The sequence below is a fragment of the Hyla sarda genome, chromosome 8 (assembly GCF_029499605.1).
Source record: "Hyla sarda isolate aHylSar1 chromosome 8, aHylSar1.hap1, whole genome shotgun sequence".
In the NCBI taxonomy this organism is placed as follows: domain Eukaryota; kingdom Metazoa; phylum Chordata; class Amphibia; order Anura; family Hylidae; genus Hyla; species Hyla sarda.
The window spans coordinates 205,818,935-205,963,113 of NC_079196.1; the positions used below are offsets into that span (position 1 = coordinate 205,818,935).

At 44.2% G+C, this 144,179-nt stretch overlaps 5 protein-coding genes across 12 annotated transcripts in view; 1 reads left to right on the forward strand and 4 right to left on the reverse strand.

Moving 5' to 3' along the window:
* Positions 1–24,262: 24,262 nt before the first annotated feature.
* On the reverse strand, positions 24,263–54,757 carry NAA60 (N-alpha-acetyltransferase 60, NatF catalytic subunit). 3 transcript variants are annotated; one of them, XM_056534172.1, is made up of 8 exons: positions 54,735–54,757; positions 41,672–41,756; positions 36,742–36,857; positions 36,026–36,155; positions 35,846–35,942; positions 35,435–35,669; positions 30,870–31,032; positions 24,263–25,729 (listed from the first exon to the last, which is right to left on the reverse strand). In XM_056534172.1, exons 3-7 carry the CDS (start codon positions 36,849–36,851, stop codon positions 30,876–30,878), a joined length of 729 nt encoding a protein of 242 aa, XP_056390147.1. In that variant the 5' UTR covers positions 36,852–36,857; positions 41,672–41,756; positions 54,735–54,757; the 3' UTR covers positions 24,263–25,729; positions 30,870–30,875. The 3 variants fall into 3 exon arrangements, with proteins under 3 accessions (XP_056390147.1, XP_056390146.1, XP_056390148.1); XM_056534171.1 differs by lacking the exon at positions 54,735–54,757 and adding an exon at positions 46,044–46,195; XM_056534173.1 differs by lacking the exon at positions 54,735–54,757 and adding an exon at positions 46,044–46,194 and having other exon boundaries at positions 36,742–36,929.
* Positions 54,758–59,952: 5,195 nt separating this feature from the next.
* Positions 59,953–74,402, reverse strand: INTS15 (integrator complex subunit 15). 2 transcript variants are annotated; one of them, XM_056534169.1, is made up of 7 exons: positions 74,299–74,402; positions 73,609–73,809; positions 71,294–71,515; positions 68,904–69,069; positions 67,505–67,990; positions 63,353–63,392; positions 59,953–60,754 (listed from the first exon to the last, which is right to left on the reverse strand). In XM_056534169.1, the coding sequence occupies exons 2-7, from the start codon at positions 73,798–73,800 to the stop codon at positions 60,388–60,390; spliced, it is 1,473 nt and encodes a 490-aa protein (XP_056390144.1). In that variant the 5' UTR covers positions 73,801–73,809; positions 74,299–74,402; the 3' UTR covers positions 59,953–60,387. The 2 variants fall into 2 exon arrangements, with proteins under 2 accessions (XP_056390144.1, XP_056390145.1); XM_056534170.1 differs by lacking the exon at positions 74,299–74,402 and adding an exon at positions 74,270–74,293.
* A 17,657-nt stretch (positions 74,403–92,059) lies between these two features.
* DNASE1 (deoxyribonuclease 1) lies at positions 92,060–106,517 on the forward strand. The gene is made up of 9 exons (XM_056534918.1): positions 92,060–92,168; positions 94,956–95,089; positions 97,596–97,684; positions 97,879–97,965; positions 100,917–101,032; positions 102,335–102,447; positions 103,010–103,164; positions 105,817–105,913; positions 106,046–106,517. Exons 2-9 carry the CDS (start codon positions 94,958–94,960, stop codon positions 106,097–106,099), a joined length of 843 nt encoding a protein of 280 aa, XP_056390893.1. The 5' UTR covers positions 92,060–92,168; positions 94,956–94,957; the 3' UTR covers positions 106,100–106,517.
* Positions 106,518–114,254: 7,737 nt separating this feature from the next.
* ECI1 (enoyl-CoA delta isomerase 1) lies at positions 114,255–130,643 on the reverse strand. Of its 4 annotated transcripts, none has more exons than XM_056533952.1 (7): positions 124,935–125,133; positions 124,636–124,740; positions 122,598–122,725; positions 121,505–121,651; positions 117,080–117,201; positions 115,915–116,093; positions 114,255–114,829 (listed from the first exon to the last, which is right to left on the reverse strand). In XM_056533952.1, exons 1-7 carry the CDS (start codon positions 124,990–124,992, stop codon positions 114,666–114,668), a joined length of 903 nt encoding a protein of 300 aa, XP_056389927.1. In that variant the 5' UTR covers positions 124,993–125,133; the 3' UTR covers positions 114,255–114,665. The 4 variants fall into 4 exon arrangements, with proteins under 4 accessions (XP_056389927.1, XP_056389928.1, XP_056389929.1 ...); XM_056533953.1 differs by lacking the exon at positions 124,935–125,133 and adding an exon at positions 130,474–130,643 and having other exon boundaries at positions 114,256–114,829; XM_056533954.1 differs by lacking the exon at positions 124,935–125,133 and adding an exon at positions 130,282–130,309 and having other exon boundaries at positions 114,256–114,829.
* Positions 130,644–140,941: 10,298 nt separating this feature from the next.
* The window catches only part of DNAJA3 (DnaJ heat shock protein family (Hsp40) member A3), a 17,932-nt gene continuing 14,694 nt past the window's right edge, over positions 140,942–144,179 (reverse strand). The window contains exons 11-12 of one of the 2 annotated variants that reach the window (XM_056533957.1): positions 143,738–143,849; positions 140,942–142,016 (exon numbers count right to left, since the gene is read on the reverse strand). In XM_056533957.1, the coding sequence (XP_056389932.1) occupies positions 143,740–143,849 (110 nt within the window). In that variant the 3' untranslated portion in view covers positions 140,942–142,016; positions 143,738–143,739. The remainder of the gene's footprint in view (positions 142,017–143,737; positions 143,850–144,179) is intronic. The other variant, XM_056533958.1, reaches the window with a different exon arrangement.

Here is a 144,179-nt window from a genome sequence, read left to right on the forward strand (position 1 = left end):
GGATAGGTTTGCTATGGAGATTTGCTCCTACTTTGGACAGTTCCTAAAATGGACAGAGGTGTCAGCAGAGAGCACTGTGGTCAGACAGAAAGAAAATTCAAAAAGAAAAGAACTTCCTGTGGAGCATACAGCAGCTGATAAGTCCTGGAAGGATTAAGATTTTTTAATAGAAGTAATTTACAAATGTAACTTTCTGACACCAGTTGATAAAAAAAAAAAAAAAAAAAATGTTTTCCAGTGGAGTACCCCTTTAAATATGGCCACAGTGCAGTTCCCTGCATAGCAAGTGGCAGGGCACAGCTATGCATGGGAGACCTGTACAGAAAACAATTACTGATCTTGTATACAAAGCTGTTAAAGGGGTATTCCGCCCCTAGACATCTTATCCCCTATCCAAAGTATAGGGGATAAGATGTCAGATCGCCGCGGTCCCGCTGCTGGGGACCCCTGGGATCCCCGCTGCGGCACCGCGCTATAATTACAGCACAGAGCGAGTTCGCTCTGCACGTAATGATGGGCGGTACAGGAGCCGGAGCATCGTTACTTCACGGCTCCGCCCCTCGTGATGTCACGGCCCGCCCCTTTCAATACAAGTCTATGGGAGGGGGCGTGGCGGTTGTCACGCCCCCTCCCATAGACTTGCATTAAGAGGACGGGCCGTGATGTCACGCTACTCCGTCCCCCGTATCGCCCGTCACTACGCACAGAGCGAACTCGCTCTGTGCTGTAATGATAGCGCGGTGCCGCAGCGGGGATCCCGGGGTTCCCCAGCAGCGGGACCGCGGCGATCTGACATCTTATCCCCTATCCTTTGGATAGGGGATAAGATGTCTAGGGGCGGAGTACCCCTTTAACAAGGCTCAATATTTGTGCAACCTCTGATCACTGGCCCTACTACTCTGGGCCATATTGGCCTGTTGACATGATAATCGCCCCTTTATAATAGGGACCTTAGATGGAGGTGCAGCACTAAAACAGTGCTGCAGCCTCTTTATACGGAGGATAGGTCACATATCACATCATGGCAACATTCCATCACTTTATAAAATGTGAACACCTCTTCAATTCAAACACGCCCTTTGACTCGTTTATATTTACCTTACGCCACGAAACAGCGCCACACTTGTCCATAGGCTATGTGTGGTATTGCATCTTGGTGAATTTAACTGAATACCAGCTACAGCCCATGGACAAGAGTAAAGGATAATTTTCCAACCTTGCAGAACTTTTTAAAACTTCCATAGACCATAGAAGATTAATAGCGTACTATAATTTTATACGTTCTTTCATGCAAATGACTAATCATTTTATCTGTCATTTTTTTCTTTTCTTCCATTAGTCAGCTATAACCTGAAGTTTATGCTCCAATAAGCCCATTGGGAGTGTTTCAGATGGATGATGGGATATATGTCTTATAGCTTTATTGTACTCCACAGAGGGCATATGATGACCATTGATGAGACATAGCTTCTGGGCCCTATTATGTTACGAGATCCACCATACTGGCTACCTGTGCACTACCTACAGCAGTGGTCTCCAAACTGTGGACTTCCAGCTGTTGCAAAACTACAACTCCCAGCATGCCCGGACAGCCGTTGGCTGTCCGGGCATGCTGGGAGTTGTAGTTTTGCAACAGCAGGAGGTCTACAGTTTGGAAAGCTAGGCACTATAGCTGCAACCCTGGATGATGATGATGATTGTATCTGATATATAGAATAATACCAAGTCTTAGAGTAAGGCTGCTTTCACACTATAAAATTCATTAGTTTTAAAGATCCGTTTGATGTTCCGTTATGAAAACCCTGAAAATCGGCCATTAAACGTGCGTTAGAAAATCCCATTATAGTCTATGGGATTTTTACATTATCCGTTTAATCCGTTATTAATCACGGACGTTATTTTGCGACGGAAGAATGAACGGAAGAAATAGTGCATGCACTATTTCTTCCGTTCATTCTCCCGTCACAAAATAACAGTGCCCCAATCTGTGACTCTCCAGCTGTTGCAAAACTACAACTCCCATCTGGCTGTCAGGGCAAAGTAGGAGTTGTAGTTTGGCAACAGCTGGAGAGCCACAGATTGGGAAACACTGCCATTGGAAACTAATGACGAGCAGTTTCCAGATCTTTCTCTCTCTCTCTCTTTCTGCTTATCTCACCTCTTTTTCCAGAAACAGCGACACCCTTTTACAGGTGGCTATGTCTGGTATTGCAGTATTAACTGGTCTGAACCGCAATACCAGACACATCCTAGGGATAAGAGTGACGCTGTTTCCAGACTCCCCTTTAACTGACAGGATGCAACATATTGAGGCAATTACATTGCTGATTACATAATTTTTTTCTCCTGTAGACGTACACCTATAATATTGATTTGCAATATTTTAAGATCACAACACACAAAAGATTTTCTGTTGGGGTATGTTCACACATGCGCATATTGCTGAAGATTTTCTGCAGTAGATTTATTACACTACGCATTCACACTATAGAATTTATTCTGCTTAGAAATTCTGCAGGGAAATTCCAGTACTGCAGCCTCCCATTGTCTTAGGGTATGTGCACATGGTGGTATTTCCGTGCAGAATCCAGCAGAACAATTCAGCTCGGCAATTCTGCTACATGAAGTTAACATTGTGGTGAATAGAATTTCCGCTGTCCCATTCACACAGTAGATTTTACGCAGCAGAGTCCCATTGAAGTCAATGGGAGGCCACAAATGTGCAGAATGTCCGCCTGTATTTTCCGGCCAGACCTTCCACACATTTGCATGATCTGGCGCGTCCTAGGACCACTTGGAAATGTGCCGGCAATGCATTTCTAAGTGGAATCTGCAGAAAGAATAGACAAGGCTACTCTTTGTGCAGACACCAGAATCAGAATTTCTATGGCAGATGTTGCTACCACAGAAATTCTGCAGTGTGCATGGTGCAGCAGAATCCCATTGAAATCAATGGGACACTGCTGCAGCAGAACTCCTGAGCAGAATCTTCCCACAGAATTCCACTGGGTAATTCTGCATATAAACATGGCCAGACTGTGAATGCAGTGCAGAATCTGTGTGTTGAGCACAAGAAATTTTGCATAAATTCCTCGCTCATTCCTTGCATATTAGTCAAAACTTGCAAAAATCCGCTACCAGCTTGGCAGAACGGGATCTGAGCGGAATAACATAAATTTCGACATGTGAACATGGGCTAAATCGGATTCTGCTGCACCGTGCACACATTCCGCGGTAGTATTTTAATCACTACCACAGAGATTCAGTAGTGTGCACGGTGTAGTGGCAGAATCCCATTGAAAACAGTGGGAGGCTGCTGCACCGGAATTTCCGGATATTCAAATTCCGTACTCCTATTGGATATGCATTGCTGACATTGGTGACAGCATATTTCCGAGCAGTCCTAGCGCTGACTGAATCAGTTGGCTGTGCACGAAATGTCCGCGCTGAAATTTTACATTCCGAAGTGTGAATGTGTCCTGAGCCAATGATAAAAACCGTAGCAGAAAATCCGCAGCAGAATACACACATGTGAATTTACCCTTATTCGCTATTTGAGAAAGCCATTGAATATCAATCTATGACTCTACCGCAGTGATCCCCAACCGGTGGCTCTCCGGCTGTTGAATAACTACTACTCCTAGCATGCTGGTAGTTGTAGTCTTGACACAGCTGGAGAGACAGAAGTCAGTATACTGCTTTACAGAAACCTGGATTATATTGCAATTTTGTGTTGGAAATCCGCACCGGACTATCAGATTTTCTACTGAATTAGGGATTGCCGGGTAAATGGAATTTTCAGGATCATCTTCAGGGGGCAGATCCCATTGTGTGCAGTCACCGCTGTGGGTAGCTAATGATTGTCTCACATAGGACAGAGTATGGGAACCTCCTCGCTGCCATTTTATCAGGTTCCCAGTGTAACCCTAGATGTGTGTGTGATCGTCTCTTCTCTCAGCAGATGACAGCTCATTATTTCCAGCAGGGGCTCAGTTTCCCGTGGAATAATTACACAGGAGGGGGGTACGGAGGTGTAGGAGCCGGAGCTGGATATAAGGCACCATCTGACCCCCATGACCTCACATCTAATGAAACTATGTGGGAGTCAGATAAGGTTGGCAGACCCCAAGTATGCAAGTCACCGAGCCCATAGGTTATCATTAGTCTTCATCTGCGTTTCAGTCCATGCACAGGCTCCATCAAAGAAAAAAAAAATTCCCTTCATGGTCAGAATGTCATTTCAGATAGGGGAAGATATAAGGGTGTGCACACTTCACTTCCTCTGTGAGGGATTAGGTAGATAATCTCTTTTTTTGAATTATGTTTTTGTGAAATATATAAGAAGTCAATATTTTAATTGACTTAATAGCCATAAATAACCATAGGGAAGAGGAGAAGATGTTGCGCTGGATCCTGAGGGAGCCCAAAGACCTGTACTACAAGGCTATGTTCACACTCATTTTTTTATAGGCCCCATTTTTGAGCCTTATAAATATTGGCTTTTTTGTTTTTTTTATCTGAAAAGTTTAGTAAACTGATTTAAAAAACATAAGGCCAAAAATGAATATGTATTAGCACAAGGGGTTTATTTCATAGTGAAACAAAATGGCCGATTTTTCTGTGAAGCAAGACAGACTTTATGGGGGAGATTTATCATAACAAGTGCAGAGGTGAAGTTGCCCAGTTGCCCATAGCAACCAATCAGATCGCTTCTTTCATTTTTCAGAGGCCCTGTTAAAAATTAAAGAGGCAATCCGATTGGTTGCTAAGGGCAACTGGGCAACTTTTCCTTAGATAATCAAAATCTCCCCCTTTGTGGCACAAAAGGGGGCAAAAAGACAGTTCTCACAATGTGTCATAGTTGGAGTCCCTGTTATGGATTTTGTATAAGGGCCTAGGCCATTGTTCTCCATCCAGGGTGCCTCCAGCTGTTACAAAACTACAAATCCCAGCATGCCCGGACAGCCTTCGGCTGTCCGGGCATGCTGGGAGTTGTAGTTTTGCAACAGCTGAAGGCACCCCGGTTGGAGAACACTGGCCTAGGAGCTTCAGGTTTTCCATATGCAAATGGTGACCGGTCACCAGGACAAACACCGTCCATATTCCCTAGAGGGGGGTCCTTTGCAGCCCTGTTATTAGCATCATTCCTGCGTTGACAGACTTGGCTCACCCATGTATATACTTGTCAACAGTCCCAATTTTGGCATCAAACACCTGCAACGCACACCAAAGATAGGGGTTGGTTCACGCAATCCCTACCCCATGCCAAAGTAGGCATTTTGATGGTGTTCTTACAGGTGTGGTGTCCCGGTACCATATTGCATACCGTACCTTGTATGGTGGTCCCCAAAGTCAGAGTTAGGGTGGTTTCACACCACGTTTTGTACTTACCGTTCCCGTATACGGCTGGGAGGAGGGGGGCGGGGCTTAATCGCGACCGTATAGGGGAACCGTATTTAATGCATGTCTAAGAGCCGACCGGATTGAACCGCAGTCTCCGGTCGGCTGCGTTTTCGGCCGTATGCGGTTTCCCGACCGTAGGCAAAAACGCGGTCGACCACGCTTTTGTATGCGGTCGGGAAACCGGATGCGGACAAAAACGCAGCCGACCGGAGGCTGCGGTTCACTCCGGTCGGCTCATAGACATGCATTAAATACTGTTCCCCTATACGGCTGAGAACGGGCGCCGCGATTAAGCCCCGCCCCCCCTTCTCCCAGCCATATACGGGAACCGTAAGTACAAAACGTGGTGTGAAACCACCCTTATAGTGGGGATCAAAAGTTTGGGCACCCCAGGTAAAAATTTGTATTAATGTGCATAAAGAAGCCAAGGAAAGATGGAAAAATCTCCAAAAGGCATCAAATTACAGATTAGACATTCTTATAATATGTCAACAAAAGTTATATTTTATTTCCATCATTTACACTTTCAAAATAACAGAAAAAAAAATGGTGTCTGCAAAAGTTTGGGTACCCTGCAGAATTTATAGCATGCACTGCCCCCTTTGCAAAGCTGAGACCTGCCAGTGTCATGGATTGTTCTCAGTCATCATCTGGGAAGACCAGGTGATGTCAATCTCAAAGGTTTTAAATGCCCAGACTCATCTGACCTTGCCCCAACAATCAGCACCATGGGTTCTTCTAAGCAGTTGTCTAGAAATCTGAAATTGAAAATAGTTGACACTGACAAAGCTGGAGAAGGCTATAAGAAGATAGCAAAACGTTTTCAGATGTCAATATCCTCTGTTCGGAATGTAATTAAGAAATGGCAGTCATCAGGAACAGTGGAAGTTAAAGAAAGATCTGGAAGACCAAGAAAAATATTAGACAGAACAGCTCGCAGGATTGTGAGAAAAACAATTCAAAACCCACATTTGACTGCACAATCGCTCCAGAAAGATCTGGCAGACACTGGAGTTGTAGTACACTATTCCACTATAAAGAGATACTTGTACAAATATGGTCTTCATGGAAGAGTCATCAGAAGAAAACCTTTTCTACGTCCTCACCACAAAAATAATCGTTTGAACTTTGCAAATGAACATATAGACAAGCCTGATGCATTTTGGAAACAAGCTCTGTGGACCGATGAGGTTAAAATTGAACTTTTTGGCCGGAGTGAGCAAAGGTACGTTTGGAGAAGAAGGGGAACAGAATTTAATGAAAAGAACCTCTGTCCAACTGTTAAGCATGGGGTGGATCAATCATGCTTTGGGGTTGTATTGCAGCCAGTGGCACAGGGAACATCTCACAAGTAGAAGGAAAAATGGATTCAATAACATTTCAGCAAATTTTGGATACTAACGTCATCTGTGAAAAAGCTGAAGTTAAAGAGAGGATGGCTTCTACAAATGGATAATGATCCTAAACACACCTCAAAATCCACGGAGGATTACATCAAGAGGCGTAAACTGAAGGTTTTGCCATGGCCTTCACAATCTCCTGACCTCAACATAATTGAAACTCTATGGATAGACCTTAAAAGAGCAGTGCGTGACAGACAGCCCAGAAATCTCAAAGAACTGGAAGACTTTTGTAAGGAAGAATGGGCAAAGATACCTCAAACAAGAATTGAAAGACTCTTGGCTAGCTACAAACAGCGTTTACAAGCTGTGATACTTGCCAAAGGGGGCAGTACAAGATATATGTGTCCATATTTAATAATGTGTATATTTAATATAATGTATAGTATACTTACCTTGTTAGCGTCGCAGGACCTTCGGTTAATGTTAATTCCTCTATGGTATGTTGGAGGACCTTTGGAGGTCCTTGGATCTCATCTTTACCCATAAATCTATGTAAAGGTGAGTGACAGAAGTATTGGACCAATTAGCTCTAGTCCAGCCCCTGCCCATATAAAGGGAGCTGTAGCCAATTATCGCTCTCTTGGGTTGCTGCTCTCGTGGATGCCGGACTAGCAGGACGGATCTGTGCAACTTTCAAAGACACGCTAGGCCAGAGAACCTACCATCCTCAGCCTAAACTAAACCGTGAGTTCTAAACTAATCCCCGCTAAAGCTAGCGTGACTACTGGACCGAAACTAAATTCCCCTAAATCCAGTGGAACAGCGCATATCAGTCTATGGACTCTAAACGCTTATGGTCCCAACCACTGTCAATCTCTAAGAGACTTTGCATGTATAGAGACTGTTGCGGTTATGAAGCTTGCATAAAATATTCAGTAAAGTTCCAACTGTTTTCAGCAAACTCTCCGGTTGTGGACATTCAATTATTCTCTGCCTCCCTATCGCTCTTGGGAAGGGTGGCGGTAGGATAAGCATTACAGAGGAGCCCACACCCTGGCGTCACGAATAGAAAGGGTTAACCAGACACCCTTTAGTCACCGCACAGCTATACCCCATATACCCTACTCCCCCAGGCTATCCCACAGGCATTCCCAGGGTCCCCTAGATAAGGGTCCCATCTCTGGACCCACACCTACGCAAAGATTAATGGCTCCCCGGCCCCCATTCGGCAGAGGTAGTAAGGAAGCTGAAAGTAGAAGAAGCGGGGAAGTTACGTAAATTGCAGAACTCCCATTGACTTTAATGGGAGTTGCATAAACGGTATGGGACCGCGAGCCATGCTGGTATCGTAACCCAGGAAGTAATATGAACAACGTAGCACGCAAGGCTATGCTGTTTGCACAACTCCTATTAAAGTCAATGGGAATTAAGCCAATTGGGTAACGTCTAAATAAAAACGCCATAAGGCTGGGATTACACTTGGCCTTTTTGTCAAAAAAAAACACCTTTTTTGGGTGCCAAAAACGCTGCAGCCAGATGTTAAGTTGTAGTCAATAGGAAAATATGAAATGCTATACCAGCCTTTTCCAAACAATGTGCCTCCACCTGTTGCAAAAAGTTGTAGTTATGTGCAACAGCTGGATGCACACTGTTTGGAGAACACTATGCTATACCCGTTTTGTTTTAGTTTTTTTTTCAGGGTTTTTGTGTGTGCTTTTCATTCTTTGTGATATTTGTGATATTTTTTAGAATAGACCAATTCCAAAATCACAGTATGATGTGGGTGTGGCTTTTTTTTCCCATGAAATTGTGTCATTTTTCCTCTCATAGACTTCCATGAGAACAAAAAAAATACAATGTGCTAAGGAAAAGTGGACCAGTTGCCCATATAAAACCAATCAGATTTCTTTTTTTATTTGTAAAAAGGCCTCTGAAAAATGAAAGTAGCGATCTGACTGGTTGCTATGGGCAACTGGGCAACTTTCCCTCTGCACAGATTTTGATAAATTTCCTCCCAACGTGTATTTATTTGTTGCTTTTCCCAAAAAAGCCCAAAAAGGCAAGTGGGTCTGGAATTTCAGATTCCACTACTGAATTTCAGCTTACATCTGGCCGTAGCATTTTTAGCCCATAAGAACGCCATACAGCGAGTTTGGTGTGTCCCAAGTCACTGTGGCCCTAGCGTTAGCATGACTCCATAAAATTTTGGATAATAAAAAAAGAAAAAATAGTTTTCACAGTTTGGCAATGGTCACACAGCAGAATATTTGAGTGACCATTCCACAAGTGTCGGCTGAGTATCGGCGAGTGTCGGCTGAATATGCCAGCGCTAGGATTGCTCGGAGATGGTCTCCATAGACCGCAATGCATTTCCAAGCAAATTTTGTGGAAAGAAATGACACGTCGAAAGTATTGACTTTGCACTATGCACATGGTGCAGCAGAATCCCATTAAAAACAATGGCACTCAGCTGAAACGGAATTACGAGCACAATTTTTCCGCCAGATTCCGCTCAGAAATTCTGTTGAAGGTTTCCCGTATCTTATTCCATAGGGGAATTGAATTAGATGTATTCCGGAGTTGCAGTCTTCTTGCATCCGTAGTGGTACCTGCCATGCCCTCGAACTGTAAATGAATGGTAACTCATTCTGATGTAAGCAGGAAGCTCTCGTGAATGTCTCCCCTCATGTAATGGATCTGACGGGCACGTGTGGCACCGCTCCCTCACCAACACACAAGCTGTGAGCAAACACAAGCTCGATAAATATTCCAAGACTGGGTGAATTATTAATGGGTTCCCGTCACCTGTCAGGGACCTGTCACGCACCTGTCGGCCCCACGCTCATCCCTCCGCTCTGTAATGTGCTCCCATCTTATTCTACCCAATGATATGGTGGCAAGGGTTATAGATCTTGCTGCCATTTTCTGTTTGTAAATTTTATAAATAACAAAGCACAAGTGACACAAGGGGGTTGTAGCTAGGCCTTCCTTTACATGTGCTGCCCTTGCCCTGTGTCTAAATATCCTTACTGATGATGAGTGGCTTCTTGGTGCCGCCCTTTACACTCACCACCTAGGGCACATGCCCTACCAGCCACTTTCCTACAAATATATAGTCAGATATAACAAGAATATATCTGGAAACAAAACAAAAAAAAACTCATAGGGCAATATGTCAAATAGTAGTTCAACCTGTAGTCGTTGAACAAGAAGCAGTAAGGAGTTTAAAGGGGTACTCTGCAGGAAAACAATTTTTTTTTTTTTTTTTATCAACTGCTGCCAGAAAGTTAAACAGATTTGTAAATTACTTCTATTTAAAAATCTTAATCCTTCCAGTACTTATCAGCTGCTGTATGCTCCACAGGAAGTTTTTCTTTTCAAATGTATTTTCTGTCTGACCAAAGTGCTCTCTGCTGACACCTCTGTCCATGTCAGGAACTGTCCAGAGTAGGAGCAAATCCCAACAGCAAACCTCTCCTGCTCTGGACAGTTCCTGACATGGACAGAGGTGTCAGCAGAGAGCACGGTGGTCAGACAGAAAGAAATTGAAAAAGAAAAGAACTTCCTCTGTAGCATACAGCTGCTAATAAGCACTGGAAGGATTAAGATTTTAATATAGAAGTAAATTACAAATCTGTTTAACTTTCTGGCACCAGTTGATTTAAAAAAAAAAAAGTTTTCCAGCGGAGTACCCCTTTAATAGTACAGGCTTCCTGGTGTCAGTGATGGACTCCATACCAGCAAACAAAGGCCCCTTTCACTCTATAAAATTCATCCGTTAAAAGATCCGTAATAAACTTTCGTTAGAAAATCCTTAATAACGGATGTTAAACGTCCGTTACAAAATCCCATTCAAGTCTATGGGATTTTTTTTGATTATCCGTTATGACCCGTTATAGCCCGTCATGAATAACGGACGTTATTTGTGACGGAAGAAAAAGCGGCACATGCACAAATTTTTCTTCCGTCACGAGAAACGGGTAAATTAACGGCCGTTATTTTTAACATTGAAGTCTACGGCAAACGGATGAGCCTTTATGTCATCCGTTTGCACGTAGTTTATAATATCCGTTATTACTTCTGAGCATGCTCAGAAGAGGTGACATCCGCAGACTCCTGCAGTGCTGAGGGACTACTACTACTCCTCCCATCATGAAACAGACTTGATTCCATGATGGGAGTAGTAATTCCCCGGCTGCGGGAGTCTGCAGACAGCTACATCAGTGTTTGTACTACTACCCCCATCATGGAACAGACTCTGTTCCATGATGGGGGTTGTAGTACAGGGGCTGAGGGATTGAGCGCACCGGGTTTCACCCCGATGGGATCAGAAGTTATTAAGCAGGGGAGTGGGCGGCATTCTCCTTTATTACAAAAAATACAAAGCAAAACACTTTTTAGGCTCTAAATCACCACTTACTCAGTCGCAAGTAAGAAATAATCTATTCTTAGGTTTATGCCATACTTGCATCTGAGGAAGAGGTGTTTTAGAGCCTCAAAACGTGTCATGCTTTGGATTTTGTTACAATAAAGACCCTATCCTTGTGGATTAAGAACTTTGTCGTAGTGCCTCATTAGTTTGCGCCAAGATCTTGCAATCACTTTTTCTTCTATTTCCCACAGATATAACAAGAGGCAGATTGATGGTGTGGTCGCATTCGTGGCCATGCAATGTTTATGGGATTATTTGCTGACATTGGCGCTGTGAATTTGGATGCTGGCGGCAGATGCAAAGTTACAGCGCACTGTGGTAAGCCACGGGGTGTGAAGGTGAGGTGTATGGTGCAGATGTTGTAGCCCAGGGGCAGGTGTTATCCCCTAAATGTTCGTGACGCCAGGGTGTGTTTTTTTTTCTACATAACACACATAACACTATACATTATATATATTACTATGGGGGAGACACTGCAGGAGAGCCCCTAGGACACAGAGGGACTCAACCTGACAGGGCCTAAGTACTGTACGGGACTATATCCCGTACTGGGACATCACAAAATAGGCAGGTTATGGCATGACATGCCAAAAAATTATTACCTACAAACCCCAGATTTACCAGCTACTTATGGATTAGCATTGGCGTTTTCTCTTTATGATGGTGGATGAGAGTTCACACGGTCTATATCAGCGCAGGGTTCAAAAATACGATACACGATCTCCTTATTGCAGGTGAAGGAGCATGTGGTGATACTGTCAGAGAGTATATATATATATATATATATATATATATATATATATATATATCGCTAGAGTTTAGTCAGACAGTAGCGTGTGGCGCGATCGTGTGACAGTAATTTCCTGTTCCCCGCCTTGTGTTACATGTAAAGAATAAAACCACGTAACATCATCTTTTAGTCGTGCGCAGATCGGGTGTCCGCGGCGTTAACCCTTTTACCACCGAGTGGGGTGGACCATTTGCGTACGCGACTATCACCCGTGTTTCTGTAACATAGTTGAAGGAGTTTTTTTTTCCGACTGGCAGAAGATGGCTGGGGTTTGTAGTTCCCCTAGAACTAAAAAGCTATTGGGGGAGATTTATCAAAACCTGTGAAGAGGAAAAGTTGCCCAGTTGCCCATAGCAACCAATCAGATCGCTTCTTTCATTTTGAAGAGGTCTTTTTTTTTTTTTTTAAATGAAAGAAGAAATCTGATTGGTTGCTATGGGCAACTGGGCAACTTTTCCATGCACCGGTCTTGATAAATCTCCCCCCTTTGTCTATACCAGTGTTTTCCAACCAGTGTGCCTCCAGCTGTTGTGAAACTACAACTCTCAGCATGCCCGGACAGCCGTTGGCTGTCCGGGCATGCTGGGAGTTGTAGTTTCGCAACAGCTGGAGGCACACTGGTTGGGAGAGACTGGCCTATGGGTGTTATGGTTGCTATGAGAGTGGGAAATGTGATCTGCAAAATGGAGACACTTCTGAATAGCCTGCACACGCTCTTGTGACCACGATCCCGTTAACCAGCTCCTTCCTGATCGCCAGCATTCCATCGCGCTGGTAATCCACCGGGGCCGCTCAAGGCTCGGCCATTCTGAGCAGGTCCATCGAGTTTTTAACCCTTTGTACTACAACTACCTAGGAATGTTCAGCATGAACGGGCCTGCCCGGGGGACTTGGGCGGATGACAGCCCCCCCCCCCCCGCTCTCTTTATACCTCCCAGGGCACTGTGACTGGCAGGGACACAAAGTGCACTATCACCCGGGCCTGCCGAAACATGTCCCCTTGTGTCACCACACGCATTCCTCCGCACGCGGCCTTAACCGTTTGACGGCTGAGGAGGTTCACACATAAAGATACTCTATGGGGTGTAATTTATCATTGTCTGTGTAAATCATGTCATCTTTTATTTATTTATTTTTTAACTACCATATATCATGCGTAATTCCCCCAGATTTATTAAAAAAAAGGGGATTGTTCTTCACAAAAAGCGTAAGTGTGGTCTGAGCTGGAGTGGGATTGTGAGAAAATTTGTGACGAATTTCAAATTGTCTCATTTGTTAGCTCAGCTACCACCGCAAACATCAAAGCACATTTGTCTTCATCCTGAAAAGTTTTGCGAAAGTAATGAAATAGTTCGGCGCTAAGCTTCGTTTTGACATCTGGTCAGGAAGAATCCAATATGAAAACGACCCCAAACACAAGACGACCAAAAGGCAATGGACTGGCCAAGCTTGTCTCCAGACCTAAACCCTATTGGGCCCAATTTAGACATTTACCCTTAGGGGGGCAGTCACTTTTGTTGCCAAGGTTTAGACATTAATGGCTGTGTGTTGAGTTATTTTGAGGGAACACAATCACTACTTTACATTGGGGAAGAGTGTCAATTCGCCAATCATGTCACATGGAAATATGTGCAAAAATGTGAAGGATGGACTTACTTATGGGAGATACTATATATAATGTGAGGGGTGGACTTACTTATGGGAGATACTGTATATATAATGTGAGGGGTGGACTCACTTATGGGAGATACTGTATATATAATGTGAGGGGTGGACTCACTTATGGGATATACTGTATATAATGTGAGGGGTGGACTCACTTATGGGATATACTGTATATAATGTGAGGGGTGGACTCACTTATGGGAGATACTGTATATAATGTGAGGGGTGGACTCACTTATGGGATATACTGTATATATAATGTGAGGGGTGGAGTCACTTATGGGATATACTGTATATATAATGTGAGGGGTGGACTCACTTATGGGATATACTGTATATATAATGTGAGGGGTGGACTCACTTATGGGATATACTGTATATATAATGTGAGGGGTGGACTCACTTATGGGAGATACTGTATATATAATGTGAGGGGTGGACTTACTTATGGGAGATACTGTATATATAATGTGAGGGGTGGACTCACTTATGGGATATACTGTATATAATGTGAGGGATGGACTCACTTATGGGAGATACTGTATATATAATGTGAGGGGTGGACTCACTTATGGGAGATACTGTATATATAATGTGAGGGGTGGACTTACTTATGGGAGATACTGAATATATAATGTGAGGGGTGGACTCACTTATGGGAGATACTGTATATATAATGTGAGGGGTGGACTCACTTATGGGATATACTGTATATATAATGTGAGGGGTGGAGTCACTTATGGGATATACTGTATATATAATGTGAGGGGTGGACTCACTTATGGGAGATACTGTATATATAATGTGAGGGGTGGACTCATTTATGGGATATACTGTATATATAATGTGAGGGGTGGACTCACTTATGGGAGATACTGTATATAATGTGAGGGGTGGAGTCACTTATGGGAGATACTGTATATAATGTGAGGGGTGGAGTCACTTATGGGATATACTGTATATAATGTGAGGGGTGGACTCACTTATGGGATATACTGTATATATAATGTGAGGGGTGGACTCACTTATGGGGTATACTGTGTATAATGTGAGGGGTGGACTCACTTATGGGATATACTGTATATATAATGTGAGGGGTGGAGTCACTTATGGGATATACTGTATATATAATGTGAAGGGTGGAGTCACTTATGGGATATACTGTATATAATGTAAGGGGTGGAGTCACTTATGGGATATACTGTATATATAATGTGAGGGGTGGACTCACTTATGGGAGATACTGTATAGAATGTGAGGGGTGGACTCACTTATGGGGTATACTGTATATAATGTGAGGGGTGGACTCACTTATGGGGTATACTGTGTATAATGTGAGGGGTGGACTCACTTATGGGATATACTGTATATATAATGTAAGGGGTGGAGTCACTTATGGGAGATACTGTATATATAATGTGAGGGGTGGACTCACTTATGGGATATACTGTATATATAATGTGAGGGGTGGACTCACTTATGGGATATACTGTATATATAATGTGAGGGGTGGACTCACTTATGGGAGATACTGTATATAATGTGAGGGGTGGACTCACTTATGGGATATACTGTATATATAATGTGAGGGGCGGACTCACTTATGGGATATACTGTATATATAATGTGAGGGGTGTACTCACTTATGGGAGATACTGTATATATAATGTGAGGGGTGGACTCACTTATGGAAGATACTGTATATATAATGTGAGGGGTGGACTCACTTATGGGATATACTGTATATATAATGTGAGGGGTGGAGTCACTTATGGGATATACTGTATATATATAATGTAAGGGGTGGAGTCACTTATGGGATATACTGTATATATAATGTGAGGGGTGGAGTCACTTATGGGAGATACTGTATATATAATGTGAGGGGTGGAGTCACTTATGGGAGATACTGTATATATAATGTGAGGGGTGGACTCACTTATGGGATATACTGTATATAATGTGAGGGGTGGACTCACTTATGGGATATACTGTATATATAATGTGAGGGGTGGACTCACTTATGGGATATACTGTATATATAATGTGAGGGGTGGACTCACTTATGGGAGATACTGTATATATAATGTGAGGGGTGGACTCACTTATGGGAGATACTATATATAATGTGAGGGGTGGAGTCACTTATGGGAGATACTGTATATATAATGTGAGGGGTGGACTCACTTATGGGAGATACTGTATATATAATGTGAGGGGTGGACTCACTTATGGAAGATACTGTATATATAATGTGAGGGGTGGACTCACTTATGGGATATACTGTATATATAATGTGAGGGGTGGACTCACTTATGGGAGATACTGTATATAATGTGAGGGGTGGAGTCAATTATGGGATATACTGTATATATAATGTGAGGGGTGGAGTCACTTATGGGATATACTGTATATATATAATGTAAGGGGTGGAGTCACTTATGGGATATACTGTATATAATGTGAGGGGTGGACTCACTTATGGCAGATACTGTATATATAATGTGAGGGGTGGAGTCACTTATGGGAGATACTGTATATATAATGTGAGGGGTGGACTCACTTATGGGATATACTGTATATATAATGTGAGGGGTGGAGTCACTTATGGGATATACTGTATATAATGTGAGGGGTGGACTCACTTATGGGATATACTGTATATATAATGTGAGGGGTGGACTCACTTATGGGATATACTGTATATATAATGTGAGGGGTGGAGTCACTTATGGGATATACTGTATATGTGAGGGGTGGACTCACTTATGGGATATACTGTATATATAATGTGAGGGGTGGACTCACTTAGGGGAGATACTGTATATAATGTGAGGGGTGGACTCACTTATGGGATATACTGTATATATAATGTGAGGGGTGGAGTCACTTATGGGATATACTGTATATATAATGTGAGGGGTGGACTCACTTAGGGGAGATACTGTATATAATGTGAGGGGTGGACTCACTTATGGGATATACTGTATATAATGTGAGGGGTGGACTCACTTATGGGAGATACTGTATATATAATGTGAGGGGTGGACTCACTTATGGGATATACTGTATATAATGTGAGGGGTGGAGTCACTTATGGGATATACTGTATATATAATGTGAGGGGTGGAGTCACTTATGGGATATACTGTATATAATGTGAGGGGTGGACTCACTTATGGGATATACTGTATATATAATGTGAGGGGTGGACTCACTTATGGGATATACTGTATATATAATGTGAGGGGTGGACTCACTTAGGGGAGATACTGTATATAATGTGAGGGGTGGACTCACTTATGGGATATACTGTATATAATGTGAGGGGTGGACTCACTTATGGGAGATACTGTATATATAATGTGAGGGGTGGACTCACTTATGGGATATACTGTATATAATGTGAGGGGTGGAGTCACTTATGGGATATACTGTATATATAATGTGAGGGGTGGAGTCACTTATGGGATATACTGTATATAATGTGAGGGGTGGACTCACTTATGGGATATACTGTATATATAATGTGAGGGGTGGACTCACTTATGGGATATACTGTGTATATAATGTGAGGGGTGGACTCACTTATGGGATATACTGTATATATAATGTGAGGGGTGGAGTCACTTATGGGAGATACTGTATATAATGTGAGGGGTGGACTCACTTATGGGATATACTGTATATATAATGTGAGGGGTGGAGTCACTTATGGGATATACTGTATATATAATGTGAGGGGTGGAGTCACTTATGGGATATACTGTATATATAATGTGAGGGGTGGAGTCACTTATGGGATATACTGTATATATAATGTGAGGGGTGGACTCACTTAGGGGAGATACTGTATATAATGTGAGGGGTGGACTCACTTATGGGATATACTGTATATAATGTGAGGGGTGGACTCACTTATGGGAGATACTGTATATATAATGTGAGGGGTGGACTCACTTATGGGATATACTGTATATAATGTGAGGGGTGGAGTCACTTATGGGATATACTGTATATATAATGTGAGGGGTGGAGTCACTTATGGGATATACTGTATATAATGTGAGGGGTGGACTCACTTATGGGATATACTGTATATATAATGTGAGGGGTGGACTCACTTATGGGATATACTGTATATATAATGTGAGGGGTGGAGTCACTTATGGGATATACTGTATATAATGTGAGGGGTGGACTAACTTATGGGATATACTGTATATATAATGTGAGGGGTGGACTCACTTAGGGGAGATACTGTATATAATGTGAGGGGTGGACTCACTTATGGGATATACTGTATATATAATGTGAGGGGTGGACTCACTTATGGGAGATACTGTATATATAATGTGAGGGGTGGACTCACTTATGGGATATACTGTATATAATGTGAGGGGTGGAGTCACTTATGGGATATACTGTATATATAATGTGAGGGGTGGAGTCACTTATGGGATATACTGTATATAATGTGAGGGGTGGACTCACTTATGGGATATACTGTATATATAATGTGAGGGGTGGACTCACTTATGGGATATACTGTATATATAATGTGAGGGGTGGAGTCACTTATGGGATATACTGTATATAATGTGAGGGGTGGACTCACTTATGGGATATACTGTATATATATATAATGTAAGGGGTGGAGTCACTTATGGGAGATACTGTATATAATGTGAGGGGTGGACTCACTTATGGGATATACTGTATATATAATGTGAGGGGTGGAGTCACTTATGGGATATACTGTATATATATAATGTAAGGGGTGGAGTCACTTATGGGATATACTGCATATATAATGTGAGGGGTGGAGTCACTTATGGGATATACTGTATATATAATGTGAGGGGTGGAGTCACTTATGGGATATACTGTATATATAATGTGAGGGGTGGAGTCACTTATGGGATATACTGTATATATAATGTGAGGAGTGGACTCACTTAGGGGATATACTGTATATAATGTGAGGGGTGGACTCACTTATGGGATATACTGTATATATAATGTGAGGGGTGGAGTCACTTATGGGATATACTGTATATATAATGTGAGGGGTGGAGTCACTTATGGGATATACTGTATATATAATGTGAGGAGTGGACTCACTTAGGGGATATACTGTATATAATGTGAGGGGTGGACTCACTTATGGGATATACTGTATATATAATGTGAGGGGTGGAATCACTTATGGGATATACTGTATATATAATGTGAGGGGTGGAGTCACTTATGGGAGATACTGTATATATAATGTGAGGGGTGGACTCACTTAGGGGAGATACTGTATATAATGTGAGGGGTGGAGTCACTTATGGGGTATACTGTATATAATGTGAGGGGTGGAGTCACTTATGGGGTATACTGTATATAATGTGAGGGGTGGAGTCACTTATGGGATATACTGTATATAATGTGAGGGGTGGACTCACTTATGGGAGATACTGTATATATAATGTGAGGGGTGGACTCACTTAGGGGAGATACTGTATATAATGTGAGGGGTGGACTCACTTATGGGGTATACTGTATATAATGTGAGGGGTGGAGTCACTTATGGGACATACTGTATATAATGTGAGGGGTGGACTCACTTATGGGAGATACTGATCAGCGTCCCCCGCACTACCAGCCAGTACCACTGGTTAGTGCGGGGGGAGAAGTGTGTTTGTGTTGTTCTTGTAGGCCGCAGCTGAAGCCTGTGCTCACCATGACAACCAGGCAGCACTGTCAGGAACCCTCATGGAATTTGTATAGCAAATACTAAAGGGATGCAGCCTAGAAGAAAGTATCGGGGACCTTGGTGCCGAAATTCGAAAGTCACAAAGAAACAGCACTGGTCTTTACTCTTGTAGGAGGGGGGGGGGGGGGGTTGTGTTATCTCTTTATCTCCAACCTGGCACTACCCACACAAAAAAAGGCGGGAGAACAACGGTTCTAATATATTTTATTATTTTACAACACTTTAGTCATAAATAGAAAACATCCAAAGGGGTTTCACAAAGACGGGCGCAGGGATGGAGCCAGGAGCAACCCAAAAAAAGGAGCCAAAAATCGTTGTGTCCGTACGCTCGCTTCCACATACACACACTGTATAACCTAACATACAAGACACGTATTCATGTACAACTAAAGACGGGGCAGACTGCGATGCTGGAGATCTGACTACTTACCATATACAGTATGACACCTGGTCTGGTTCGTGTATAATGTGTGTGTATATCTTTAAAGGGGTTATCCAGGAAAAAACTTTTTTTTATATATCAACTGGCTCCAGAAAATTAAAACAGATTTGTAGATTACTTCAATTAAAAAATCTTAATCCTTTCAGTACTTATGAGCTTCTGAAGTTGAGTTGTTCTTTTCTGTCTAAGTGTTCTCTGATGACACGTGTCTTGGAAACCGCCCAGTTTAGAAGCAAATCCCCATAGCAAACCTCTTCTACTCTGTGCAGTTCCCGAGACAAGCAGAGATGTCAGCAGAGAGCACTGTTGCCAGACAGAAAACAACAACTCAACTTCAGCAGCCGATAATTATTGAAAGGATTAAGATTTTTTTTAATAGAAGTAATTTACAAATCTGTTTATCTTTCTGGAGCCAGTTGATATAAAAAAAGGGAATACCCCTTTAAGTGCGCAATAGATATACTGCACAATAAAGCATAGAATGGATAACAGCAGCATAGCCTATGATACACTATGGTATATTCAGGATGTACACCAGTGTTTACCAATCGGGGTGCCTCCAGCTGTTGGAAAACTACAATTCCCAGCATGCCCGGACAGCCGTTGGCTGTCCGGGCATGCTGGGAGTTGTAGTTTTGCAACAGCAGGAGGTCTACAGTTTGGAAACCTAGGCGCTAGAGATGAGCGAACTTACAGTAAATTCGATTAGTCACGAACTTCTCGGCTCGGCAGTTGATGACTTTTCCTGCATAAATGAGTTCAGCTTTCCGGTGCTCCGGTGGGCTGGAAAAGGTGGATACAGTCGTAGGAGACTCTTTCCTAGGACTGTATCCACCTTTTCCAGCCCACCGGAGCACCGGAAAGCTGAACTAATTTACGCAGGAAAAGTCATCAACTGCCGAGCCGAGAAGTTCGTGACGAATCGAATTTACTGTAAGTTCGCTCATCTCTACTAGGCGCTATAGCTGCAACCCTCGATGATGATGATTGTATCTGGTATATAGAATAATACCAAGTCTTAGAGTAAGACCGCCATATTGGATAGCACCATAGATATCACTGCTATAGTCAATTACCACCAAGCCCCATCTGTCTGTACTACTGACTAGATTGGTGACTAAATAAACATAGCAGTGGTACCCAATCTGTGACTCTCCAGCTGTTGCAAAACTACAACTCCCATCTGGCTGTCACGGCAAAGTGGGAGTTGGAGTTTGGCAACAGCTGGAGAGCCACAGATTGGGAAGCACTGCCATTGGAAACTAAGGACGAGCAGCTTTCAGATATCTTTCTCTCTCTGTTTATCTCACCTCTTTTTCCAGAAACAGCGCCACCCTTCTACAGGTGGCTGTGTCTGGTATTGCAGTATTAACTGGGCTGAACCGCAATACCAGACACATCCTAGGGATAAGAGTGACGCTGTTTCCAGACTCCCCTTTAACTAACAGGACACAACATACTGAGGCAATTACATTGCTGATTACATGATTTTTTTCCTCCTGTAGACGTTCACCTATAAGGGCATGCTGGGAGGTGTAGTTTTCCAACAGCTAGTTGGGGAAACACTGATCTATTTAATACAGAACTTTGTGGACTCAACCGTCCTCAATGTGCAGTGAAGACCACCCCACGCAATAAGTCAATATCTTAACAAGGAATAGAAAAACAGATCTGATTTCTTTAAAAAAAAATAAACATTTTAAAAACAGCGCCACCCCCCCCCCCCTGTGCTCAGGTTGTGTGTGGAATTACAACTCAGTTCCACTGAAGTGAATGGAGCCAATTTGTAATAACACCCACAACCTGAGGACAGGAGTGGCGATGTTTCTGAAAGAAATTAGCTCTGTTTTCCTATCCCTGATAACAGAACCCCGCTGTGTGTCGGTGGGGTAGGAGAGCCCCATACATACTGAAAGCAGTCAATGACTTTTATAAAAGACCTTTCCAAAATTTGTTATAAGGACTGAAATAGAAGCAGAACAGGGTTAGATTAAGGAGAGAGGTCTCCATGCCATGGAAATAGATGGCAAGGCTGTATTCATTATTATGCCCCCCCCCCCCCCCAGAAAAAAAAATTGTTATAACTGTAATAACGATTTCAGAAGGTCATAATACAAATACAAGATCCCCAGTGATTCTACCAACATACAATGCACGCTCTGCTTGACTGAGCGTACATGCATTATGAATGGTAAGAATGGGAGAAAGCCACTGGCAGGCACCTCTCTCTGAGAATAAGAGGATCGAGCATGTTGAAGGGCAAGTTGACCTGCTGATCCTTCAAACATCTAATATCTGCTGTCAAGGAATAGCCAAGAAGCCCCCCCCCGCCAAATTAGATGGTCAGCTGATCCTACCAAAAATTCGGCAGGATTTAGGCCAGGTTCAGACTACAGAATCTCTGGGCAGAACATTTTTCCAAGATTCCGAGTCGGCGCTAGGACCGCACGGACACTGCAGTCTCCAATAGACTGCAATGTGTTCCGCGAGTATTTCCAAGCGGATTTTCCGTTTACAAATTCCGAAGTGTGAATTTGTGAACGGAAACCCATTCACTACACTATACAATTTAGCAAGCGGAATTTCCGCCTTCAATTTCGCTTTGAAATTACGTAGTCTGAACCTAGCCTAAAGCCCAGCTTTAGCCTGTAGTCACCCTAGAGCAGTGTTTCCCAACCAGGGTGCTTCCAGCTGTTGCTAAACTACAACTCCCAGCATGCCCAGACAGCCTTCGGCTGTCTGGGCATGCTGGGAGTTGTAGTTTTGCAACAGCGGGAGGCACCCTGGTTGGGAAACACTGCTCTAGAGAACCAAAAGGGTTACTTGCACCTTTCCTAAAACTTGGTTCACACCCAAAAGAACAGAGAGGTATAAATAAAAACTCCATTTACTCCATGGTAAAAAAGGGGAAAACTAAATAAAATACATTGATGCATATAGTATGTGACCACAGCCTTAAAGGGGCACTCTACTGGAAAACATTATTATTATTATTATTTAAATCAACTGGTGCCAGAAAGTTAAACAGATTTGTAAATTACTTCTATTTAAAAATCTTAATCCTTCCAGTACTTATCAGCTGCTGTATGCTCCACAGGAAGTTCTTTTCTTTTTGAATTTATTTTCTGTCTGACCACAGTGCTCTCTGCTGACACCTCTGTCCATGTCAGGATCTTTCCAGAGTTGGAGCAAATCCCCATAGTAAACCTCTCCTGCTCTGGACAGTTCCTGACATGGACAGAGGTGTCAGAGGAGAGCACTGTGGTCAGACAGAAAGGAAAGTGAAAAAGAAAGGAACTTGCTGTGGAGCATACAGCAGCTGATAAGTACTGGAAGGATTAAGATTTTTAAATAAAAAAGTAATTTACAAATCTGTTTAACTTTCTGGCACAAGTAGATGATGTAGTGATTTAAAAAATGGTTTTTTTCCCCAGCAGAATAGCCCTTTAAAAGATTAGAAATACATGGCTACAGCTGTCCATGGGTTGTGTCTGGCTCTTCAGCTGCAATACCACACACAACCTGAACCAGGTGTGGCGCTGTGCCAGGGCTATGCCACCGCTTTCTTCTATGCCAATCTAGTTCAGTTTGTGGCATATCCCCTAATACAGAAGTGTCTAGGTCTCTCAATATAGACACCAGCAAGGATTCTTACAACGTATAGGTTATCGAGACCTTAAAGGGGTTATCCAGGAAAAAACTTTTTTTTATATATCAACTAGCTCCAGAAAGTTGAACAGATTTGTAAATTACTTCTATTAAAAAATCTTAATCCTTTCAGTACTTATGAGCTTCTGAAGTTAAGGTTGTTCTTTTCTGTCTAAGTGCTCTCGGGAACCGCCCAGTTTAGAAGAAAATCCCCATACCAAACCTCTTCTAAACTGGGCGGTTCCCGAGACACGTGTCATCAGAGAGCACTTACACAGAAAAGAACAACCTTAACTTCAGAAGCTCATAAGTACTGAAAGCATTAAGATTATTTAATAGAAGTAATTTACAAATCTGTTTAACTTTCTGGAGCCAGTTGATATATAAAAAAAAGTTTATTTCAAAAACCGCTCCCAGTCTGACTCCAGGTTGGGTGTGGTCCTGCAGCTCAGTTCCATTGAAGTGAATGGAGCCAAGTTGTAACACCACACTCAACCTGGGGACAGATATGGAGCGGTTTCTAAGAGAAATTAGCTGTTTTTTCTATTCCTGAATAACCCCTTTAACCCTTTCTATTATACATTCTGTAGAGAAGCGTTTCCCAATCAGTGTGCCTCCAGCTATTGCAAAACTACAACTCCCACCATGCCCGGACAGCCGTTGGCTGTCCGGGCATGCTGGGAGTTGTAGTTGTGCAACAGCTGGAGGCACCCTGATTGAAAAACACTGATCCACAGATTCAACCAAATGGAAGAGGTTAAACTGGGCTTTTGTTTAAAAAAAAAAAATACATTTACATAGAAAACGCAGCCTGGAGAGCAGCGGACATGTGTAGTAGAGAGCGTGCCCCATAGCAAATAGATCAAACCGTGTCTCCCATTATGGTGCTAGGTTTTGGCCCCCAGGAGAGAAGGGCCCGGTGTTTGTTACCGCCTCCTGGAATCCTATTACAAAAAGGCCCCCCCAAAAGATGCCTGGGCCCCCACTCCCTCCTGGGCCTCGATGGGTTACTGGTGAGATTAATCCCAGATAATTGTATATAGCTTGATTTTGTGTAATAGCCATTGTATAGATCCTACACTTCGTATACGTCTTTATATGACTGATGTATGTACATAGACAAGTGCAAATTAAGTCCTAACGAAAAAAAAAATATATATTTAAATAAAATTGGAGGAGCCATAAAGAGTCATTCCGATAGGCGACACATGGTAGGAAATGTAATCCAATGGATTACATAGAAACGGAGGCTTCTCTGATTAACAGCACAGGTCGGGTGGCACGATGCGACTACTGCCATCTGCTTTTATACGGTGCCAAGCCAGCTTTAAACCCGAACCGCTGTGCCCTTTCTGGTTACTATGGACAAAGTGCCTAGCAACAGTTGTCAAGCAGTGTGTCCTTAGCTACTAGATTGTCTTAGGTCTTCATCCTAAATTATCTAAGGGTAGGAAGGGGCAAGAAACTTTTCCCTACTCCTCGGGCATGGCAATGGTATGACGAGGATGCACTGCCATTGGCTAAGCAACAGGGTGTATAAAAACAAAAAAAACACTAATATCTTGGCTCCTGATTCCAACTTCATTCATATGACACGTTAACAGACTCCACCTTGGTAGTTAGGAAACCAACGTATAAATGCCAACCTAGACGCGGGCACCAGTGCTGTACTGGGACCCTGCAGGATAATGTCAGTATTGGGCACACCGTACGCTCCTTGTGCCGCACACACACATATAAGGAAGACATGAATGGGAAAAGGAAAGGCGATTCTGTCCTCTACATAGCAGAGGCCTCATAAAAAACACTGCATAGTTCTGCGTGGCCTTCACCGGCTGCCATATGGGTCAAACTCTGCACCATGTAGACACCAACATCAATGGATTTGTAAAGAGAAAAAAAAAAGAAACTAAAACTATTAGAAAAAAAAAAAAAAGAAAGAAATTAAACATGCAGCTCCAGGCTACAAAAAGAGGGCAGAACGTCAGATGCTTCCCGTGTCGCCGGAGAGAACGGGATCTTCTTAGGGAACCGTAGGAGTTAATAGCAGCAGCCGGAACTTACATAGACGGTAAAGAGAGATCCCATTATGTGTCCCTGTGTATAAAATGTGTGTGCCGATCCTGGCGGGCTGAGAGAGCAGACGGTATATAGCAGACCCTGTATCCTGTGATGGAAGCTGTTGGATGGCGTCGCTCGTCTAGCGGCCCGCGTGCAGTCGTGGAGAGGCGCCGCCGTGTTGTGGCTTAAAAAGGGAAAGAGATGGAAAAATCATTAACAGTTATGAGAAGCTATTCTTCTATTAATACGCACATTCAGCTCGCTCTGCTGTTTCTGTAACTCCCATAGACTAGAATGAAGAGAGGTGCAGATGTGGGCGGCCATATTTTTAGAAACTGAAATGGATAAGGTAGCGGCCGCGTTCACACGGACGGATACGCAGCGTTTTTTACGCTGCAGATCCGCCAATGATGGACCCCTACATTGTGCCTGAGAGCAGCTGTGATGTGTGCGAGTATACTGCACATGCGCGCGGCGACACGCTGCAATGTGCGAGTCACCGCGCGCGTGCGCAGTATACTTTCACACATAGCGGCTGCTCTCGGCCTAGCTCAGGGAGCGGCCATGATGTGTGCGAGTACACTGATCATGAGCACGGCGACTCGCACATTGCAACGTGTCTGCTCAAAGCCGCAATCTGACACTACGAGCAGACACGCTGCAGTGTGCGGGTCACCCCGCACGTGCGCAGTATACTTTCACACATAGCGGCTGCTCTCGGCCTAGCTCAGGGAGCGGCCATGATGTGTGCGAGTACACTGCGCATGAGCACAGTGACTCGCGCATTGCAGTGTCTGCTAGGACTGCTGCTATGAGCAGGCAAGGAGGCACAATGTTGGGGTCCATCGTCGGCGGATCCGCAGCATAAAATACGCTGAGGATCTGTCCGTGTGAACGCAGCCAAAAATGGATTTTCCAGTAGTACTGGCTGTTAACCTAACATGCACCATCAATACTCCTCAAGAATAGGGAAGGATGCCCATGTTGCCAGAAGGGGTAAGGGTCCAAGTGGTCTGATTAATGGTGCATCCAATGTAATACCCCTTTAATCCTTAAAAGGGGTTAAAGGGCATTAATATAAGATCAGCAGGGTCCAACTCCCAGAACTAATGCAGATCAGTGATAAAGCACACAGGACAAGGCTGCAGTACCTTGCATCGCCACTAGTATGGGGATTGCAAGTACTAGGTAAACAATGAAGAGGCTGCAGTGCTCACATCAGTGTGTCTCTAGGTGTAGAAAAACCACAACTCCCAGCATGCCCGGACAGCCAAAGGCTGTCCGGGCATGCTGGGAGTTGTAGTTTTGCAACAGTTGGGAAACACTGGCTCACATGAACGGCCCCTTTACACAGCTGATAGATAGGATGCAGACGAGTCGGACACTCCCCGCTGATCATATATTCATGACCAATCCTACAGATAGGGTCATCTATTTAAAATGGCTGCACAACCATATTAATAAAATCATCTTGCTCCTTCTTGATATTTTGGAACAATATGACCTTTGCCCAAAATGATGATAAAGCAGTTTTGTCATAATAAAAGGAAGTATAAATTAATAAAAAATTTAAAAAAAGGTGGAAATGATAACATAACATAAGCAAACATTAACCCCTTAAGGACCCGGGCTTTTTCCGTTTTTTCATTTTCAATTTTTCCTCCTTAACTTTAAAAAATCATAACTCTTAAAAATTTGCACCTAAAATTATATATAATGGCTTAATTTTTGCGTCACTAATTCTACTTTGTAATGACATTAGTCATTTTACCCAAAAATCTACGGTGAAACGGGAAAAAAAAATCAATGTGCGACAAAATTGATGGAAAAACACTATTTTGTAAGTTTTGGGGGCTTCTGTTTTTACGCAGTACATTTTTTGTCAAAAATGATACCTTATCTTTATTCTGTAGGTCCATACGGTTAAAATGATCCCCTACTTGTATAGGTTTGAATTTGTATCATTTCCGAAAAAAATCATGAATACATGCAGGAAAATTTATAAGTTTAAAATGGTCATCTTTTGACCCCTATAACTTTTTTATTTTTCTGTGTTCAGGGCGGTTTGAGGACTCATTTTTTGCGCCGTCATCTGAAGTTTTTAGCGATACCATTTTTGTTCTGATCAGACTTTTTGATCACTTTTTATTCACTTTTTTTGTGGTATAAAAAGTGATCAAAAATGCGCTATTTTGGACTTTGGAATTTTTTTGCGCGTACGCCATTGAACGAGCGGTTTAAAAAGCGGTATATTTTTATAATTCGGACATTTCCGCATGCGGCGATACTACATATGTTTATTTTTATTATTATTTACATAATGTTTTTTTTATTTTTGGAAATGCCGGGTGATTCAAACTTTTATTAGGGGAAGGGATAATTGAAAGGGTTAATGATTTTTTTACACTTTTCTTATGCAATATTATAGCTCCTATAGGGGGGGCTATAACATTGCATGTACTGATCTTTTACACTGATTGATCCATTCCTATGGAGATGGATCGATCAGTGTTTTCGGCGATTGAATGCTCAAGCCTGGATCTCAGGCTTGAAGCATTCATTCGGCGATCGGACAGCACAGGAGAAGGTAAGAAGACCTCCTCCTGTGCTACAGCTGTTCGGGATGCTGCGATTATACCGCAGCGATCCCGAACAGCTCCCTGAGCTAGCCGGGCACTTTTACTTTCGTTTTTAGCCGCACGGCTCAGCTTTGAGCGCGCGGCTAAAGGGTTAATAGCCCCCGCGTTATATCGCAGGATCGGGACTCATGACGTACGCATACGTCATGGGTCCTTAAGAGGTTAAAGGGGTATTCTAGGCAAAAACTTTTTTATATATTTCAACTGGCTCCAGAAAGTTAAAAAGATTTGTAAATTACTTCTATTAAAAAATCTTAATCCTTCCAATAGTTATTAGCTTCTGAAGTTTTCTATCTAACTGCTCAATGATGATGTCACGTCCCGGGAGCTGTGCATGATGGGAAAATTTCCCCATAGGAACTGCACAGCTCCCGGGACGCGAGTCATCATTGAGCAGTTCGACAGAAAACAACAACTCAACTTCAGAAGCTAATAACTATTGGAAGGATTAAGATTTTTTAATAGAAGTAATTTACAAATCTGCTTAACTTTTCGGAGCCAGTTGATATATAAAAAAAAAAAGTTTTTGCCTGGAATACCCCTTTAACAACATACACATATTAAAAAGGAGCTGTTCACATGGAGTCCTCCAGTAGCAGATTCGATCCAGACTGACAGAAGAAACAAAGCAGCACGCAGCATTATCCTTTCTGTCTAAATGATAGAACCTCTTATATGTCACTGGACTCTGTCAGGATCCTGGACCAATCCAGCTCTCCAGTTTCGGTTTTCTGTCCCAACAGCGGAACAGAAAACTGGAAATGAGAAGAAGCCGCAGGTGCGAACAGAGTTGTAGAACTGTATACAGTGGTCCCTCAACATACGATGGTAATCCGTTCCAAATGAACCATCGTTTGTTGAAACCATCGTATGTTGAGGGATCCGTGCAATGTAAAGTATAGGACAGTGGTCTACAACCTGCGGACCTCCAGATGTTGCAAAACTACAACACCCAGCATGCCCGGACAGCCGTTGGCTGCAGATTGAAGACCACTGGTATTGGAGGTTGTAGTCACGTGTCCCCGCCGCTCCGGACCCTCACCGCTCGTCACCGCTGCCCTGGATGTCGCCTTCCATCGCTGTTGCGGCGTCCCGAGGTGTCCCTGATGCTCCGGCAAGGCCTCTGCTTCCCCGGTATCCTCGCTCTCCGTCGCCGCCATCACGCTCCTATTGGATGATGCGCAGCGACGTGATGACGACGATGGAGAGCGCTGACGATGCAGGGGATCCTGAAGAGGACGCGCCAGAGCCCCGAGGACAGATAAGTGATCGTCAGCGGACCACATGGGGCACTGGAAACGGCTATCCGGTGGCAGCTGAAGCAGTCTGCGCTGCAGGATAGCCGTTTATGCGATGGCCCCGAAATACAAAAGCATCGTATGTTGATGCTGCCTCTGAGAGGCCATCGTATGTTGAAATGATCGTATGTCGGGGCCATCGTAGGTTGGGGGGTTACTGTACTATTCAATGGACAGATCAGATCTAACATGCAGCTCTGTTTTTCTAAATTCTGTACAAAGAAAAATCTAAAAGTAGTCCTGTTTAGTGAAATTTATCCCCTATCTAAAAGGTCGGACCCCCCCATGTGATCTCCTGCCTGGCGCCCCCCTCACCCCATGCACGGAACTGTGTCGACCACCACGTGAAGCGATGGTCAACGCGTCCTCTCCATGTATCTTTATGGGAATGTCGGAGAAACACGGGTACATCGATTCGGCTCTCCTATAGAGATAAATGGAGGGGTTGTGCTCTGTGCATGGGGAGAGCCGGAGCACCATGCCAAGAGAGTCGGACCCCCCTCGATCAGACACTTATGCCCTATCATTTGGATAGGGGATATATTTAACTAAACTAGATAACCCCTTTAAACACTAAATCCGATAAAGCTCTGGCGGCAGGACATCTGTTTAAGAGGGTACTCCGGCGCTTAGACATCTTATCCCCTATCCAAAGGATAGGGGATAAGATGCCTGATCGTGGGGGTTCCGCTGCTGGGGACCCCCGTGATCTTGCACGCCGCACCCCATTAAAATCAGTCCCCGAAGCGTGTTCGCTCCGGGTCTGATTACTGTCGATCACGGGGCCGGAGCGTGACGTCCCACGGGGGCGGAGCCGTGAGTCACAACGCTCCGGCCCCGTGATAGACAGTAATCAGACCCGGAGCGAACACGTTCCGGGGACTGATTTTAACGGGGTGCGGAGTGCAAGATCACGGGGGTCCCCAGCGGCGGGACCCCCACGATCAGGCATCTTATCCCCTATCCTTTGGATAGGGGATAAGATGTCTAAGCGCCGGAGTACCCCTTTAAATCTACTGTAACATTATAGCCCTAGACTACAACAGATCAGGATCGACTTGAAAGGGACGTCAGGCAAATCTGTATCGTGAATGGTTGTAGTCTTGGGCTACAAAGTTACAGTAGATTTAAACAGATATCTTGCCGCTGGAGCGTGATCGAAGTTATGCTTTAACATGTCTTGAAAGCTTTCACAAAAAAAAAACCCTTTCAAGAATAGAAAATGAGTTATTTATTGTAGGGCGACAAGGATCTCCCACTAGTAAAGATTCATTGAGCCCTGCAATGTCAATTCATACGCTGCATTGCCAACATTGATCCGGCTCAGGGCTGCCTCTCCTTGAAGCAGGTAATAGAAACCATTTGTACATATTTCAGTATGATGTACCTGGTGTCACATGGTGCGACTGTACTCGATGCCGCTCTTTGCCGAGATGCCGGACCAGGGGAGTATACTACGCAGCAGAGTGTGAGCCTGGCGGTAGATCCTCTGCGGAAGTGAGCACGGGCTTAGACCGGCCAGAGCTGAACCCAGGTGCTGAAGATAGTCCGTAAAGAAACATTAAAGAAAATAAATAGGCAAAGACAATATGGCTGAAATAGATAGCTTCAGATAGGTTCATAGTTCTTAAAGGGGTACTCCACTGGCCAGCGTTTGGAAGTAAATATTCCGAATGCTGTTTTCGTGCTACGGCCGTCACGCCCCCTCCCTTGCATTGAGGGGGCATGACCATGACGTCACAAGGGGCGTGGCCGACCCTCGCAGCGCTAAAACAGCGTTCGGTACATTTACTTCCGAACGCTGGCCAGTGGAGTACCCCTTAAAAGGGGTATTCCAGGAAAAAACATATTTTAAATATATATACTGGCTCCAGAAAGTTAAATAGACTTGTAAATTGCTTCTATTAAAAAATCTTAATCCTTTCAGTACTTATGAGCTGCTGAAGATGAGTTCTTCTTTTCTGTCTAACTGCTCTCTGATGACACGTGTCTCGGGAACTGTCCAGAGTAGGAGCGAATCCCCATAGCAAACCTCTTATGCTCTGGAAAATTCCTGATACAGACAGAGGTGTCAGCAGAGAGCCCTGTTGTCAGACAGAAAAGGACAACTCAACTGCAGCAGCTGATAACTACTGGAAGGATTTAAAAATTTTAATAGAAGTAATTTACAAATCTGTTAAACTTTCTGGAGCCAGTTGATATTAAAAAAAATAAAAATAAAGGGTTTTCCTGGAATACCCCTTTAAGGTTGAAAGAAGACCATCAAGGCCAACCTATATCCCTATTGTGTCCCTAATGTGTTGACCCTTTATAGGCTGATGCCAAGTGCCCCATACCAGTGGAAAAATTCCTTCCCGACTCCAATATGGCATCAGAATAAATCCCTGGATCCACGTTCTGTACCTTTAAATTTAATATTCATAACCTGGAATGTTGTTATTCTTCAGAAACATGTCCAGGTGCTGTTAACAAGAAGCGCCCCCTATAGTTTACTGTCTATGGCCCACTTTTATTCCCACCTTATAAAGTGGTGACATTTCTAGGATATTCTATCACTTATGATGGTCCTTCAGGACTCCCTAGTATCCCAAGAATGAAGGGACCGTGGTACTGATGTTTCTCGAGCACAGTGACACTCCTGCAGGTGGCCCTATTGACTTGAATGAAGCTTTGGTCCAAGGTGTCTGGGCACCTCTGTACAGGGAAACAGCACTGCACAGCATCTTCAGGATCAAAGGTTTAACCAAGTTATCATAAAGAGATGGAATATCCTTTATATCATTATTTTAGATGGGAATACCCCTTCAACATTTTATTTTTACATAATTTTAAGGTGTAAGTCCAATACTTTGATCCCACACAATCTTTAAAGGGGTACTCCGGTGGAAAACTTTTTTCTAAATGAACTGGTGCCAGAAAGTTAAACAGATTTGTAAATTAAATTGGAAAATGGTCACTAGCGCTGGACAGGTCTGGTTGATGTGCGAATATACTGCTGCTATACTAAAAATGTGCTCCCCTATAGATGCACACTACGTGAAGAGTAAGGAACTGAAAGAATATACAGTGGTCCCTCAACATACGATGGTAATTCGTTCCAAACGAGCCATCGTTTGTCGAATCCATCGTATGTTGAGGGATTCGTGCAATGTAAAGTATAGGAAGCTGTACTCACCTGTCCCCGCCGCTCCCGATGGTGATCCCGGGCCTCCGCTGGGCTCTCCTGGTCATCTCCGGTCCTCCGCTGTCTTCTCCGGTCCTCCGCCGTCTTCTCCGGTCCTCCGCCGTCTTCTCCGGTCCTCCGCCGTCTTCTCCGGTCCTCCGCCGTCTTCTCCGGTCCTCCGCCGTCTTCTCCGGTCCTCCGCCGTCTTCTCCGGTCCTCCGCCGTCTTCTCCGGTCCTCCGCTGTCTTCTCCAGTCCTCCGCTGTCTTCTCCAGTCCTCCGCTGTCTTCTCCGGTCCTCAGCTGTCTTCCGCAAGGCCTTACTGGGCCTGCGTAGCGACATCATTACGCCGCTGTGTACACCATTCCTATTGGATGACGTGCGCAGCAGCGTATTGACGTCATCGGAGAGGGCCGAGAAGACACCGGAAGACCAGCGCTGGACCCGGAGGGCACCCCGGAGCATCGTGGAGGGGTAAGTAATACTTACCGCACCACAAGGGGAACATTAAGCTGCTATCCGGCAGCAGCTTAAGCATTTGGCGCTGCCGGATAGCAGTTTATGCGATGGCCCCCGACATAAAAAAGCATCGTATGTCGATGCTGACATCGACATGCGATGGCCTCTGAGAGGCCATCGTATGTCGATTTCATCATATGTCGGGGCAATCGTAGGTCGGGGGGTCACTGTATGTAGTAAGCGCTGTAATATACGCACTGGTATTGCAGATAATAGTAACTGACCTGTATGAAGTCTAGTTTCTGATAAGGATCGGTGATTGCGAGGTATATGTAAGGATTCCTCAGAATTAGAGATGAGTGAACTTACAGTAAGTTCGATTCGTCACGAACTTCTCGGCTCAGCAGTGAATGACTTTTCCTGCGTAAATTAGTTCAGCTTTCAGGTGCTCCCGTGGGCTGGAAAAGGTGGATACATTCCTAGGAAAGAGTCTCTTAGGACTGTATCCACCTTTTCCAGCCCACCGGAGCACCGGAAAGCTGAACTAATTTATGCAGGAAAAGTCATCAACTGCCGAGCCGAGAAGTTCGTGACGAATCGAATTTACTGTAAGTTCGCTCATCTCTTCTCAGAATAGCTGGTACAGCGCGATCGCTGTATAATGCAGTGGAGAGGAGTTCTCAAAGTACGCTCCGTAGAAATGTGGGCACCCAGCAGTGATACTCCAGAAGTTGCAAGTGGTCTTTTCGCTAGTATCTTCCGGAGGTAACCAGTGTTTTCTTTAATGATGTATCCCAGGGTGTTGCACTTAAAGGGTCCAGTCTTTGGGAAGGGGTGTGAGCGGCAGTGGGAGCGCGCCCCGGCCGGTGGCACCTCTACCAGATTTCTTGCACGCTACGATAAGGTTAAGTTCCGACTGAGTGTAATGTGAGTGACGTCACTACGGTGCACTCAGCAGTCCAAAAGCGTGCGCTAAAGCTGGTAGAGGCGCCACCAGCTGGGGCGCGCTCCCACTACCGCTCCCACCCCTTCCTAAAGACCGGACCCTTTAAGTGCAACACCCTGGGATACATCATTAAAGAAAACACTGGTTACTGGTTACTAGCGAAAAGACCACTTGCAACTTCTGGAGTATCACTGCTGGGAGCCCACATTTCTACGGAGCGCACTTTGAGAACTCCTCTCCACTGCATTATACAGCGATCGCGCTGTACCAGCTATTCTGAGGAATCCTTACATATACCTCGCAATCACCGATCCTTATCAGAAACTAGACTTCATACAGGTCAGGTACTATTATCTGCAATACCAGTGTGTATATTACAGTGCTTACTATATATATTCTTTCAGATTTGTAAATTACTTCTATTAAAAAAAAATCTTTATCCTTCCAACACTTATTAGCAGCTGTATGCTACAGAGGAAATTCTTTGCTTTTTGAATTAGTTTTTTGTCTTGTCCACAGTGCTCTCTGCTGACACCTCTGTCCGTGTCAGGAACTGTCCAGAGTAGCATAAAACATTTTTTTCCACCAGAGTACCCTTTTAACTCCAGTGTAGGGAGACACAGGCCACTCTGGGTGGGGATGTTGCAAGCGTACAGCACTCTGTAAATTTCTGTGCATGGAACTTTGCCCAGTGTGGTCTGAGTCTCACCACACTGGAGCTGAAAAGCATAGGGCAGTGTTTCCCAACCATGGTGTCTCCAGCTGTTGCAAAACTACAACTCCCAGCATGCCAGGCATGCTGGGTGTTGTAGTTTTGCAACAACTGGAGGCACCCTGGTTGGGAAACAATGGCATTGGGAATGGAAATATTGGACTTACGCTTTAAAAGGGGTACTCCGGTGGAAAAAAAAAAAATTTTATCAACTGGTGCCAGAAAGTGAAAACAGATTTATAAATTACTTCTATTAAAAAGGAAATTCTTTTCTTTTTGAATTTCTTTTTTGACTTGTCCATAGTGCTCTCTGCTCTCACAGTGCTCTCTGCTGACACCTCTGTTCGTGTCAGGAACTGTCCAGAGCAGCAAAGGTTTTGCAAAGGGGATTTTCTCCTACTCTGGACAATTTCTGATACGGGCATCAGGTGTCAGCAGAGAGCACTGTGGACAAGACAAAAAAGAAATTCAAAAAGAATAGAATTTCCTTTTTTTTTTAGAGAAGTCATTTACAAATCTGTTTAACTTTCTAGCACCAGCTGATTTAAAAAAATAAAATAAATACATTTCCACTGGAGTACCCCTTTAAGAACACCCTAGGGCCGTTAGTCATGTGACGTGCAAACCCCTATAAATCTGAGAATAATTAAGAGCGACGTCCAGTGAAGGATATATCACAGTCCAGGGCGGATGCCCTCCGTTGAGGTATAACACATATGTGTAGGCATCTTGCAGCACCCCGCGGATCGAATAGTAGTACGGCAGGTAGTGGTGCTGATGGAAGTGTCGGTTCTCATAAAAGCGGATGGCGTTGCTGTTGGTGGTGAGAACGTGCAGGTACAGAGCTTTGCACAGATCCTGGGCCGTGCTGGAGATATGACTCTTTAGACTTTCCAGCAGCAGAGAACCTGGTAAGAAAGATCCATAAAACGCAATTCAAGAAAACGGCCCATCTGCTTTGGCTTATCTGCATATATGCGTCATTCAGGAGTCTGGGAAAGCTGAGTGAACAGGAACTTGGAACAGGAATGACTAGAATATCAATAGATCAGCTATAGTAGTGGGATGCAGCACTGGGTCTCACCAATTCCTTGTTTCCTGAACTCCTTGACCACGCCCAGACTCAATATGTACGCCACCTGTGTGTCGCTGGGGAAGCTGGATGCCAAGATGTCCCCATCCTAGAGGCACAGAAGTCAAGAGTTACACATGATGATGGACACCAGCAGGGGCGGTATAAACCAATGGTGACCCATCGCCTCACCTCTTTGTGCACTTTGGTCCTGCTCTTTATTTCGGCTACAATCATGCCCACGATCTGCCCATGGTGGGTGGCTGCCAAGGAGAAGAATTTCTTGTTCGATGTAATGTCTCTGTACCAGGAATCCGGGTACCTGTGCGTGAACATCAAAAAGGTACGAGTCAGATAGGTGTAGAATATTAAAGGGGTCCTCCAGCTATAAAAAAAACGTATCCCCTACCCACAGGATTAGGGGATAAGTGTCTGATCACGGGAAGTCTGACTGCTAGGAACTCATGCGATCTCCTGAATGGGGCCCAACTATCTAGGCTGAGAACTCCGGCCCCCACCTTCTGAGATGTACTATTTTAGGCCAATCAATGGCCGCAGCAATGTCCCAACTCAGTCGGTGATTGGCTGAGCAGGCCGTCACTGCCAAGACTTGCACGTTTAGAAGGTGGTGGCCGCAGCACTCAGCGGGGAGAGTCGGTCCCCCGTTCTGAAGATTGCGGGGGGCCTCAACCATGATCAGACACTTTTCCCCTATTCTGTGAATAGGGGATACACCTTTATATGCTGGATAACCCCTTTAACCTGGCGCAATGAGGCCCAACTATCCCAGCTGAGAACTCCGGCCCCCACCTTCCGAGATGTACTATTTTAGGGCCAGCCAATCACTGGCCGCAGCGATGTCCCAACTCAGTCGGACATCAATGGCAGTTCTCCAGGAATAGACTTACTCGATGGGGAACCAGTCGGCACATAGTTCCTTCACTGTGTCTATGTCATCATGGCACAGGAAGCGCAGGACTGTGTCAGTGAGAGCAGCGGGGGAGCCCTCCTCGCTCATTCACACCTGTCGAAAGGGCAAAGGAGGCATCACTTAAAGGAACTCTCACTCCAGATCGATCAGGCATACCTATAAGTCCTAAATGGTTAAATTATTGGTTACAATATACTAAGAGCACAATGAAAACTGAGCTAATTTCTTCTTAAGGGTAAGTTCACACTGAGGGATTCAAGAGACATTTTATCCAGTAATTCCGCTTGCTTTTTCTGCTCCAATTTATTCATCAATCATTTTCCATTGACTTTAATGGACTTTCTGTTGTTCTGTTCACACTGAGGAATTTCTGCTAGCAAAATTCCGAAGCTGAATATCTGTTCCGCTTGAAGATAGAACATGTTCATTCTTCAAGCGGAATCCTTGAGTAAAAGCCCATTGAAGTCAATTTTTCCTGACGAAATTCATTTAGTGCGAAATTCATGCGGAATCCAGAAAAGTAGAATTAAATAGCTTCCTCCTTCATTCCTCTTACCGTATATACTCGAGTATAAGCCAATTTTTTTGTGCTGAAAACAACCCACTCGGCTTATACTCGGGTGAGCTCTCCGCCTGTCAATCCCTTCTCAGTGGTCTTCAACCTGCGGACCTCCAGATGTTGCAAAACTACAACTCCCAGCATGCCCGGACAGCCATCGGCTGTCCGGGCATGCTGGGAGTTGTAGTTTTGAAAGATCTGGAGGTCCGCAGGTTGAAGACCACTGATTGAAGGGATTGACAGGCGGTGATGATGAAGGGGGGGATGATGACTGGGGGTAGTGATGATGATGGGGGTCGTGATGATGATGACAGGGTGATGATGACAGGGTGATGACGGGGGTCTGAATGATGACGGGGGTCTGGATGATGCCGGGGGTCTGGATGATGACGGGGGTCTGGATGATGACGGGGGTCTGGATGATGACGGGGCGATGATGACGTGGGGTCGCGATGATGACGTGGGGTCGCGATGATGACGTGGGGTCGCGATGATGACGTGGGGTCGCGATGATGACGTGGGGTCGCGATGATGACGTGGGGTCGCGATGATGACGTGGGGTCGCGATGATGACGTGGGGTCGCGATGATGACGTGGGGTCGCGATGATGACGTGGGGTCGCGATGATGACGTGGGGTCGCGATGATGACGTGGGGTCGCGATGATGACGTGGGGTCGCGATGATGACGTGGGGTCGCGATGATGACGTGGGGTCGCGATGATGACGTGGGGTCGCGATGATGACGGGGCGATGGTGACGGGGGTCTGGATGACGACGGGGCGATGACGACGGGTTGAGGATGATGACGGGGGTCTGGATGATGACAGTGTGATGATGACGGGGGTCTGGATGATGACAGGTTGACGATGACGGGGGTCTGGATGATGATGGGGTAATGATGATGACGGGGGTCTGGATGATGACAGGGTGGTGATGATGACGGGGGTCTGGATGATGACGGGGGTCTGGATGATGACGGGGGTCTGGATGATGACGGGGGTCTGGATGATGACGGGGTGATGATGACGGGGGTCTGGATGATGACGGGGTGATGATGACGGGGTGATGATGACGGGGTGATGATGACGGGGTGATGATGACGGGGTGATGATGACGGGGTGATGATGACGGGGTGATGATGACGGGGTGATGATGACGGGGTGATGATGACGGGGTGATGATGACGGGGTGATGATGACGGGGTGATGATGACGGGGTGATGATGACGGGGTGATGATGACGGGGTGATGATGACGGGGTGATGATGACGGGGTGATGATGACGGGGTGATGATGACGGGGTGATGATGACGGGGTGATGATGACGGGGTGATGATGACGGGGTGATGATGACGGGGTGATGATGACGGGGTGATGATGACGGGGTGATGATGACGGGGTGATGATGACGGGGTGATGATGACGGGGTGATGATGACGGGGTGATGATGACGGGGTGATGATGACGGGGTGATGATGACGGGGTGATGATGACGGGGTGATGATGACGGGGTGATGATGACGGGGTGATGATGACGGGGTGATGATGACGGGGTGATGATGACGGGGTGATGATGACGGGGTGATGATGACGGGCGTCTGGATGATGATGGGGTGATGATGATGGGGGCCTGGATGATGATGACAGGGGTCTGGATGATGATGACAGGGGTCTGGATGATGACAGGGTGATGATGACGGGGGTCTGGATGATGAAAGGGGTCTGGATGATGACAGGGTGATGATGACAGGGGTCTGGATGATGACAGGGTGATGATGACAGGGTGATGATGACATGGGTCTGGATGATGACGGGGGTCTGGATGATGACAGGGTGATGATGACGGGGGTCTGGATGATGAAAGGGGTCTGGATGATGACAGGGTGATGATGACAGGGGTCTGGATGATGACAGGGGTCTGGATGATGACAGGGGTCTGGATGATGACAGGGGTCTGGATGATGACAGGGGTCTGGATGATGACAGGGTGATGACGACGGGGGTCTGGATGTTGACAGGGTGATCATGACAGGGTGATCATGACAGGGGTCTGGATGATGACGGGGTGATGACGACGGGGTGATGACGACGGGGTGATGACGACGGGGTGATGACGACGGGGTGATGACGACGGGGTGATGACGACGGGGTGATGACGACGGGGTGATGACGACGGGGTGATGACGACGGGGTGATGACGACGGGGTGATGACGACGGGGTGATGACGACGGGGTGATGACGACGGGGTGATGACGACGGGGTGATGACGACGGGGTGATGACGACGGGGTGATGACGACGGGGTGATGACGACGGGGTGATGACGACGGGGTGATGACGACGGGGTGATGACGACGGGGTGATGACGACGGGGTGATGACGACGGGGTGATGACGACGGGGTGATGACGACGGGGTGATGACGACGGGGTGATGACGACGGGGTGATGACGACGGGGTGATGACGACGGGGTGATGACGACGGGGTGATGACGACGGGGTGATGACGACGGGGGTCTGGATGTTGACAGGGTGATCATGACAGGGTGATCATGACAGGGGTCTGGATGATGGCAGAGGGGGGGGTGATGTATTTCCCACCCTAGGCTTATAGTCGAGTCAATAACTTTTCCTGGGTTTTTCGGCTTATACTCGAGTATATACGGTAATTTCCATGTGGAAATTCTGCACAAATTACGCACTATGGATAAAATGACAGAAATCAACAATTTCCTGAACAAAACTATTCTTCTTAAATTCCTCAGTGTGAAAGCACCCTAAAACAGCACTGCCCCTGTGATCAGGTTGTGTGTGGTATTACAACTTGGCTCCAATCACTTCTATGGAAGTGAGCTTCAATACCACAAACAAACTGAGAACAAGAATGGGCTGTTTCTCTAATCCTGGATAACCCATTTAAATGTTGTGAATCTAACAGCTGCTCGAGCAGTGTTTCTCAACAAGTGTGCCTCCAGCTGTAGCAAAACTACAACTCTCAACATGCTGGGAGTTGTAGTTTCACAACAGCTGAAGGCACACTTATTGGGAAACACTGTGCTGGTGCTTTAAAAAAGATACAACCGGTTTTCTAAGCCTGAGCAGCTGTCACTTCACTTTCCACACTTCTATTGAAGGGGGGCGACAATAAGCCCAGCAAAAAGCCCCAGTGTAAAGACTCTGCAATCTGTGCTGTATTCCTGAGGCATGATGGGAGTGGCATTTAAAAACATTTAAAAAGCAAACTCTATCTACCCCCTAGCATTAAAGGAGATATAAGGCGAAAAGCTTTTAACTCATCCTGTGCCTGGGCTGCAAAAATAAAAACTTTAGCTCACTTTCCTACGTTCCCCCGTTGCGGAGATATCTGCGTCCCGTTCCACCGCTGCTGCTCGTCTTCCTTCTTCTTAGGGTCGGAATGTCACAGTGCTGTCAGCATATCGCCGGCCGCTGCGGTGTCCCACCTCGGCGGGTGATATGCTGAGCGCAGTGTCATGTAAAGAGCCGGCCAGAGCTCCCAGCGATACGCTGACCGCAGTGTGACGTTCCGAGCCTAAGAAGAAGGAAGACGAGCAGCAGCGGAGGAACGGGACGCAGATATCTCCACAACGTGGGAACGTAGGAAGGTGAGCTAAAGTAAGATATTTTTTTTTTTTTTTTGCAGCCAGGGAGTTAAAAGATTTTCGCCCCATATCGCCTTTAACTCATATAACACCAAGTGCACATTATATCCAGTGCATGGTTATTTCCATCCCCCACAATGCTTGGCAATGTTCAGAAGCCCCATAGAGAATGAATGGAGCATGAGCTGCGCACACACGTGCATGACAATTTCCCCACATCCCCACGATCGGTGGGGGTCCCAGTGGTAGGGAATAACCCCTTTCAATTTTTATCTGTATGATACTAAAAATAATTATGGAATACACAAAATATGTAGGCTACTATGCAGAAAGCAAGACGCAGGCTCCCCTTCCTCCCCCCACCGTCTTCAGCTGAGACACGCCGACAGGGTTAGGCATCCCGTATCTTATATCCTCCATTGTAACCCTAGAGCAGCCGTCCATATCAGGTGCCCAAACACTGCCAGTCATAGCAGTCTACAGTGTTACGTGCCAACCAGGAACGGCGCCTTTGTCTACCCAGACACTAAATCTTTGGACTATGAACCCAGATTCTGCGGCGTGGACAGCTGTGATTGTTATAGCTGTAAGCAGCACTACGTAGGCATCAGGGAACCCCCTGGCTGTCAGGGCACATTGGGGGTTGTAGTTTTGCAACAGCTGGAGGGACACAGGCTGGGGTAAGAGATATGGAGGTAGTGGTTTGTATAGGATGGCATGGAGTCTCACCTTGTTTCTGGAGCAGCGTGGCCTCAGATCAGCGTCCTCCAGCTGAGCCGTGCGCTCCCCCCACCGCTTACAGGCACTCCATGAGCTAAAGAAATACAGATTGTAGTGGGTGTTATTAGTATTATACACTACTGCTAGCATATGGCCAATACGCTGCTCGCCAGTTTTGTTCATGCCCTTTATAATGCCACCTTTTGATCTAATACCAATCCCAGGCAGGAGAGCAACCTATCTCCAAAGACAACCAGGTAGGGGCGCTATCCCACAATATCTGGGATAGCGCAGGATATTAGTATTTGCCGATAACACTAAAGATTAGAGATGAGCGAACTTACAGTAAATTCAATTCGTCACAAACTTCTCGGCTCGGCAGTTGATGACTTATCCTGCATAAAATTAGTTCAGCTTTCCGGTGCTCCGGTGGGCTGGAAAAGGTGGATACAGTCCTAGGAAAGAGTCTCCTAGGACTGTATCCACCTTTTCCAGCCCATCGGAGCACCTGAAGGCTGAACTAATTTATGCAGAATAAGGCATCAACTGACGAGCCGAGAAGTTCGTGACGAATCGAATTTACTGTAAGTTCGCTCATCTCTACTACAGATGTCTAGAGGAGCCCTTTAATAGCTGGAGATGTAGTGATATATTCCTGGAGAACCCCCCTCACTTTGCTGAAGGTTTAAAGGGGTACTCCACTGGAAAACATTTTATTTTTTATTTTTTTGCCAGAAAGTTAAACAGATTTGTAACTTACTTCTATATAAAAATCTTAATCCTTCCAGTACTTATCAGCTGCTGTATGCTCCACAGAAAGTTCTTTTCTTTTTGAATTTCTTTTCTGTCTGACCACAGTGCTCTCTGCTGACACCTCTGTCCATGTCAGTAACTGTCCAGAGCAGCATAGGTTTGCTATGGGGATTTGCTCCTGCTCTGGACAGTTCCTGACATGGACAGAGGTGTCAGCAGAGAGCACTGTGGTCAGACTGGAAAGAAATTCAAAAAGAAATACAACTTCCTCAGGAGCATACAGCACTAGAAGGATTAAGATTTTTTAATAGAAGTAATTTACAAATCTGTTTAACTTTGTGGCACCAGTTGATAAAAAAATAAAAAATTAAAGTTTTCCAATGGAGTACCCCTTTAATTACATTGTTGGATAGGTGTACGGGCAGTGTTTCCCAACTAGGGTGCCTCCAGCTGTTGCAAAAGGCCAAAGGCTGTCCGGGCATGCTGGGAGTTACAGTTTTGCAACAGCTGGAGGCACCCTGGTTGGGAAAAACTAGAGAATTTATGCAAACTGTACCTTTTCTGGAGCCGATGGTGGTTGCCAAATTCATAAAATCACCTGTTTTTTTAAATTTATTTCTCAGCCAAGTGTCAAGGAGGCAGAGTCAAGCTGCTGAAGTGCCACAGCCTGACATGCATTTGTACTCACCCTCTACCCCTACTAAACTGATATGGGGGGCTCTATGTACATCAATTAAAGGGGTATTCCGCTGCCCTGCTACGGAAGCTCCGCTCCCCAGCTTCCGGAAGTTTATTTTCCGAACGCTGCGCGCGGGCTTCCGTGTTCAGGGCCGCCCTTCGTCACCTCACGCCCGCCCCCTCAATGAAAGTCTATGGGAAAGTCTTCCCATAGACCAGCAGTCTTCAAACTGTGGCCCTCCAGCTGTTGCAAAACTACAACTCTCAGCATGCCCGGACAGCCAACGGCTGTCCGGGCATGCTGGGAATTGTAGTTTTGCAACATCTGGAGGGCCACAGTTTGAAGACCACTGCCATAGACTTTCGTTGAGGTGGCGGGCAGGACGTGACGACGGCCCTGAACACGGAAGCCCACGCGCAGCGTTCGGAAAATAAACTTCCTTACACTGGGGAGCTCAGCTTCCATAGCAGGGCAGCGGAATACCCCTTTAAGAACACTTGAGCAACCCGGCTCCACCTCCTTGACTGAGAAATAAAAAGGTGATTTTATAAAGGTTCATGTCCACACGAGCGGAATCCGTCGGAAACATTACCCTCGGTAATTCCGTTGAGGCAGAGCCCTATGGGATTCTGCTGCACCGGGCAAATGGCGGAATTTCCGCAGAGGAAGCATCTGTTCAAATAAAATAATAAATAAAAAATACCGCCATGCTACTCCATTTACTGTGTAAAAACATGCATTGGAATGTAGGCACACAAGCCCCGGTGTTGAAATACAGAGGATTTTCACCGTATCTGCAAGGAATAAAATCTACAGATAAATTTGCATGTAGGGCTGGGCGGTATACCGGATCGTACCGAATACCGACATTTTTGTGCTGCACGATATGAATTTTAACCCATAACGCAATACCGGTTTGGCCCCTCCCCCTCGGGAATGAATTAATTAGCCCAGCGCTGCGCAGTCCCCACATCGGGGAACTAATCATATGTTGCTCGTGGGCGCTGTTCTGTCCCCCAATTCATTATCAGCCCTGCACTATCCCCATCCTCCTGTTTGTTGCGGCCGCCGGCGCTGACACTCTATACGAGTGGTCTTCAACCTGCGGACCTCCAGATGTTGCAAAACTGCAACTTTCAGCATGCATGCTGGGAGTTGTAGTTTTGCAACATCTGGAGGTCGGCAGGTTGAAGACCACTGCTCTATACTGTATCCTTATGCCCGGGCTGCAAAAAATAAACAAAATAAACTTTATCTCACCTCCCGTTGGTCCGGTACCGGCCTCATCTGCTTCCTAGGGAATGGAACGTCGGACAGCCATCAGCCTATCACCGGCCGCAGCGATGTTACGGCTCGGCCGCTGATAGGCCGAGCTCACTGTCATGTAAGAAGCCGGCCAGAGCTCCTTACATGACAGTGGGGCTCAGCCTATCAGCGGTCGAGGCGGAACATCGCTGCGGCCGCTGATAGGTTGACGGCTGTCCGACGTTCCGGTCCCCAACGTAAGGCGGACGTCGGAACATGCGTTAGATTATTTTGTTTACCTTGTGTCAGCACCGGCGGCCGCAACAAACAGCACAAGGAGGGCAGCGCTAGCGGGTAACGTGAGTATTTACCCCGATGGGGGCAGCGCTGGGCTGATAATTAATTGGGGGGGGGGCAGAACAGCGCAGCGCTGGGATGATAATTAATTTTGGGAGGGGGAGGAAGAAATACCATTATATACCGTGAAACCACCGAAAGTTGCAAAAATACTGTGATACACACATTTGGTCATACCGCCCAGCCCTATTTGCATGCAACACACACTGCCTGGTGCAGAGAGTGGCGGTGTCATTTATACGCTGTGAGTGAAGGTTCATCTAGGATTATAAGTAGAGATGAGCGAACTTACAGTAAATTCGATTCGTCACAAACTTCTCGGCTCGGCAGTTGATGACTTTTCCTGCATAAATTAGTTCAGCTTTCCGGTGCTCCCGTGGGCTGGAAAAGGTGGATACAGTCGTAGGAGACTCTTTCCTAGGAATGTATCCACCTTTTCCAGCCCACCGGAGCACCGGAAAGCTGAACTCATTTATGCAGGAAAAGACATCAACTGCCGAGCCGAGAAGTTCGTGACGAATCGAATTTACTGTAAGTTCGCTCATCTCTAATTATAAGAACAAAGTCCGAATTGGGAGGATTGGCACCTGGCGGGATTTTGCGCAAATCTTCATGTCTTACAGGCGTAATTGGAAGTGCATTAAAGGGGTTATCCCTCGATCGATAGTCATCCTGCATTCACAGGATAGGGCATTGGTTTCCCAACCAGTGTGCCTCCAACGGTTTCAAAACTACAACTCCCAGCATGCCTAGAAACCCAAATGAAAAACGCAACACCCTCCAAGCATGCCAGGAGTTGCAGCTTTGCAACAATTTAGCTGGCGGGGCATGCTGGGAGTTGTAGTTTTGCACCATGTTGGCTGTCCGGGCATGCTGGGAGTTGTAGTTTTGCACCATGTTGGCTGTCCAGGTATACTGGGACTGGTAGTTTTGCAATATGTTTGCCTGTCCGGGCATGCTGGGAGTTGTAGTTTTGCACCATGTTGGCTGTTCGGGCATGCTGGGAGTTATAGTTTAGCAACATGTTTGACTGTCCGGGCATGCTGTGAGTTGTAGTTTTGAAACAGCTGGAGGCACACTTCTTTAATGGGATCTCTAGAAATCTACGCAGTCACGTGATCTGTAGGTTTATTTAGAGGGGCCCATAAGGAATACATGAAGGTCAACAACAGGGGGCTCCCTAGTGATATCTATATAGTACCCGACTGGGGGGGGGGGGGTCTGCAGTTGTGTAGTCGCCATTAAAAGAGCCCCAGGTTCCTTTCAGTCATATATCAGTATGTAACCACCGGCCAGGGGGGCCCCCACCCTTGTCGCGCCATTATCTCCGCCGTCCCCCGGGCTCACCTTCCTCCCGGTACTTCCGGTGTGACGGCTCCGCGGCTCCCCCGTTGTTTTGCTGTCACCAGCACAGGAACAGGAAGGCGATTTCCTCACGGGCGCGCGCATCCCAGCTCCCCCCGCGAGCGCGTCCACGGCGCCATCCCCATAGCAACAAAGGCCGTCAGCGAGTTCTGCGCGCATGCGCGACCTGATCCATACATGGAAGCGATATGTTGTCTCTTCTTTAGACAGTGTGGCCTTGCCTCCAGCTGTTGCAAAACTACAACTCCCAGCATGCCCGGACAGCCGTTGGCTGTCCGGGCATGCTGGGAGTTGTAGTTTAGCAACAGCTGGGGGCACCTTGGTTGGAAAATACAGCAACATAGGCTCCATACAACTCCCCGTATAAGAGGCCTTTGGCTGTCCAAACATGCTGGGAGGTGTAGTTTTGCAACAGCTGGAGGCAACCTTGTGTGGGAAACACTGGCATAGGGCAACATTGGCAACACATGTCATGATGGGAGTTGTAGTTTTGCAACAGCTGGAGGCACCCTGGTTAGGAAACACTGCACTATATGGGTTTCATATGATTCCCAGCATAAGGCCTCTGGCTGTCCGGCCATGCTGGGAGTTGTAGTTTTGCAACAGCAGGAGGTAGAGCCACACATTTGGGTACCACTTAGTGTTCCCTAAATCTGTGGCTCTCCAGCTGTTGCAAAACTACAACTCCCAGCATGTCCTGACAGCTAAATCCAAATGGTGAGAGCACATGTATGCTCTGTCTATTCTCTATGTAAAGTGCAGGAGATAACAGAATACAGATAGGACCTCGTTCACATTATATGCGGCATCTAAAGTGTTTGCCATACAACCTGCAGGCTGTGGATCAAAAAGACTAATATTCTGGACCAGAGAATTCATGCTGGATGGTCCAAAGGTCTGGTGCCGCACCCTGTTTCAGCCTATGAAGCCCTGAATGGGACTTTCTAGCTCAGTGTTTCCCAACCAGGGTGCCTCCAGCTGTTGCAAAACTACAACTCCAAGCATGCCCGGACAGCCTTTGGGAAACACTGTTCCCGACTGGGAACTTCCATAAAGTAGAAAAATGCTTTTATTCTCTGGAAAAAAAAGTTCATGGAGTAGTGCAGTGAAAAATAACTTATCCCCTATAAGTTATAGATCGCGGGGGGTCTGACCGCTGGGACCCCCGCAATCTCCTGAACGGGTCCCCGGCAGTCTTCCGGAAGCAACTGTTGTAACCCCGCAGGAAGCCACGGCCGACGCACCCCTCCATGTATCTCTATGGCATACATGGAGGGGGCGTGCCATCCGCCGCTCTGTGCGGGGGGGTCGGCACGCCCACTGCAGACTGCTGGGGCCCTGTTCAGGAGATCGCGGGGGGTCCCAGTGGTTGGACCCCTTGTGATCTATAATATATCCCCTGTCTTTTGGATAGGGGATAAATTATTTTTCACTACACTTTTCCTTCAAAGAGGGATTACCCTGAAAGACCCTGAAATGCTGAGGTCTGGAACGCCTCCTCCTCCCCATCCCTGCGGGATTGACAGTCACCTGTCATCCGAGTCCTGTTTTCAAATCTTGTTCCTGTGCAGTGCATAGGAAAAATGCGCAGGTGCGAGTTTTGAAAACAGGGCTCGGCTTCCAGCTGACTGTAAATCAGACAGGGATGGGAAGGGGGAGGCGTTCCAGTCTCAGCCCTTTAGGGGCTTGGGAACGCCTATTGGACACTTCAGAGAATAAAAGTATTTTTCTATGCTATGAAAGAACAGACATATATGAAAGGTACCATGTGTCTCCTTGTCCTACCAGATATATAACAGTGTCCTCAATTTGGAATGTGAATTACAGCCGACAGATTCCCTCCATGATCAGTGGGGCTCCCAGGAGTCAGACCCCGCTAATCAGAGTCCTATCCCATAGCTAAAGGTTCAAGAGGTCAAGTTGCCCGCCCCCCCAGAAATCGAACATACTACAATCTCAATTAGTTTTAATTTTAATTTCTTAATGTTATTTTGCAAATTGCTTACATATAAAACAGTTTTTTTTTTTTATTACAAACAAAGCTGGATAAAACTATACTTCACCCATCAACATGTACCCCATGGTCATGCTAATATACTCCACTCATTAGCATGTCCTCAATCCCTGTCATATCCCCCCCTTATCAGCATGTTCCCTATCCTCATCATACAGTATATCCAACCTGATCAGCTTGTCCTCTATCCTGATCATACACCCCTCATTAGCATGTCCTCTATCCCCATCATATACCCCTCATTATCATGTCCTCTATCCTCATCATATACCCCCTCATTATCATGTCCTCTATCCCCATCATATACCCCTCATTATCATGTCCTCTATCCTCATCATATACCCCTCATTATCATGTCCTCTATCCCCATCATATACCCCTCATTATCATGTCCTCTATCCTCATCATATACCCCTCATTAGCATGTCCTCTATCTCCATCATATACCCCTCATTAGCATGTCCTCTATCCTCATCATATACCCCCTCATTAGCATGTCCTCTGTCCTCATCATACACCCCTCATTATCATGTCCTCTATCCTCATCATATACCCCTCATTAGCATGTCCTCTATCTCCATCATATACCCCTCATTAGCATGTCCTCTATCCTCATCATATACCCCTCATTATCATGTCCTCTATCCTCATCATATACCCCTCATTATCATGTCCTCTATCCTCATCATACACCCCTCATTATCATGTCCTCTATCCTCATCATATACCCCCTCATTATCATGTCCTCTATCCCCATCATATACCCCTCATTAGCATGTCCTCTATCCTCATCATATACCCCCTCATTATCATGTCCTCTATCCCCATCATATACCCCCCTCATTATCATGTCCTCTATCCCCATCATATACCCCTCATTATCATGTCCTCTATCCTCATCATATACCCCTCATTAGCATGTCCTCTATCTCCATCATATACCCCTCATTAGCATGTCCTCTATCCTCATCATATACCCCCTCATTAGCATGTCCTCTATCTCCATCATATACCCCTCATTAGCATGTCCTCTATCCTCATCGTATACCCCTCATTAGCATGTCCTCTAACCTCATTATATATCCCCCTCATTAGCATGTCCTCTGTCCTCATCATACACCCCTCATTATCATGTCCTCTATCCTCATCATATACCCCTCATTATCATGTCCTCTATCCCCATCATATACCCCTCATTAGCATGTCCTCTATCCTCATCATATACCCCCTCATTATCATGTCCTCTATCCCCATCATATACCCCCCTCATTATCATGTCCTCTATCCCCATCATATACCCCTCATTATCATGTCCTCTATCCTCATCATATACCCCTCATTAGCATGTCCTCTATCTCCATCATATACCCCTCATTAGCATGTCCTCTATCCTCATCATATACCCCCTCATTAGCATGTCCTCTATCTCCATCATATACCCCTCATTAGCATGTCCTCTATCCCCATCATATACCCCTCATTAGCATGTCCTCTATCTCCATCATATACCCCTCATTAGCATGTCCTCTATCCTCATCGTATACCCCTCATTAGCATGTCCTCTAACCTCATTATATATCCCCCTCATTAGCATGTCCTCTGTCCTCATCATACACCCCTCATTATCATGTCCTCTATCCTCATCATATACCCCCTCATTAGCATGTCCTCTATCCTCATCATATACCCCTCATTAGCATGTCCTCTATCCTCATCATATACCCCCCTCATTAGCATGTCCTCTATCCTCATCATATACCCCCTCATTAGCATGTCCTCTATCCCCATCATATACCCCCTCATTAGCATGTCCTCTATCCCCATCATATACCCCTCATTAGCATGTCCTCTAACCTCATTATATATCCCCCTCATTATCATGTCCTCTATCCTCATCATATACCGCTCATTAGCATGTCCTCTATCCCCATCATATACCCCCTCATTATCATGTCCTCTATCCTCATCATATACCCCTCATTAGCATGTCCTCTATCTCCATCATATACCCCCCTCATTATCATGTCCTCTATCCTCATCATATGCCCCCTGATTATCATGTCCTCTATCTCCATCATATACCCCCTCATTAGCATGTCCTCTATCCTCATCATATACCCCTCATTAGCATGTCCTCTATCCCCATCATATACCCCCCTCATTAGCATGTCCTCTATCCTCATCATATACCCCCCTCATTAGCATGTCCTCTATCCCCATCATATGCCCCCTCATTATCATGTCCTCTATCCCCATCATATGCCCCCTCATTATCATGTCCTCTATCCCCATCATATACCCCCCTCATTAGCATGTCCTCTATGCCCATCATATACCCCCTCATTATCATGTCCTCTATCCCCATCATATACCCCCTCATTATCATGTCCTCTATCTCCATCATATACCCCTCATTAGCATGTCCTCTATCCCCATCATATACCCCCTCATTATCATGTCCTCTATCCCCATCATATACCCCCTCATTAGCATGTCCTCTATCCTCATCATATACCCCCTCATTAGCATGTCCTCTATCTCCATCATATACCCCCTCATTAGCATGTCCTCTATCCTCATCATATACCCCCTCATTAGCATGTCCTCTATCCCCATCATATACCCCCTCATTAGCATGTCCTCTATCCCCATCATATACCCCCCTCATTAGCATGTCCTCTATCCTCATCATATACCCCCCTCATTAGCATGTCCTCTATCCCCATCATATGCCCCCTCATTATCATGTCCTCTATCCCCATCATATGCCCCCTCATTATCATGTCCTCTATCCCCATCATATACCCCCTCATTAGCATGTCCTCTAACCTCATTATATATCCCCCTCATTAGCATGTCCTCTATCTCCATCATATACCCCTCATTATCATGTCCTCTATCCTCATCATATACCCCTCATTAGCATGTCCTCTATCCTCATCATATACCCCCTCATTAGCATGTCCTCTATCTCCATCATATACCCCCTCATTAGCATGTCCTCTATCCTCATCATATACCCCCCTCATTAGCATGTCCTCTAACCTCATTATATATCCCCCTCATTAGCATGTCCTCTATCCCCATCATATACCCCCTCATTAGCATGTCCTCTATCCCCATCATATACCCCTCATTAGCATGTCCTCTATCCTCATCATATACCCCCCTCATTAGCATGTCCTCTAACCTCATTATATATCCCCCTCATTAGCATGTCCTCTATCCCCATCATATACCCCCTCATTAGCATGTCCTCTATCCCCATCATATACCCCTCATTAGCATGTCCTCTATCTCCATCATATACCCCCTCATTATCATGTCCTCTATCCCCATCATATGCCCCCTCATTATCATGTCCTCTATCCTCATCATATGCCCCCTCATTATCATGTCCTCTATCCCCATCATATGCCCCCTCATTATCATGTCCTCTATCCCCATCATATACCCCCCTCATTAGCATGTCCTCTATCTCCATCATATACCCCTCATTATCATGTCCTCTATCCCCATCATATACCCCCCTCATTAGCATGTCCTCTATCTCCATCATATACCCCTCATTATCATGTCCTCTAACCTCATTATATATACCCCTCATTAGCATGTCCTCTATCCCCATCATATACCCCTCATTAGCATGTCCTCTATCCTCATCATATACCCCCTCATTATCATGTCCTCTATCCTCATCATATACCCCCTCATTAGCATGTCCTCTATCTCCATCATATACCCCCTCATTAGCATGTCCTCTATCCTCATCATATACCCCCCTCATTAGCATGTCCTCTAACCTCATTATATATCCCCCTCATTAGCATGTCCTCTATCCCCATCATATACCCCCTCATTAGCATGTCCTCTATCCCCATCATATACCCCTCATTAGCATGTCCTCTATCCTCATCATATACCCCCCTCATTAGCATGTCCTCTAACCTCATTATATATCCCCCTCATTAGCATGTCCTCTATCCCCATCATATACCCCTCATTAGCATGTCCTCTATCCCCATCATATACCCCTCATTAGCATGTCCTCTATCCCCATCATATACCCCCTCATTATCATGTCCTCTATCCCCATCATATACCCCCTCATTAGCATGTCCTCTATCCTCATCATATACCCCCTCATTAGCATGTCCTCTATCCCCATCATATACCCCTCATTAGCATGTCCTCTATCCCCATCATATACCCCCTCATTATCATGTCCTCTATCCCCATCATATACCCCCTCATTAGCATGTCCTCTATCCCCATCATATACCCCCTCATTAGCATGTCCTCTATCCCCATCATATACCCCCTCATTAGCATGTCCTCTATCCCCATCATATACCCCTCATTAGCATGTCCTCTATCCTCATCATATACCCCCTCATTAGCATGTCCTCTAACCTCATTATATATCCCCCTCATTAGCATGTCCTCTATCCCCATCATATACCCCCCTCATTAGCATGTCCTCTATCCCCATCATATACCCCCTCATTAGCATGTCCTCTATCCCCATCATATACCCCCTCATTAGCATGTCCTCTATCCCCATCATATACCCCTCATTAGCATGTCCTCTATCCCCATCATATACCCCCCTCATTAGCATGTCCTCTAACCTCATTATATATCCCCCTCATTAGCATGTCCTCTGTCCTCATCATATACCCCCTCATTAGCATGTCCTCTGTCCTCATCATATACTCCCTCATGTGTGCATTAAAATGAACCTGTCAGCACGTTCATGCTACCTGAACAATTGTGGTTACTTCCCTCCTCCCAGCCTTGAATGATAGATTTTCTCTTGTTTGGGTATAGGGAGAGCTCTATAAATCTGTCTGGGTATATGGAGAGCTCTATAAATCTGTCTGGGTATATGGAGAGCTCTATAAATCTGTCTGGGTATATGGAGAGATCTATAAATCCATCTGGGTATATGGAGAGATCTATGAATTCATCTGGGTATATGGAAAGATCTATGAATCCGTCTGGGTATAGGGAGAGATCTATGAATCCATCTGGGTATAGGGAGAAATCTATGAATCCATCTGGGTATAGGGAGAGATCTATGAATCCATCTGGGTATAGGGAGAGATCTATGAATCCATCTGGGTATAGGGAGAGATCTATGAATCCATCTGGGTATAGGGAGAGATCTATGAATCCATCTGGGTATAGGGAGAGATCTATGAATCTGTCTGGGTATAGGGAGAGATCTATGAATCCATCTGGGTATAGGGAGAAATCTGGGTATATGGAGAGATCTATGAATCTGTCTGGGTATAGGGAGAGATCTATGAATCCATCTGGGTATAGGGAGAGATCTATGAATCCATCTGGGTATAGGGAGAGATCTATGAATCTGTCTGGGTATAGGGAGAGATCTATGAATCCATCTGGGTATAGGGAGAAATCTGGGTATATGGAGAGATCTATGAATCTGTCTGGGTATATGGAGAGATCTATGAATCTGTCTGGGTATATGGAGAGATCTATAAATCCGTCTTGGTATATGGAGAGATCTATGAATCCATCTGGATATATGGAGAGAACTATGAATCCATCTGGGTATATTGAGAGAGAGATCTATGAATCCATCCGGGTATAGGGGAAGATCTATAAATCTTTCTGGGTACAGGAAGAGATCTGTGAACCCAACAGAATATAGGGAAAGATCTATCAATCTGTCTAATGTGTAGAGTGAGATCTATCAATCCAGGCTGGCTGTCCAAAGCAGGAACAAATCCCTATAGCAAATGGACAGTTCCTGACACGTACAGAGTTGTCAGCAGAGAGCACTGTGGTCATACAGAAAATAACTATACAACTTCCTGTGGAAAATATAGCAGCTGATAAGTACTGGAAGGTATAATATTTTTTAATAGAAGTAATTTACAAATCTGTTTAACTTTCTGGCACCAGTTAATGAGAAAATATTTTTCTTCCACCGGAGTACCCCTTTAAGGGTATGTTTAAACAGAGGAATGCCTGTGATTTCAATGGGCTTCTGCTGCACTTTGCACACGGTGGAATTTCAGCAACAGATGTTTCTGCCACAGAAATCCCGGTTGTGACGTCCACAGAATGAATAGACTTGTCTATTCTTTCTGTGGATTTCGCTTGGAAATGGATTGCTGTCTAGGAGATGGCGACTTTCTAAACGGTCCTAGCGCCCAACAGAACTTTCACATCTGTGGAATGTCCGCCCCTGTTTCCCGATGCAGATGTGCTGACCTGTGCTAGAACTTTCCACACCAAGTCAGGATCCAGAGCAAAGCCATTGGGCAAGTGTGTCAAGCTCAGGGACAGACATATGTGTGGCCTTGACCTACCCAAACTCTACCAACCAGTGATCAATGGTTCCCAACCAGTGTGCCTCCAGCTGTTGCAACTACAATTACCAACAGGCCAGGAGAGCCAAAGGCGGTTGGGAAACACTGGTTTATTTTTTTTTTGCTTTGAAGTCAACATTTTGATCTGTACATTTTGATCTGTGTTGCCTTTTTTTTTTTTTAATGTAATTAAATAAACTTTATGCTTTATCTATCCTAAAAGGTAATTTTTGAGCGTCTGCAACTTGCCAACCGGGGTTCCTAGTATGGTCCCTTACCTTGGGAGTTCAATTATCCTTAGGAAGCTAGACTTACCTATTCTGTGAGTTATCTTCTTCCGTAAAAATGCATTGAGGGGCTTGTTGGCCTCCGCTTCGTGCAGGGGTTAACACAACATTGTTCATGCAGAGCTGGGCGCCCCCTAGACTACTACAGGACTCCTTTAAAACATATCTGTAAATGATCTTAAAAACTTCTGAAGCGAGATGCGGGCCCCATAATAATGTACAAAAAAAATTAAATAAAAAAAATGAAAGGAAATGGGAACATATCAGGAAAAAAATAGAATGTTTGTCTAATTAAAAAAAAAAAAAAAAACAGGTGACACATTGGAGATTTATGAAAACCTGTCCTGTGGGAAAATTGCTGAGTTGCCCTTAGCAACCAATCAGATCGTTTCTTTCATTTTATAGAGGCATTTTCATAAATAAAAGAAGCGATCTGATTGGTTGCTATTGGCACCTCAGCAACTCTCCCTCTGGAAAAGTTTTGATAAATCTCCCCCATCTCTTTAGAAGCTCAAAAGTATAACTCCCAGGATGCCTCGGAAGAGCCTGTGTCTGTCAGGGGATGCTGGGAGTTGTACTAATGCTAGAGATGGAGATCCACAGGGTGGAGTTCAGTGCTCTTGTATAAAAGGGTGTCAACATTTCAGGATAGTGGGCAGCCATCTCTACTTAAAGGGGTTCTCCGGTGCTTACACATCTTATCCCCTATACAAAAGGATAGGGGATAAGATGCCTGATCGCGGGAGTCCCGCAGCTGGGGATGCCCAGGATCATGCACGCGGCACCCCGTTTTTAATGACTCCCCGGAGCGTGTTCGCTCCGGGTCTGATTACGGACGACCGCAGGGCCGGCGGCGTGTGATGTCACGCCTCCGCCCCCCCGTGCTGTCACACCCCCTCCCATAGGCTTGCATTGAGGGGCGGAGCGTGACGCCACACGGGGGCGGAGGCATGACGTCACACGCCGCCGCCCCTGCGGTCGACCGCAATCAGACCCAGAGCGAACACGCTCCAGGGACTGATTACAAACGGGGTGCCGCGTGCATGATCCCGGGCGTCCCCAGCTGCGGGACTCCCGCGATCAGGCATCTTATCCCCTATCCTTTGGATAGGGGATGAGATGTGTAAGCACCAGAATACCCCTTTAAATTCAAAACAAGGGGGCTTGGAGTGAAGTCTATGGGTCTATTCACACGTCAGAATTTCCGCTTGAGGAACTTCACTTCAAATTAAAACCCATAGACTTCTATGGGATTCCGCACTCCCATTCACACTTCTGAATTTCCGCTTATTTACATAGTTTTTATTTTTAATGGGGAAAAGGGGGTGATTCAAACTTTTATCAGCGAAGGGGTTAAATCACATTTATTAACTTTTATATTTAAAAAAAATTTTTTTTTTTTGACACAATTTTTTTTTTTTTTTTACACATTTATAGCCCCCATAGGAGACTATAACATGCAATGCATTGATCGCATACACTGATCAATGCTATGCCATAGCATTGCATTGATCAGTGTTTTCAGCACTCAATTGTTCCAGCCTGGATCTCAGGCTTGAAGCAATCAATTGCCGATCAGATGCAGAGGAGGAAGGTAGGGATCCTCCTTGTGTGTCCTCAGCTGATCGGGACACTGCGGTGGTCCCGATCAGCTCGACTGAGCTGCCGGGAATAATTATTTTACATTTTAGATGCAGCGATCAACTTTGATCACCACGTCTAAGGGGTTAATACTGGACATCACCGCGACTGGTGATGTCCGGTATTAGCCATGGGTCCCGGCTGTTGTTAGGTGCCGGGACCAACCCGATATGAAGTGGAGTCAGCCTGTGACCCTGCGTTATATCGCAGGAGCGAGCAAAGGGCGTACAGGTACGCCCTTCGTCCTTAACAGGTTAACTTGAGGCGGAATTCCACAAGCGGAAATTCTGCCATGTGAATAGACCCTAAGGCACCATGGCATATAATTAGAACCCTACCGAGTTACAGTCGTGTATTATATAACATTTATACAAGATCCCATCATAACAGGTAGATAGAGGGGTGGGATTATAATAGGCGTAAAATTTCAGTTATATTAACAGGTGCTGCAGATGGATCAGAAAGATGGCTGCCGTAACAAGACACCGCGGCGGAGGATCTCTGTTCTGGGATACCTAAAAATTATACATTTTATTGCTTTATTTATTTAAAAACAAAAAACAGAAAATGGATATCCTATCCCTGGGATCATACGCCCTACATACCTTGTGATCAGCTGAAGGGGTAATGTGAATGCTAGAAAAGGAAAAGAAAAACAGGTGTCATTTTTCCAAAAACAGCACCGCACTTCTCCCCAGTTTGTGTGTGGTATTACAACTTGGCCCCATTCACTGAGCAGTAATACCAGACTGAGCGGTAATACCAGACACAACCTGAAGCCAAGTGTGGTGCTGTTTTTTTTTAATCCTGTATAAACCATTTAATGTTTACCTCTGCCCGTGCTTGCAATCTCTATACCAGTGTTTCACAACCAGGGGGCATCTAGCTATTGCAAAACTACAACTCCCAGCATGCAAATCCCAGCCAGCAGGCACAATGGTTGGGAAACACTGGTTTAGGCAAAAAAGAAATCTACAAATGCCAAGATAACAGCAGATTTGCAACAGCTGGAGGAGCATTGGTTGGATAACACCGCTATATTCTATTAGTAGCAGCAATGCAAGATGCTGCAGTATTGTCACATTTACGCTATTAATAGGTACAGATTGTAAAGATGAGCATTATTAAACATTAAAGAGGCGGCAGCACAAGCGCCATAACACCTTCAAATAGCTGACTGGATAGACCATCAATTCTGTAAGGCTGGATCACCCCTTTAAATGGCATTTATTCAGCTGGGATTATACTCACTGTATGGCGTTTTATTGGGTCAAAACCGCTAAGGTAATATGAAATGCCAGACTCACAGGGCATTTTTTCTTTTCATGTTTTTTTTTTCCCACTTGTTTTTTTAAAGGGGTACTCCCGTGGAAAACATTTTTTTTTTTTTTTAATCAAAAGTGCCAGAAAGTGAAACAGATTTGTAAATCACTTCTATTAAAAAATCTTAATCCTTCCAGTACTTTTTAGGGGCTGTATACTAAAGAGAAATCCAAAAAAGAAATGCATTTCCTCTGATGTCCTGACCACAGTGCTCTCTGCTGACCTCTGCTGTCCATTTTAGGAACTGTCCAGAGCAGGAGAAAATCCCCATAGCAAACATATGCTGCTCTGGACAGTTCCTAAAGTGGACAGAGATGTCAGCAGAGAGCACTGTGGTCATGACATCACAGGAAATGCATTTCTTTTTTTGGATTTCTCTGTAGTATACAGCTCCTAAAAAGTACTGGAAGGATTAAGATTTTTTAATAGAAGTAATTTACAAATCTGTTTCACTTTCTGGCACCAGTTGATTTAAAGAAAAAAAAAAAAAAAGGTTTCCACAAATCACAGCATGCTAAGGGAATGGCATTTTCCCCCCAGAAATCTTGGTGTTAAAGGGGTACTCCGCTCCTAGAAATCTTATCCCCTATCCAAAGGATAGGGGATAAGATGTCTATTTGCAGGGGTTCCCAATAGACTTATTGGGATGCGGCACCCCAGACATCTGGTGCACGGAGCGGATGACTGGAGCAGTGCCGGATGACTGGTGAAGTGAGAAGGACGCTTGTGACATCACTTCCACGCCTCACTCGTGACGTCACGGCCATGCCTCCTCAATGCAAGTCTATGGGAGGGGGCGTGACGGCCGTCACGCCCACTCCCATAGACATGCATTGAGGGGTCGTGACCGAGTCGTCACAAGCGGGGCGCGGCCGTTACGTCACGAGCCACTGGAGCTGCACCCAAGCCTCTAAATAAACGCCGGGTGCAGTATGGAGATTGCAGGGGTCCCCAGCAGCTGAACCCCCATGATCAGACATCCTATCCCCTATCCTTTGGAAAGGGAACAAGATGTCTAGGGGCGGATACCCCTTTAAGGGTATATTCAAACAGTGGAATGTTTGTTCAGAATTTTGCAGGAATATTCCTCACAGACATTTTGCTGCAGCAGCGTCCCATTGATTTCAATAGAATTCTGCTGCACTGTTCACACAGTAAGAATTCACATTTTACGCCTTGTGAACATGGCCTTAAACTTCTATAGGAGGTAAGAAATGCAATGTTTTTTTAAATTGGCAATTTTTATGGCATGCCCAATTCTTCAAGTCGCATGATTAAAGAATCACACAACTTGTTATAAAAACGCCAAAGATAAAGCGTCAAACAGTATTTCGGGTAAAAAAAAACTTTAAAAAACGCCCAAGTTGTGCGGAATCCCAGCCTTCAAGTGACCACTTTATGGCTATACTCTTTCAATATTAAAGGGGTACTCCCCTGGAAAACATTTTTATTTTTTTAACTGGTGCCAGAAATGTAAACAGATTTGTAAATTACTTCTATTTAAAATTTTTAATCCTTCCAGTACTTATCAGCTGCTGTATGCTCCACAGGAAGTTCTTTTCTTTTTGAATTTCCTTTCTGTCTGACCACAGTGCTCTCTGCTGACACCTCTGTCCATTTTAGGAACTGTTCGGCGCAGGAGAGGTTTGCTATGGGAATTTGCTCCTGCTCTGGACAGTTCCCGACATGGACAGAGGTGTCAGCAGAGAGCACTTTGGTCAGACTGGAAATAAATTCAAAAAGAAAAGAACTTCCTCTGGAACATACAGCAGCTGATAAGTACTGGAAGGGTTAAGATTTTTAAATAGAAGTAATTTACAAATCTGTTTAACTTTCTGGCACCAGTTGATTTTCATTTTTTTTTTTTTTCCCAGTGGAGTACCCCTTTAAAGTGATCTTCTCTTATGTGGTTATATGGCAGTATTTTCCCACCAGTGTGTGCCTCCAGCTGTTGCAAAACTAAAACCACAGCATGCATAGACAGGCTGTCCAGTCATGCTGGGAATTGTAGTTTTGCAACAGCTGGAGGCACACACTGGTTGGAAAATACTGCCATATAACCACATAAGAGAAGATCACTCAAGACTAAGCACAGCAGAGTCTGATGCCATGTGCTGTAAAACCAGTGGCATATCTCTCTGCACAGCTGATGCCCAGAGTGGGTACCTCTATTGCAGTAGTCTCCAACCTGCGGACCTCCAGATGTTGCAAAACTACAATTCCCAGCATGCCCGGACAGCCGTTGGCTGTCCGGGCATGCTGGGAGTTGTAGTTTTGCAACATCTGGAGGTCCGCAGGTTGGAGACCACTGCTCTATCGTCTTGCATTGTCATAGAATAAGCTAATCTAGGAAAGAGAATGGTTGATAAGATATCTGCTGAATCAAATGACAGTTGTCTGCAAGCTATGGCTCTCCAGGAACTACAACTCTCAGCATGGCCTAAAGAGACGGCAAACCACTGCTCTTAGAAAATGGAGGTCTCCTCCTTTTTTTTTTCTCCCTATATACAAATTGTGAATATATTGTTTTTCACGCGACAAGTCCAGAGAGTGAGAACGTGATCTAAACAATGAAACCATATCTGCATCTGGTGTACTGTAACAAGCAGCCCGTGATGCCTCTGTCTGTGACGCTGCCCGGTCAGCTGAAGCATCTCCATGTACGACTGTCCTCCCTGTCAATGAGTCCATCCTCGGAATATATATCGTAGAGGTAATCAACGCATTGGTCGAAAAGGAAAGGCCATGCCAGGCATGAAAGTCTGCACGGGATGTCCTGGTAGTGCGGGGTGCGTTGGCAGTGCTGCATGGGTGGGCAGGGCAGGATGTGCAGGGAGTGCTGTATGAGCGGGCAATGCTGCATGACCAGGTAGAGTAGAGTGAGCGGGGAGGACTGTGTGTGCAGGAAGAGCAGCATGAGTGGGCAATGCTGCATGGGCAGGGAGTGTGGGGTAACCCAAAGGTGGTGTGTGAATGTGAGGGTAGTATGCGGGGGTCAGAGTCGGAGTAAGAGTTGGAGTCAGAGTCTGAGTCGGATGAGCAGGCTGCGGCTGCACTGGACCGGATACCACCAATTGCATCAAACTGAAAGGAAAGGAAAAATGTTTTGGGGTTAAAAGGAGCAATATACAGAATAAGCATAAATATAGTAGGATTGTGTACAAATATAGTGTAGACAGCTCCACCCACTCCCGTCTGTTGTGGCCGCCAATCTGTCATTATTCTATAGATACCAGTATAGAAGCACCAGTGCTGTGGAGTCCGAGTCGAGGAGTCAGACGTAATTTTGGGTACCTGGATGTCGGAGTCAGCAAACAATGCACCGACTCCGACTAAATTTAGATTGGAATAAAAAAAAAAAAGCAAGTTTAAATGTCCCAATTTACAAAAAGTTATAATGAATGACTTCTCTACTGTAAGAATAAAGACCAATGCATGCAGTGCCTCACGTAACAGCAAAACGAACACGTTAAGTGACCTTGAAGAAGCTTTTCATGTGCTTCACTATATGGCACGCAACGCACAATTAGGAGCGGCAATACTTATACTTTCCATAGTGTTGTGTTCTGCTGTTACAGGGAACCCATGGGTAACCTAACCTCTCACTGATAAGGGGTTAAGTAAATATGTTTTTTTGCAGGACTAGAGACACTTGTATAAGTGAAGGGATTGGAGGGTCAATAGTTCAAGACTGAAGCTGTAAACCATTGGAAAAACTGCTGCCATTCAGCTAAGGCTATAAAAACTTGTAACCTCCGATTGTTAGCTTAAACTTTAAACATGACTATGAGATTCTACTAGGGAAATCATGTTTTATAATAAATGCCCCTTCCTGGATCCTCCCACTGCCCTATCTTCAGCAGCAGATCAGCAAACAAAAAGGAGAAGGCAGCAGCTTCTGCCCAACTACCTCTCTCTGCTAGAAGAGCTTAGAAGAACTTGGTGGAACAGCTTCTTGGATTCAACTGTAAGTGTTTATAAATACATTCGCATATTAATACAGAGTAGTCGGGAGTACAAAAAACTGCAGTCGGCACATTTATCTACCGACTCCACAGCCCTGAAAAGCACCCAAGAAGTTAGGTGGTCCGAGTAAATTCCATTTAAAGGGGGCCATACAAAGTTAGCTGGACCCAATGATTTCAAAGGAAATGACTGACTGACTATATTATGTGTGTGGGGCTGTGTTGACTTTTTCCTGCCAGATAACACTGGTGGAAAGAAGGATCAGGCATGTGGAGATGTAATGCATATTTCTTGTCTTCTGAAGGAATGTGTCTGGCAGCGGCTTATTTTCCTCTTCCTATCAAAAGCACAAGCTCAACAGTGTATATGTATTGGGGAGGGAGGAGGTAATACAAGTGGTCAGACAACAGCTACTGTAAGTGTATCCCCACCTACAGTTTAAAGGGGTACTCCGGTGGAATATATATTTTTTTTTTAATCAACTGGTGACACAAAGTTAAACAGATTTGAAAAATAACTTCTATTAAAAAAATCTTAATCATTCCAGTACTTATTAGCTGCTGAATAGTACAGAGGACATTTTTTTCTTTATGGAACACAGAGCTCTCTGCTGACATCATGAGCACAGTGCTCTCTGCTGACATCTCTGTCCATTTTAGGAACTGTCCAGAGCAGGAGAGGATTTCTATGGGGATTTTCTCCTAATCTGGACAGTTCTTAAAATGGACAGAGGTGTCAGCAGAGAGCACTGTGCTCGTGATGTCAGCAGAGAGCTCTGTGTTCCAAAAAGAAAAGAATTTTCTCTGTAGCATACAGCCGCTAATAAGTACTAGCAGGATTAAGATTTTTTAATAGAAGTAATTTACAAATTTGTTTAACTTTCTGGCACCAGTTGATTTAAAAAAAAATAAAAAATAAAGTTTTCCACCAGAGTACCCCTTTAATGCACAGAGATAGCGGTCGCCACCTCTGAAACAGGTGTAGAACTTGTAATGCCTTATGTATGAATAAAACACTGTGCATACATTGAGAGTTTAAAGGGGCAATGACACTTTTGGCATATCACAGGGACAGCGCTCTTTTTTGCACTGTGCTATAGACTAGATCAGCGAGACAAAGATCGCTTCGAGCTGTGAAGTGAACAGCAATGACACGCCCTTCTGATCAGTAGGGGTCTCAGCACTGAGACTACGATGGACAAAAACTTTTGACATGCCCCTGCGACAGTGAAGGGTCTGTTCACACGTACAGTATTCTGCGCAGATTTGATGCGCAGGATTAGAAGCCGTGTTCAGTCATTCAGTTTACATTGAAATCTGCAGCAGAAAATCCTGCGCATCAAATCTGCACAGAATACTGTACGTGTGAATAGGCCATAAAACAGTGTTTTCCAAACAGTGTGTCTCCAGCTGTTGCAAAACTACAACTTCCAGAATGCCTGGACATGTTATGGTAAAATGAAAAAATAAGTATGGTTCTTAAAAAGACGAGGAGGTTAAACGAAAACTCCATAATGGAAGTGTCCTCAAGGGGCTAAGCCAGTGTTTAACCAGAGCTCCCCCCAGCTGTTGCAAAACTACATCTCCCAGCATGCCCGGACAGCCTATGGCTGTCCGGGCATGCTGGGAGATGTAGTTTTGCAACAGTTGGAGACACACTGTTTGGAAAACACCGCTTTAAAACTGCAATCTGTAGTCAACAACGTACACCACTTACTTGTTATGGGGAAGTCTTGCGCAGAGGGTTCTCAGGTCATCTGCAAAGGAAAAAATTAATATTAATAAAATGTTTACTCATACATTTGATCTTGTAATACTTATATGGGGTCAAATCAGTTCTGACGATTAAAGGGGTATTCCAGGAAAAAAAACTTTTTTTATATCAACTGGCTCCAGAAAGTTAAACAGATTTGTAAATTACTTCTATTAAAAAAATCTTAATCCTTCCAATAATGATCAGCTGCTGAAGTTGAGTTCTTCTTTTCTGTCTGGCAACAGTGCTCTCTGCTGACATCTCTGCTTGTCTCGGGAACTGCACAGAGTAGAAGAGGTTTGCTATGGGGATTTGCTTTTACTCTGGACAGTTCCCGAGACAGGTGTCATCAGAGAGCACTTAGACAGAAAAGAACAACTCAACTTCAGCAACTCATAAGTACTAAAAGGATTAAGATTTTTTTAATAGAAGTAATTTACAAATCTAAAGACGGTAGGTAGCCAGTGGTAACATTGTAAAATTCTGCTTTATTCGGATCCTCATAAAACCGCATGCAAGCGGGATTCAGCCACAGACAACAATTGCAGGTAAACGTGGACGCGTTTCGGGAATAAATCCACCCTACCGCAATCCCCGAGGCAGGAAGCCAAAAAAACGAGGCAGGCGAGCGGGGAGGAAACATCGGCACCAGACGCTCTCCTTGGGAGAGCAGGCCGAGGACTCAGTAACCGGAATCAGTGAGGTACTTAATTTGTCTGCGCCCCAGATTGGAGTTTTGTCCAAGGGTTTGAGACTATCCGAGACGTTAATCGTTTGTAAGATCTTTGACCCTAAAAAGACACTTTGCCCTCAAGCCTCCTGAACTTTCTCAAGATGCCACTAATTTATCAGAGACTTTCTCTCGTGATACTATGGGTGCTCTTCACAGTGATGTATTGGAATCTGTGTCCAATTCACTCTCTAATGCACCAATAACGAATGTTTCTGAATTCTGAACAGATTTCTTTGTGCAATCTTAGATTGATGGTATTAGAATCCATGAAAGTATCCAATTTGACCAATGTTTCTGGTGAATTTTGCATGAGTAATCCGGATTTTTATCCTGTGCACTCCAGATCACCTGCTATGGACAATTTCCAGGACCTAATTATGCACGATTTGGTGGAACTCAAAAATTCCTGTACTCGCAGGGGTCCTGGTAATTTGTCCAGACAGGAAAATCTGGCTGTTAGACAGATCAAGGATAATAACCAGCTGGTTGTGAGAGCAGCCGATAAGGTGGGTATGGTGGTATATTTGGTCTTCAAGGATTTGTTTATTCAACAAACTATATAAACCTGCGTCCAAAGCACCTATGGTACACTGCCATCGGATCCAACCTCCCTTTTTAGGGAGGATCTGAGGGCAGTGTTGGACTTTGGTCTTGGTTTGGGAGTAATTTCACAAAAACAGTACGATTATATCCTGGTTCATAACCCAACTACCCCTGTTTTCCACTCACTGCCTAAGGTACACAAGGACCGATTCCCCCCCCCCCCCCTATGAGACCCATTGTGGCGGGAATCGGTTCCTTGAACGAACGCCTTAGCCAGTGGGTGGATTCGATTCTAAAGCCTTTGGTTCCTTTATGTCCCAGCTACATCAAAGATTCCCAACATTTGTTGTCCATAGTGGACCAGTTAGAGTGGAATTCGTCTTACTCCTGACTCACTATGGACATCGAATCTTTATACTCATCTTTACCCCATCATCTATTCTGGTCGTTAGCTACATTATGTCCACATTTTCCACCTATAGTCTTGCGTTACAGGAGTTTGTCATTGAGGCTTTACGTTATTTGTTATCACATAATTATTTTTCTTTTGATGGAAAATGTTTTATTCAAAAAACGGGCGCTTCAATGGGCGCTAGAGCCTCACCTTCAATTGTTAACATTTTTGTTTTTTGGTGGGAATTACAATACATTTTTTGTGAGGACAACCCATTCCAACAGGACATAGCCTACTTTGGTAGGTTTGTGGACGATGTGGTCATAATTTGGAAATCAGACGCATCTAGGGTACAGTATTTTATGGATTTTGTTAACAATAACCCATTTAATTTATGGTTTACGTTTTCATGGAATAAAACCCAAGTTTCGTTTCTAGACATTCAGTTGGTAGCCAATACCCCTCAGGTTCACACATCTACTTATCGCAAGGCTTGTGCTGGTAACTCTCTTTTGAGAGCGAAGTCTTGTCATCCTAGACATACAATTGCTGCTGAGCCTGTGGGTGAATTCCCCCGTGCAAAGCGTAATTGTTCTTCACAAGACCTGTATAACAATGAAGTTACTGTAGTTACAAAGCGCTTGCTAAATAGGGGTCATTCCCCGACAATAATCAATAGAGCTCTTGACAAGGTCCAGGTGAAAGATAGGAGGGATCTTTTAATTTCTTCTGGTAAGGGCAGTACAGGTTCAAAGAGGCGTAATGAAGAGAAGGTCACGTTTGTTACTACTTTCAGTACAGAATACCATGAGATAACCAAAATTGTAAAAAAGTATTTGCCGGTGTTGTCACAGGATCCAATCTTGGCCAAATACACACGGAGCGGTTGCAGGTTTTCTTCTAGACGTGCTCCCACCCTCGGTAATATCTTGTCCCCTAACCTGTTTTCCACCGGCAGCGACACTAGTCCCACCTGATTGCAGGTTAAAGGATTTTTCAAGTGTAGACTCTCACGCTGCGTGGTGTGTAAACACGCTCAGGTTACTAAAGAATTTGTAAATCTTAATACCAAACAGAGTGTCCCCTATTCGATCGTATATTAACTGTCAGACTACGTTTACAGATTACGTTATGTCTTGTATCAGTTGTAAACTTATGTATGTGAGTAGCACGAAACGCTTTTTAAAAAAAACGCATACAGGAACACATTCGTGCCGCAGTGAATCCGCACCATGTGAACGCCTCTACTGTTTCTAAACATTTTCGAGACGTACACGGTGGTGATGTATCTAACATGGTTTTCTGCGGCATAGAATGTGTTCGTAGGCATCCGAGAGGAGGAGATAGGGTTAGATCTTTGCGAAATAGGGAGGTCTTTTGGATACATAATCTTCAGACCATCCACCCGGGTGGTCTGAACTTGAGGAGTGATCTAATCTTCCATTATTAGTGATTTTTTTTGCTTTATTAATAGTATTTATACTTTTTGTTCCATAGTAGGTGGGTGTTCACATGGTGCGATCTTTTTCCTGCAAATTTTTTTGTTTTTGTATTTTGTCATCAGTTATTTTTATGTCTTTTGCTGTTTTTACAGTAAATTAATAACTTTTGTATGTTTATACTATATAAGTGTTATACTAATCCCCGGTTACACATTTCATGTATGTTAGGGTAAATCTGAGTGAATGGAGGGGGTTAACAAGGTTGGACCTTAGTTTTGACTCCTCCCTTTTCTCAATAGACACCCATATATAACCTGGTTGTTTAGTAAGGTATATCGTGTTATTCCCGAAACGCGTCCACGTTTACCTGCAATTGTTGTCTGAGGCTGAATCCCGCTTGCATGCGGTTTTATGAGGATCCGAATAAAGCAGAATTTTACATCGTTACCACTGGCTACCTACCTTCTTTTGATTTCTTATGCTGGAGCACATAGCCGTGTTGGGTGTCCTGTGAGCTGACCATTCCTGCCTTGCTAATTTACAAATCTGTTTAACTTTCTGGAGCCAGTTGAGATATATATATCTATATATCTATATATATATATATATATATATATATATATATATATATATATATATATATATATATATATATATATATATATCTATAGCAACAGGAGAATCCTTTGGTTATATATATATATATATATATATATATATATATATATATATATATATATAATTATATATAGTTTTTTTTCCTGGATAACTCCTTTAACACCTTTATTTCCAAATATCAAGAAGGTCATTTTGAGCTCATGCACCCTATAGAATTGGGTCACTTGCTCCATGTCTTCTGTAGTATTGTGCACACACCTAAAATAGCGTCAAAATCAAGCAACAAAACTGTGATGGGTAAACTCTTTGTAACAAAAGAATCACCAACTAACACTGTGTAACAATGCAGGCAATTCTATGCAACCCATGTGTGTTCCAAAACTTACCCCGGGTGCAAAGTAATGCCCCCGTCGCCATGGAGACTTGTAGAGCTTGAGCCAGCCGATCCAGTGCCAGTTCCATCTCTTGTTCAGCATTCAGTGGGTTAAGTTCCTCGCAGAGTTGCCCCAGCTCTTCCACCAGAGGCACAAGCTGCTCGAACAGGATAAGTGCCAAGCGCCCATACAAGCTCTTCTCGGTCAGGTGGGTCTGAAGGACCATGAGGCCTTGCAGGACACTCAAATGTAACTTTGAGTAAAGGTTCTGGTCTTCCACAATAGGACCGCCACCAGCCGCCTTTTGCTTCCGTCTATAGGCCAGAGGGGCTATCACACACCACCGCACCAAACCCATCAATGGGGAGAAGCCAAGGAAACCAATAGGCAGGTTGGCCGTAATAGGGGTGTTGAGGAAGGTAATCAGAATTAGACGAGGGTCCTCAAAAATCCAGGATACAATCATTTCCAGGAGATCATGAGGCGGGATGAGCTCCTCTGAAAGGTTATAGAAAACACGATGGTTCAGAAGAGGTTTATTCATTGAATGTGAACTTAAAGGGATACTCCGGTGGAAAACATTTTTTTTTTTTTTTAAATCAACTGGTGCCAGAAAGTAAAACATATTTGTAAATGACTTCTATTAAAAAATCTTTACCCTTCCAGTACTTTTTAGTAGCTGTATGCTACAGAGTAAATTCTATACTTTTTGAATTTCTTTTTTGTCTTGTCCACAGTGTTCTTTGCTGACACCTCTGTCCGTGTCAGGAACTGTCCAGAGCAGAATAGGTTTGCAATGGGGATTTTCTCCTGCTCTGGACAGTTCCTGACACAGGCAGCAGGTGTCAGCAGAGAGCACTGTGGACAAGACAAAAAAGAAATTCAAAAAGAAAAGAATTTCCTCTGTACCATACAGCTACTAAAAAGTACTGGAAGGGTAAAGATTTTTTAATAGAAGTAATTTACAAATGTATATAAAACAAGAAAGGGGAGAGCACTCTAAGGGCATATATCACCTGGACTGGAGTGCGGCCAAACCCCGGTACCTGTGGGGTGCACACATACAAGCATCAAGTATCGGAAAGATTCAATAAAGTAAAACATGCGTGCACTCACCGCTCAGCGGAGATCGGTTCACGGGAAGCTGGGTCGCAGCATAGGCGCGGGAAGTATGGCGCTCGGAGGCTTCGCCTCCGAGCGCCACACTTCCGGCGCCTATGCTGAGACCCAGCTCCCCGTGAACCGGACCCCGACATGCAGTGGTCTCCGCTGATCGGTGAGTGCACCTACGTCTTTCTTTATTGAATCTAATTTACAAATCTGTTTAACTTTCTGGCACCAGTTGATTTAAAAAAAAAAAAAGTTTTCCACCGGAGTACCCCTTCAACTAAAACACACTAAAAACACTTACCTGTGGACATATCATAGAGGGCAGCAACTGCACTGATGAACTGGCAGCAAAAGCGTGGGCTGACGTTAAAGATCTGCTTCAGGGTTTGGATGGAGCTCGGCACCAAGCCACAGTAGTCGCCCACCAGGGCCTTGGCCAAACGTACACAGTACACGGCTGGAGTGCGCTGCAAGTACAAAAAAATTGTAAGCTATCGTGTAATGTACAAAAATATGCAATTTTCCAGCCTTTACATTTCTATTCACTGACAGCAAGAAGATAATGAAAGCTGTAAGCACTTGGCACCACACACTGAATGAACATCTATGTGTTAGATTTCAGGATATCCTGTAACTCCATATTCCCATTGTCAATAGAGGGGAATAATGCTTCATGAAGATTATATGTTGGTCTATGTTCTCACCAGTGTTGTAAATTCTGTTTTTCCTGTTCCCTCATAGGAGTCGTTATAGATCCACCTTACAAAGGACACCGTCAGCACTTGGACCACACTTAAGGGATACAACAGGTTCCATCATCCATCATAGAAAATAGCGATGCACCGAAAAGGAAATTTTGGGCCGAAATGGAAACCAAAAATTTAGGCTGTGCATGGCCGAAAATCGAAACCGAAAATGCATTGCCCCGCCCACTTTCTTTCAATATAGATTTTGTAAAATTGTATTATCAGAATTTTTAGTTAATGATGTATTTGAAGAGGATGCGGGGGGGGGGGGGGGGGGGGGGGCTATAGAAAGTACAGGCCAGGCTTGGCGCCACAGCACTGCCACTCACTATACAATGACTCCAGGACACACTAAAGGGGTACACACCTGTCTGATTGGTTGCTATAGGCAACTACTCCATTTTTACTTTTGATAAATTGATAAATAGATTGAGTACTATTTTTATTTTGATGGGACTTTTTGGATCACTTTTTTTTTTTTCTTCTACATTGAGTAAACAAAAATCAGCAATTCTGGGGATTCTTCTGTATCTCCCAAGCAACAGTTTATCTTGGCCAGACCTGATGGATCTGGAGCAGGGAATAATGATTGCCCGAGTTCCTTCCCACGGCACAGGGAGGATAAGGCAGTGTGGTGCCGGTGTGCAGTTCTGCACCTCACACAGGAGAGAAAGTTGAAAGCCATGCCCCGATTTTAGGCCACGCCTGCCGAAATTATCGGCAGGATACCCCCTTAGCCGAAAAGGCCAAAAGGGGCATTTTCGGCAGCCGAAATTTGGGTGCATACCTAATAGCAAACATAGCCACAGCACTTTGCTTAAAATATGATACACTTGCAATAAAAATGGATGCATAATCTACCAATCCCTGTGTCTAAAGGGTATACTAGTCCATTATTTCAAAGAATCCTTATGGGGTGATAGTACAAAAAAAAGCAAAAAACTAAAAACTCTTTATTCCTCCAAGGCACAGTGCAACATTCCGACTCTATTGTGAGTCTTTGTCAAGCAAGGGTTCCATCATGATGTCTGCCAATATGACAGAAAGACCAGTGCTGTGTGCTGCCCTATACTTCTCATCAAGTAGGACAAAATCTGCAACAGAGCCTACAATGCTGGTGACAACACAATCTTATAGCTGCCATTTACTGTCATTTGAAAAAACTTTCAACATGTTGTACAGACATATCAAAAGTTTAGATTGCACCGGTTCTCAGTCCAAAGACCAACTGCGATTGTGAGCTAAAAGCTGCTGAAGTGCCCAGTAATGCGCGCTTCATTCCCTGACTGACAATGAAATTAGACTTATTCAGTGCTTTAGTCTATGCAGTGATTACGTTGGAAAGAAAGGCTGGCCAGGGAGTGAGCAGCAGAGCCACACATTTTATTGGCTGATAACTTACCGCACAACGAGGCTCAAGAGTGAGACCCGATGCATTCTAAACTTTTGATATTTTTTTAAAATGACAATGATGCTTTAAAGGGGTACTCCGGCCCTGAGACATCTTATCCCCTATCCAAAGGATATCGTGACACTCCGCCCCGTGGTCGCTACCCGGCTGTTTGTGAGCTGGCACCGCGTCGTGCAACTCAAACAGGTGGGTGGCGAATACAAGATTGCGGGGGTCCCCAGCAGTGAGACATCTTATCCCCTATCCTTTGAATAGGGGATAAGATGTCTCAGGGCCAGAGTACCCCTTTAAAGGCATTATCCAGGAATAATTAAACAGAGCTAATTTATTTCAAAAGTAGAATCACTCCTGTCCTCAGGATGTGTGTGATATTACAACTTGGCTCTATTCACTTTAATGGAACTGAGCTGCAATACCACACACAACCTGAGGACATGGGTGGCGCTGTCTTCGGAATAAATCCGCTCTGTTTTCTAATCCTGGATAACCCCTATAAAGGGCAATGTCCAGACTAACAAGGTCACTGACTTGTACCTGGAGCCATGATGCAGCACATTCCAGCACTGGCAGCCTGCACACCGCCACTGCCATGGACGTCAGCTTGCCCAGGAGCGCCATTCGCTGCTCATCTGCCTTATTGCCCTGCGGGCTGAACAGCGAGGAGAAGATGACCTGGCGGACTGCCTCCTTGGTTTGGTCTTGAAAGTAGTTGCAGAGAATCTCCAGAAGCTGCAGCTCTTGCATGGCAGTAAATCGCTGAAGGGAGAAAAGGTTATCAATTATATATATACATAGCGGTATGTCACACTGGTACGCAGAACTGTAACATATAGTCTGTGGGGCCCCCATAAGATGCACCTCATACCAAGGATTACACCACAGCCGGATTATTTTGTTCTCAACATCTCACATTCTGAATTGTTCTCATACGGTCTATGAAGGTTCTTATAGGGAACCTGTACTCAGAGTTTCAAATCTTCCTAAAGTTACCATTGAGCGCATTGCATGGCCAAAAGGTGGATCCTGCTCGATATGTACCCAGAGCTCCCTGCTTCACTAGACCCTCCTCTCACCTCTGAGTGATAGTTCTAACATCCAATCAGAGCAGGCCCCTATACACATTATAGCACTGTGTTCCAACCAGTGTGCCTCACGCTGGTGCAAAACTACAACTCCCATCATGCTCAGACAGCACTGTAGTTTTGCCATAGCTGGAGAGTCACAGGTTGGGGGGACACTTCCCTATAGCGCAGTGTTACCTTAGCAGTGTGCCTCCACACAGGACAAGGCTGCAGTACCTTGCATCACCACTAGTATGGGGATTACAAGTACCAGCTTAACAGTGAAGAGGCTGCAGTGCTCACATCAGGGTGCCTCCAGCTGTTGCAAAACTACAACTTTTCTTCACTACAGGTGTAGGTTTGCAACACCCTGGTATGGGAGTGTGGGGAATGGGAGGACTACAGTACCCAGAAAGATTATCAGAATTAGGGTTATTTAGTTTAGAAAAAAGAAGGCTTAGGGGCGACCTAATAACTATGTATAAATATATCAGGGGCCGTACAGAGATCTCTCCCATGACCTATTTATACCCAGGACTGTATCTATAACAAGGGGGCATCCTCTACATCTAGAGGAAAGAAGGTTTCTACACCAGCACAGACGGGGTTCTTAACTGTAAGAGCAGTGAGACTGTGGAATTCTCTGCCTGAGGAGGTGGTCATGGGGAACTCTGTAAAAGAATATAAAAGGGTCTGGATGCATTTTTGGAGAATAATAACATTACAGGTTATGTATACTAGATTTATAGGGACAGAACATTAATCAGGGATTTATTCTGATGTCATATTTGGAGTCGGGAAGGAATTTTTACCTGTAGTATGAGTTTTTTTTTTTTGCCTTCCTCTGGATCAACTCAGTAGGGACTCATTAGGGTTATAGGTTGAACTTGATGGACTCTGGTCTTTTTTTCAACCTTATGAACTATGTTAACACTATTATAGCACAATTGATAAGCCAGGGTAACAATTGTGTCGGGGCTTCCGTTGCAGACTCTATTCAACAGCGGCAGTCTGTCCTCTGCACAACAGATCGTCACATTTCCAGCTGGAGTCTGTCATTGGATTATTGGATTTTAACCAGATAGCAAGCAACACATATATTATAATATGTGTGTATATATATATATATATATATATATATATATATATATATATAAGGAAAGTCCAGGGGTGGGCGGCACCTCGGTGTAGAAGCGTAGTTTGGTGCAGAGCAGCAAAAAAAAAAAAAAAAAAAAGCCTAGGTCAGGGGCCCACAGCTATCCACCAAAAAGAAGGTTGGCTGCAGCACACAAGTAGAGTTTCAAGTGGTTTTATTCCATTCCATAGCAACGTTTCAGCCGCCCATGCGGCTGAAACGTTGCTATGGAATAAAACCACTTGAAAACTCTACTTTTGTGTGCTGCAGCCAACCTATATATATGTTATTTTTTCTTTCGTCCTGTTATTTAAACAGAATCTTCAACAAAAGCCCCAAAAGAAGCCTCAGATGTGAACCAAGTCTTATGTGTATACAGGTCTCCCGATTATCCATCAATAGATTATATCAGGGGAAAGAGCATCGGGCACATTGAATTCCAATACGGTTTTCCCATAAGCTGCCAACAAAAAGGTGTAGGGCAGCAGTTTTTCTCCCCTTATACCAGTGAGAACACATGCACACTCGACCGTGCTGAGCATGCACGTGTTTTATCGCTAAAGAAAGAGCTCTTAGCCTACAGCAATTGAAGGTGTGTGTACGGCCGCTAATAAAAGCGCAATGTAGATCCGAGCGGACAGGGTTGCAATCACCTTGTTATGGGAGCCGCGATCCTTGGAATTTGGAAGATGAACCTCCTCAAGTAACTCGATGGGCCCCTTTTCCACCATGGGCACGGGGGCGCTCTGGAGCTGGCTGCTGAAATAGATGTCCAGGTGGTAGAGCACCTCCTTGGCAGCGCTGAGCGCATCCCTCCGAAGCAGAGAATGGCGTATGTCGCTCATTGTAACCCCCTGCAGAAAAAGAACCCGAAAAAACAGACTTTAATCAACTAGGCCAGTGAACTGAAACTCCCAGCATGCCCAGACACATGCACCCAACTGATGCCCCCAAAACCATTAATCAAGGTCCAGACAGAGGAGCATACTGAAATTAGGAGGACAAGTCTTGGGGCAGTGTTTCCCAACCCAACTGTTGCAAAACTACAAATCCCAGCATGCCCAGACAGTCAAAGATCGTCCAGGCATGCTGGGATTTGTAGTTTTGAAACAGCTGGAGGCTCCCTGGTTTGGAAACACTAAACTAGGCTGAGGAACCTCCAGGAGTACTACAAGTCCAAGCATACTCAGCCAGAACTTCACAGCTGCTAATGTTCTCCCTCCCAACACATTAAACTATTTATAATTACATGAGAGCTGATACACTGAAACGAAGGGACTGCTGTGTAAGGAGTACAGCCTATAGTTAGATTACCCCCTCTTTATATTGAAGCCTTTATTCACCTTCCGCCCCTGGCCACGCTGCTGTTGCCGTTCCCCTTGCTTTACAGGAACCAACACTAACACACCGGTAGCAACGGGGGCCGAGAAGGCCCAAATCAACAGCCCTCCCGGCTACCGTAGCTGGGGATGGGCGGGGTTAGAGCCAAGCCTCGATTTGGCCAAGCCATAGAAAGACTGCGGAGTTTTTTTTTTTCTGAATGATTTCAACAATAACTTTATTTGTAACGCTGTTTAAGACACTGGCACCTGCTTCCTTATATAAAAAAAAAAGGCGACTTCACCCGAAAGAACTTCTTTTTACAGCAGTGTTTCCCAAGCAGTGTGCCTCCAGCTGTTGCAAAACTACAACTCCCAGCATGCCCGGACAGCCGTAGGCTGTCCGGGCATGCTGGGAGTTGTAGTTTTGCAACAGCTGGGGGGGAGCTCTGGGGTACTTCGGTGAAAAACTTTTTTTTTTTAATCAACTGGTGCCAGAAAGTTAAACAGATTTGTAAATTACTTCTATTAAAAAATCTTAATCCGTCCGGTACTTTTCGCTGCTGAAATACTACAGAGGAAATTCTTTTCTTTTTGGAACACAGTGCTCTCTGCTGACATCATGAGCACAGTGCTCTCTGCTGACATCTCTGTCCATTTTAGGAACTGTCCAGAGCAGCCTATGTTTTCTATGGGGATTTTCTTCTTCTCTGGAAAGTTCTTAAAATGGACAGAGATGTCAGCAGAGAGCACTGTGCTCGTGATGTCAGAAGAGAGCTCTGTGTTCCAAAAAGAAAAGAATTTCCTCTGTAGTATTCAGCAGCTAATAAGTACTGGAAGGATTAAGATTTTTTAATAGAAGTAATTTACAAATCTGTTTAACTTTCTGGCACCAGTTGATTAAAAAAAAAAAGTTTTCCACCGGAGTACCCCTTTAAACACTGGCTTAGCCCCTTGAGGACACTTCCATTTTTGAGTTTTCGCTTAAACTCCTCGCCTTTTAAGAGCCATAATTAATTTTTAAATTTACTATAAAATGTACAGCAAAATAAAAATAAAAAATAATAATATTTGTTGGGGGATATTGAAAAAAAAACACAATTAGTAAATTTTAAGGGGTTTAGATTTTACGCAGTTCACTATACACGGACAAATTTTGTACTACTGTTTAAAATAAGTCAAAATGTTTATTTTTATTTTTTTGCCAAATGATTATGCTTAAAATCATCCTATTTATCAGTTTATGGTGCTGCTTAAAGGGGTACTCCGGTGGAAAACTTTTTTTGTTTTTTAATCAACTGGTGCCAGAAAGTTAAACAGATTTGTAAATTACTTCTATTAAAAAAATCTTAATCCTTCCTGTACTTATTAGCTGCTGAATACTACAGAGGAAATTCTTTTCTTTTTGGAACACAGAGCTCTCTGCTGACATCACGACCACAGTGCTCTCTGCTGACATCTCTGTCCATTTTAGGAACTTTCCAGAGCTGCATATGTTTGCTATGGAGATTTTCTTCTACTCTGGACAGTTCTTAAAATGGACAGAGATGTCAGCAGAGAGCACTGTGCTCGTGATGTCAGCAGAGAGCTCTGTGTTCAAAAAAAGAAAAATAATTTCCTCTGTAGTATTCAGCAGCTAATAAGTACTGGAAGGATTAAGATTTTTTAATAGAAGTAATTTACAAATCTGTTTAACTTTCTGGCACAGTTACAGTGTGTCATCCCAGTAGTGAGGAGATTACATGAGGAGGAGGTTTTGTTACAGTGTGTCACCCCAGTAGTAAGAAGATTACATGAGGAGGGGGTCTGTTACAGTGTGTCACCCCAGTAGTAAGTAGATTAGATGAGGAGGAGGTTTGCTACAGTGTGTCACGCTAGTAGTAAGGAGATTACATGAGAAGGGGGTTTGTTACAGTGTGTCACCCCAGTAGTAAGGTGAGTACATGAGGAGGAGGTTTGTTACAGTATGTCACCCCAGTAGTAAGGTGATTACATGAGGAGGAGGTTTGTTACAGTGTGTCACCCCAGTAGTAAGGTGATTACATGAGGAGGAGGTTTGTTACAGTGTATCACCCCAGTAGTAAGGAGATTACATGAGGAGGAGGTTTGTTACAGTGTGTCAGCCCAGTAGTAAGGAAATTACATGAAGAGGAGGTTTGTTACAGTGTGTGTCACCCTAGTAGTAAGGTGATTAACTGAGGAGGAGGTTTGTTACAGTGTGTCACCCCAGTAGTAAGGAGATTACATGAGGGGGTTTGTTACAGTGTGTCACTCCAGTAGTAAGGTGATTACATAAGGAGGAGGTTTGTTACAGTGTGTCTCCCCAGCAGTAAGGAGATTATATGAAGAGGAGGTTTGTTACAGTGTGTCACCCTAGTAGTAAGGTGATTACATGAGGAGGAGGTTTGTTACAGTGTGTCACCCCAGTAGTAAGGAGATTACATGAGGGGGTTTGTTACAGTGTGTCACTCCAGTAGTAAGGTGATTACATAAGGAGGAGGTTTGTTACAGTGTGTCTCCCCAGCAGTAAGGAGATTACATGATGAGGAGGTTTGTTACAGTGTGTCACCCCAGTAGTAAGGAGATTACATGAGGAGGAGGTTTGTTACAGTGTGTCACCCCAGTAGTAAGGAGATTACATGAGGGGGTTTGTTACAGTGTGTCACTCCAGTAGTAAGGAGATTACATGAGGAGGGGGTTTGTTACAGTGTGTCACCCTAGTAGTAAGGAGATTACATGAGGAGGAGGTTTGTTACAGTGTGTCACCCCAGTAGTAAGGAGATTACATGAGGAGGAGGTTTGTTACAATGTGTCACCCCTGTAGTAAGGAGATTACATGAGGAGGGGGTTTGTTACAGTGTGTCACCTCAATTGTTGAGTGGGGTGTGGCACAGGGCAGAGCCAATGGGCGGTTCAAGGGGCCACAAAATTATCTTTTTCCTAGGGTGGCAAAAATCCTTGCACCAGTCCTGGGTGTGCGATAATAACTACCACTATGGTTGATCCTGTCCCACAGAGCAGAGGATACTGGTTTGTTGTGGGGTATAACCTTTATACCCCCGGTCATGGATATTATAATGATGGCGCTCGACAGGGATTATAACTGCTCCAACCTGAACACGGATCAGCAGGTGAAATAGTGGCCATGACTTCTCCATATCGACCTGCAGAAACCTGTAAGTAATAGACACATTCCAATCTGAGCATTAACATTCACTCCTAATAGATCCACTCCAGAGCTAGAAAAGAAAAATGGCAGCTGATTCCCGCCATGTAAGAAAGTGTAAACATATCCTGTCACCGGACATCATGGCGATAACTCTTTATAGGTAAGTGGTGGTGATATAATGGACGATCAGTGTATTGTATAGGGTCATATTGACTCCAGGAATCCACTACATTCCAGGGCGGTCAACATTACATTATTGATTTCACTGCTATTAACTTAGTGTGGAATTTATGTGACATCATTCTTTCTAAAGTCATTACCCCCCCCCCCCCCCCCCCCCCCCCCACCCCCCCCCCCCGAGTAAAGAGAAATACCTGTGAAAAGAGAAAACTCCTGTTTAGGCCCCTATCACACTACAGGTATCATCCTGTAAAAAAAAACCTCCGTTATTACTCCCGGCAAAAAGTCTTGAAAACGGCCGTCAAAAAATCCCATTCATGTCAATGGGATTTTTTGAACATCCTTTTGCATCAGTTATGCCCGTCTTTACTAATGTCAGTTATTTTTGCAGGCAAAAAAGACGGTGCATGCACAAATTTTTGGTTCGGCAAAAAAAAATGGTGAAAAACCGGACGTTAAAATTTAACATTGAAGTCTATGGGAACGGGATGGTCATAAAAAACATCCGTTATTGTCAGGTTTTTTTTAACATCGTTTTTAGTACTGAGCATGCTCAGTACAGCTTTTGCAAAAAAAGGGTTAAAAACCTGATTATAAAAAACGGATGTGACGGGTAATAACGGATGATAACGGATGAACATCAGGTTTAAAAATAAATAAATAAAAATAACGGAGGATGATGGTCATCAGTTATCATCAGTTATTACCAGTTATTGTATCAGTTCAAGTTCTTATGACCACCTGTCTACTGCAGTGTTTTACAACCAGGGTGCCTCCAGCTGTTGCAAAACTTCAACTCCCAGCATGCCCGGACAGCCTTCGGCTGTCCGGGCATGCTGGAAGTTGTAGTTTTGCAACAGCTGGAGGCACCCTGGTTAGGAAACACTGGTCTACTGTGATGCTAGCACAATACATTCATGAGTTTTTGCGAAGCATTTTGATCTTTATTTTAGGTGTATGACTAAATATGCATCCCATAGAAATACAGTTTATATGTATAACAACTCATTTGTTGGTAGGTGGATCTAGATAACGTCCGATTAATGAGAGCTGTGGCAAGAAGGTTTGCTGTGTCTGTCAGCGTAGTGTCCAGAGCATGGAGGCGCTACCAAGAGACAAGCCAGTACATCAGGAGATGTGGAGGAGGCCGTAGGAGGCAACAACCCAGCAGCAGGACCGCTACCTCCACCTCTGTGCAAGGAGGAGCAGGAGGAGCACTGCCAGAGCCCTGCAAAATGACCTCCAGCAGGCCACAAATGTTCATGTGTCCACTCAAATAGTCAGAATCAGACTCCATGAGGGTGGTATGAGGGCCCAATGTCCACAGGTGGGGATTGTGCTTACAGCCCAACACCGTGCAGGACATTTGGCATTTGCTGTCTGGGGACTGGGGATGCCGTGTCTGAGTCTGGGGACGCCGTGGAGAATGTTCTGCTGCCTGCAAAATTCTCCAGCATGACTGGTTTGGCGGTTGGTCAGTAATGGTGTAGCGGTGGGTCCATGTGCTTGCCAGAGGTAGCCTGACTGCGGGACTACCATTAGGTACCGAGATGAGATCCTCAGACCCCTTGTGAGACCATATGCTGGTGCGGTTGGCCCTGGGTTCCTCCTAATGCAAGACAATGCTAGACCTCATGTGGCTGGAGTGTGTCAGCAGTTCCTACAAGAGGAAGGCATTGATGCTATGGACTGGCCCGCCCGTTCCCCAGAGCTGAATCCGACTGAGCACATCATGTCTCGCTCCATCCCCCAATGCCACGTTGCCACCTCATCAGGAGCAGGCCCAGGCGTTGTAGGGAGGTCATACGGGCACGTGGAGGCCACACACACTACTGAGCCTCATTGTGACTTGTTTTATGGACATTACAGCAAAGTTGGATCAGCCTGTAGTGGGGTTTTCCACTGTGATTTTGAGTGTGACTCCATATCCAGACCTCCAGGGGTTGATAAATGTGATTTCCATTGATAATATTGGGTGATTTTGTTGTCAGCACATTCAACTATGTAAAGACGAAAGTATTTCATACGATTAGTTCATTCATTCAGATCTAGGATGTGTTATCTTCGTGTTCCCTTTATTTTTTTGAGCAGTGTACATAACATAGGGGATAATATACAATTACAGTAGAACAGATGCAGGGGGGCCCAGGGGACACTGCAGGAAGGCTGCCTGAGAGGGCAGCAAGGGTACGGGTTAACAACTCCCGTACTGGGCCACCACAAACTCTCCCTCTTAAACACAGCCGTCCTCTGCGCCCAGTCCTGGAGGGCGGACGACTGGAAGTGGCCACTGGGGCCTAGACTGACAGTTCCTGGGGCATTATTGTCGAATGTCCTTCACAGGTCTGAATAAAAAGAACAGAGACGAGTCCATGTAGCATTTTTGTGAAAACGTCCATACATGTTTCTTTCAATAATGGAACATAAACATGTGGGATTCATTACCCTTATAACTACATTTTTATCACATTTAATTTACCTGAGTCAGATCAGACTGCCTCAGGTTCTCTACCTGATGCCTTAGCTACTGGGGCCCATTGGCACTAGCTACTTCTCCCCAGAACTCTATACATGTTTTTATACAACATACCAGTGTTACCTTTATATACAGCAACTCTGACACTCTACGTGCTTTAGTTATATTTTCAGGGGGACCCTCTGGCCAGGAGAGTACCGTGTACACGTGGACAGGAGAAATGACAGGTGAATTATGGACTGGAAATGTACATGTTAGGTACAGTCCTAAGTTGGCATTTGACTAGCTTATATAGTACATTATGTAAGCTGACTGAATTAGACTATGGCCCTGATTTACTACAATCTGAGTGTTCTTTCTGGATGGTTTTAGATTTAACTCCTCTTTTTCTGGGAGCTGATTTACTAATGTGCAGATCCAATACAAAAAGAATTCAAGTGCACTCACCACATAAGTTGCTTCTTCGTTACTTTATTTCTTGTCACAGACAGACATGATGCAGGGAGACGACATGTAGGGGGTGTGCGTGGGCCCACGCACACCCCCTACATGTCGTCTTCCTGCATTATGTCTGTCTGTGACAAGAAATAAAGTAACGAAGAAGCAACTTATGTGGTGAGTGCACTTGAATTCTTTTTGTATTGGATCTGTGCATAAGTGCTATATTTCTATCAAGTCTTGCACCGCCACTGCTCACGCGAATCTGTTGTTGCATTGTGTCTACCTGAGTAACTATCCACAGGTGTGTGAAGTAGCAGTGCCAGGCTAGCTGTTTCTCTCCTACCATTGATTTACTAATGTGTCGCATGTGTCGGTTCATTTTCTGTCGCATGTTTTTTTTTTTATGTCACACGGGAAAATGTGTCGCACATACTCCGAGTTAAAAGAAAAAAAACTAAAAAACATGGGTATAGAATACAAATCATCAATAGCATATGCCAAACCAAACAAGCAAAACACAAGATTTAAAGGGAATTAAGCAACAAAATAGAACTAAAAAAAATTAAATGGACTTAGACCATCTAATATACGCGTTTAAAAACATCCCCCCCCCCTACACACACACACACAAAAAAATAAAAAATAAATAAAATAAATAAATATATATATATATATATATATATACATATATATACAATTAAAGGCATATTTTCAAGTTTAAAATGCATTGCAAATTCAAAACTTATAAAGTTATGTTTAATATTGCTGTTTAGTCACCTATCTGATGACATCTGCAATCTATATCCTAAATATGAGGTGACATATTTCCTTATTATATCCTCTTCAGGACACAGGGCGTATGGATCCTTAAGGACCGAGGGCGTATCCATACGCCCGTGGGAAATCCGGTCCCCACCGCTAGCACCCTGACACATCGCCCAGGGGGGTCCTGAGACCCCTCCCCCGCCCCCATGTCGGCGATCGGAGAAAATCGCATGTCAATTCAGACATGCGATTTTCTCCAATTCCGGGCTGATTGGGTCTCTGGTGACCCGATCACCCGGAAAATAGGGCTGATCGGAGCTGTCAGCAACAGCCCCGATCAGCCTAAAGGATAGGAGTGAGGTCGCAAAGCTGCGATCTCCTCCTACCCCTGGCATTAGTCAGAACGGAGTTCTGACCAATGGCAGCGCAGGACAACCCCCCGTTCTGCCCGCCCCTGGATGTCGAGGGGCTCTGGGAAGAAGATGGAGGCCGTACCTGCAGGAGAAGATGCCTGGGGACCTGGGATCTTCGCTGGAGCCTGCTGGATCTTTGCTCAGGTAGGGAATCGACAGTGGGGGGGGGAATTGAAAGTGAAAGTAAAACGATCTTTACTGTGGCAACCACTAGGGGGGCCAAACTGCAACTCCCAGCATGCCCAGACAGCCAAAGTCTGTCTGGGCATGCTGGGAGTTGTAGTTTTGCAACATCTGGAGGGTCACAGTTTGGAGACCACTGTTACAGTGGTGCCCAAACAGTAGCCCTCCAGATGTTGCCAAACTACAACTCTCAGCATGCCTCGACTGCCCAGGCATGCTGGGAGTTGTAGTTCTGTAACATCTGTCCCTTCAGATTTAGCAATTTTCATGACATTTTTGAAAATTGCTGCTCTACTTTGAAGCCCTCAAATTTTTTCAAAAAGTAAAAATATGTCCATTTTATGATGCCAACATAAAGTGGACATAATGTATTTGTGAAGAAAAATAAAATTTATTTGGAATATCCATTTTCCCTACAATTAGAGAGCTTCAACTTTAGAAAAATGCTAAATTTTCATCAAATTTTGGGATTTTTCACCAAAAAAGGATGCAATTAATGCCGAAAATTTACCACCAAAATAAAGTAGAATATGTCACGAATAAACAATCTCGGAATCAGAATATTCGGTAAAAGCGTTTTCGCGTTATTGATTCGTAAAGTGACGGTGGTCATAATTGCGAAAAAGGGCTGCGTCCTTAAGGTGAAAAAGGGCTGCGTCCTTAAGGTGAAAAAGGGCTGCGTCCTTAAGGTGAAAAAGGGCTGCGTCCTTAAGGTGAAAAAGGGCTGCGTCCTTAAGAGGATATACTTACAACAGACCGGTACAGCAATGGGAAGTAGAATAGCAACACAACAGGCCAATCTTTTTTATGGCCAAGTGACTTCCCGGCCTGTGGTCCGCCGCTGTCCATCACAACCATGGAGCAGATCACAGGACAATGAAACTTTCCCATTACTTATTTAGACATGGCTCCCTATTTTAAATGCTCCAATAACTTGTCTTATTCACTATTTTCTAATTTTTTTTTAATCCATAGGTGACTCAGATATTGTGTCAAACTATGATTGGTGTGAAGACTTAGCCCCATTGAGGACAGTGGTAAATATGACAAACATTGGAAAGAGGAATATGAGAGTGGGAGACCGAATGCTGCTATTTCAGTCCCTCCATAATCCCTACTGACGTAACAGCATTGGCTTTTATTGTGTATTTAGACATATTGTACAATGGCGGAGCCAGGAATCCTGTATTTCAGCTGTCATTATGTCTGCTGTATGATACAAACACGGTGTTACCTGTCATACTAGTAACATCTGTCTGCAGATGCATTGTCCCATACAGGCGTGCCTCAAACCCATCAACAATGATGAATGGCCGAGGACTGTTGTTGTGATGGTGATTATCTCATCCTGACACACACAGGTATGGTAAGTGCCAGGAAGTAGTAAGGGTGTTGTGCCCATACATCACATAATAAAGCAAATAATAATGATATAGGAGCTATCAAGGATTTGTTTACATGCATTGTTGTTAACCCAGTGTTTCCCAAAAAAAGGGGGCTCCAGCTGTTGCAAAACTACAACTCCCAGCATGCCCGGACAGCCTTCGGCTGTCCGGGCATGCTGGGAGGTGTAGTTTTGCAGCAGCTGGGGGCACCCTGGTTGGGAAACACTATTGTTAAAGAGTACCTGTCGCGAAACAATCTTTTCTAAACTAGCTCAGATGATAGTCCCTAACTACTCCTAACATCCCTCCCGCTCTTAAAAATGTTTTCCTTACGTATAAAAGTAATAAAGATCTGCTGGAGCTGTAATCACTGTCTATGTAGAGGACAGGAGCTTCTTCAGGGTCCTGTACAGTACACAAAGCCGAGGTAAAGAGTAGTACAGAACATGTAATACCTCCCTGTACTGTAGGGGGCGCTACCGGACATCAGTCAGTGCATACACTTCAGTAATACAGGTAAAGAGTAGTACAGAACATGTAATGCCTCCCTGTACTGTAGGGGGAGCTACCAGACACCAGTCAGTGCATACACTTCAGTAATACAGGTAAAGAGTAGTACAGAACATGTAATGCCTCCCTGTACTGTAGGGGGCGCTACCAGACACCAGTCAGTGCATACACTTCAGTAATACAGGTAAAGAGTAGTACAGAACATGTAATACCTCCTTGTACTGTAGGGGGCGCTACCAGACACCAGTCAGTGCATGCACTTCAGTAATACAGGTAAAGAGTTGTACAGAACATGTAATAGCTCCTTGTACTGTTGGGGGCGCTACCAGACACCAGTCAGTGCATACACTTCAGTAATACAGGTAAAGAGTAGTACAGAACATGTAATACCTCCCTGTACTGTAGGGGGCGCTACCAGACACCAGTCAGTGCATACACTTCAGTAATACAGGTAAAGAGTATACAGAACATGTAATACCTCCCTCTACTGTAGGGGGTGCTACCAGACACCAGTCAGTGCATGCACTTCAGTAATACAGGTCAAGAGTAGTACAGAACATGTATTACCTCCCTGTACTGTAGGGGGCGCTACCAGACACCAGTCAGTGCATACACTTCAGTAATACAGGTAAAGAGTAGTACAGAACATGTAATGCCTCCCTGTACTGTAGGGGGAGCTACCAGACACCAGTCAGTGCATACACTTCAGTAATACAGGTAAAGAGTAGTACAGAACATGTAATACCTCCCTGTACTGTAGGGGGCTCTACCAGACACCAGTCAGTGCATACACTTCAGTAATACAGGTAAAGAGTAGTACAGAACATGTAATACCTCCCTGTACTGTAGGGGGGTGCTACCAGACACCAGTCAGTGCATACACTTCAGTAATACAGGTAAAGAGTAGTACAGAATATGTAATACCTCCCTGTACTGTAGGGGGCGCTACCAGACACCAGTCAGTGCATACACTTCAGTAATACAGGTAAAGAGTAGTACAGAACATGTAATACCTCCCTGTACTGTAGGGGGCGCTACCAGACACCAGTCAGTGCATACACTTCAGTAATACAGGTAAATAGTACAGAACATGTAATACCTCCCTGTTCTGTAGGGGGCGCTACCAGACACCAGTCAGTGCATACACTTCAGTAATACAGGTAAATAGTACAGAACATGTAATACCTCCCTGTTCTGTAGGGGGGTGCTATCAGACACCAGTCAGTGCATACACTTCAGTAATACAGGGGTTTTGCCAGTGACTGCCGATTCTGATTGGTCAGTTCTTCCAGCCATTGACAGGTATCACAGATCTGGACTTTCTGTACATTGTATGTTGTGTCTGGTTACAAGTTACAATGGTCCAGAAAAGACAGAAAATATTGTAACCAGAGGCCATTGTACGCTAAGGGATCACTGTACTTGATAACACATGCTAGATACACCCCAATCTAAACTGTGGGTCCAAACATATAAAATACTGCATATAAAACAGTGTATCCTCTTAAACCTTAATGCCCATTCACACTATGGTGCGGAGAAATTCCATTCGGAAATTCCGGTGCAGCAGCCTCCCATTTTTTTCAATGTGATTCTGCAACACTGTGCACGCTACAGAATTTCAAATTCAAATTTCGGATTCTGCCGAAAGAATGAACCTGTCCATTCCTAGGTGGAAAGCCGCTCGGAAATCCACTGCCGTTAATGGAGAGGACACATGTCTGAGCTGTCCCAGCCAGGGACGTGCATAGACATTTTTTTTGGGGGGACAGGGGCTGATCTGGAAGAAAAAAAAAAAAAAAAGGGCACTTCCCAGAATTATTTATATAAAAGTCCACATAATGATACCAGACTGCCCAGCACTGTCCAGGACACTTTTAGGAGTAACTTCAAAAGGGCAGGGGCTCAAGCCCCCTTTCTAGTCAACCTGTGCACGTCCCTGGTCCCAGCGCCCATTGATATCGTCGGCTGCTGCATACGGAGTTTCTCCCCTTGATATTTAGTAGCGTGATAGAGCCCTTATAGTTTACCTTCCTTTTTGACCAATTACCTTACGGTAGTGTGTCCCAACCAGGGTGCCCCCTGCTGATGCAAAACTACAAATCCCAGCATGCCCGGACAGCCGAAGGCTGTCCAGGCATGCTGGGATTTGCAGTTTTGCGTCAGATGGAGGCACCCTGGTTGGGAACACTGCCCTAGAGACTTGCTATTTTGCATCATCCTATGTCTGGACCCTGAATCAGTTTTTGGGTGCAATTGTTACATCATCTGTCCATCTAGGTGACAGACTCCACCTTTGCCATAATAAAGAGCTATTCAGTTTTCCTCTCATGGTTATGGTTCCTGTATATGTTCTCCTTCCTCCACCCCTTGTTTAAGCCATTGTTAATGTCAGATGACACAGGAATGTTTATGTTTGCGTCTAGTTTTCATACACTCATATATTTTACAAGACTTACTATACAACTTATCATTATCCTTTCATCATTTCAGATTCTTTTAGCTGATCCTCACTTGCTCCTTATCAGTAGACTTCTTAGGCTGGGTTCACATCACGTTTTTGCCATATTGTTTTCAATCCGTTTTTCTAAAGAAAACCGTATGGCAAAAACGGATGGAACAGTATGGAAAAAAGTAAACCGTATGCGTTTTTAAACAGTATACTGTTTTTAAAAGTGCATACAGTTCCGTCAGTTTTTATAGAAAAAAAACACATACGTTTTTGAAAATTGTGTCCATTTTTAATGGGAGGGGTCTTGGGTGGGGACTTTAGGATTCAAAGGCGCATGTGCATAGTAAAAACGTATACGTTTTTCCCGTATGGAACCGTATACATGTGCGTTTCCCATTGACGTCCATGTTAAAAAACGTATGCGGTTACAGTACGGTTTTTAAACCGGAAACAAAATCGTGGTCAACCACCGTGCGTTTTTTTTTAACATGGACGTCAATGGGAAACGCACATGTATACGGTTCCATACGGGAAAAACGTATACGTTTTTACTTTGCACATGCGCATTTGAATCCTAAAGTCCCCACCCAAGACCCCTCCCATTAAAAGGACATTTTCAAAAACGTATGTTTTTTTTTTTTTTTTTTTAAACTGACGGAACTGTATGCACTTTTAAAAACAGTATACTGTTTAAAAACGCATACGGTTTACTTTTTCCCATACTGTTCCATCCGTTTTTTTGCCATGCGGTTTTCTTTAGAAAAACGGATTGAAAACAGTCTGGCAAAAATGTGATGTGAACCCAGCCTTACTCCATGAAGAGCATTTTCCCCTAACCTGACTAATACAGTAAAATCTCCCAATAGCTGGGGGGGGGAAAAGTGTCTCTGCTATTGGGAGATGTCCCCTATTGGGAAAAAAAGGCTGTACTCACTACAGTATGTAATTACCTATAAAACACGATAAAAAGCGACATTCTAAAGAAATTATTTTGCACTGCTCACTGTCAGGCTGCGCAGAGGCTGTTTAGCCCACTTAAAGCCCCTGCACCTGAGCTTGTTGGCCAGGTAAGAACAACAACAGAGGGAGCTGGCATAGGGGGTGGATAAAGGGGGAATAAAATGGCACGGGGGGATGGCACAGGGGGGTGGTAAAGATGGGGTGATGAATTTGCACAGAGGGTAATAAAGAGGGAATGAAATGGCATGGGGGATTAGGTGGAATTGATGTGGCATGGGGGGAATAAAGTGGCATGGAGGGATGGGGGGGGGGGGTTGGGCGAATGATGTGGCTGGTGGACGTACAGATGCAGAAGACCGCTATTTAAACAGCTGCTTTGTGCCGGGTGTGCTGCAGGGGGGTGCTGTCCCCATACTTGGGTACTGGCTGTACCTCCCTGCCAACAGCCCTGTGTACAAGGTTCCACCGCAGGGACACAGTTTTTATCATTACAGGTGTGGCACATAAGCCTGGTTGTCCACTATTGGGAGTGTGTTCCTCGGCCCTAGTGTGTCCGCGTCCTCTATTAGGAGTGTCTCCTATTTAGAGGGTGCAAAATGCATTAAGTCTTATGGGACTATTTTGATTAAAAACTACTTTATTAGCAATCAATTGTCCATCACTTATACAATTAATAATACAGTTACCTTACACAGCATGACAGCACAATGTACAGCACAGGTTCCCTACACTATACATCATACTACATGCTACACTAACATTACTGCACATTAGGATTGTTTTCAAAAACAACAGTATGTACAATATTCAACAATATTCATGGGGTCAGCCTGGGAATAAAAAAACTATTGGGAGGTGTTTGCTAAGGGAGATTTTACTGTTCTTGGCACAGCATAGGGTCTGTTACAGCCGTATATGATCGTTTTGTTTGGGTAGGGTTTTTCCAATGTGGAATTCAAGTTGAACCTGCAGATTTATCTGTTGCAGATTTGAAATCTTTGTCATAGAAAAATAAAGGGGTAATGTTATTCCTTGAGGAGAGTGTCATAAAGATGTGTGGAGAATTATAGGCCATTCATATTCTACTGGGAATTCTAGGATGAAAGGATATGCAAAGCAGCTCTCGCACCATTTTTTTCCAAGTTGCTTTCCCTAAAGATCAGTGTTTTACTAGGAGTCTTGGAAACTGACTGGAAATGTATGCCAAGCCAAAGATCTCTCCAGAAGGAAAGAACACCCATCTGTAGACAGCTGTTTAAGGGTCATTTCCCCTACTGAGAGGCCTGTCGTTGTGGGACAAAAGGGGTAATGTTTCTCCTTTGAAAGAGTGTCATAAACGTGTGGACACTTAAAGGGGTAGTCCAGTGGTGAAAAACGTATCCCCTATCCTAAGTCCAGTGGTGAAAAACTTATCCCCTATCCTAAGGATAGGGGATAAGTTTGAGATCACGGGGGGTCCGACCGCTGGGGCCCCCTGCGATCTCTCTGTACGGTGCCCCAGCTCTCCGCCGACATAGCGGGTGTCGACCCCTGCACGAGGCGGCGGCCGACACGCCCCCTCAATACATCTCTATGGCAGAGCCGGAGATTGACGAAGGCAGCGCTTCGGCTCTGCCATAGAGTTGTATTGAGGGGGCGTGTCGGCCGCCACCTCGTGCGGAGGTCGACACGCCCCCTTCCCGCGGGCTGTCGGGGCTCCGTACAGGAGATCGCAGGGGGCCCCAGCGTTCGGACCCCCCGCGATCTGCAACTTATCCCCTATCCTTAGGATAGGGGATAAGTTGCTCACCACTGAGTCCCCACTGGACTACTCCTTTAAAGTCAGTGTTCTACTCCAACTGTATGGCATACTGGGAATGCGTGCCAGGCCAGAGCCATCCATCTGTAGACAGCTGCTTCAAGGTCCCTCATCAGTACAGAGCAGGGGCTGGCTGGTTAGTGAGAGGACTGTCGTTTGTTGTGCGACAATCAGAGTCTTGAGAAGAGCATCATAAAAATGTGTGGAGACTTATAGGCTCTTCCCTTTTTTCCCGCAATTAGGCCTCCCACTGGCCAGCCAGCACCCTGCTCTGTACTGATGAGTGGCAAAACGCTGAAACAGCTGTCCGCAGATGGGTAAAGTGATCCCTCAACTTACAATGGCCTCAACATACAATAGTTTCAACATACATTGGTCTTTTCTGGACCATTGTAACTTGAAACCAGACTCAACATACAATACCAAAGACAGTCCAGATCTGTGATACCTGTCAATGGCCGGAAGAACCGACCAATCAGAATGGGCATTTCACTGGTAAAACCCCTGTATTAGTGCGTGCACTGTAGTACTGAAGCGCATGCACTGAATTCCTGTCTGGTAGCGCCCCCTACAGTACAGGGAGGTATGACATGTTCAGTACTCTTAACCTATGTCACAGTTAGCTGCTCCTTTGAACACCAAGTAAGGGTGGCTCCATTAAAATTTTTTAGGAAACTGCGTGTACTGTGCAGGACCCTGAAGAAACTCCTGTCCTCTACATAGACCAGTGTTTCCCAACCAGGGCGCCTCCAGCTGTTGCAAAACTACAACTCCCAGCATGCCCGGACAGCCGAAGGCTGTCCGGGTATGCTGGGAGTTGTAGTTTTGCAACAGTTGGAGGCACCCTGGTTGGGAAACACTGACATAGACAGTGATTTACAGCTCCCAGCAGATCTTTCTTACTTTTTTATATAAGGATTTGCTTTATCTGTATTAGTCATCTACTAAATTTTTCCTATTTTTGGATGACATTTTTGTGGCTTTGGAACCAATTTCCAGGTTTCCATAGAGTTCTGGTCTCAACATACAATGGTTTCAACATACAATGGTCGTCCTGGAACCAATTAATATTGTAACTTGAGGGACCACTGTATTCTGTCTGCAGATGGGTATTCTATTCATATCCTTTCCAGACGTGGGGGTACTCCGGTGGAAAACATTTTCTTTTTTTTTTTTTTAAATCAACTGGTGCCAGAAAATTAAACAGATTTGTAAATGACTTCTATTAAAAAAATCTTTACCCTTCCAGTACTTTTTAGCAGCTGTATGCTCCAGAGGAAATTCTTTTCTTTTTGAATTTCTTTTTTTGTCTTGTCCTCAGTGCTCTCTGCTGACACCTCTGTCCATGTCAGGTGTCAGCAGAGAGCACTTTGGACAAGACAAAAAATAAATTCAAAAAGAAAAGAATTTCCTCTGTAGCATACAGCTGCTAAAAAGTACTGGAAGGGTAAAGATTTTTTTTTAATAGAAGTCATTTACAAATCTGTTTTACTTTCTGGCACCAGTTCATTTAAAAAAAAAAAAAATTCCACCGGAGTACCCCTTTAAATCAGGTTGTCAGGTTGCCTGGGCCCACTGAATACAACTAATCTGCAGCCAAATCTGAGGTATTGAAAATTTCTTCTGCGGATTCCATGGTGGATTTTTTTGCATTGGAAAAATCTGCTGTGTGAACATAGACTTTAAAGGAGAACTCCAGCCAAAACTAACTTTAGGGGATAACTAGCTGATCAAGGGGGGCCAACCGCTGGGACCTCTTCCGAATCGGAACCCTGGCTCTAAGTGAGTAGCTTGTCCAGTAGACACCACACGTTCCATTCATTTCTATGGGAGCGCCGGAGATGCCCGAGTGCTGAACTCAGGTCTTTTTCAGCCTCTTCAGCCTTTCGGGGTCCCGTTCCAGAGATTGCAAAGGGTCCCATCAGTTGGACCCCACCACGATCAGCTACTTATCCTCTATCCTCTGAATAGGGGATGTTAGTTTTGGGAGATTTAGGGAGGTTAATTTAGAAGATTGACTAGATTTGATACATTGTATTAGTAGGTCTGTAATGTTGTCAGCAGAGATGAGCGAACTTACAGTAAATTCGATTCGTCACGAACTTCTCGGCTCGGCAGTTGATGACTTATCCTGCGTAAATTAGTTCAGCCTTCAGGTGCTCCCGTGGGCTGGAAAAGGTGGATACAGTCCTAGGAAAGAGTCTCCTAGGACTGTATCCACCTTTTCCAGCCCACCGGAGCACCGGAAAGCTGAACTCATTTATGCAGTAAAAGTTATCAACTGCCGAGCCGAGAAGTTCGTGACGAATGGAATTTACTGTAAGTTCGCTCATCTCTAGTTGTCAGCTTCTGGATGTAAGGGAATATTTGTTTAACCATTTATGACAAGCAGATAGTGAGGAAGTGAGACACAAAGTATGTAAGAAAGTTGCGGAACTTTTCATTATATTATGATCAAATTTTATTTACATTGAAATAGAGCACCCCTTTAGTTAAAGGGGTACTCCTCTGGAAACTATTTTTTTTTTTTTTTTAAATCAACCGTTGGCTGTCCGGGCATACTGGGAGCTGTAGTTTTGCAACAGCTGGAGGCACGCTGGTTGGGAAACACTGGACTATAGAATGTGGACAGAATAGGGACATAAGTTGTCAACTACATCCTTACAAGCTAGTCCCACCATGACTTTTTGGTCATTTTGAATCAAGATAGTCTCATTTGGACCCTGTAATATCCTATATTCTATGTATTATATATAAGTAATGGTATTTCGTATCAAGCTGTTGCCATCTGCAGTATCATACCGTACCAACCCAGGTAGGTAGTGCTGTACCTATCACTAGATCTCAGTATTATACCTGATGGTGTCTTCACTATGGTAATAACATAATATCAGTCATGTTCCCATACAACACTTGGTCTTATCTCTGTGGACCTTGAGTTTATATACAGCACCTGAATACAGTTCTCAGCAGGTGTGACCGTCACTACCAAGACAAACGAAATTTGGGAGGAGCCGTATCTCTTGCTTTGTCACCTGTGTGGGAGGATTTGTCCTATATAACCTGCTGTCTAATAACTTCAATGATAAATCTAGAAGAAAGCCGCTCATCAGCCGGCAGAGTCAGGAACATCCCAGGACAGCAGACACCAAACACTACCCAGTGAGTATTCTGATTTTATTCCATACTCATCCTCTGCCACCCACATGCACCTTTGGTACCACCATTCCTATCCTCCGATATTTTAAATACAGAGTGAGAGAGGAACAAAAATTGAAAGCAAATATACTGGTACTTACTTTTATTTAAGTTATTAAAAGGTTTTTGCAGGTTAAGTAGATTCAAGAAGGGGAGTTATTTGCGTAAAGAACTTTTGCACCTGTGGTGGACCACCGGTGTATGGCGGGACCACGGGTGTTGCGGTGTAGGTGGTTGGGCCAGATGGTATTAACCCCTAGTGTTCGTGACGCCAGAGTGGTTTTTGGTACAGGAACCACACAAACGGTATCTCCGCTATTCCAATGGCTAGATAAGGAAAGGAGAATCCACAACCAGTTATGGTTTAACGGAGGCTTTACTGAGTTAAGATAGATGGTATTATCTTCACAGCTAGGCCAGATTCCCAGAAGGACCTCGCAGCTTGCTGGGACCAATTAGACTTGTAATAGACTTTAGATAATTATCTTGAGGCTTGACTATATATGCAGGACTTGGCTATTTGTAGTGACAGCAGACATAGACTTTTGACTTACTGGAATGACTGTAGCTTTGTGGCCTTCCAGATGCTGGTCACTAGCACTGAGATCTCTGGTGGTTGCTGTCTCAGTAAAGACTGATGGTACCAGAGAGAGAATTGTAATGGCTGCCACTTTATATAGGGGGGGGGGGGGGCTGGACTAAGGTTGGATCTACTTGTTGGATCTACTTTTGATGCCTTTCTCAACCCAACAAGGGTTATTGAATGTCTGCACCCAAATTGAGCAGCCTCACCGCCACCACCCCACCATCTCAGTGAAGGTCTCCTCTTTTGGCTCAATACAAAAGCAACAGTCCTTTAGGCACAGGGTAACCTGGGCTGCCAAATCTACGGAACCCCCTGGTCTTTACCCTTAACAACCACAAGAAAAGTGAGGAATTTGCTTCTATTATAGCATCTGTTATGATCACATACCAGATAGTGGACTCTTTAAGATGCTAAGATGTTTGGCCCAGGGTCATTTGGGCTGCCGAGTCAAAGGAAATCCCAGGTTTTGACCCTCGCCAAGGGGTGTCATTAGGAGAGCTATATAGGTACCAAGTGTAATATACAGGGGTCTAGGCGGGAAAGTAAACTAGGGTCAGAATAAAGATCACATAAAAGCAAAAGCACGTAAGAACTGAGCAAGGAAGGCAGTACCTTTGTTGTCCAGCACCATTCTGTAGCAAGAAGCCTCTTCAAATAGGCCACCAAGCCAATGCCATGGCCAGTGATCATAGCAACTTGATGTTGTGGACCAGGAAGAGGAAAGTCTGTGGCTTGGATGCACAAAGCTGCAATTAAGAATCCGTAGTGGAGGGAAGAAGCACCAACTGCCCAACAATACAATGTAGTGATGACTGGGATGTCGTCCACCAGCAAACATGCGGCACTGGAGTGGGGACCCGAAAGTAAAAGTATCTACCTACTGATTCGTAGTCATGCAATCTATACATTTTTGTTTTCAAAACCTGTACATAAAAGGTTAACTCAGTTTGTAACATAATATTAATGTACCTCTTCTACCATATGCAGCTTTGCGAAATCAGATTACAGTTTTATGTTGCCTCTTGGCCATGCTCCCTATCTGCTGAGTGGATATGATAATAGATGTATACACTGTAATTATGCAAATACCCGTGGGAATATGTTATTAATCAGCAGGAGCAGAAACACTATAACATGTGCACACACCCATGGATCTGTACAGGAAGGAAAACCATATTATCAAGTGCTACCGAAAAGATAAAAAGTTTCATTCGCAGTATTTTCCATTATTAAAGGGGTATTCCAGCCCCTAAAAATGTATCCCCTATCCACAGCATAGGAGATAAGTGTCTAATCACAGGGTGTACAACCTCTGGGACCCCTGAGATCTCCAGAATGGGTCCCAGCTATTATGCTATGGAGCTCTTGGCGAAACACTCTTGGTTTGAGCTTTTAATCTACTATTTGTGCATTAGCATGCACTTTGTCTGTTCTGGTTTTAGCCATGGTTATGTAGCATGCTTATAGTAAATTTTAATCTGTGTTTGTTTAGTCGGTTATGTATCTGTTCACTCTATGTCTGCGTCTTGCTTGTTACTTGTGCTCTGTGTGTTATATTCCGGTTTGGTATTCTGGAGTCTATTCAGACTCATCCGGTTCCAGTCTAGTGTTTCATATATTATATTTCTGTTTCCTACTGGGTCAGCATCTTGTCCACACGGTGGAGTGTGTCCGCTGGCCAGTTGCCTATTTGGCTTTATTATCAATGGCTGCTCCTTTTGTGGAGTGGTGTGTCCAGTTTGTTTGTTCATTGAGTCTATTCTGACTCATCCGTTTCCTAGTCTTGTGTCCAGTGTCCTATATTTATATCCTGTATCAGTGCCTGTTTATATTCTGCCCTGTTAGTATTTGTATTCTGTCTTGTATATCTGGTTGTCTAGTAGTTTTCTGTTTCTGGTCTGTGACCGACTATGTATATGTGTTTTTACTCTACTGCACTTTAGCGCAGGAAGGGACCGGCACCCAGTTGTCGGTCCATTGTTTAGGATGGATGGGCAAGTAGGCAGGGAGAGATGTTTTCGGGTCAGTTTAGGGCTCACTCTCCCTGTCTCCCCCAGTCGGTCCTGACAGTTGGTTTGCTGATTTTTTCCGATCTGAATTTATATTTAATTTATATTTAATTACAATAGATTTTTTCTCTTTCCTTTGTGTCTTGACCCCAATAGAAATGCTGCAGTTGGGAATCGCCGTCTTGCTCTCTGCCTGCGCCGTGTCAGCAATAAAAATTGGAGCATTTAACATTCAGTCATTCGGAGACTCTAAGATGAATAATCCTGAAGTGTCCACAGTGATAATGAAGGTAAAGAACCCATCAACTCTTTTTTAGAAAATATGTATAACTTTATCTTCATATAATGCCGTCTTTATTTGTTATAGTACAAACAATTCTGATACATTTTTTTTCAACCCCTTAAGAACCCAGCCAATTTTTTTTCCAAAGCTATATCTTCTTTTTTATAGTTGATATAGCCTTGTGTTAGGTTTGCTTTATTGTTGATATTACTGACGCAAATGTAACATAATTTAAAGTATGCATGCATGAAAAGGGCAAAACATTCAAAAAACAATCAGTATCAAAGAATATGTTGCCAGTGTGAAAAAAACGTGGTCTCTGACTTTTATCTTCAATAAACTATCGGGGGACATTTATCATTTTTGCTTTAGTAAGCAAGTTCTGTAAGCATTTTTTTCTTGCTTTTGGTTTTGCTTATGTGTGAAATATTTATCATACTATCACAGGGGGTTGATAAATTTGGCTCACATAAGCAAAAACCAATAAATGACTTCAGAACAACACTTTGTAACACCACCTCCTCTCCTCTGACTTTTCTGCTCATATTTCCCGGCATGAGCTATAATTGGCCGAGACCGACCAGCCAATTACAGTTACAATCCTCACTGTTAGGGTATGCTGGGAGTTGTAGTCCTGTAACAGCTAGCAGGCGGGTGGGAGATGTGGAGCGGGGGCTGCTGCAAGCGGCGTTGAGGTAAAGATAGGTGGCGTGGACATGATACACAGGAGGAGAGTGGGCGATGTGATTTCATATTTCCCGTAGCAGCCATGGTCTCGGCTTCTGGCGGGAAATATGAAATCCCATTCTCCAAAGCAAGTTTTGTAAGCTAGCTACTGCCAGATTGCTATGGCAATGGCTTACCTCCCATCTCTCCATTCAGGACACATGAATGCTCGGCCTAGCTGTATGGGGGGGGGGGGGGTAAACAGGAGAGAAAGCTGTCAACCGGACAAACGTTTTGCTGACAACTATTGAAGATGTATTGCCACCTTAAAGGGGTACTCTGTTGGAAAACAAAAAATTTTAAGAATTAACTGGTGCCAAAAAGTTCAATAGATTTATAAATTACTTCTATTTAAAAATCTTAATCCTTCCAGTACTTATCAGCTGCTGTATTCTCCACAGGAAGTTGTATAGTTCTTTTTTTGTCTGACCACAGTTCTCTCTGTTGACATGTCAGGAACTGTCCAGAGTAGGAGCAAATCTCCATAGTAAACCTCTCCTGCTCTGGACAGTTCCTGAAACAGACAGAGGTGGCAGCAGAGAGCCCTGTGGTCAGACTGGAAAGAACTACACAACTTTATATAGAAGTAATTTACAAATCTGTTTAACTTTCTGGCACTAGTTGATTAGAAGAAAAAAAAAAAAAAATTCCACTCTTTTGAGTCAATATGGAATCCACCAGCAATGCAGAAGGGAGGCAACAAAGGTAACACCCGCCATACAACCTCAACAAAATCATTCTTGGAAACAACCAAGTCCCAACAAGTTTCTCTCTGTACATAAAGGGTTCCTCAGGGGTAAAAAAAAAAATTGAGTAACAAAGCACAGACTTAAAATTGTAAAAAAAAACAAAAAAATAAAACAAAAAAAAAACAAAACAAAAAAAAACAGTCTTGGTCCTGATTACCAAGATGTACTAAAAGTGTCCCTCCCACTATGGAGGGGTTAAGTGTATGATAAGGGGGAGGGTGGTCTGACTTCTAAAACCCCTGCAGTCTTGAGTTAAAGCGTACCCGTTAGATCCCAAAAAAACAATTTTTTTTAAATATATCACTCAGTGCCTAATCCTGACCATGTACATCTATTTTTATGTGTCTAGCACCTTTATTTATTTTTTTATTACACTTTTAAGTTAGCTCCCTAGTCTGAATTACTCTCAAAGGGAGGGGGTGTGGCCTCACTGTGCAGGTCTCCGCCCCCTCACTCAGTATTCTGTCTGCTCACATCTCCCCAAGCATTAGCAAAACTACAACTCCCAACATGTCCTCACTGACAGTAGCGGGACACAAGATAACAGTGGGAGGATTTTTCCTCCAAATATGAGCCCTGCACTCACAGCTGTCAATCAAGGAAGTGTGTCCATGACATAGGTGATGATGCATGGACACAGCAGGACTAGTATGTGTCCAAGCAGGCAGGGGGGGCAGTTGTTTGACTGGCTTTTTCAGTATGAAACATTTTCTAATTAAAGCAATTGCAAAACCTATTGGTTATACATGTTTTACAACATATCAAAACTTTTTGTATCTGACAGTGCCCATTTAAGTATCCTGATTCTGCCATTGGTCACATGTGCCCACCACCACTCCTTCCTTGTCTATGGGAGCTGCCAGACATAGCTATGCCCTGTTATCTGCCATCTTTAGCAGCTCCCATAGACAATGAGGATGGGAGACTCACAACCCCATTCTTGAGATTGCAGGGGTCCCAGCATTGAAAGCAATTGCTTACCTGTGGTCGGTCTGGTGTGTGTGCTTGTTGATGATTACTTTTATTCATGCTTTTCAGATATTGCAGCGGTATGATTTAATTCTAATTCAGGAAGTCCGGGACACGGACCTAAGTGCCGTTGAAACAATGATGACAGAACTAAACAGGTTACACATTTCATATTTTCTCTTACTCCTTAAGGATAACATAGAACAGCTCCAAAAACGGGCTACAAAAATAGTGGAGGGTCTCAAGCATGAAACACTTAATATGTAGAGTCTAAAGAAAAGATCTACATGGTTATGCTAGGGCAGGTATATCATGTGCAATTATTAGGTACTAACCTTTTATTAATTTGCAGCCAATGGTCAGAACCTATCTACTCCTATGTGGTCAGCGACCTTCTCGGAAGAGACAGCTACAAAGAGCGTTACCTGTTTGTTTATAGGTGAGATTCCTTGGTTCCATGTATAGCGTACACACAAAATTCCCAGCTTTGGATTAATATTATTTAAAGGGGGTAGAAAATTAAACAGATTTGTAAATTACTTCTATTTAAAAATCTTATCCTTCCAATACTTAGCTGCTGCATGTTCCACAGGAAGTTGTATTTCTCTGCTCTCTGCTGACACCTCTGTCCATATCAGGAACTGTCCAGAGTACAAGCAAAACCCAATAGCAAACCTCTCCTGCTCTTGGCAGTACCGGATATGGACAGAGGTGTCAGCAGAGAGCACTGTGGTCAGACCGATAAGAACTACCCAACTTCCTCTGTAGTATACAGCAGTTGATAAGTACTGGAAGGATTAAGATTTTTAAATAGAAGTAACTTACAAATCTGTTTAACTTTCTGGCACCAGTTGATTTAAAAAAAAAAAAAAAATAAATAATTGTTTTTCTACCGGAGTACCCCTTTAGTTTTTTCTTGTTCTTAGATATCTCCTTAACGCAGTGTTTCCCAACCAGTGGGCCTCCAACTGTTGCAAAACTACAACTCCCAGCATGCCCGGACAGCCAAAGGCTGTCCGGGCATGTTGGGAGTTGTAGTTTTGCAACAGCTGGAGGCACACTGGTTGGGATATACTGCCTTAACCTATCAATTTTTGTAATTGTAATGCTTAGACTAAAATGATCCTGGTGGGGCAGCATTTATGGCCTGTGGCATTGGGCTACGCCTAGAAAAAATGTTTGCATGCCTATGACACATACTGTTTGGGCAATACTTGGGTAATACTTTTCAACTTATTTTCTAAACATGGAACATACATACATGATATTACTTCCAAAACAGTGGCCCAAATTTACTACTGCAAATGTACTAGAATTCTTACACGACTTGCACCACATTTACTATGAGTTTTAGACACGTATCTGACAAAAAGGGGCATGGTCTTAGTAAAAGGTAGTGTGGCTTAAAGTGTCCCTGCCATTTAAAAAACAACCGTTGACATGTCACAGAGATATGTTAAAAGTTATGATTGGTTGGGGGTTGCCGAGACCCAATTAAGAGAACGATCGCTTCACTCCCCAGCTCGCAGCAATCTCCGTCCAAGCTAAAATAAGGAGCTCTCCTTTTAAGAGAGTGCTCCTAATCTCAGCTCGCTATGATGAATTTTGTTAGGTATGTAGGTCCAGAACCAGGCAGACACAATGGGGGAGATTTATCATTGCTTTTAGACCATTTTTATTATCTATGTTTTGGCGCAGTTCAGGCGCTAGCAGCATATTTAGCGACTTTTATGTGTCTTTTGATATAGACAGTTTCACTCTTTTTGCCTACCCGTAGAACTTTTTCGTTTTGACCATGCAGTGTTCACGTATTTATCATTTGCAACGTTTGTCATAAGTCGCTATTTTGTGCGTAGAGGTACTTTTTTAGGCACAAAGCTAAACCACCTACCAGTAGGCGTGAGAATCACTTCTACCTTCCGCAATTCAACCTTTAACCTCTTGTGGATGACAGCGTCCCACTCCCCTTCTATGACACACAGGAGCTGAGCGCAGGTCATAGCTGGGTGGTCCTGGCTGCTATCTGCCACCAGGACCCATCTCTAATGCCAGACATCACCGATCACGGTGATGCCCAGCTTTAACCCCTTAGACGCCGCAATCAAATTTGATTGTAGTGTCTAAAATGCAAGTAAAAATGTCCCGGCAGCTCTGTGAAAGTAAAAACACCCAACCTGCCAAATTCAGGCCCCGGGAAAGTGTCTACTTCCCTCCCTCACAAGTGTCTAGAAGAAGTGTATGTGGTAGAGCTTTTCCCATTACAGCAGAGCTGCGCAAAATTCATCATCCTGCTGCACCTTCTTGATAAATAAGATGCACGCTAGTCAAACCCACCGCCCAAATAAACGTGGGAAATTAGCTCTACCGTAGACAGTCATTGATAAATCTGGGCCAATAACACAATAGTTTATGTCACTGGTGTGAAAGAGTCAGTCATCCATTATAAAGAATTCCATAAAGTTTAAAAGGGTTATGACTCTGCCAGTATAGAAACAAGCTCCTTGCTGTAATTTTTGGGTGTTGTTGTTTATGACTATGTGACTTATTGAATTACGGATTTAGATCTTTGTATTCACTTTTGTTATTCTTTTGTACATTATACGTTTGTTATTGTTAGAACAGTTTAAACCATCTGCCAGTGTTTGAGTTGGCATACAACCCGGAACACATCATGTGCACACTATTTAAGATATCTACTGTCTGTTGTAACAGTATGTACAGGGGATGTCATACTGTATTTGTAGGACTCAATAGTGACATGTACTCATGCAAGCGTATCCTATGGATGGGCTATAATAAAAGACATTGTGTGCTTTGGACAATCCCTGTTTGTTAGGGGTCCCCTGCAGTAACAATAATTAATAGGAGTTGGGGAAAAGGTAAAGTGTGGGAGGAGAGAGGCTATAGTTTTCAGATACAGGTCTATTATGGCATTTCAATCAAACTTGCCGTAGAGACTATTCCATCTTGGACAGTCCAGACGTTGATGAAGAAGAGGACTAAAGCTCCTCTACTTCCCGACCTCCCCATATGTTAGCGGAGTAGTTTGGCCCTGTGATCTGCCCCTCATAGATCCCCCACCCTCTCTAATCATAGACTGTAACGTGTTTATTATTTCGACTTAGTTTTTTCTATAAGGAGTGATGAGTGTAATGTTAGTGTAGCATGTGGTACGGTGTATAGCTTAGTGAACCTGTACTGTATATTGTACCGTCATGCTTTGTGTGATTGTAATTTAATGTATGACTTGTAATGACGACTGAATGATCAATAAAGCTTGTTACAGTGGGGACTTCTAGCTATCAACATCAGAAACAAGAGGGTCCCCTAGTACTACAAATCAATGGTGACATTTACCTACAATTATTTCTATTATCTGGGCTCCTACAGGAATGACAAAGTGAATGTGCAGGACAGCTACCATTACCATGATCACAACATGTACACTGGAGAAGACACCTTCAGCAGGGAACCATTTGTGGTCATGTTCAATGCTCCCGGGACAGGTCTGTATTATATGGCAAATAAATCTGTATTATATTTCCAGCTTGTTAGAAAAGTCCCTTGACAATAAACTGACCTCTAAGGCAGGGTGTCAAATTTCTTTGCACACAAATTGTTGTGTAAATTCTACCGTGTGAACAACGCAGCAGAATCCCACTGAAATCTATGGGATTCTGTTGCACAATAGAACTTTGAATTCCGTCCAGAGTGCAAGAAATTCCGCAAAATTTCAGCCCAAATTCCATGCACATTCCATGCGGAATCTGCAAAACTGAAAAAACTCCACTGCCAGCTTTTCAGATTAGAATTTGAGTGGAAACACGGCCTTAGGGTATAGCCTTAGGATATGTTCACACTACAGTGTGTGAACGGAATCTCCACTCGCTGAATTCAGCGAGCGGAGATTCAGTTTGGCAGCTGGCGGCGGCGGTAGGACCGCGCGGCACTGCGCCGTCACCATTGACGGCTATACAGTACTCAAGGACTTCCGCGCAAATAATGAACATGTTCTTTCTTTGCGTGGAACAATTTCAGCGGCGGAATTGTCCGCCGCTGAAATTCCGCAGTGTGAACGGGTCTCGCGGAGACCCATTCACACTAATGTTAATTTCACACCGCGGAATTCCACGGGGAATGCCGTAGTGTGAACATATCCTTATGCAGAACAGGACAGGTCCTGGCAAGAGATCAAGAACAGGGGTACTCCGGTGGAAACCAAATGTTTTCAAATCAACTGGTGCCAGAAAGTTATATTACTTAAACTACTTCTATTTAAAAATCTTAATCCTTCCAGTACTTATCAGCTGCTGTATGCTCCAGAGGAAGTTGTGTAGTTCTTTCCAGTCTGACCACAGCGCTCTCTGCTGACACCTCTGTCCATGTCAGGAACTGTCCAGAGCAGGAGCAAATCCCCATAGTAAACCTCTCCTGCTCAAGACAGTTCCTGACACGGACAGAGGTGTCAGCAGAGAGCACTGTGGTCAGATTAGAAAGAAATACACAACTTCCTCTGTAGTATACAGCAGCTGATAAGTACTGGAAAACTTTTATTTTTAAATAGAAGTAATTTACAAATCTGTTTAACTTTCTGGCACCAGTTGATTTCAAAACATTTATTTTCCACCAGAGTACCCCTTTAATAATAACTCAAAATTTCCTAGTAGAGTATACGATAATGGGATTTGTATACTAGACAACCCCTTTGAGGAAACAATCTCTATACTGAATACTGGAAAAGGGGGACAAACCCTTATAAAGGTTCTGTGGGATATTTATAAAGTAACATTGACTATTTTAATCCACAGTCATTCAGGACTTTGTGTTGGTCCCATTGCACTCTGCACCAAAAGATGCAGTTCGGGAAATAGATGCCTTATATGATGTCTACCTGGATGTTTTTGAGAAGTTCCAAAGTGATGTAAGTACAGCGATGTGCAGTGTTTCCCAACCAGGATGCCTCCAGCTGTTGCAAAACTACAACCCCCAGCATGCCCGGACAGCCAACGGCTGTCCGGGCATCCTGGGAGTTGTAGTTTTGCAAAAGCTGGAGACACCCTTTTTGGGAGACCCCATCAATCCTGGGGAGACCCCAGCATGCCCGGACAGCCAACGTCTGTCCGGGCATTCTGGGAGTTGTAGTTTTGCAACAGCTGGAGGCACCCTTTTTGGGAGACCCCCATCAATCCTGGGGAGACCCCAGCATGCCCGGACAGCCAACATCTGTCCGGGCATTCTGGGAGTTGTAGTTTTGCAACAGCTGGAGGCACCATTGACAAAATGTGCACATGTGACTATAGATAGGTATCATAAAATACTAAAAAAGTAACTACAAAGTGTGGTTAAAGCTAATGTTATACATTGGTAATGTCTAGTATTGCAGTACTTACCTGATTGGGGCTGAATTGTAATGCCTGGTAATCCATGCGCAAGAGTGGCGCTGTTTCTAATATCATACAACACTGCTTGTTTTTTTTTTATAGAATATTATCTTTTTGGGGGATTTCAATGCTGACTGCAGCTACGTCACTGCATCTGAGTGGGACAGTATCCGTCTGTATAACACTGAGGATTTCACTTGGCTTATTACGCACGATGTCGACACCACCGTGGGAAAAACAAACTGTGCATACGACAGGTAACTGCAAGGAACAAAGTCACAGTGGATAAGCGTGACATAATAATGACATAATAATAAATGGAATAGAAAGGGGCTACAAAGCTCCATTATGGGCAAATACCAGACTATTACCCATGGTTCGGTGGGAATTAAATTTGGGTTGGATTATTATTTAAAGGAGTACAAAAATTAACTTAGTTCCTATCCACAGGATAGGGGATAAGTAGCTGATCGCGGAGGGTCTGACTGCTGGGGCCCCCTGCTATTACCGAGACGAGACCCCCGCACTCTAAGTGAGGCGCATGTGTCGTCTACCGGTAGACGGCACACGCTCCATTCATTTCTATGGGAGCACCGATGATGCCCGAGCGCTGTTCTTGGGTCTTTTCAGTGCTCCCATAGAAATGAATAGAGTGCGTGTCGACTGCAGCACATGCTCCTCACCAAGTGCCGAGTCCCATCCTCTTGATTGCGGGGGACCCCAGAGGTTAGACCCCCACAATAAGCTACTTATAAGTGATTTTTCGCCAGAGATCTCCTTTAAGGTCTCTTGAGAAGTAGTCTTTCCCCTAGTATGAAGGGATGACTAAAAACTATGTTAAAGGGGTACTCGGCCCCTAGACATCTTATCCCCTATCCAAAGTATAGGGGATAAGACATCTGATCGTGTGGGACCCCCGCGATCCCCCCTGCAGCAGCCCGGCACCTCAGCAGCCCGGAGCTAAGTTTTCTCTGAGGCTGATGATGGGCGGTGCAGCAGACGGGGCATAGTGATGTCATGGCCCCGGCCCCGCGCGACGCCCCTTCCATAGACTTGCATTAAGAGTGCGGAAATGATGTCACGAGGGGGCGGGGCCATGACATCACGATGTCCTGTCCCCTGCACCGCCCGTCATCAGCCTCGGAGAAAACTTAGCTCCGGGCTGCTGCAGGGGGGATAAGATGTCTAGGGAAGGAGTACCCATTTAAGTTTCTGGCATAAAAAAAAAAAACTTTTGACATGTCAGCTGTTTTGCTTGGCTGCGGACGAGAGCGTATGGTTATGCACTTCACTCCCCAGATCACAGCTATTTCCGTCCAGCTTCACTGGATGATCCCATAGGCATACAGTGGAGGAAAAAAATATTCGATCCCCTGCTGACTTTGTAGACCAGTCTAGTATTTTAATGGTCGGTTTATTTGAACAGTGAGAGACAGTGAAAAAGCATTTCAAATGAGTTATGACATTATTTGCATTTTACTCAGTGAAATAAAAATTTTATCCCCCTATCAATCAGTAAGTTAGCCGGTTCCCAGGTGTCTTTTCATACAGGTAATGAGCTGAGATTAGGTGCACTCTCTTAAAGGGAGTGCTCCTTATCTCAGCTTGTTACCTGTATAAAACACACCTGTCTACAGAAGGAATCAATCAGATTCCAAACGTAGAAATGTACAAGACCAAAAAGCTGTCCAAGGATGTACGTGACACAATGAGCGTTGAGAATCAATGCTTCCCTTATTCTCCCAATCTATACGGGTCACTGCTCTGAAGCCCTGACCAATGTCTCTGTGACATGTATATATAAATATATATATATTTTTTAAATAATTATCGATTAGCATTAAAAACCATATGCCTCTAGAACATATGGATAGTGCTCTTTTCCAAGCATCTATCCCTCCGATGTCTGCCATCTATGGACCAGGAGGACAGGTGGAATGGTTGTAAGCGGACCCCCATTAAAAATGATGATGTCATTGTCTGTGACTATTTTGCACATGGCATTTACCCAGTGGCCAATATTGTTTGTAAAGCTACAGGCTGGTGTTATTAGTTCCACTGAAGACACAAAACAAACATACGGGATTGTCGATCTGGTACATGTGGATCCCTGGCATAATTATGTTGACCTGGGGGAAGTTTCTATTAGAAACATGTATCAGTTCAAGTTTTACTCTTAGATGCATATGTTCATGTACATTCTAGAATTCGTGGCATTGCTCTATATCTAGCAGCTATTCACATGTATTACAAATATCCAACCTATAGTGTCCTGGGGTCATGAGTTTACGCTTACGTGTCGGGCTGTATAATTAACTTATGTTTTTGTATTCTTTTGTCTGCTTTTTATTTGAGGATACACTTTCTCTTTATAAGTCGTGGGGCTTCTAGGCAATTTTGGGCACCTCACCCCAGCTGCATTAAGACATACTGGTGGTTTATTATTCTAAAATGTAAGTGACAGTATGGCCGGGTTCACACGGCAGAATTTCTGCACTGAATTCTGTATAAAAATTCTGCACAAATTTATAGCCAATACACTTCAACGGGATTCCTCTGCCCCATTCACACAGCAGAATTTCCGCTGCAGGAATTTCATTGAAGGAAAGTGGTTGTAAACTCATGCAGAATTTTCATACAGAATTCGGTACAGAAACTCTGCCGTGTGAACCTGGCCTATACCTTTAAGAATATATGGTCATATTTATCAAATCTAGCTTTGTAGCCCAAGCAACCAATCCCAGCACAGTTTTCCTTTTTAGTTTAAGAAATGAAAGCTTCGCTCCTATTGGTTGCTATGGGCAGAAGGCTTCTTTTTTTTTTTCTGTTTGACAGTTTTAATAAAGGACACCAAGTAAATGTATCTATCAAACCTTGTTGTGTCTAATATTGATCTATTTCCTTTCCAGAATTGTCATCAGCGGTGCAGACCTGCATAACGCCATAGTGCCCGACTCTGCCAAAGTTTTCAACTTCCACAAAAAATACAAACTGACTTCAGAGCAGGTAATTAAAAACCTGGGGGGAAAAAAAAGTCAGTAAACTTAGTGTTAATTGGCTGTATGTTATATACTACAGTATGTAGTTTTTATGTTGTCTATATTTTATTCCTTATATTGCATCTATACCTTATTGCAGGCTTTAGCAGTGAGTGACCACTATCCCGTGGAGATTGAACTGATGTCGGCTTAACCCAACCCTTCATGGCTAAAGGAAAACGATAACGCCAGGACCCTGCAACCTACAAGAGGCAACCAAACCGCAGAGATTTTCTGTGCCTTCTTTACTTGGTAAATGGGCATAGAAAATCCTTGCGCCATGACTGCAAATGTCCCAGTGTGTTAGGCTACTGACACTCATTTACTGTATGTGTTAAGAATTCATTCAGTAAATTGGGTCTAAAAGCCCAGTAGAGGCCAAGTGTCCTTCAGGACTCAAAAAAGGTTTTCCCGACTGCGACATGATCCTTGCAGGCCTAAATGACTTTAATAGACTGAACTTACTTGAACAGTGACTATGTTTGGTCCATATCCTAAATGCATACAGTTTCTGTGTGGGACTTTAAAGAGAACCAATCAGCAGATTGTAGTATATATAACGCTTGACCACATGTTATATATGCAAAATTCTTTATCCTCACCATCCCCGGGGGATGATTTTGCCCCCAGTGATGTTGAAGTTATAAAGCCCCCCCCCCCCCCCCCGGGCGCCCCACAAGTAGTCCCCTGGGTGGGAACTTATACTTACCAGGTCCCGTCGCTGCGGCCGTGGTTCCACCCCCTCTTCTTGATTGATAGCCCGCGTCTTCGCTCTGCTCCCGAAGCAGACAGAGCAGTGCGGTGACCCATTGAAAACAATAGGAAGCTGCTGCACCAGAATTTTTGAACATAATGTCTCCATTCAGAATTCCATAGTGTGAATGCGCCCTTAGAGTATAATCAGTACAAGTCAGCAGGCATGCTGGGAACGTATTGCAGAATACGTCAGAAAATGGTTGTCCATTAATATTGTTGATGTGTGCAGGAATCATGATGTATGCGGGGCTATACACTGTGAACACATAAATCATGGCCTGCAAAATGAAATGTATTGCATACAGCACATATGTCTCATATTCACTGTATAAGAGTGGAGCCATCTGCCCCACACTGGTCAGTATTTGGCTCAATGAAGTAGATTGAGATAATGTATTTTACTCTATTATAGCCATGTATTTAACATTTCACCTAACCAAAGTTTGACCTGACATGTGAATAATCCGTCCTACATTGACGCACCAACACAATGAAGAAAACACTTCTGTTTAAGAGATCAGAAAGCATGGAAAAAACATAAGAATTGTAAAAATGGCAGATGGAGTAGGAGTGGTAGTTATGTATGTATATCTATGCAACAGACCGAAAATTATTTTAGAGGGAAAATGTTTTGATTTACTTGTTCCAAAAGGCAGATAACTAAAGGGGTTCTCAGTTGTGGATCACACTTTGCTAGAAGGTTCCACAGATGATAAGTTCATCACAGGGTGGGCTGTATCTGAGACCCCCAGTGATCAGCTGTATTCTGCAGCAAGTGTTTGATGACTCTGCAGCGCCACCACAAGGGGAAAAAAAAAAAGATTACGCAGTTCCCATTGAAATCAATAACATGAATAGCTGTCTCTGTCTTGAATAGCTTGAAAGAAAGACGAGACAAAAGGGATATGACAGAAACTTTTATACACAAAAAAGGGAATCAACACGGTAAAGGAGGAAAGGAGATTTATATAGGAGAAAAACGATCACAAGAGGACATAGTGTTATATTAGAGGGGCAAAGGTATCTGCAGTAATATCAGGAAGTATTACTTTACTGAGAGAGTAGTGGATGCATGGAATAGTCTTCCTGCAGAAGTGGTCGCTGCAAATACAGTGAAGAAGTTTAAAGGGGTTCTCCGGTGCTTAGACATCTTATCCCCTATCCAAAGGATAGGGGATAAGATGCCTGATCGCGGGAGTCCCGCCGCTGGGGACCCCTGTGATCTTGCACGCGGCACCCCGTTTATAATCAGTCCCTGGAGCGTGTTCGCTCCGGGTCTGATTACCGGCGACCACAGGGCCGGTGGCGTGTGACGTGTGACGTCACGCCTCCGCCCCTCAATGCAAGCCTACGGGAGGGGGTGTGACAGCTTTCACGCCCCCTCCCGTAGGCTTGCATTGATGGTCGGAGCGTGACATCACACAGGGGCGGAGGCGTGATGTCACATGCCGCCGGCCCTGTGGTCGCCGGTAATCAGACCGGAGCGAACACGCTCCGGGGACTGATTACAAACGGGGTGCCGCGTGCAAGATCACAGGGGTCCCCAGCGGCGGGACTCCCGCGATCAGGCATCTTATCCCCTATCCTTTGGATAGGGGATAAGATGTCTAAGCACCGGAGAACCCCTTTAATCATGGATGGGATAAGCATAAGGCTATCCTTCATATAAGATAGACATAAGGCTATCCTTCAAATAAGATAGATATAGACATAAGGATATCCTTCATATAAGACAGTGATAGACATAAGGCTATCCTTCATATAAAATGGGGTAGAAATAAGGCTATCCTTCATATAAGATAGGGGTAGACATAAGGCTATTCTTCATACAGTATCACAGAAAAGACCTGACACTGTAATAGGGAGGGGGAGGGGGTATATGAGGGTATATGGTCTGTTAGGACTTCGTGTGTAGATGAGGAAAGTAAACTAAGGGATATGGTGCTCAACAAATCATTGATCACAACTTGTCATGTAACATGTCAGAAATGTGTTTAAATATTACAGGATTCACAGTATAACTATGTATATAAAAATGTAAAACCTGTAAATAGTGCCATTCCTGTATTTTACATTATGCTTTATTGAACTACTGCTATATTTTTATTAAATTGATTTAGTCTAACAGTTCCATCATTTCTGCTTTCTATCATATTTCTGCTGTGTGCGACCATCATTATGCACCTGGGGACACATTGCTTACTTGTTCTAAGTTGTAAAAATATGCAACCAGAACCCTGATGTGCACACAATGATGCAGATTTACCAAACTTTCTAATAGTTAAACCAGTGTTTCCCAACCAGGGTTCCTCAAGCTGTTGCAAAACTACAACTTTCCGTAAGCAAGGCTGGGACTTGCGTCTGTAATACGCATGAACATAAAAATGTGTACAGCCATGTGAAATTGGCCTCAGGCTGGGTCCACATCACGATTCTGCAATATATTGCACATGTACGTTGGCAAACATGCCAAAATGGGATGCTGATGCATGTGTGTGCATACTTGCATGTTCCCCAATGACTTAAATGACCCAAACATAGAGAATACAATCGGGTAAATTCCTTAATGTACGGTATATGTGAATTTTTTTAGAACTCCAAACTGCAGCACACTGCACGTTTGAGTCCCAGAAATGTTCGAAAAATCCCCCAAATGAAGTCAGTAGTTAATGGGTCACGTGGGACAGGTTGCCGACATTTATGTGCAATGTACTGAATAAAAAAATGTTCCTTGTCACTCTAGAAACACTTGCAAAGGGCATTTAAATTGGAAAGAGTTTTCTAAATCAAACATGACGGTCATCCCAGGGGGCGAATCTTCTGCCTAGTACTTGAAATACAAGTAGCAGTGTGAACTAAAGTCATCTAAGGACAAGCCCTCCCCTCTGCAATCATTAGGAAGTAAAGATGGAGGACACTCAATCCACTGTACATAGTTCTCAGTAGCAGGAAGAATCAGGGAAGACTGTACACACAGGAACACACAAGAAAGTAAATATTTAGAAAATGTAATTACATATTTTTGGGCTTTCTAAATATTTCAAAAGTAAGCAGATATTTATTCAGGTTTTGGTTTTTTTTAAGGAATTTTTTATTTATTATATTTTAATGCTGTTTATTATTTTAATATTTACCCCATAAATTAATCCTCTAAATCTTCCAACCATGGCAATGCCAAATAAATATGTGCATATTATACAACATATGATGAAGCTATATCGCCAAGAATAAGGCCCTCCCTTCGCTTTAGATACAACCTCTGTACATAGGTGACAATCATCCAGGTACAGAACTTCTTTAGTATGAGCAGATAGGGATGGGGAGGGAAAAAAAGAAATAGGCGGCTGGTAAGAAATTATTATACTTTTAGCTTAATGAACACCTTGCAGAAACAGATTTAATGTAAGACAGTGTGATCGGAAAGGGGTGCACTTTTTCTGGGGGAGGGGGACTTTGTATATTTTGTACCTTTTCAATAATTTTTTTTTCTCATTTTATGTAGTTTCATAATTTTACTTAAAGGGGTACTCCACCCCTAGACATCTTATCCCCTATCCAAAGGACAGGGGATAAGAGGTCAGAACGCCGGGTTCCCGCTGCTGGGGACCCCCAGGATCGCCGCTGTGGCACTGCGCTCTCATTACTGCACAGAGCGAGTTCGCTCTGCGCATAATGACGGGCAATACAGGGGCCGGAGCATCGTTACGTCACGGCTCCGCCCCTCGTGAAGTCATGGCCCGCCCCCTCAATACAAGTTTATGGGAGGAGGAGTGGTGGTCATCACGCCCCCTGCCATAGACATGCATTAAGGGGACGGGCTGTGATGTCACGAGGGGCGGCGCCATGATGTCACGCTGCTCCGTCCCCTGTATCGCCCGTCATTACGCACAGAGCGTACTCGCTCTGTGCAGTAATAGTGCGGTGCCGCAGCGGTGATTCCAGGGGGCCACAGCAGCGGGACCCCGGCGATCTGACATCTTATCCCCTATCCTTTGGATAGGGGATAAGATGTCTAGGAGAGGAGTACTCCAGCCCTAAGACATCTTTTTCCACTATCCAAAAGGGTGGGACCTTCCCTTTACGACGGTACGATTCAGAGATGGCAGAACCAGAAATAGGCCCGCCAAGTGCGATGGTAAATCCTAGCGGAAGAAGGCTTACGAGCCCAAAGCATGATGCAAATCACCCTGGTAGAAAACCCCCGAGCTCTCAAAACCGCAGTTTCGACCACCATGCCGTCAAATGCAGCGACAGTAAATTGGGATGGCAGAGAGGACCCTGGGAGAGCAGATCGGGACAAACTGGAAGATGAAGAAGTACGTCGGCATACCACGCGCATCTGGGCCAGTCTGGAGCCACCAGAATGGCGGGGACGCCCTCCACCCTGAGTTTCCTCAGAACCCTGGGTAGGAAAGGGAGGAGAGGAAAGAGGTATGGAAGGCTGAAGGACGACCACAGGATCACAAGTGTGTCCACTGCCAGAGGGTCACGGGACTTTGCGACAAAGCAAGGAACCTGTCTGTTGTGGCGAGACGCGAAGAGATCCCCGTCCGGGGTTCCCTAAAGATCGCAGATCTGCGCAAAGAAGGCTAAGAAAGTCAGCTTCCTAATTCTCCACTCCCGGAATGTGGATCGCCGAGATGGAGGGAACTCTAGTCTCGGCCCAGAGCAGAATCCTGGAGACCTCCGCCATCGCTGAGCGACTTCGCATGCCACCCTGGTGATTGATATACGCCACAGCCGTGGCGTTGTCCGACTGGGCTCGAACAGGATGACCCTGTAGGAGCCTCACCCAATGGAGGAGGCAAAGAAAAGTGGCATGGAGCTCCAGAAGATTGATGAGGAGGAAAGCCTCCTGAGAGGACCAGCGACCCTGGACCGTTAGGTCCCGAAACACACCTCCCCAAGCCAGGAGACTTGCATCGTTCGTGACCACCTGCCAGTGGAGGGGGAGAAACGATTGCCCATGGAGAAGGAGGGGAGAGTGGAGCCACCACAGAAGAGACTGAAAAACAGAAGGGGGCAGAAGGATCCAGTGATCCAGAGTGGACAAGGACTTGTTCCACTGGGCCAAAATGGCCAGCTGGAGAGGGAGACAATGGAACTGGGCGAAAGGAACTGCCTCCATGGCCACCACCATCCGGCCCAGCATCTCCATGCAGGAGCGAATTGGAACAGGAGAGGGGCTCTGTAGATGACGGACACCCTCCGATAGGAAGCGCCGCTTGTCCAAAGGAAGACTAACTCGGGCGGCCGCTGTGTCGAAACGGAGACCCAGGAAGACAAGGGACTGAGTGGCAGAAAGGTTTGACTTCTCCTTGTTGATCACCCAGCCAAAGGCAGACAGAGTCTGTACCGTGAGATGAAGGCTCTTCAAGTTTTGGGACCGGGAAGGAGCTTTAAAAGGGGTTGTGCGCTGCCCTGACTTTCGGAGCTCCGCTCACAGCGTCCGGAAGTTCATTACTCCGAACGCTGTGTGCGGGCTTCCATGTTCATGGCCCCTCGTGACGTCTTGCCCGCCCCCTCAACGAAAGTCTATGGGAAGGGGGCGCGACCGCAGTCACGCCCCCTTCCCATAGACTTTGGTAGAGGGGGGGGCGTGACGTCACGAGGGGGCGGGCGAGACTTCACGAGGGCCCGGGCGTGACGTCACGCCCTGCGGCCGTGAACACGGAAGCCCGCACACAGCGTTCGGAGTAATGAACTTCCGGACGCTGTGAGCGGAGCTCCGAAAGTCAGGGCAGCCCACAACCCCTTTAATCAAAAGATCATCCAGGTAAGGAAGAACCGAGATCCCCTGAGCCCAAAGGATGGCAACCACTGCTGTCACAACCTTTAGCCGTGGCTAGGCCAAAAGGAAGAGCCACGAACTAGAAATGACCCACAGGGACGGCAAAGCGGCAAAATCGCTGATGGGCGGGGAAAATGGGGATGTGCAGGTAATCCCAGATATCTACTGAGGAAAGAAACTCCCCCCTGATCCATGGGCGCAACCACCGAGCGGAGGGACTCCATGAAGAAATGGCACAGGAGGGGCGGTTGAGAAGTTTGAGGTCCAGAATGGGGTGGGCAGAGCTCCCTTTCTTGGGGACAACAAAAAGATTGTAGTAGAACCCCGAAAAACAGTCCCCTTGAGGAACTGGAACAATCACTCCCTGAGCAAGGAGGGTATGTAAATCGACTTGAAAGGCGGGGAACGAGGAGGGTGGGATCAGAAGAAACAATCCCAGGGAAAAGAAGCAAATTCTATCCGGTAACCATCGGATACTACTTCCTGAACCCAGGAGTCCTGAACCTGCGCAAGCCAAACGTCCCGGAAAAGAGACAGATGCCCTCCCACACGAGAAGAGGACATGGGTGGGGGCGTCCCTTCAGTAGGAGGGAGGTTTATGGTCACCGGACTTGGCCGCGAAACCACCAGAACGGTTGTCTGACTTCCAGGAAGGGCGCACCTTTGAGGAGGGAGCTTTGCGCGATTGGGAGGACGACCAGAGGCAAAGGCCGAAAGGAAGCAGTCTTCCAATGGCTCCTCGGTGTCGGTCATTCAGGGCACCCGGCAGGAGATTTAAAAATGAAAGTTTACACAGTAGTATATACATTGCAAGGGAACGGAGCTTGCCGCCCGCTCCCCTGCTTTATAACTGCTGATCGCATCGGGTCTCAGAAGTGAGACCCGGTGCAATCAATCCCTTATCCCCTGTACTACTACCCCCAACATGGAACAGACACTGTTCCATGGTGGGGGTAGTAGTACAAACACTAATGTAGCCTCCCCAGCCACCTGCAGACTCCCACAGCCAGGGAACTACTACTCCCATCATGGAAAGCTGTCTGTTCCATGATGAAAGTAGTAGTAGTCCCGGCTGCGGGAGTCTGCAGACTGCTGATATTGTCGGATGAAAAACGGAGTCAAACGGATGCCACTAAATGGCATCCCTTTGCATCAGTTTGCATCCGTTATTAGAATGGTCCGTTAATGAGGCAATAACAGAGAAAATATAAACGGGGGACAACAGCCGTGTGAACGTAGCCTAAGCTAAAACTGATTAGCTCAGCGTCAGTAGGTGGGATATATCCTGCCAGGAGGGGCAGACTTTCTTTTGTATGCCTAGTGTCAGCAAGATATACCCACGTCTCTGTGTTCCCCAATGGAGCCGACCGAGAATTTTTTTTTTGTTCCTGTCGCTGCAGACACAAGGATGAGCTCAGCAACCCATTATAGGGGTACTCCGTTTTCTTTTGAATCAACTGGTGCCAGAAAGTTAAACAGATTTGTAAATTACTATTTAAAAATCTTTATTAAAAATCTTTATCCTTCCAGTACTTATCAGCTACTGTATGCTCCACAGGAAGTTCTTTTCTTTTTGAATTTCTTTTCTGTCTGACCACAGTGCTCTCTGCTGACACCTCTGGCCATGTCAAGAACTGTCCAGAGCAGAAGCAAATCCCCATAGCAAACCTCTACTACTATGGACAAAAAAAAAAAGTTGTTTTCCACCGCAGTACTCCTTTAAAAAGGGGTTAAGCACTGAAAATATTTAAATAAATGGCTCAAAAAATCAATTCAGAATTTCTTCTCAAAATATTTTATTTGTGTTTAGTTAGTATAAAGTGTATAAACACCATGGATTTGCATAATTCCTGCAGAATAAAAATTAAGTGGCCAGTAAAGCAGATAGTACAAAACCACCCGCACAGAAAGTGAGGCACAAACTGGGTTTGGTTAAGTTCCTACTACAGTAACATTCACACATTTTCTTACAAGCCTCCTCTTTTGATGCCATAGGTAGTTAAAGTACAAGGACAATAGGCACATGGGGGTAAATAAAAAGGACATTATACCAGTCTGCCCCATCAGACACTTTAACCAATAAGACAAATGTATGAAGATCACAACCCATTCATTGCTATCACTTTTGATAATTTTATGGCTTACTAAATCCAAGTGCCAACTTTGCTTGCTATTACTTCTTCTGTTTTAATCTGTCCATGTAGACTTGCAAAGACTTTTGGATGGAATCTCTTGTGATAAAACTGACAAAGTTGTTAATATCAGCTTCTCGCAGTTTAACTAGTCTGTCAATTGTGGGTTTACGCATCATGGACTTGGTAATCTGACGAGCATGATCTGTATGGGAGAGAAAAAAGTATATATATTACATAGAGAAAGAATGTGTCATACTGAAGCAGAAAATCACACAAAGGGAATGGATCAGAAAATTGGCCCCACCACAGAATGTGATAGCTTGTTATTGGATCAACATGATCCTTACATTGAAGGGGCCACAATGCAGGTTATGTACTGTACAGTCAGTTTCCTCCTGCACAGATACGTGCTGTGTTGAACCTAATGTCCAGAGTAGAAGAGGTTTGCTATGGGAATTTGCTTCTACTGCGGACAGTTCCTGACATGGACAGAGGTGGTAGCAGAGAGCACTGTGGTCAGACTGGAAAGAACTACACAACTTCCTCTGGAACATACAGCAGCTGATGAGTACTTACAAATCTTTACACAACATGAATGAGAATTTGCCTATTCACGTGCATTCTGCTTATTCTTTTCAGTCCTGACTCCATGAATGGAAATCTTGACATATATGTTAAAGGGGTACTCCGGCCCTAAGACATCTTATCCCCTATCCAAAGGATAGGGGATAAGATGTCTGACCGCAGGGGTCCCGTCGCTGGGGACCCCCGCAATCTTGCATTCGGCACCCACCTCTTTGAGCTGCACGCTGCGCTGCCAGCTCACAAACTGTCGGGTGCCGACCACAGGGCCGGAGTATCATGACGTCACGACTCCGCCCCCGCTATGCAAGTCTATGGGAGGGGATAAGATGTCTTAGGGCCGGAGTACCCCTTTAAGTGTGAACACAATTTGTCTAGTGACAGCGTGCTGTTCTTAAAAAGGGGAAAAAATATCTAATGTAAGGGACTGTCTGTTTCCAGCTAGGTGTGTATAGATCATGAAAACCAGCTCTTGTATATATCATATAGTAATGTTTTCCAACAAGGGTGCCTGAAGCTGTTGGAAAAAATGCAACTCCTAGCATGCCCAGATAGCCTTTGGCTGTCCGGGCATGATGGGAGTTGTAGTTTTGCAACAGCTTCAGGCACCGTGGTTAGAATACACAGTCATAATAGACTTGTCTTTTTATAATGTAATAAATTGTTGTGTGAAGAATTACATATGATGCCATGGGTAGTCTTTACCTGGAACACTAAGCCACTGGGTCATGACGGCAGCTGCTGTACTGTGTACTTTATCCTCTGGAACTAACATATCCACAAGGCCATATTTCAGTGCTTCTGGGGCTGGATACATTTGGCCCAGCTGGAGGGATTGTTCGGTCACACGATTACCTACAGTGTTGACCATGGTGTCCTTGAACCTGTAAGAAATACAGGCAGTTGTGTGTATGTGGTTAAAGTTCATGTAAAAAGAACTACAAGTCACACAAACATGTCAAACCAAAAAGGATTTTCCAAGATTTCACCTTGATGGATTATACTACCCCAGTAGGTGGCAGCCTTTTAATTGCATTAGGCTGGGTTCACAATACGGGACCGTATACAGATGGGGGGAGCGAAAACCGTGCGCTTCCGTATCCGGCCTGTATGTACTGCATTTCAATGAGCCGACCGGAGTCAACCGTATACGGTTCTCTAACCGGACCTGAAACCATGGTAGACCATGGTTTTAGGTCCGTTGGGAAAACCGTATGCGGGGTAAAAATGAGCCGACCGGAGTCCGTGTTTGACTCCGGTCGGCTCAGTGAAATGCATTACATACGGGCGGGATACGGGAGCGCCCGGTTTTCGCTTCCCCTCCCCCCCCCCAGCCGTATACAGTCCCGTATTGCTTAAATCATAGTGTGAACCCAGCCTTATCCACGATTAAAAAAACAGAGATAAACAGCACCACACCTGTTCTTAGGCTGTGTGTGGCATTGCAGCTCAGTTCCATTGTAGTGAATGGAGCCAAATTTTAAAACCACACACAGCCTGAGGACGGTTGTGGCGCTGGTTTCAGAAGAAATTAGCTCTGTTTTTCTAATCCTGGATAGTTATCTCCTTTAATATGATGATCTATTGTATAAATCACATTTGCACAAGGCTGGATAACACTGTGCTGCGGTGAAGGGGCCCCCTGTGCCCAGGCTTTGTTGGTTAGTGGGGAACCCAGAGGTCCACTGATCATCCAATGACAGGTAATTATATAAAAAAAAAAAATAAATAATTAAAAAGTTTTCCTCAAAACTAAATACACTCAAACAAAGCACACTTGTAAGTATAAGAACAATAGAAAAGATTAGATTCCAAACACTCCTTCTCAGCTTACAGTCAGGACAAAAACATTCAGCGTATTAAACTTTACCAGAATGGCGCAACTATGCCCAGTTGGGTTTCGTTCAAGCCAATGGCAAATTTAGGATTGTCTGCCATGATTCTGTAATCGCAACTCAAAGCCATAAGGCACCCACCAGCGGGGCTTGATCCCTGTGAAATAAAAGGCTGTGGTTAGTCCCTTAAAATGAAATATTGTTACTACAGTTTGGACAGTATAATTAATGATTTGACTCTGACCATTGAATTACAGGCATTTGGGTAGAAATATATAGGATACAGTTGTTTCTTAACCCCTTAAGGATCAGGCCAATTAAAATTTTAGCATTTTTGTTCTTTCCTCCTCTCCTTTTAAAATCAATAACTCTTATTTTTTTTCATCTACAGACCCATATAAGGGCTTGTTTTATGCACGAACAATTGTACTTTGTAATGACTTTTTTTTACCATAAAATGTATGGCGCAACAAAAAAATATATATATTTGTGAACGGAAATTTATTTTAAAAAACCTGCAATTTTGCTTCTTTTGGAGGGTTTGGTCTTTACACAGTGCACTTCATGGTAAAATGATACATTGGGGGAGATTTATCAGTCAGCCTGAAACCCTAAATAATAACAACCTTTAAGGGTTTCCCCCATAAAATTAATGGCTTTATTGTGATTACTTATTAAAATACAACACCAACAAACGTTTAAAACTCTCAGCGGCTCATAGATGGTGCTAGACTGGAGAGTTAGTACCACTCTCCCTATTATGAGACACTGTTCAGCTCAGGTTATTGCTTATAATCTGTGTGTTTTAGTGCCGCACACAGTTACTCCTGATGCTGGGTCCCTATTCCTAATAGTATGCAACCTATAGATTCACTGTTTTAAAACATATAACTACTAACCTCCCCGACGTTTCGTAGACAAATCAGCTTTGTCAAGAGCTTTGTCTAGCACCACCTTCGAGCCGCTGAGAATTTTAAATGTTTGTTGGGCTTGTATTTTAATAAGTAATCACAATAAAGTCATACATTTTACAGGGGGTTTCTACTAAAGTGTTTTCCCCATGAGGGGGCAACCCCTTAAAGGTTTTTATTGATCATATTGCCCTGTAACCTCCTGGGACACTGATTTATTTGAAACCCTAATTGTTTGATTTCCCACAACAACCAATCACAGCTCAACTTTTATATCTTAAAGGGGTACTCCACTGGAAAAAAAAAATGCTTTAACCCCTTAAGGACCGGGGTTTTTTCCGTTTTTGCATTTTCGTTTTTTGCTCCTTGCCTTTAAAAAATCATAACTCTTTCAAATTTGCACCTAAAAATCCATATGATGGCTTATTTTTTGCGCCACCAATTCTACTTTGTAATGACGTCAGTCATTTTGCCCAAAAATGTACGGTGAAGCGTGAAAAAAAATCATTGTGCGACAAAATTGGAAAAAAAACGCTGTTTTGTAACTTTTGGGGGCTTCCGTTTCTACGTAGTACATTTTTCGGTAAAAATTATACCTTATCTTTATTCTGTAGGTTCATACGATTAAAATGATTCCCTACTTATATAGGTTTGATTTTGTCGGACTTCTGGAAAAAATCATAACTACATGCAGGAAAATTAATACGTTTAAAATTGTCATCTTCTGACCCCTATAACTTTTTTATTTTTCTGTGTATGGGGTGATATGAGGGCTCATTTTTTGCGCCGTGATCTGAAGTTTTTAATGGTACCATTTTTGCATTGATAGGACTTATTGATCGCTTTTTATTCATTTTTAAATGATATAAAAAGTGACCAAAAATGCACTATTTTGGACTTTGGAATTTTTTTGCGCGCACGCCATTGACCGAGCGGTTTAATTAATGATACATTTTTAGAATTCAGACATTTCCGCATGCGGTGATACCATATATGTTTATGTTTATTTTTATTTACACTGTGTTTTTTTTTTTATTGGAAAAGGGGGGTGATTCAAACTTTTAATAGGGGAGGAGTTAAATGATCTTTATTCACTTTTTTTTTTCACTTTTTTTTTGCAGTGTTATAGGTCCCATAGGGACCTATAACACTGCACACACTGATCATTGTTATCCCATAGGGACCTATAACACTGCACACACTGATCTTCTATGTTGATCACTGGTTTCTCATAAGAAACCAGTGATCAACGATTCTGCCGCATGACTGCTCAGGCCTGGATCTCAGGCACTGAGCTGTCATTCGGCGATCGGACAGCGAGGAGGCAGGAAGGGGCCCTCCCGCTGTACTGTCAGCTGTTCGGGATGCCGCGATTAGCCGCGGCTATCCCGAACAGCCCGACTGAGCTAGCCGGGAACTTTCACTTTCGCTTTTAGCCGCGCGGCTCAGCTCTGAGCGCGCGGCTAAAGGGTTAATAGCGTTCGGCGCCGCGATCGGCGCTGCGCGCTATTAGAGGAGGGTCCCAGCTTCACTATGACGCCGGGCCCGCCGTGATATGACGCGGGGTTACACAGCGTTATATCAGAAGAGCAGGACCAAGGACGTAGCGGTACGTCCTTGGTCCTTAAGGGGTTAAACTACGGTAACTGATAACAGGAAGTTTAACAGATTTGTAAATTACTTATATTAAAAAAATATTAATCATTCCAGTACTTTGCTGCTGTATGCTCCACAGGAAGTTCTTTTCTTTTTGAATTTCCTTTCTGTCTGACCACAGTGCTCTCTGCTGACACCTCTGTCCATGTCAGGAACTGTCCAGAGGAGGAGCAAATCCCCATAGAAAACCTCTCCTGCTCCAGACAGTTCCTGACATGGACAGAGGTGTTAGCGAGCATTGTGGTCAGACAGAAAGGAAATTCAGAAAGAAAAGAACTTCCTGTGGAGCATACAGAAGCTAAGCTTATAAGTACTAGAAGGATTAATATATGTTTTAACAGCAGTAATTTTCAAAATCTGTTTAACTTTATTTAAAAAAAATTAAATAAAATAATATTTATATATTTATTTATTTTTTCCCAGCAGAGTACCCTTTTAATGAGCTCTTGTAAAGTGAAAGTTGAGCTGTGATTGGTTGCTATGGGAAAAAACTAAACAATTAGGATTTCAGGCTGATTGATAAATCAAGGCCATTCTCTTTATTCTGTAGGTTAATGCGATTAAAACAATACCCAATTTCTATAGTTTTTCTATTGTATTTCATAAAAAAAAAATGCAAAAAATATTTTTTTTTACAAAATTGGTATGCATAAAATTTTAATTTTAGTACCCCTATTAAACTTTTTAACTTTTCCCTATACAGGGATGTATGCAGGGATAATTTTTTGCGCCATGATCTGTAGTTTTTCTCGGTACCATTTTTTTTATTTTATTTTTTTTATGGGACTTTTTGATAATTTTTTTCCAATATATGATTTAATTAAAAATGAGGGGAGGGGGTTTTACATAATTTTGAGAAACTTTTTTTTATTTTACACTTTTTAAATTCTCAAGGGACTTATATGCAATCATAGAATTGCATTTACTGTATAATTCTATGCCTATGGCTAAGCCATAGGCATAGGCTCCCCCATTTTGGCACACTGAACCTCCAGGGCTCCACAAGCTCCACTGAGCTGCCGGCATCTTCCACTTTCACTTTAGGCGCCGTGATTGGCATTGATCACGGCATCTAAAGGGTTAGATGCTGGGCAGCAGCGGGAGCGTGAGTAGCCGACACTCACAGTTCTGAAGCGAGCACAGCTCCTGCCCTTACTTCAAAGCTGCTTAAGGATTCAGGTCATACAGGTACGCTCTCATACCTGTACGCCCTTCGTCCTTAACAGGTTAACTTACAATGGCCTCAGGTGACAATATCATAAACATACAAAACTCTTTTCTGGACCATTGTAACTTGAAACCAGACTCAACATACAATACTACAGACAGTCCAGATCTGAGAAACATGTCAATGGCTGGAAGAACCAATCAGAATGGACATTCACTGGTAAAACACCTGTATTACTGAAGTGCATGCACTGACTGGTGTCTGATAGCGCCTCCTACAGTACAGGGAGGTATTACATGTTCTGTACTACTCTTTACCTGTACTAGGGTTAGCTGCTCCTTTGGACACCAGGTGAGGGTGGCTCCATGTTACTTTTTTTTTTTTAGGACACTGTGTACTGTACAGGACCCTGAAGAAGCTCCTGTCCTCTACATAGACAGTGATTACAGCTCCCGGCAGATCTTTATTACTTTTATATGTAAGGACTTGCTTTATGGGTATTAGTTATTTACTTAATCCTCACTTTTTCCTATTTTTGGATGACATTTTCGAGTCATTAGAACCAATGCCTAGTTTCCATGGAGTTATAGTAAACATGGAACCCATTAGTATTGTAACTCATGGGACCACTGTACACAAATATACATCAAATAGCTGCTCATTATGTCAATCATTACACTCAGGCATAACATTGTCCCTAGAGTGCAACATTTTGTTTCACTTACATTGATGGCTGCGATGGTCACCATGTTGGACCCATATAACTTTAACCACATTTCCTGCACAGCCTTCCAGAAAGCACCATAGTGCTCCGCACTTTTTCCACACATCTCTGTGATGTCCAGCCCAGCAGAGAAGATTTTTGGAAAAGCCTGGAAAAGAGGGGGGAGGGGGAAAGGAAAAAAAAAAGTCACATCTACGCAAGGCTAGGTTGACGCAGTATCTTGCTTAGTATTTTAACAAAAATTGGGAGTAAGTCCAAAACACAGAAAAGGTTTAGATCTTTCTATTATACTGCAATTTTCCTCTGATTCAGTTCCATTCCTGATTTTGAATAAAAAAATTAAATAAAGGTACGGACCAAAATGCTATTGGTCAACATAGCCTAGGAAATGACAACGAATAACAGTTCTATGGAAATAGGAAAAAGAAAAAATGTTTGTATATATATATATATATATATATATACACACACACACACACCAGCTTTACAAACATTATATATCATCAAGCAGTCTAGAAAACTTTTTTTCCCCCTTTGTCAAGGGGAAGGTCAAATCCTCACTGTGCTAGAGTAAGCAGTGAGGAATTTGCGCAGTTTTTTTCTTGGAATTTCAATCAAACAAGTGAAAATCTCAAAGTCAAAAACCGTATGGTTAAAACAGGATGGAAACGTACGCACATACGGTTCTGTACAGTTCCCATTGACTCCCACGTTAAAAAATAAAAATAAAAACAAACATATGTTTCAATACGGTTTTTTACTCGGACCAAAAACCGTGGTAGGCTACAGTTTTCGGTACGGGGAAAAAAAAAACTGACAAAACTGTACAGGATGCAAAACGGACACAACCGGATGCATCGTTTGGCATACGGTTTTCAGTGGAGAGTCAATGCATACGGTTTTCAATACGGTTCTGTGCGGTTTCCAAATTGAATATGAATACGGGAAGTGTATTGCAAAAAATGTGGTGTGAGCCCGGCCTTAGATAAGTCTATTGAAATCTTTGTTGTCTCGAGTGATGTTAAATAAAGGGAATTTACTGTAGTACATTATGATATATTGCAAGTAGTGTAGGCAGCGGTTGTACCACATACAGAAGTCAGGATAAGCCCCCGGCAGCCACGGTCAATTTCTAGCTTCTCTAGACTAATGGAGAATTCTGTAAGGAAGTCCAGGCTGAGGCTGTTCACTGGAGGGTTCTTCATTTTCATGACTGCCACCCCTGAGACACAAAACAAAGCTGCATTATTTCTTCCTTATCAGAAACATGAGACTTTGGGCTGTGGCCTTTGATCAAAAAGCAAAACATCCTAAGCTGCAACCTGATCGGGATACGCAGGTAGTAGCAAGCTGTTCTGTGCTCTTCATTATTCAGTGATAAGGGTGGAGGAGAACACATCTGTAGGTAGCAGTCTCAGAACAATTACACTTTACACTACAGCTAAAATTAGAATGGAGATAAACGGTCCACTGCAGAATTTCCCCAACCAGTGTGGCTCCAGCTGTTGCAAAACTACAACTCCCAGGATGCCCGGACAGCCGAAGGCTGTCCAGGCATCCTGGGAGTTGTAGTTTTGCAACAGCTGGGGGCACACTGGTTGGGGAATACTGGATTCCAATGAGTACAAATACACATCTGGTACAGACCTCTGCCACTTATAATATTTGCTAAATACTTTGTTCTGAACGTAGTTTTCCTTTTCTGAAAAAATAAATAAAATAAAAAATCTTATGATGTAAGAGAAGGACAAGGGTCCTGAGACTCACTCTTCCTACTCACTGTATGACTGCAGAGATTAGGAGCATGAATGGCAGAGCACCTTACATGCTTGACCACTGCGCCATTCAGTCTCTTCCACATCATGGTCACACAGTGTGGATTATGTGTCACATTCACGTTTATAATACGGACACCACATAAGTGCCAACTGTGGGTCTAGAGCAGTGGTCCCCAAACTGTGGACCTCCAGCTGTTGCATTATTACAACTTCCAGTATGCATAGACAGCTTGAGGTCCACAGTTTGGAGACCCAAACAGAAAGCATCTTAAGCTGCAATCACACAACGTTTTAGGGTTACGGCAGCCGGTGGGAGAATTAAAAAAAAGCCGTCTGCTGACGTATCCCCGCTGCACCCCACTCACTTCAATGACACAGACGGAGTCAGATAATGACTCCGGTCGGCTCATTTTTGAATATTATGAATTTTATTGCCGTCCAAAAAAACCTGTCAGACCACGGTTTTCAGTCCAGCAACAAAACCAGATACGGTACAAAAATGAGCCTAGTTGACTCCGTCCGTCTCATTGAAGTGAAGTGCACGTGGTGCACTGTGGCCGGGATACGACAGATGTCTCATTTTTTAATTCTCCTGCCAGATTCGGCTACATGGTGTGAATGTAGCCTAAGTGATCTATAATGCTGTCAATTCAGATTATTAAACGCACTGCCGCACTACGGACATGTGCATGCGACCTTATGCTAAGGTGAGTAGTAGAGATGAGCGAACTTACAGTAAATTCGATTCGTCACGAACATCTCGGCTCGGCTGTTGATGACTTTTCCTGCATAAATTAGTTCAGCTTTCAGGTGCTCCGGTGGGCTGGAAAAGGTGGATACAGTCCTAGGAGACTCTTTCCTAGGACTGTATCCACCTTTTCCAGCCCACGGGAGCACCTGAAAGCTGAACTAATTTATGCAGGATAAGTCATCAACTGCCGAGCCGAGAAGTTCGTGACGAATCGAATTTACTGTAAGTTCGCTCATCTCTAGTGAGCAGCAATAAAAATGGAATTGCTTTTTACGCAACTTTTACAAATGTAAACTTTAACTATACAATACCCCCTGTATCATCCTATACAGCTCGAGACATACGCCCCCTCCCATAGACTTGAATGGAGAGGGTACGGTGTGACGTCACTAAGTGGGCGTGGCCATGACGTCACGTCTCGGGAGCAGCGCCTGGCACAGAATGCCAGGTGCTGCACGGAGATCGCAGTGGTCCCAGCGGCGGTACCCCTGCAATCAGACATCTTATCCTTGTAGGGGATAAGATGTCTAAGGCTGGAATACCCCTTTTATGACAAATGCTTTAATATAATGGTAATTATCTTCTGTATCCGGACGCATATACCTGTTGTTTCATCCAATTCTACCAAAATCTTGTTGTTACTGAATGGTCTCAGACTTTGGTAGTGTTGCCATGATGCTGGGCCCCCTCTGTGGGCATAGAAGGAACCTGAGGAATTAAATTATTCAACATTATTAAACATCTCTGTAAGGAAATGTTCACACCTACTGTATGCAATGCAGCAATGAAATCACTCCCCTGATGAAGCTGGTCAACAGTGAAACGTACGTTGGAGCTCCTGTATATATTTATATATAATATATACCTAATTATAGCAATCTTTTTTTTCATGATATATTTACCTAGGACTCTGTCTGTCCATGGGTGTAGCTCATTGCGCCATCTTGCATTTCTTCTCATATTTTATACGATGTATTAATAAAGACTGTATATTTTTCAATACCATTATTGTCCGGGCTAATTTTTGCATAGAACAGCAAAAAAGCCACATTAAATACAGTATAATATGTGTAAACATACCTAAAGGTGGGTTCACACTACTATTGTGCCATCCATGGCGTGTATACACCAGCAACCTGTCAAAACTGGATGCGGACATATCCAACCACAAACAAGCACTGGACTCTCTTGACTTTAAAGGGGTACTCCGCTGCTCAGCGTTTGGAACAAACTGTTCCGAATGCTGGAGCTGGCGCCGGGAGCTCATCATGTCATAGCCTCACCCCCTCATGATGTCACGCCCCGCCCCCTCAATGCAAGTCTATGGGAGGGGGCGTGACGGCTGTCACGCCCCCCTCCCATAGACTTGCATTGAGGCGGTGGTGCATGACATTGTGAGGGGGCGGGGCTATGACATCAAAAACTCCCGACGCCGGCTCCAGCATTCGGAACAGTTTGTTCCAAACGCTGAGCAGCGGAGTACCTCTTTAAAGACCCTAATGCAGTGACTATGTGTGCGTCATTTACTGCCACGTATTCGTGTTTGTACTTGCAGAGCCCATGTGACCATGAGTACAAATACGTTGTGTATCCAAGAATAACATAGACAACCCTGTCTGCTAGTGCTTACAAATGGCATCTCCCTCTCTTGCTGTTAGACATGGGTGTAAAGGACAAGCGTGGACCTGGTGGTGCGTATTCAAAACGAAGAGAATCCAGCAGCCACAGGTCGCAATAAAATGTTATCGGACGCTGTGGCTGCTGGATTCTCTTCATTACAAATACGTGTATATGTTTGTCCTGCGAAAGGTAAGGGCTCGTTCACACTTTGGAAAAATCAAGGCAGAATCTGCCAGAAATGTCGGCATGGATTCCACCTTGCTTTAGACTCCCACTGACTTCAATGGGATTTCGGCGGCTAATTTCCTTTCAAGGATCCAAATTACGGTGGAAGAATAAACATGTTTATTCTTCCATCGGAATCCGGTAGCAAAAGCTCATTAAGTCAATAAAAATTAAGATAGGTACACGCTGTGGAATTTTTGTGGAATATTAACACGAAAAATTTCAGGCAGACATTCTGCAGGCTGCTCGGAAACGCGCCATCTCCATAGACGACAATGCATTTCCAAGCGGATTTCGCAAAAAGAAATGACACATCAATTATATCTGCTGAGGCCGGAATCAGAATTTCCGCTACAAAAATTCTATTATGTGCGTGCAGCGGAATTCCATTGAAGACTATGGGAAAGAAATTTCCGAGCAGAATTTACCCCCATTCCATTGTGTGAATGAGGCCTTAGAATTTCCCACTAAATTACACAGAAAATAGGCGCCAATTTTGCACCGTTACTTCTACATTTTACCATGAAGAGGATTTCGTGAGGAATCCCTTAAAGGGGTATTCCAGGCAAAAACTTTTTTTTATATATCAACTGGCTCCAGAAAGTTAAACAGATTTGTAAATGACTTCTATTAAAAAATCTTAATCCTTCCAATAGTTATTAGCTTCTGAAGTTTTCTGTCTAACTGCTCAATGATGATGTCACGTCCCGGGAGCTGTGCATGATGGGAAAATATCCCCATAGGAGCTGCACAGCTCCTGGGACGCGAGTCATCAGAAAGCAGTTAGACAGAAAACAACAACTTCAGAAGCTAATAACTATTGGAAGGATTAAGACTTTTTAATAGAAGTAATTTACAAATCTGTTTAACTTTCCGAAGCCAGTTGATATATATATATATATATATAAAAAAAAAAGTTTTTGCCTGGAATACCCCTTTAACCCCTTCATGACCCAGCCCATTTTCCCCTTCATGACCTGGGCATTTTTTGAAAATCTGACCACTGTCACTTTAAACATTAATAACTCTGGGATGCTTTTACTTATCATTCTGATTCAGAGACTGTTTTTTCGTGACATATTCTACTAATGACATTTCACTAATATTTGCATCCTTTCTTGGTAAAAAATCTAAAAATTTCATGAAAATTTTGAAAATTTAGCATTTTTCTAACTTTGAAAGTCTCTGCTTGAAAAGAAAATGGATATTCCAAATAAATTACATATTGATTCACATATACAATATGTCTACTTTGTGTTTGCATTAAAAAATTGACGAGTTTTTACTTTTGGAAGACACCAGAGGGCTTCAAAGTTCCGCAGCAATTTTCCAATTTTTCTCAAGATTTTCAAAATCGTAATTTTTCAGGGCCCAGTTCAGGTTGGAAGTGGATTTGAAGGGTCTTCATATTAGAAATACCCCATAAATGACCCCATTATTAAAACTGCACCCCCCAAAGTATTCAAAATGACATTCAGTAAGTGTTTTAACCCTTTAGGTGTTTCACAGGAATAGCAGCAAAGTGAAGGAGAAAATTCTAAATCTTCATTTTTTACACTCGCATTTTCTTGTAGACCCAATTTTTGAATTTTTACAAAATTTGTAACCTAATTTCTCTCGAGTAAGGAAATACCTCATATGCGTATGTAAAGTGTTCGGCGGGCGCAGTAGAGGGATCAGAAGGGAAGGAGCGACAATGGGATTTTGGAGAGTGAGTTTTTCTGAAAGGGTTTTTCAGAAAGCCCCTATGGTGCCAGAACAGTGGACCCCCCCCCCCCACATGTGACCCCATTTTGGAAACTATACCCCTCACGGAATGTAATAAGGGGTGCAGTGAGCATTTACACCCCACTGGCGTTTGACAGATATTTGAAACAGTGGACTGTGCAAATCAAAAATTTTATTTTTCATTTTCACAGACCACTGTTCCAAAAATCTGTCATACACCAGTGGGGTGTAAATGCTCACTGTACCCCTTATTAAATTCCATGAGGGGTGTAGTTTCCAAAATGGGGTCACATATGGATATTTATTGTTTTGCGTTTGTCAGAACTGCTGTAACAATCAGCCACATCTGTGCAAATCACCTCAAATGTACATGGCGCACTCTCCCTTCTGGGCCTTGTTGTGCGCCCCCAGAGCACTTTGCGCCCACATATGGGGTATCTCCGTACTCGGGAGAAATTGCATTACAAAGTTAGAGGGTCTTTTTTCCCTTTTACCTCTTGTGAAAATGAAAAGTATGGGGCAACACCAGCATGTCAGTGTAAAAAATTTATTTTTTTACACTAACATGCTGGTGTAGACCCCAACTTCACCTTTTCATAAGGGGTTAAAGAAGAAAAAGCCCCCCAAAATTTGTAAGGCAATTTCTCCCGAGTACGGCGATACCCCATATGTGTCCCAAAACTGTTGCCCTGAAATACGACAGGGCTCCAAAGTGAGAGAGCGCCATGCGCATTTGAGGCCTGAATTAGGGATTTGCATAGGGGTGGACATAGGGGTATTCTATGCCAGTGATTCCCAAACAGGGTGCCTCCAGCTGTTGCAAAACTCCCAGCATGCCTGGACAGTCAATGGCTGTCCGGCAATACTGGGAGTTATTATTTTGCAACAGCTGGAGGCTCTGTTTTGGAAACAGTAGCGTACCAGACGTTTTTCTTTTTTTGGGGGGAGGGGGGGCTGTGTAGGGGTATGTGTATATGTAGTGTTTTTTACTTTTTATTTTAGGTTAGTGTCAGTGTAGTGTAGTGTTTTTAGGGTACAGTCACATGGGCAGAGGTTCACAGCAAGTTTACCGCTGGAAGTTTGAGCTGCAGCGCAAAATTTGCGCCATCTCAAACTTGCAGCACTCACTGTAAACCTCCGCCCATGCGAGTGTACCCTGTACATTCACATTGGGGGGAGAGGGCAAACATCCAGCTGTTGCAAACTCCGAGCATGCCCTTTGGCTGTCCGTGCATGCTGGGAGTTGTAGTTTTGCAACAGCTGGAGGAACACTGGTTTGGAAACACTAAGTTAAGTAATAAACTTTCAAGTGTTTTGCAACCAAACTTAGTGTTTCCAAACCAGTGTGCCTCCAGCTGTTGCAAAACTACAACTCCCAGCATGCATGGTCTGTCAGTGCATGCTGGGAGTTATAGTTTTGCAACAATTGCAACAGCTGGAGGCACTGAGGTAGGAAACGGACAATGTTTCCCAACTAGTGTGCCTCCAGTTGTTGCAAAACTACAACTCCCAGCATGCCCAGACTGCCCAGGCATGCTGGAAGTTGTAGTTCGGCAATATCTGAAGGATCAGATGTTGCCGAACTACAACTTCCAGCATGCTTGGGCAGTCTGGGCATGCTGGGAGTTGTAGTTTTGCAACATCTGGAGGTCCACAGTTTGGAGACCACTGTATAATGGTAAAAGAGAAAAACCTAAACAGTAAGGGGTTAAGCGCAATGGGCACCTCTGCAGCAGGTCGCCATATAGGTCATTAGAGCTTTTTGACGCATTTGGTTAAAGGGGTACTCCAGCGAAGAACATATCCCCTATCCAAAGGATAAGATGTCTGACGGCAGGAGTTCGGCTCCTGGGGACCCCCGTCATCTCCGGGCCGATAGTGGCGGCGGCCGGAACACGAAAGCTTGTAGCTTCCGTGCTCGTGATGTCACACCACCCCCCCTCCATTCATGTCTATGGAAGGGGGCATGACGACTAGTATGTAGCCATCACGCCTCCTCCCATAGACATGAATGGAGGAGGGGTGGCAGATGTAATCGCCAGTCATCCGACACAGCGGCGTTCGCTCTGTGCACGGATGACTGGGGTAACACGCCCCGCCAGCGGCGGGATCAGATATCTTATCCTTTGGATAGGGGATATGTTTTTTGCCAGAGTACCCCTTTAAGTGCCTTTTGCGCATCGTATACACAAAACAAGGGCATGTATTTAAGTCAATGTATCCAAACCTGTGGCTGTTGAGCAACTACAACTCCTATAAAGCCATTACAACAGTGGTCTCCAAACTGTGGACCTCCAGCTGTCGTAAAACTACAACTCCCAGCATGACTGACTGAACAGCCTTTGGCTGTGGCAAAACTACAACACCCAGCATGCCCGGACAGCCGTTGGCTGTCCGGGCATGCTGGGTGTTGTAGTTTTGCAACAGCTGGAGGTCCATAGTTTGGAGAGCACCACCTTACTGCCTTCAGTTGGCAAGGCATGATGGGAGTTGTAGTTCTGCAAAAACTGGAGGACCCACAGGTTGGAAAACACTAAACTAAGACATAAGGAGGAGAACTGTGGCTGGACTTCGTCTCTAAAGACAAACGTGATAGCTTTATGGTGAAATTTATATGTATATGGCGGCTGACTGCCTATAAGGGGTACACGTAGAGGACATAGCCTGTGGCAGTACCGCTGTCTATCATTAGGGGGCAGTGGAATAATAGACGTGAGGCGGGGGTTGGGGCGCCCCTCTGCCCCAATGTCACTGACTGAGCCCTAGCGGCCGCGCTGCGCGGGAAAACCTTGAGGCGGGAGTTGGCGCCAGGGGCGCGGGCCGCGAGTGCTGGGAAGTGGCGGTTGCTTAGGGCGGGAACACACCAACCTGACAGGAGCCGCGCGGGAGTCGAGCGCCTCAGCACAGCCAGCGCCGCCATCTTGTCTGACCTTTCCCCCAGCAAGTAGCGCTGTGTATGTAACAGCTATGACTGATCTGGACGAGTCACACGAGAAGGGCGACACCTGGCGGAAGGAGAGGGGATGACGCTGAAAAACTGATCCGCATTCGAAAGAATTGTTTAAAATTGAATTAATATTTTTTGTTTTTGTTTTTTTAAATATTGTTTTCCAAGCTGCAACAGAACTACAACCACCATCATACACCAACAATGGTTCAGCAGCTGTTGCAAAACTACAACTCCCATCAGGCACTAGAAAACAGAGGCACTCTAGCAGTTACAAAACTACAACTCTCATCATGCCCTGACAAGCTGTGTCCATTATTTTGGCGACAGGATCTCTGCGGTGTAAAAAAAAAAAAAAAACGCTGCTAAAATTCTGTAGTGTGCACTGTACAGCGGAATCCCATTGACTGTCAATGGGATTCTGCTGCAGCGGAAATTCTGTAGTGTGAACCGAGCCTAGGACTATATTTACACAGCTTAATCCTATGCAAAAATCCGCACCAGAACCCATGGAAGTCAATGTAATCCGCTACAGACTTTCCGTCATGAAAAACCCACCGCGGCTCAAACCGATAGCGGGAAACTCGCAAAAGATCCAGCCATGTACACTAAGAGCAGTGTTTGCAAACCAGGGTGCCGCCAGCTGTTGCAAAACTACAACTCTCAGCATGCCCGGACAGCCAAAGGCTGTCCGGGAATGCTGGTAGTTGTAGTTTTGCAACAGCTGAAGGCACTCTGATTGGGAAACACTGCTCCACAGATTTAAAGGAATGGAAGGGGTTAAACTGGGCTTTTCTTAAAAAATATAAATAAAAAATTAATGTAGAAAACACAGACTGGAGAGCAGCGGACATACGTAGTAGAGAGTGTGCCCCATAGCAAATAAATCAAACCAGGTCTTCCATTATGGTGCTAGGTTTTGGCCACCAGGATAGAAGGGCCCGGAGTTTACCTCTTCCCGGAATCCTATTATAAAAGTCCCAAAAAATGGACTGGGTCCCCACTCCCTCCTGGGCCTCGATGGGTTACTGGTGAGATAAATAATACCAGATAATTGTATATAGCTTAATTTTGTGTAATAGCCATTGTATAGATCCTACACTTCATATATGTCTGTATATGAGCGATGTATGTACACGTGCATATTCAGTCCTAACGTAAACAGGGAAAAATTAAATAGAATTGGAGGTGCCACAGTCAGTCCAATAGGAGACATATGGTAGGAAATGGTAGGAAATAACTCAGAAGCAAATGCTTCTCTGATTAATAGCACATGTTGGATGGCACAGTGCGACAGGTCGGGTGGCACGATGCGCCAAAGGCTGTCCGGGCATACTAGGAGTTGTAGTTTTGCAACAGCTGGAGGCACCCTGGTTGGGAAACGCTGCCTTAGAGACTGGGATGTTCAGGTGAAGCACTGTCCATCCTCACTGGACAGAGGATATATTGACATTTCGGGGAAGGGCTCTGTAGGTTGGATGGCGACCATCGGTGGAAGCCATTTCTTAGGTCTCTCTGAAGATATTTGATTGAGTTCAAGTCAGGGCTCTGGCTGGGTCACTCAAGGACATTCACTGTAGGGATGGTATTGGGCAGGTGATGGCAGTGCCTGGTTTCCTCCAGACACGATGCTGCCCCACCATGATCACTGTAGAGATGGTATTGGGCAGGTGATGGGCAGTGCCTGGTTTCCTCCAGACATAATGCTGCCCCCACCATGATCACTGTAGAGATGGTATTGGGCGGGTGATTGGCAGTGCCTGGTTTCCTCCAGACATGATGCTGCCCCCACCATGATCACTGTAGGGATGGTATTGGGCAGGTGATGGGCAGTGCCTGGTTTCCTCCAGACATAATGCTGCTTCCATCATGATCACTGTAAGGATGGTATTGGGAAGGTGATGAGCAGTGCCTGATCTCCTCCAGACATGATGCTGCTGCCGCCACCATGATCACTGTAGAGATGGTATTGGGCAGGTGATGGGCAGTGCCTGGTTTCTTCCAGACATGATGCTGCCCCCACCATGATCACTGTAGGGATGGTATTGGGCAGGTGATGGGCAGTGCCTGGTTTCCTCCAGACATGATGCTTCCCCCACTATACTTCACTGTAGGGATGATATTGGCAGGGGATGAGCAGTGCCTGGTTTCCTCCAGATATGATGCTGCCCCCACCATGATCACTGTAGGGATGGTATTGGGCAGGTGATGGGCAGTGCCTGGTTTCCTCCAGACATGATGCTTCCCCCACTATACTTCACTGTAGAGATGGTATTGGGCAGTGCCTGGTTTCCTCCAGACATGATGCTGCCCCCACCATGATCACTGTAGGGATGATATTGGGCAGGTGATGGGCAGTGCCTGGTTTCCTCCAGACACGATGCTGCCCCCACCATACTTCATTGTAAGGATGGTATTGGGCAGGTGATGGGCAGTGCCTGGTTTCCACCAAACATGATGCTGCCCCCCACCATGCTTCACTGTAGGGATGGTATTGGACAGGTGATGGGCAGTGCTTGGTTTCCTCCAGACATAATGCTGCCCCCACCATACTTCACTGTAGAGATGGTATTGGGTAGGTGATGGACAGTGCCTGGTTTCCTCCAGACATGATGCTGCCACCACCATGATCACTGTAGGGATGGTATTGGGCAGTTGATCGACAGTACCTGGTTTCCTCCAGACATGATGCTGCCCCCACCATGATCACTGTAGGGATGGTATTGGGCAGGTGATGGGCAGTGCCTGGTTTCCTCCAGACACGATGCTGCCCCCACCATACTTCACTGTAAGGATGGTATTGGGCAGGTGATGGGCAGTGCCTTGTTTCCACCAAACATGATGCTGCCCCCACCATGCTTCACTGTAGGGATGGTATTGGGCAGGTGATGGGCAGTACCTGGTTTCCTCCAGACATGATGCTGCCCCCACCATGCTTTACTCTAGGGATGGTATTGGGCAGGTGATGGGCAGTACCTGGTTTCCCCCAGACATGATGCTGCCCCCACCATGATCACTGTAGGGATGGTATTGGCCAGGTGATGGGCAGTGCCTGGTTTCCTCCAGACATGGTGCTGCCCCCACCATACTTCACTGTAGGGATGGTATTGGGCAGGTGATGGACAGGGACTTGTTTCCTCCAGAAACGATACTTAGAATTGAGGCCAGAAAATTGAATGTTGGTTTCAGAGAATCTTTTTTTTCTCACAGTCATTTCCTGTAGTTCCCCTTTTTGTAATATCCAGGTGGCTTTCATATGTCTCTTACTAAGGAGAGGCTTTTTATTTCTGGCCACTCAGCCATTAAGCTCAGATTGGTAGAGTGCAGCAGTAATGGCCGACCAGCTACTTATCCCCCATCCTGTGGATAGGGGATAAAATAGTTTTCACCGGACAGCCCCTCGGCTCCTTGTAACACTAACAAGTCACATGACAATGGAGAGTGGAAAAAAAGAAGATACATTTTTGTGTGCTCCACTAGCATGTGTACTTTTCTGTTTACCCCCGCTTACCCTGGGTGACATCATTGGTCCTTTTATTATTTTATTGTACTGCAAAAAAAATTTGGGATTTGAATATCACACAGACTTGGAATCCATTTCTTTTTTTTATAACTGTAATTTTTATTGAGAATTTTTGATATCAAGAACAAGGGTAAAAACAGCAAAACAATGTTGCATATGGTACAAGAGGCCCAATGTTACCAATAAAAACATGCAAGGACATCGTACCCAACAGAGAAATCTGGGGGATGGAGGGGGGGAGGGCACTCCAAAGAAGAGCAATCAGTTGATTCGGAGCCAACCACAGTTTCTACAACTCCATCCATCGACTATACGCATGGTACGTAGACTAAGTGGCGTAAATGAGCAGCCCAATAGTATTTAACCATATCAGGGATGGCTAAGCCACCGATAGACCGGGCCGCCATCATAACAGACATCGGAAGGCAATGTCACTTCGCATCCCAGATAAAGCGGAATATAGCCGATTAAAGAGAAAAGAGCAGAGAACGGAACACAAACTGGCAACATCTCAAAAAATAAAGCAATTTAGAGAGGATTGTCATTTTAACCGCCGCTATACGCCCAAAAAATGAAATATATTAGGACCGCCATATTAGGACCGCCATTTTTCCATGAGGGCCCTGATTTCGCGGAAAAGAGGAGAAACATTTGTGGAATAGAGGGAAGAATAGCGAGGAGTAAGAAGCACACCCAGATATTTAACAGTGGAGGGAGACCATTTAAAAGAGTAGTTGGCACGCAAAAGAGTAGACGAAGGAGAAGATTCAGAGGCAGCACTTCCGTTTTACAGTAGCCAGAAACTACTAAAGACCCTATAAAGGTTAGGAAGGGAAAGCAAAGGATTAGAGAGGGTAAGAAGAACATCATCCGCAAAGAGGCAGATCTTGAATTCTCTATCATTTCGAGAGATCCTCATGAGTGTTGGGAGCATTGAAAACTTCATGATCAGCTGTCGAGTCGGCAAATGACAACATGAGAGGTAAGAGTCAAGTTCTGCGGCTTGCTCCACGGGGTCGGACGGAAGCTGGGAAACAAGAGAGTAAAGTCCAGAGTAATAGTTAATAAAAAGATGAGAGATTTCATCAGGATGATAGTGGAGAGTACCAGAGGAGTCTTTCAGAGCTGAGGGAGATTGAGCCACCGCTCGGTCGTGCAAGCACCTAGCTAACATAGTGTGGGCCTTATTGCCCTTCTCATAAAATTGCTGCTTGGCATATAGTAATTGTCGCTTATGGAGAGCCTGAGCAGCTACCAAGCGCCTCAGCACCGAAAGAGAAGGGCAAGACAGTAAAAGAGCCTCCAATTCAGCTATCTGTACACAAAGCTCCCGGGAATGAGCCAGGGTGTCTCGCTCGGGTACCTAGAGCAATACAATGCCCCCCGGATGACTGATCTATGGGCTTCCCACAACACAACCTGGGAGGCAACTGAGCCCTCATTACTAGCAAAATATTCGGTCAAGCTGACTCCCGGGAGGGTAAAGACTTGAGTAAAGAATCACTAAGGCGCCAGTGACAGCACCGGGGAAAGGAGGAGAGAAAGAAAGCAGAATCAAGCAGTGATTAGACCATGAGATCGGTTCTAAGGAGACATCTGAGAGCATACGGACCATTGGGAGATTGCGGAAAAATTATCTATACGCGTGTGCAATTTATGGGGTGAGAATAAAAACTAAAAGACTGATCCGTCGGATGGTTGATCCATCAGAGATCATATAACTAAGATGCACGCAGAACGCAACAAAAAATCGAGGCAAGTCAAAACTGAGCAGGAGTGGGAGGGGCAGAAGTGAAAGGCGGTCGGAATCCATTTCTATTGGGATAAGCAGCGCCTGACATCAGAAGGATTTTCTTCCTGCAACAACTAGGATGGAGCAGTGAGTAAAGTGCTCAGCCACACTCTTCTCCCAGCTATGTCTAGTGATCGATGGCAGAAACGTGACCAATCCAAACTATTGACGTGTCTGTGTGACATGTCAATAGTTTTTTTTTTTTTTATATGACAGTAAAGGCTTTCACGTATAGATGGCGTGGGTCAGAAAATAGTGCAGCCTCAACTTCTGCTGTGTGATCTAAACAATCTGCATTGTGTATATGTAGTTAGTGCAGAGACCCCTACAGTTGTCCACCAGTCCAACACCAGGACCTTGTTCACACGATTCCCAGTACTTGAAGTAGACACTACTAATTGTCAACATAGGGGTGTATCTAGCAGGTGCAAGACTCCTGCAGGGCTGAAGTTTGCCATTATGAACAGTCAAGGACTTTAAAGTAGTTTTTTTGTTCCCTAATTATTCATGAACTAACTGTAAGAAATGGCTACGTTTTGTTCCTCGCCCGCTGGCCACTAAGGTCATATTACAGATCTGCATTCATTTGTTTATATATGGTCAGGGCATTCCTTCAATGCATATTGGGAGCTGAATTTCCTTGCTTAAAGGTGATCTGTAGCCATAGACACTTATCACCGACCCCCCATGATCTCCTGTGCAGGAGGCGTGTTGGCCGCAGCATGACACAGCGGCTGATACGCCCTCTCCATGTATCTCTATGGTAGAGGAAGGAATGGAAGGGCAATGGCGGGTCACCGTACGGGAAATCACAGGGGGTTTCAGCAGCCGGACCCCCGCAATCAGACACTTATCCCCTATCCTGCAGATAGAGGAGGATAAGTATCTAAGAATGCGATACTCCTTTCATGTACTACTCTTACTCAAAAAAAAAATCTGTTTGCGAACAACTTTTTGTTAATGAAATATGTAAATAAAATGTAAAACATTAAAGGGGTTTTCCGGGCAAAAACATTTTATACCCTATCCAAAGGATAGGGAATAATATGTCTGATCGCGTGGGGCCCACTGCTGCCAAGCCCACTCCATTCATGTTTATGGGAGGGGGCGTGGCATCATGTCCCCAGTCCCGGAGGTTTCCGAAACTGGAGATTCAGCACCCACATAGAATGCGGGTGCTGCAGGTAGATCGCAGGGGGACTCAGCAGTGGGCCCCCCACGATCAGACATCTTATCCCCTATACTTTGGATAGGGTATAAAATGGTTTTGCCCGGAATACCCCTTTAAACTTGTCAGCATTTGTACAGAAGAAAATCACCTAGAGTTTTTAGTGGCTTGTGTAGTTAGCTGTTGTGGCCACTAGATGTCCTCATAGTGGACATCACTTCTACCGTATGTACTGTATGTGTTCTAGGCAAGATTTCAAAGAAGGGAAATTGACTTATGCTTTGGTGCCACCTAGTGTACATAAGTGGTATTACCTATAATATCTCCATTATTGCAGGGTTAGATTTAAGAAGCTGTATCTTTCTGATTCACATAAGCAATAAAATAACATGTATCATTTTTCGTGGCTTGTCCGGCCACCTAATCCGGTTATGCAGACAAAGATCTGGGAGAGGACAAGCATGCTTCTTGCCCTGTTTGTTTTCATCATCAGTCAGGGTCTGAACATTCAGAAGTGTTTTTTTTTTCATTTTTTTTTTTTTTAAAGGGATACTCCGGTGGAAACCTTTTTTCTTTTAAATCAACTGGCTCCGGAAAGTTAAACAGATTTGTAAATTACTTCTATTAAAAAATATTAATCCTTCCTGTACTTATTAGCTGCTGAATACTACAGAGAAAGTTCTTCTCTTTTTGGAATGCTCTCTGCTGACGTTATTATAAGTCTTTATTTATTATTGTCCTTAGTGGGATTTGAACCCAAGGCCCCAGCACTGCAAGGCAGCAGTGCTAACCACTGAGCCACCATGCTGCCCTTAGCATACATCTGCTATGCACGGTTGCTAAAATGGACAGAGATGTCAGCAGAAAGCACTGTGCTCGTGATGTCATCAGTGTTCCAAAATGAAAGGAATTTCCTCTGTAGCATTCAGCAGCTAATGAGAACTGGAAGGATTAAGATTTTTTTTTTATAGAAGTAATTTACAAATATGTTTACCTTTCTGGCACCAGTTGATTTAAAAGAAAAAAAAGGTTTTCACCGGAGTACCCCTTTAAGTTTTTTTTTTGTTTGTTTACTTTTGATAGGCATTCTAGAATTTTTTTTTCCCTAAAAAATGTAAAACGTATCAGAACTCATGGTATATTCAGAGCTAAAAATCCTAAGTACTATTTCACAACAGCCACAGAAAGGCAAAAGATTGATATATTTATATACTATAACAAATAAATGTAGCAGCAAAACAAGACGGAAAACATAGCTTGGCGTACAGACACTCGAAGGCATTTCATGGATTACCTACGATGACATGACCAGTCTCTATTTTATTGTAGCTGCAACTCCCTCTCAGAGAATACAGATACCATGTACAGCCCTGTATAGCCCATGTACAGCCCTGTATAGGGAAAATTCAAGGAAAACTCCATTACGTAACAATTCACATTTAAAAATTGACATTAACAGTTAAAGGGATACTCCACTAGAAACCATTTTCTTTTATATCAACTGGTGCCAGAAAGTTAAACAAATTTGTAAATTACTTTTATTTAAAAAAAAAATCGTAATCCTTCCAGTACATATCAGCCGCTGTATACTACAGAGAAAGTTATTTTCTTTTTGAATTTCTTTTCTGTCTGACCACAGTGCTCTCTGCTGACACCTCTGTCCAGATCAGGAAGTGTCCAGAGCAGAATAGATTTGCTATGGGGATTTGCTCCTACTCTGGACAGATCCTAAAATGGACAGAGGTGTCACCAGAGAGCACTGTGGTCAGGCAAAAAGGAAATTAAAAAAGAACTTCCTCTGGAACATACAGCAGCTGATAAGTAGTGGAAGGATTAAGATTTTTTAATAGAAGTGTTTACAAATCTGTTTAACTTTCTGGCACCAGTCAATTTAAAATAATTTTTTCCAGTGGCGTACCCCTTTAACATATAACAGCTGGGATCCCCAGAACAGGTCCCCGAGTGTTTGGTGCAAATTGAGCGACGACTCAGACATGCACGTCACAACTCCATTGATTGTCTATGGAGCTTCTGGAGAAAGAAGAGAACTGCTCTTGGCTAGTTCCTGCAGCTCCCTAGAAAAGGAATTGAGCAGTGGCAGTGCATGTGCGAGTTACTGGTCTGTTAGTAACAGCGAATTAGGGCCCCATTCAAGAGATCGTGATCTGACACCTATTCCAGTGTTAGCCAACCTGTGTGCCTCCAGCTGTTGCAAAACTACAACTCTCAGCATGCTGGGAGTTGTAGTTTTGCAACAGCTGGAGGCACACTGGTTGGGAAACCCTGCCCTATTCACTTGAAGGGTGATAAGTTCTTTTAACTCTGAATACTCCCTTAAAGGACAAGTATCAAGAAAAAAAAAAAAAACACCACCTATTCGATGGATAGGTGATAAGTTTTAGATCGCGGAGGATCCGAGTGCTGGAGCCCCCCGCGATCATATTTTTAGAGCCCCAGCTCTCCTTCACAATGGCGCATTATGACTCCCGTCTGAAGCTGGGGCCGCCACACCCCCCTTCTATATAAAATTCTATGGGAGAGCCGAACAGCTCTCCCATGCAGCTACGTTGTGACGCACTTTCGTACTGATTTTGTGTTGTAATGATTTCTTATCCATTCACATCCAAAATGGAAGTAACAATTCTCCCAATTTCTTTATGTATCGGATAGTCAAGTAACCTGACAGCAGAGCTCCCACAATGCACTGCTCTCCATTAAAAGAATTATCAATTAGTATTGTGTTAAATGGAGATAAGATCATCATACTTTATGTAATACAAGACTAAAGAATTACTTTTTTTTTTTTAGCAATGTATGTCACACGAATAGTGTAAAATATTGCAATTACATTGTGCAAAAATGGTGGTTTCCTTTTAAAGAGAAAAAAAAAAATGTAATAACAGTCATCAAAAATTACTTTCCACTGTTTTGTTGCTATTAAAAAGGAAATATCCAGAAATAAATAAAATAAAAAACACCATCCCTGTCCTCAGGTTGTGTGCAGTATTACAGTTCGGCTCCATTCACTTCAATAGAACTAAGCTGCAATACCACACACAACCTGGTGTGGTGCTGTTTTCAGAAAAATCAGCTGTTTTTCTAATCCTGGATAACCTCTTTAAGCAATATGGCCACCAAATCCTGACAATTGCAAGTATGCGGACAATAATACAATGCATTACTAGGACAGAAGTAGGAAGATCTGTCATTTTAGGGTTTGTCCAGAGAAAAAAAAAATCTCAAGAACGTGGGCCCAGTTCTGGAGAACAGGGGTGTCCCAGTGGTCAGGTTTATTGCACTTTGTGTTTTTATTAAACTTTCTCTGCTTTTGTGTAACCTTGTACCACAGAAAGTTAATCCTGCTGCACATTTGCTGTTTTGAAGGGGTACTCCGGTGGAAATTCTCTTTTTTTTTTAACCACCTGATGCCAGAAAGTTATACAGATTTTTAAATTACTTCTCTTAAAAAAAAAATCTTAATCCTTCCAGTACTTATTAGCGGCTCTATACTACAGAGGAAATGCTTTTCTTTTTTGATTTCTTTTATGTCTCGAGCACAGTGCTCTCTGCTGACATCTCTGTCCATTTTAGGAACTGTCCAGAGCAGGAGAAAATCCCCATAGCAAACATATGCTGCTCTGGACAGTTCCTAAAATGGACAGAGCTGTCAGCAGAGAGCACTGTGGTCCAAACATCCAAAAAGAAAATAATTTCCTCTGTAGCATACAGCCGCTAATAAATACTGGAAGGATTAAGAATTTTTAATAGAAGTAAATTTACTAATCTGTTTATCTTTCTGGCACCAGTTAATTTAAAAAAAAAATAAAAAAAATTCCACCGTAGTACCTCTTTAAGGTTAATTTACATATTCTTTCTATATAAACATATATATTTTTGACAAGAGACTTCTCAGGCAGCGATTTTATTCGCAACACATTGTACGGCTTGGGCCTCACACAGATTTTATAAAGAGAATTACCTAAAATGTAAATTCAAAGCCAGCATGACCTCTAGGCCCAGCAAGAGGAGGCGCAGGCCAGGCTGGGAGGTACAGTTACCAAGGGCAACCGTGGCAGGCCTAGCGAGTTCTGTGCACGAGTCCTTGTCTGATAAACTGGACTAGTGCACGGAACTCGCTGTGCGGGATACGGTTGCCTCGGCAACTGTATAACTCAGCATGGCCTGTGTCTTCCCCTGGCTGGAGACGCTACTTTTTGAACGTGCTGCCTTCAATCTAAACATTCAATATAGAACATAAAACCTATATGATATCCCATTGTTATTCAACTGGTGTGCCTCCAGCTGTTGCAAAACTACAACTCCCGGCATGCCCGGACAGCCAACGGCTGTCCGGGCATGCTGGGAGTTGTAGTTTTGCAACAGCTGGAGGGACTTTGGTTGAGAAACACTGATATCCCTACTTTTAAAGTCTATGTCCATGTGTATTATAAGGTGCTGGGACATATATAATGCATTATAAATAGCTAGAGAGCGCATCTTACTTCTTCCAATGTACTTTGTACATTAAATACGTCTTCTACGCCATTCACCGTCAGTCATAACACATGTATCGGTCATGTCTGCATTGCATTATGAGATCCAAAAAAAGTCATAGACCAAATGTAAAATATATTCTATGTATAAGAACTGGAGACGTCACATAGGATACACTAACAGTGGTGACACACAGGTTGTGGAAGCCATTGTCGCTCAAGTAGCTTAGGAACGGGGACAGATGCGAATTACAGGAAGGCATCAAGTCTCTGAAACGCGCTTAGCATTTGATTAGTCCTGAAGAGTCCTTCATCTACAGAACAGGAGCTATTCCTGAATTACAGGGGGTGAAGGTGACAAATCTTGAGTGGGGGGTCTTGCTGGTCTACTCAATGCCACTCGGGGCACACTCCAGATGTGATGGCGCCACAGGCTGCTCGTCTCCATGGACAGTCCAAACTAGTTTAGCTTCCTGTTGATCTCTTTCCTGCAGAGCACAAAACGTAAAGAAAAATGTTACACAATATTCCAGGACTGCAAACATGATATTTAAAGAAGTTGTGAGGGGAAAGAAGCAACCCGTTTATGGCGGTAAAAAGTAAAATAAAGCAACTTACTAACAATTATTAGCCATAGTGCACAGATTTTCCCTATCAGCTATGCTGTCTCTCTTGTAAGCTGTGACAACACTGTGAGCCTTCTCCAGTCAGTACAGGATGAGACCAATGATGTACAGGGGGGAGCTAGTATTACTGCTCTTCAGATTTATGACTCCTTAGATAAGGCAGCAGGAAGCAGTCACAGTAATTTCCATCAGAATGGACTCCCTGCTGCCTTATCTAACGAGTCTTGTGATACCAGTATTATTTCTACTCGCAGAGAAGACCAGCTAGTTCAATGGAGCATTGCCTGCAATACTCCCTACACCAGCAAGCATAAAACAAACTACAATACGCTCTAAGTCCTAGTCCCTCGACAGTACAAACAACTCTGTTTAGGTTGATGTCTCTCTTTTGGACTTAAAACACAAATAAGAGATTTTAGCCAACCAGGGTTTAAGGCTAAAAACAGTGTTTCCCAACCAGTAGGCCCCTGTTGCAAAATTACAATTTCCAGCATGCCCAGACTGCGAAAAACCTGCTGCGATCATGAGTTATAAGCTGGTGAAGTGCCTGGCAGCAGCCTCCACTCTCCATCTAGCCGGCATATCAAACCTTTGCAATCCATAGACTGGGTTTTTAGTGACAGCCGTGGAGTGAGGCGTGCACTCATACGCAATTTACCAGCTGGTAAGTCTCGATTGCAGTGTGTCTCAGAACAGAGACATGGTGCAATCTTAACTTTTATCATATCAACACAACATGTCAAGTTGTTTTACATAACAGTGCAGGGCTTTTCCCAGGAAACGTATTCATCCCCTATCCACAAGATCAGTGTCTGATAGATAGGGGCCTGACTGCCAATACCCCCGCCAATCAAAAGTACAGTGCTATCTTTCTGTGGTCCATAGAGGTGAAAGGAGCTGCAGGACCCAAGTTTGACAGCTACTCCATTAAACCAGGAGGGAAACTAAAACACTCTCATTGTGTTATTGTGGGGGTGCCAGTGATCCTATCCTGCAGGGATGAGCGCGTTTACTAGGCAATCCCATAAAAGCAAATGTTTCCCAACCAGTGTACCCCTTGTTGCACAACTCCAACTCCCTGCATGCCCGGACAGCCTTCGGCTGTCCGGGCATGCAGGGAGTTGGAGTTGTACAACAGCTATGTGCACCCTGCACCTAAAATACATACATGTACATCCTATGTATTGCAAAATCCTATATCTCAACAGTTTTGCCACAAACGTGAGGAAAACAGGGCCTCATATGTATAGTCATTAGTAAAATGTTAGACTTTGCTTTTAGCAGAAAGCTGCAGCTGGTAGATATGAGCATCTGGGACATGAGCACAGGCAGGATATTTCTAATATCCGACTTCAGTTCCCTCCATACTGTATAGAATCAACTTTCTATAGTATGAAACACATACATCCACTATATGTGCTATCTGAATAGAGCTTGATGCGATTGATTGATTTGTTTCTTATTGTACAGTAAGTCAATGTACACCCCCCCCCCAACCCAAACAATGCACTTACACCCATAAAGATGTAAGGTCTGAAACACAGTTGTTCTAGATCACAGAAATAGAAACAGCTAATTCATACCGTCAAGAACTAAACATTTTCTTTAGTTTGCTTAGGAATCCCTCCTTGTTTTCCCCTGCCTGCTCAGCCTCAGGCCTCTCCTCATCAGCTGCAGAGTTCTGCCGTACACGGCCTAGTGGGCACAAACAGTAAACAGGCGTCAGACCCCGACCACATTCACCCATCATATCACACTCCAATGTTCACCCAGGTCCTGTCAACTATCTGCAATGCAGTGTATGCAAGCCTAGTATCACGCATACAAGCAGAACAGTAACAGGCAAGAACTATTATATATATATTATATATACATACAGTCATGGCCGTAAATGTTGGCACCCCTGAAATGTTTCAAGATAATTAAGTATTTCTCACAGAAAAGGATTGCAGTAACACATCTTTTGCTATACACATGTTTATTCCCTTTGTGTGTATTGGAACTAAACCAAAAAAGGGAGGAAAA

Bases quoted from the DNA above. Each gene is read 5' to 3' on its own strand.
- NAA60 (XM_056534172.1), bottom strand. From the start codon at position 36,851: ATGAGCGAGGAGGGCTCCCCCGCTGCTCTCACTGACACAGTCCTGCGC. The intron at 35,943-36,025 runs GTGAGGCGATGG...CTGTGCCTCTAG, and splicing joins GGACCAAAGTGCACAAAGAG to GATGGGGACATCTTGGCATC. The intron at 35,670-35,845 runs GTGAGACCCAGT...CTTTCTTACCAG, and splicing joins GTTCAGGAAACAAGGAATTG to GTTCTCTGCTGCTGGAAAGT.
- INTS15 (XM_056534169.1), bottom strand. From the start codon at position 73,800: ATGAGCGACATACGCCATTCTCTGCTTCGGAGGGATGCGCTCAGCGCT. The intron at 63,393-67,504 runs GTAAGTTTTGGA...TTTCCTTTGCAG, and splicing joins GGCATTACTTTGCACCCGGG to ATGACCTGAGAACCCTCTGC. The intron at 60,755-63,352 runs GTAAGTGGTGTA...CTTTCCTTTCAG, and splicing joins GCAAGACTTCCCCATAACAA to TTTGATGCAATTGGTGGTAT.
- DNASE1 (XM_056534918.1), top strand. From the start codon at position 94,958: ATGCTGCAGTTGGGAATCGCCGTCTTGCTCTCTGCCTGCGCCGTGTCA. The intron at 103,165-105,816 runs GTAACTGCAAGG...TTTCCTTTCCAG, and splicing joins ACAAACTGTGCATACGACAG to AATTGTCATCAGCGGTGCAG. The intron at 105,914-106,045 runs GTAATTAAAAAC...ACCTTATTGCAG, and splicing joins ACAAACTGACTTCAGAGCAG to GCTTTAGCAGTGAGTGACCA.
- ECI1 (XM_056533952.1), bottom strand. From the start codon at position 124,992: ATGAGAAGAAATGCAAGATGGCGCAATGAGCTACACCCATGGACAGAC. The intron at 117,202-121,504 runs GTAAGTGAAACA...TTTATTTCACAG, and splicing joins TGACCATCGCAGCCATCAAT to GGATCAAGCCCCGCTGGTGG. The intron at 116,094-117,079 runs GTAAAGTTTAAT...TATTTCTTACAG, and splicing joins GGCATAGTTGCGCCATTCTG to GTTCAAGGACACCATGGTCA.